This window comes from Myotis nattereri, assembly GCF_964212035.1.
Source record: "Myotis nattereri genome assembly, chromosome: 12".
NCBI classification, from domain to species: domain Eukaryota; kingdom Metazoa; phylum Chordata; class Mammalia; order Chiroptera; family Vespertilionidae; genus Myotis; species Myotis nattereri.
The window spans coordinates 64,879,422-65,023,600 of NC_138087.1; the positions used below are offsets into that span (position 1 = coordinate 64,879,422).

At 39.8% G+C, this 144,179-nt stretch overlaps 1 protein-coding gene across 1 annotated transcript; it reads right to left on the bottom strand.

Annotated features, from left to right (window-relative positions):
- Window positions 1-29,039: 29,039 nt before the first annotated feature.
- Window positions 29,040-95,602, bottom strand: LPAR1 (lysophosphatidic acid receptor 1). The gene is made up of 3 exons (XM_081104179.1): window positions 95,509-95,602; window positions 79,790-80,537; window positions 29,040-31,514 (listed from the first exon to the last, which is right to left on the bottom strand). The coding sequence occupies exons 1-3, from the start codon at window positions 95,551-95,553 to the stop codon at window positions 31,213-31,215; spliced, it is 1,095 nt and encodes a 364-aa protein (XP_080960305.1). The 5' UTR covers window positions 95,554-95,602; the 3' UTR covers window positions 29,040-31,212.
- Window positions 95,603-144,179: the final 48,577 nt, after the last annotated feature.

The following is a 144,179-nucleotide window of genomic DNA, read 5'->3' on the forward strand; positions in this document are numbered from 1 at the left end:
ACACTGGAGCATAAATTGTACCACAGAGGTTGTCCTACCCAGAGGTAAGGGAGACTGAACTGTTATGCCTGTACTTTGGTCACCTTTGTGCTAGGAGCTGTCCCTGGAGAGTAGGTGGTGGTGGTGGCAGGTAACCAACCACTCAGATATTGCCACATGAGACAGCTCCTATCATTGGAGGGCAATTCTCAGAGAAAGATGTTGGTATAGTAACTGGGGATGAGTTTCCAGGTGAAGGGGATCTGGGTGGGGCACTAAAGCACCAGCTATACCACTGTTGTTTTCAGCACTGCCATTCTAGGTTACACAATTAAAGAAAATTCTGCTGGATGATGGTCTTTTCCATGTACTTCCTAGACAGTCTTCCTTCATGGATCGTCAACCATATTCACCTACTTGCAAAAAGAATTCTTAAAGTTTCTGACTTATAGATAACACCCTTCCCTAGTTTCTTTTGTTTGTTTGTTTTACATATGTCTTTTATTGATTTCAGAGAGGAAGGGACAGGGAGAGATAGAAACATCAATAATGAGAATCACTGATTGGCTGCCTCCTGTACACCCCCTACTGGGGGCCGAGCCCGCAACCAGGCATGTGCCCAGACAGGGAATTGAACTGTGACCTCCTGGTTCATAAGTTAACATTCAACCACTGAGCCATGCAGGCTGGGCCCTTCCCTTGTTTCCACTGCTAATACTAGTACAATAGTCTATCTCATGGATTTTTTTGTTTGACTCAATCAAAATTTAGAATGAGGAAGGCATTAACATGTTAAGCCCCATGTCAGTCACCAGTGACAAAACAGGCTGGGTGCTTAACGTGTTAAAATCACTATCTGAAATTCAACATCTGTTTTTCTTGACTTCCTGAATTGTCAATTTGGAACTATTCCTTATTACCGGGTTTATTTTTATGTATACAATCATTTTGTTAAAGAATCATAACACAATGTTTTATGTTGAATGCCTCCCTTAATACTGCTAGTAAATATGGCATAAATCATGGTAACAAAATCAATCTTTTAGGTTTGTCTAGGATCCTGCCTTCTGTTCTTATTGAAGCAGCAGCTGAACTTTGGGGGGCAGGGGTGAGATGAGGGTAAATTCTCCAAACTCAGCCGTCACTGGCTACAAAAAGAATGAGGTGGAAATGGCCTCTTCCACTGTTTATCTACACAGTACGAACAACACACTTTCAGCCCATTAGTTAAGTCTTCTTCTCTACAGGAAAGCTACTACTGATGACTAGTCATGGGAAATGTGCATTCTCCCAGGCTTCTGGAGTCCTCAAAGTGACACAAATGCCAGGAAGAAGAAAAGAAAGAAGAAGGAGAAGCAGAGAAACAACTTCTATCCTCTTTATTATTTACAAACCATAGCACATCCCTGCCTTCTGTCATGGATGCAATCTTGGCTCTCCGTATTTTAGAAGAAATGGAGGTTTTTCTATTGATTTGATGAAGAATATTCCTGGAGGTCTATGCCTCTACGTGACAAAAATGCAAAAGGGGACATGTCCCAGTTAAAGTTTGGTAAACCATAACTCTTCCTGTTGTCAAGGATTTCACATCTTTTCTCACCCTTGAGAAAGCTCTCAAAGCAGACTTGACAATGTTTCACAAAGACCACAAAAGGACATGCTCAGCAAGGAAAATTCCAAGTTTGGCACCAAACAATGTAATCCATCCCCTGGCACTGGTGAGTCTCACTCAGAATGAATAATCCACAGCACAGCCCAGTACCAACCTCAGATCTAGGCAAGAGGGGGCCCTGACTTGGGTCCCACAATTTAGAGGGCATCACTCTGGTCCTTCTCCAGCTGTGACCTTCCTCATGGAGTAAAAGGAACCAAGGAGACATACTTAACTAGAGCCTATATCCCTCATTTCACACTATTTTCTAGGTACCAGATCCCCAGAATTTCAGTGATAGTACAGGCCCTTACCTGAGTCCCTCCACCTCAGAGTGGACAGTTCTTCTGGTGTGCACACCTTCTTGCTGGGGGTGCGGGGGGAGGACTAGCCAAGAAAAGTTGTTATGAAAAGAATTAACACAATGTGTGCACAATATCCTTAATGTATTGGGCAGACCCAGGAATAGAACAAGGACAATGGTCCAGGGCCCAGCTCTTCCCAAGCCAGCACATTCCAGCTGAAGGCTCTGAAAACTATATAAAATAGTATTTAATTCAGACAATAGTAGAGCTACTATGTGACAGGCACTGCCTGGCCTGTGGGTATCAGGCCAAAACCGGATCCCCTGAGGGGTCCCAGATTGCGAGAGGGTGCAGGCCAGGCCGAGGGACCCCAACGATGCACGAATCCATGCACTGGGTCTCTAGTATGCATATAAGATCTTTGGTTAATCTCTTCCCACCCTCCCTCTTTCCCCCTCCCGCCTTCCCTCTGAGATTCATCAGTCTGTTCCATGTTTCCATACCTGTGGTTTCCACTCCTACGTTAAGCCCCCTGGTGGTCAGTGCACATCATAGCTGTCTGTCGGCCAGTCAAACCGTTGGCCAGTTGGCTGGTCACTTAGGCTTTTATATATATAAATATATAGAGATATATATTTAGTCACTTAACCCTCACACTGACCCTAAGGGATACATGCTTACAGGGAGATTCAATAACCTGTAACAGGTCACACAGTAAGTGGTGGGCCCACGATCTGAACCCATGCAACTCGGTTCCATAATCTATTCTCCTAATCATTTCACCATTCCAGCACAGTGTTTTATCCCTCTGTGAGTTTCCAGCTTGAGTAAATTTGACATGCATCAGAATTTTCTATGGAATTTTAAAAAATCAGATTTTACTGAAGATAGTAACTTTCTTAATGATAACATCAGGGTGTATCAGGAGCTATAGAGCAGTTTTCTATAAGAGAATTTGACCCAAGCCATGGAGTTAGGGAGGGTTTCCTGAGGAAGATGATTCCTGAAACAATTAAAGGATAGGTACAAGATAGGCAAGCAAATGAGATGAGAGGAGGATAACCTCTTCTGGCCACCCATTGAAGAATAAGCAAAAGTAGAAAGCAGGGCTTTCTACCTATGAGCAAATCACAGCAAGACATTCTCAAGGCCGGGGGGTTGGGGAGGAGTCCCAAGTCATTTGGCCCCATCCCGAAGTTTCTACCTGATACCTATTGTAGACCAAAAATAAATAAATAAAAGTAAAAACTAAAATTGTTTAATTGGAAATAGTTCAAATGTTGGGAGATACTTAGGGTACAAAAGTGTCCACAACAACATTGCAAGCGCAGTGTGCATATAAGGGTCAAATTGGTTTAATATATAGGTTCTTTTCTTCCTCATTCCAAAACAAGCCAAGACGTTTTCTGTTTAAGATCTAGGGATTATAATTACACGCCTTTCATGATTCAATGGTCACAGAAAATTCCAGTCAGAGATAAGTTTTCCAGTGTTCTGAAAAAAAAGGGCATGCTATTATGAGCATGCTTAGAACCATTTATGATGACATTGTGTATATATAGTCAAGATTTTTTTTTTATTTCCCCAAATCAGGCCAAAGGGAGAAGCCTCCCACTGAAACTTCAAGGCCAAGGGATGAAAGAATTGCTCACCCTCCCTAAATCTTAAACCTCAAAGCTGGGGGCAACTAAGCCAGGGCTTTGTGCTGTTGGACAGCCCCTGGCTGCTGACCAGCAGAGCAGGGTGGGCAATTTGCCCGAAGCACTTGTGAGGCTGGAATCTCTTGGGCAGAATCATTGGTTTGAGAACAGTTTATCTCCAGGAAATGTCTTTGCTGGGGTCAGGCTGGGGTGGATGGGCAGAAAAATCTACTTTGAGTTTTTTTCCCCCAGCAGAGACATTTCAAAACAATCCTTATTCATGTCTAAACGTGTCTTTCCAGATAGATTAAAGAAGCTTCTAGGAGGTGTCACAACAGTTTTAAAGGAAAAGACTGTTAGGCTACTCTTGTAATTGCTATGGGCAATTTGCTCCTGGAATAACTAGCACCAAAAGGCAACCAAGACTGGATTTTATGGGTGTGTGCCATTTGACAGGAAATCTTTAAAATTAATATCTTTTTTTAACCAAAAATTGAATGAAAATGTTCTATACATGATATAAAATGGACAATGTTAATATAAATTAATCTATTTTATATTCCTTAATTTGAGGATTTAAGGTTTGACTATCTTAAATTTGAGAGGTGTTTATTGGGGGGTTTTAAATCTTCAGATGAGCTTCCAGTTCAAGATGGAAGAGGAAACACATGGGTTTGTCTCACCATCTGGGGCCTCAGTAGACTACAGATTTGGTAAATGTCTGGAAGCTGGAAAGCAGATGAGGTCATACTGACAGATAACAGAGCAGAGGAAACGAGAGAACAGTACAGTGAAGGTAGAAGCCATTCTTCTCTGCTAAACCCTTGAGAAGCTCTCAATTGGCAGAGACAGGTAGAGAGGGAAAAGGGAGGGATTTAGAAACCCCTTTCTGACAATGGGACAGCTGCCCTCTCAGCCATTCGCTCCTTTCCCAGCCCCTGACCATGCAGAGTGATGAGTGATACCAGCATTTAATCAAGAAAAACTACAGGATATTCTCTAAAATATCCATATCAAAATATAGATGGAAGCAAGGTTGCCCATATGGATACTGGTGCTTCAGAGTAAAATGATCCTCATTTTGGTCATTTGCCTGCTTGCTCATGACTTTTACTCTCCAAATTAAAGCCTAAGTATATCACGCTTGCAGCCAGCCCTCTCATTCAGGAAAGTCTTGACCTGGAGAGAAGATCTACAGAAAAATTCGGACCTTATGTTGATCAACCCAGACTTTCACAAAAGGGAACACAGATGCAAGCACCCGCAGACATCTGAGACAAACCACAGGACCAATGGCAGGGACCAAGAGGAGCAAATTACAAAAAGTAATGATGCTGCCTGAGGAAAAAACCATTTCTCACAAATTGAGAAGAGCTAAAAAAGAAAAATATTCTCATTAGTATTCTCAGAGAAATTTGAGAAGATACTGAGATACTGCATCCAAAACTATAACAACCGTTGGCTACAGAAAAAGAGAAAAACAATAAGGTTTTACAATTTTTAATATTTTAGCTGAAAGAGTAGTCAACTTGACTTCATTAACAATCCATTTTTTCCCCTCTCACTTTATCCACACCCCTCTCGATTTAACATGGTGGTCCCTTCCGTATATGTTGCTGGGTTTGTCCAGGTGACTTCTTTTAGCCAATGAAGCTAGCAAATGTGATAAAGGTAGAATCCGGAAAAGCATGCTCCCTCTCCTTACATTGCTGCCACAGAAATGCCTAAGCGAGGCTTCTGGTCATACGTGAGAGATGTGTGGAGTGCAGCTCCAGCAGGCAGCTGTGGAGCCAGCAAGTCTCAGCCAGCTGCCCAACTTCAGCGACCACTACCCCTCAGGAAGGCTTTCCATGGCCCCTCCGCCTGACAAACACCTCCTTGGGTACTGTCTCATTAGCTTTATACCACCTCAGACCACCCATCACTACGGAAATGACCTTCTCGTATCTTTATATTCATGTTTATTGTTTGTTCTCTCTACTCAAATAAAAATGCCACAGGATTAGGGACCTTGTCCATCTTATTCACCAGTGTTTCTTTAGCATCAACAACAATGCCTTGCATGAGCAGACCATCAGTAGTATATTTGTTGAATAAACAAATAAAAAATGAACAAACGGGTTGGCAGAGGGAATAACTGAAAAGAAGACTGGTTATTAGGAGTGACAGTCATATTTGCCAACTAATATGACCCGGACATGGACAGATATGAAAGGTCACCAGCCACAAGAGGCCTGAAGGTCCCCTCCTGCCAGATGAATAACACTTCCATTTTAGGGTCTAGGAAGGTCCAGAGGATCCCTAAGTATTTCAAAATGTTAACTATTAGGTTGCCAGTGCATACCAGGTAAAGACCACTCTGCTGGTTATGTGATGTATGATAGTAATAACGTCCCATATCTTGACAAATGCATCTAATGACTTATTTTTAAGTGCTCAGGAGTATCATCTTAGCATTCCCAAGTCATATATTGCTATTGTTGGATCCTTTATCAGTGTTTCCATGGCTATGTAAAAAACATGACTGATGAGCTTGAATATCAAGCTATCAGGGCCCCCTCTTGCATTCTGGGATTGAAGTCATTAAAAAAAAAAAAAAAGAATGAGATCACTTACACTTCTCAAAAACTGCGGGACTCTCTGAGCTTCCCACTTCTCCCACTCACATTTCTCTTAAGTCAGTGAGACACTACTTCTGCTTGGCAACAAAATCTGCCCTCTCTTATTTCCCAATGCCCCTCTTCTTTGCCAAGATAATCTTTCCCAGACAGGGGCATTCAGGAGAAATAGAAGTCTCCAGAAATTGGAGGGAGGTGGGGGGAATCCCACAGAAAAGGCCCTGGCAGTGCTTCCTTAAATGAATTCTACATTTGGATAGGAACCAGCAGCTGGCACACACATGAGAAGATTAGGAGAGAATGTGTATTGAATAGTTCAGCAATACCAAAAGAATAGAACATAACAATTTTTAGGCTATGAAGAATAGTGCTAGTTGAAAGAATAAAGCAATTAATTTTCCATACAAAATATCTGTTAACTGCAAATGGCAAGTTAACTGCTAACCAAAATAATTAACATTATAAAACTTTACTTGTTTGGTTAAAAAAAGAAGAATGCCTGGTAATTAGAGCCAATTTTTAAAGAGAAGGATGATTTATTTCTCTAAATGCTCTTTTAGTGAACAAACAAGAGTAACTACTAACAGCCCTTTGGAAAACCTATCAAGAATGAATCAGAAACATTTTAATGACTTCAAATTGTTATATCCAGTTGCTTCTTGATGAATAAAATATATTATTATCACTGTATTAAGTATCGTGTCTTATTTCTTAGAATTGTATTTCCCTATACGTGTTATCATGTAAGACAGCAAGCAGTCCATGCAGTGATACAATGAGTAAAGCCATAAATAGGTTGGACGTTAATTAATGGTTTTTTCCACTTTTAGAAAAATAGTAGCATTATCCCAGAAAGGCTACAAGTATGCAGCTCTTAACCCTTCCTCCTGGTGCTAAGGGGCTGTTAAATATTTGTAAATAGAAATCAACCACAGAAAGAAGGCTGTCTGATTAATGGAGCAAGCCTTTCAGGAAACACCCAAATTGAAAGATAAAGCCAGAGAAGTCTCTAGATGCTCTTCCACCATAGCTTCAGGAATTTTTACATGTTATTTTTCCTCCCCAGAACCATTAACATCATACAACAGAATTCGAGCAGTCCTACATGTCATAGATAGCAGAAAGAGCCAAAGTAATGAAACCAAAAATGGAAGAAATCACATAGTCACAGCAGAAATTACCTTAATGACTAAACTTGGTCTGTTGATCTGCTACAAACTTTGGTCTGTGAAATCCTATTTTCCTCATCTAAAACCAAGAAGTCACTAATATGGTATATCCATGTGACATGGGGTCCAGGGAAGACCAGCCTAGGAGTGATCACTCCAGGCTCAGAGTTTAACCAGTAACCTAATAAAAATTAGTAGCTAACAATAGAGACATATTATAGATATGCATACGCATATGCAGAGAAAGGAGGATGGGCATAGTAGGCTGTGATGATTAAGGTTGTTAAATAAGAGCACTATACTTTATCCCATAGTTTGGGATGACTCATTTTATAAAACCCCAAGCTGAGTCACTTTATTATAAGCCAAGAAAGATGAGATGAGAGACCCAGCTGGCTTGTGTCCTTACTATCCTGGGGCAGAGACTAGGATCCCCAAACCAGAGTGATGCCTGAATAGGTCCTGTTTCTCTTTCAAGTAGACCCCACATCAAAACCCATATAAAACGTCTGTTCTGACACTTACCCTAATTACAGAGAGGGCCAGTAGTTTATTTTGAGAATCAATGTGCAATAGAAAAAAAAAAAGGTTATAAAAATCACTATCTCCACATTGAAGTAGTATTTTAGCTACTTTAGGGATAAAGTGCCAGATATGGCTTATTGCTAAGCCAGTTGGAACAAAGCTTGAAATCAAGGTCAGACAACTGGAAGAAGGTAGGACAGTAAAATATAAGCAGTGAGCAAAAACTGAGGACAGACTGAAGTAAAAAATTAAGAGCTCAGAACACCAAGTGGTCATATAGCAGTGGTTCTCAACCTTGGCTGCACATTAGAATCACCTGGGAATTTTTTTTAAATCCTGATTTCTGGCCTCAGGATTTTAAAAAGATTCGCAGGTGATTCTAATGTGCAGCCAAGGTTGAGAAACACTGTCATATAGGAAAGCCTAAATATTATGGTCAAAGGGGCACATTAAAGGTCAAGGACATAGAACTCAAAAAGGGGTGTATGCTCCAAGCCATGCAGAGTGCGTCTGAAAACCAAACTCCATACCAAGAATAACAGACAAGTACAGATAAAAGAAACAGATGCACAGATCATGAGACTCAAGAGCTAAGTTCTTAACACCTCTCAGATCCTTGTTCTAACACTTGTTTTAAAGCCCAACTGCAACTCTGCCTTTGAATTGCCTGTGATACTTCTGTATTTTGATAAATTCCTGACCCCTTTTCTTTAAATCAATACAAGTTGCTTCCTGTTACTTGCAACCAAAGAATTTTAATTAACATAGCATGTGCACATTATAAAGATCTTGAAGCATATTACCAAGATGTTCTCCAGAAAGTTCATAGGGATTCATTTGCTTAACAACAGGGTCCTGTTTTTCTCCACTCTTATTAATTCTGGTTATCTCCATTCATTCACATCTTTACAAATTCTTCTTTATATTCTAATGGCTGGCATACTCAGAAATAGCTTTTGCACACTATGGCTTTGCCACAGAAACACAGAAGGAATGAATATCAGGAAGAGATTCTGGACACAGAGAACAAATACTCCTATTGATATAAATGTGTGTTATCTTCCATTGGGAAAATGATGACATCATTTGTGGCTAAATACAGGATAGTAAGATCAAGCTAAGTGAGGGAATCTTGGAATGAATGGACACAGGATGAGTGTGTAAGGCATCACAACCTAGGAAGGATGGGACACAGTAGACACCTCTTGAGTCTAAAGGAAACTGCCCAACCTATAAGGATTTTTTTTCTCAGATACCACTGAAGTTCAAAGCTAATTCATCAAAAGGATACCTACTTCAACATACTGCATTAATTCTAGCTTTACACAATAAGGTAAGAGGAGTGTAAGTATTAGAAAGGAGAAAACACTGCCATTTTATTTTTTTTTTAAATATATTTTATTGATTTTTTACAGAGAGGAAGGGAGAGAGAGAGTTAGAAACATTGATGAGAGAGAAACATCGACCAGCTGCCTCCTGCACATCCCCCACTGGGGATATGCCCGCAACCCAGGTACATGCCCTTGACCGGAATCGAACCCGGGACCCTTCAGTCCGCAGGCCGACGCTCTATCCACTGAGCCAAACCGGTTTCGGCAACACTGCCATTTTACAGATAAGACTGAAGACTCTGAAAAGTATAAGAATTTATGAAAGAGTTCAAGGAGGTTGATAGCTAAAAATAAACATGCACAAATAAACATATTCTAGATAAACTGGTTAAAATATGCAATACAGATTATTTCACTCTCAATCACAAAAAAATATAACATATCCTGGAACTGGCATGAAAATAAATCTGTAAGATCTGAAACAGCAACAAGAAACTAAATGGTGTGTGGGGAAAATAAAAGACTGCTTAAATTGAGAGATGCATTATGAGATGGAACTATTTAATGTTATCAGATGTAAGTTATCTCCTCCTTTCACCAATTAAAATTCAATGAAGATATATTTAGAACTTGATGAAATATTCATCTGGAAGAAAAGCCCATGAGATTTATAAAACTTTGAACTAATAGGGGGCACTTATCCAAATACATATTAAAGATTACCATAAAGCCGTCATCAAAAAAAGTATGGTATTGGCAGTAGAATAAACAATAACAAAAATTCAATTCAATTAAAAGAGCAATGGAGGACAAAGACACATGTGGCTTGCCCCAGCCCTTGGTCTCCTAGAACCCTGCTATACCCAGAGATCAATAAATAGGGAAGGGGGGGGAGTGCAGACAAAAATATATGTAAGTATTTGACATAGACTAAAGATTACATTTCAAATCAATGGAAAGAGAATGGATGTGTTAACAAACAATATTTGAGAAAAATAAAGTTCAAACTAACCCTAATACCTCTATCACATTCAGTTGCAAATACCCCATATTTTCTCTAAGTCGTTTAAGCAGAAAGGAATTTATTACATGGTTCTAAGTGGCTTACAAGATCATTTAAAGGAATGTAAAAGAAAACAAAACCAGACTATAGGTTATACTTCCAGGAACGACTCCCAAAGCCACATAGCTGGTCTGGGTTCAGAGAGCTGGTGCCAAATTGCTAAGTTGCTTCTACAGCTCTGGGCTCTGAAACCATGCTGCCTTTGCTAGTTTCTGTATCATTGAAATAGGTGTCCTGTTCACCCCCTTTATCCCAATTCAACTCATTTGCAAATCAAGTCCCACACAAGTATGTTCAATTCACACAGCCTAAATCACATCAGAAACATACTTGTACAGATGCATGAGAACGGCTGGTTTTAGCTTTCCAACATGTGCAATGCAAGGAGGTGCTTTCGACTAATTCACACAAACTAAAATAACTCTCAGATGATTTACATATGAAGAACCAAATTACAGAGTAGAATAAAATGTAGAGATATTAATTTTAAGTAGTTAAACTAATTTTTAATAATCTAAGTAGGAATATGCTATATATTTCAATGTGTTATACAATTATATAAATTGGAAACATCCTATAATTATCAGTAGGAAATTTCTTAAGTAAATTATGGTACATTACATGGACTGTCATGCATCTATTAAAAGAATCAGAAGATACTTTACAATATGAAAAGATGTTTATAATGTATCACTGAATTTTAAAGTTAGGTAATAAAACAGTAGCAGTATAACCTCATTTTGTGAATTATTCCTATTAATGGTGTTATTTGCATTAGATGTATTAAATATATTACAAGTAATATACATGTTCAATTTATAATATATAATGTGCACACATATCTGGAAAGAGAGAATGAGAAGGCTACATGCCAAAATGATAAGAATGACTATCTCAGAACAATAGGTTTGTGGATTCATTCCTTTCTCTTTTCTTACTTATAATTTCTTAAATGGATATATAATAATATCTCCTTTATTACCAGAGAAAGTAGTTCTAAAAAAGGGGGTGGCAATGAATCAATATAATTTCAAATAAAGATCTTTAAAATCCTAAGTAAAATATTAGCTAACAATTTTAATAATAGTTAACACTTACTGGGAATTTACTATTTGCCAGACACTAACTAGTCTTAGTGCTTTAAATATATTTTTATTGCTTTCAGAGAGGAAGGGAGAGGAAGAGAGAGATGGAAACATCAATGATGAGAGAGAATCAAACCATGACCTCGTGGTTCACAGGTTGACGCTCAACCACTGAGCCATACAGGCTGGGCTATTCTTAGTGCTTTAAATGTATTAACATATTTATTCTTTATAACAACCCAAGCGGTACATACTATTATTATTTTCATTTTACACTAAGGGAACCTAACACACATAAAGACTAAGTAACTTGCCTGAGGTGACACGACCAGGAAAGGGTAGAGCTGGGCTAGGCAATCCGATTACAGAACCCAAGCTCTCAATTACAACACTAAATAGTGTTGTCAATATTAATATTGTTAGCTAACTTTTCCCAGGCATCAACATGCAATGCAATTCAGACATTTAAAGTGTAAAAATCAATGGATTTTAGTATATTCATGGAAGTGTGCATCCATTGCCACAATTAATTTTGGAATATTTTCATTACCCTACAAGTAAACAACCCCCTTCCCCCCCCGCCCCCGCAATCACCCTAGGCTTCATACCAATACTTGACTAGTATAATTTATTGTATCCTTGCAACAGCTCTATATGGTAGGGGCTAATATATCCCCCATACAGATGAGGAAACTGAGGCACGGGGAGGTTAAGAAATGCCAAAATTTACACAACTAGCCAGCAATGGAACTGAGACTTAAATTAGGAAGTCTGACTTCACAACACTTTTTTCAACTATTATGTCACCACATTATATTACAAAATTTGGAACTTATGAACAAGTAGAAAGTATTCCAAGAATATAAGAATGGTTTGACTTGAATAAAGCTAGTAATTAGATATATCATATCCATAAGTTCAATAAAAAAGCATGCCAAAATGCATTTGATAATATTCAATATCTATTTCTAGGAAAAGAAAACAAAAAGCAGATGCAAAATATGCTATACAAGAGTAGAAGTGGGCTTACACACCTATCTCAAATAGCTGGAATATTTAATAGTGACACAATGGAGCCATACATATAATAAAGAATAAAATATGTCCATTGTCATTACCCTAACTTCAATTTATTCTAGAAGTTTCAACCAATGCAGTAAAAAGGAAAAATGAGGTTTCTCTTGAAAAAAAAGGCAAAAAATATTTCCATATAATAAATTACATAAATAGAAAAACCCTAGAAAACCAACTTCAAAATCATTTTTGGCAACACGACATTCCAGTAATCTAAGGAACTGAATGGAGGACTGAAAAATTACACAAGGTAAATGTGGGTGGGAGTGGCCGAGGGACTAGGGTTCAAATCTGTTTTGTAGGTGGCACAGTCCCCATAAACTGGAAATCATTACATCCTGCTTCACCTCCCAAGAGCACATGCCAGTTAAGATTCTTTACATTCTTTTCCCCTGCCTATTTTGTCTGAAAGAATACTTGAAACCACAATGTTGGATGGATAGTTTATTTTTGTGTGTCAGTATTTTAACTGGAAGAGGAGAGGATTTTTCCTGGATCTTTAGATTACAGTGATTTGACACTTTATTAGTTACAGGATTTGTTGCCCACATGGAAAAAGGAAGAACTTTGGCAAAGGGAGTGTGGAAAAGCTAAGGACCAATATTTGTAATTTCTTTCTTTTGGGCCTACTACTAGCCAAAACCTCCAGTTGTATGGAGTAAAAAGAAAGGAACTCTGAGTCCTTTGATGTCCACAGGAATGCGAGGAAATTAGAGTGACAGCATCACGAAGTGTCTTGCAGACTGCTGGAGTCCCCAGGAATCCGGGCTAAAGGGAATCCTCAGCTCTGCATATCCAGGAGCCCAAATGTATCTGCTCAACTAGGGGCGATCAGTATACCCAACAGTTTAACCTAATGAACCTACCAGATACTTTGATAAACCATTCATTTATGCATCCTCCCTCCCACAAAGCCTCTGGTGGCAAGAAGTCAATGTGTTAATTTACCTTTAGAAATAGATCAGTAGCTGAGATGTACCTAATGTGTAGGGAGCAACTATAGGGTTAAGCCTTTGAACTGACCTGTTGGCAAAGCCACAAACAAGTCCCAGTTTAGAAGCCAGAGCCCTCTTAGCATAATTAGGCTTGACCTTATGACCCTCCCTAGATCTTATCTGGGTAGCTAATGGGCTGTGGGAGATGCAGCAAGTGCTGCCAAAACAAGTGAAACTCACAAGAACATTGTAACTATGGTGACTATTACCTTGCTTACCTCAGGCTATAAAATAAAGGCTCAGCTTGCTGTCTGGATCTCTCTCTGTGGCCTCAGCCAGGCACAGGAGATCCACCTAGACCCAGCTTATTCTCTTTGTGTCTTTTCTACATCCTTCGCCGCCCCTCCTCAGGCTCACTGAACCCTTGGCTGTGCTGGCACAGCACAGAATGAAAACTGACTTGGAGTCAGAACTTTGGTCTGAATCCCAAATTATTCATTTGAATATTATGTGTGACCCTGGCTGAGCCATTTAACCCATTATTTGCCTAAAATTAGCCTCATCAAGGTCACCTTTAACCCATTGGTTTCAAAGTTCAATAGATCCTTTTATTAAAATCTCACTTAACATCTCTCTATACCTTTGAACCTTGCTGATCACCTTTCTTCCCTTTGCTTTTATAACATCACCTTTCTGGTTTTTCTCTTACCAGTCAGATGATTCTTCTTATTCTTTAGCTCTCTCCTTACATCTAGGATCTGACTTCTGCACTCAGTTATTTGGAACTTCAGATGGGTTTGTATCACTTTCCATGGGTAGCCTCATCCGAATCCACAAGATTCAAACCTTTATCCTGACCCAGAATGAAAGACAGGACATCTCCCCTAGAACCAACCATGGAGACCTAAACACAGTTGGCCTCAAATTGAGCTAATAAACATCTACCCCTATGCCTCCCACACTGTCTAAATCATAAAATGAACTCTTCATGTGATGTTGATGCTACTCATCTGTGGATTTCCCTTTCAGAAGCAAGGCTTCTGAATTAATCTCTGCCTTAATTCAAGGTTTTATGACATCTCCTCAGTAGCCTCTCTACTTGCTCTACTGATCTCCCAGACACTTTCCTGGACTATGTCAATTTCTCCTACATATTTCTCCCTAAATGGCCTTCATCAAAGGCAAATCTGAGACTCTTAAATGGCTTTCCCTGGCTCTAATATTATTTAAGCTCCTTTGGTTTATACGTAAGGCCCTTCAAGGTCTGACCTCATCCTATCTCTATACCTTCCTCTTCAATCACGTTCTCACATGCCTTGAACTTCAATCAATCACTTCTAGTCTCCCCAAAACATCATACAGTTCCATGTACATTTGCCTTCCTACTCTGCCTTCCTTCTGTTGGGATGCCATTCCAAACCCCTAATCTTACTCTTTTCTCATCCTGTTAGGATCAGTTCATTTGTCCCTTTCATGGGAAGTCTTCTCTTATCCCCAGTGTAATAGTTTGCATTAGTGGCCACAATTCCTTGCCATTCTCTACATTTATAGTTTTGCCATAGCCTTAACATGAGCAAGGTATAGTTCCCCACACTTCAACTTTGAGGTTGGCTTTGTGCCTTGCTTTAGCCAATAATACAGAAGCAGAGATGATAGTGCCAGTTCAAAGTCCCTTTAAAAAGCTCTGACATCACTATGAGAAGAACATGTATGGACCTGTCCCAGTAGAAGCATGGAGAAACTCATGGAGTACAACTTCTCTGTAAGCTGACCCAAGTCCAGCTTTGATCGGCTGACCCTCAGAGGACTCACAGACATGGGAGATACATGCTTATTATATGCAAGACATTCTATGGTTGCTTGTTAGGTGCTATATCATAACAACAGATTAACGGATACAGTCAAGGGAGTTTATTTGTCTCTTCTCTATCTTCCCATAGCATCCTTGCATGTCCAGTTTATCTCTAAGACAAATGAGAAATCAAACTGGCATACTGCCCTCCTGCCATTACTACTAAGCTCATCCCAAACTTCAGCCAGAGTGGAAAAAAACTGTTTATATTCTGATAAGGATTAAAAAAAAAAAAAAGCAAAAACACCCTGCCTAGCATTATTCTCCCCAAATAAAGCCTTCGGTCCTTTCCCTTAAGTTCTTAATTCTCTAATCAAAACAATTTTACCCTTGACTTTTTACAAGACTGATGCCTAAACATCTGTGCGAGCCTTTATTTCTAGATGGCAATCGTGTGCATAAACATGTTTTTCTGCCATGAAAAAATTAACTTTAACCTCTGTTATTTGGGGAGCCTAGCTCTCTTGAAGTGTGGAGTAATGTGTTGGGCTTTGGGCTCCACTGAGGGCTCCAAAAGCCTGTGTTTTGCAAGGGTGATGGTAGGTCAGAGAGCTTTGTCAGTGACAACAGAAATCTGAAAGGCACTGTCTTGGGAAGATGCTAAATCAAGAAGACTGGCCCACCATTCAAACTCATCACCAAACAGAGATGAACAGGCAGGCAGAGAGTCCCACTGTGAGTTTGGAGATAAGAACTCGGGTACCCAATTCTTAGACTCATGAAAATTCTTAGACTCCCTGCACTTGTTTAGGGAGGGAGCTGTGCAGCATCAGGCTCAGGTGAGTCATGCTGGCACATACAAGCTCTATTTTCACATGGTGGCACAGAAATTTTATATTTAATTATTTTGTGTCAATATATACAGACAAGCCTTGGGATGCTCGTGCAGCTACATTAAAAATGATAACCAGTATGAATATGATTGAGCTGTATGAGATTTGCTTCTGATAGAATGTTAAGTGGGGAGGGAGGGACAGAAAAAATGGCTTGCATACTATTATTATAAGACATAATCCTAGAAAATAGACTGGAAGAAAATACATGCCAATTGTGATTCTTAGCTAAGTGAAATTAAGAGTGATTTTTTAAATGTTTCTGTTTTTTAAAATATGCAATGTAAAACTATAACTTTATAACGAAAATAATAAATGCCTCCCATCAAATATCATCTACAAACAAAAATTCAAAGAAAGGAAAAACCTCAAAGTTTCCCAGTGAGCACTGAACCGGAATGAAGCCATGTGAAAACCTCCCTGGAGTCTCCTCATAGAGATAGTCCTATCTCATTCCAGGCAGGGCAGCCCCTTCTCCAAACTGGGTTGGAGATAAATGACTCACTCTTTGACTCTAGGTTTCTAGACTCCACACAGGCTACCATCCTCCCAACATATTACAATTGAAACAGTTACTGTTTACTTAAATTATACACTCATATACATTTATGAAAGGTTTTCTTGATTAAACATGGACTTACCTTGTTTTTTTGCAAAAGGCTTTGGAATACTTAATAAGCAAAAGTAGTCGGCTTTTTTGTTAAGTGTTCCTATGCATAGAAGGCTCATTCCATTTCATTTTCTGAGGATGAATTATCAGACCTCTTCTCCACAGCCAGCCTTGCTTTATTTGGTAGCCCCCGTGCTCTACCTCCAGCCTGTTCAGCTTTTAACAAGAACGAATAAAAGCAGCTGTTCCCAATCTTTGATGTTAAAATTGTCCGTGAGCTTTAATAATTCAAATGAACTCACCTGCTCTGTTTGGCTTTACCACTGAGACTCTGTTTTTCAGGGAAGGGGAAGTGAACATTTTCTGGATACCTGTGCATATCTCCCCATTGGTTAAATGGAAGATATCTAAAAGGAATACACTGTATTGATGCAAGTGTCCCCAGCATTGCGTGTATAAAGCATACTGTACAATGGGGTGGGGAGAGGAAGCAAGAAATGCCAAAAAAAAAAAATCAATTTCTTCCATAGGATATCACACACACACACACGATGGCATGCAATGAATACAATCTATATGCTAATAGAAATCTTTTCCAAATAACAGATTAGAAATGATCTGTTTATGGAGCCACTAGTTTACACAGCGGGGCCTTGACTTACGAGTTTAATTCGTTCCAAGACCGAGCTCATTAAGGAGCTTGTTAACTCAAATTACTCTATCAACTCAATGCAAAAAATCCGTGAGAGACAGCTGGTATCTCAAAAAACTTGTCAGTCGGGACACTGGTAAGTCAGGACACTCGTAAGTAAAGGCCCCACTGTAATACCAAAGAGATTAGTATGACATTCCTATAGGAATAATCAAATGTCAGGAGTGCTATTCAGAAAAGATTCTGTTTGAGAACTAGTGCAAGGGAGCTTCACAAAACAATGGAAAAGGAGCACACTTCTTGCTCTGCAGAGCTGACAACTATTTGAACAGAAACCCTGGGAGTGGAATGTCGGAAGAGGGGATTAGGGACTGGGTTTGTCAAGAAGAGTTTAGAGATGGGCCGAGTTGATAAAATGAGGAGTCAAAGGTCAGGTTAATCTCTTCCTGTAATGGAAGCAGAGCAGTCAGAGTCAGATGTTCATGAGTTGAGGCTCGAAGAGCCATTTTAGGAAAAAGCCAGAATTCTGAACTCTGGTTAAGAATAAGCAGCAGTGGGGATATGGCAGCAAGAACAGAAACTGTGATCCTTATGAATCTTGAACACAAGTGGACCTGGCTCCTGGATGATGTCACATTCAAAGAACAAGAAGAAGAATTCCAAAATAGTAATTATTAATATACTAGTGACCTGTCGTGTGAAATCGCGTGAGACCTGGGCCCTCCCCACCCTCCCTCGTGCCATGGGACCACCCTGAGTCCCGGAGTCCCACCCCACGGGGCCAGCATGAACAGTTCTAATAGCCTCAGAACACAAAAAGTAGAAATTCATAGATCCCCAAAGAAAAAATGGCAAATGCACCATCAAAGTAGTTTCAATTTATCTTCCTGAGTTGTTGACAGGAAAAACAGAACACAACAAACGAGCAAAAAATTTATAACATAATCTATATATTCTATGTAATAAAAACATATAAAATTTTACTTCTAACCATTAGAGAATATTCTTCTCAAGTCTACAAGAGACATTTTGAAAAAAGATAGATACTAAGATAGAAACTCCTGTTTTCTGAATTTCAAAATAAAGATTAAATCCTGCACTATAATAATGTATCAGACTGACATCATTTATCATTCCCAAAACATTCAATGCTAGAGACAATTGAGCAACATTAAAAAATTCCTTAAGAAAGAGATTATTACCCAAGAATTATAAACTCAGCCAAAAAATGTTCATGTGAGAGGAAAAATGAAATATATTTTCACACATACAAAGTATGCTTTCTGGAAGAAAAAACATTCATGGAAGCCAAAAGAAAAATGATCCAGCATAGAGAGGTAAAGAAAGAGGAAGATGTGGTGTAAAGAAAACTAACAGGCTAGATAACCAACAAAATAGAGTTATCTAAGGACTTGTTGGCATATGTTAGCAAAGATCCTTCCAAGAGAAACGGCATTTTTTTGGTGGGAAAGGATATGAAAATAAATATGCAGATTTTTTAATATATGAAAAAGGGTAGGAAGGAAGTAAAACTGCAAAAAGGGGAACATTATTTTTATTGATAAAGGTTAAAATGTTTTTGAAAAACACTTCTAAATGTATAATGTCAGAGAAACTAGAAAAGTAATTTCAAAATGGCAACTTAGTACAAAGAAAAATAAACATATACAAAAGCTTAATAAAGAGAATAAAAAAGAAGCAACTTTTAATTAATCTTATTGTATAAAGCCTCATGGAATGAATAATAGAGCAAAATCAAGCTTTTTGTTGTTTATAAGCTACATGCCCAAAACAAAATAATGTAGAATTGGAAAATGAATTTAAAAAAAAATAGAAGGCTTGGAAATACTAACACTTGTAGAAGTATAAATTTAAACAAATAATTTTATTGTATCAAGTGAATAAAAAAAATGTTCAACCATGTCCATCTAAGCCATAAGCATTGAGTTTGGTCAAATTCACAATGAGAGACTATGGCAAAACTATTTTAACTTGATACCTAAAGCAGAACAATATAAATTATGACATATGCCAATCATAAGCTTTATTAGAAAGAAAACAAATCTGTAAATCTAGCAAAGAACTCTCATACTTAACAAATTTGGGGGGGGGTTGACACGTTAATTCTAAATTATAAATAGAATAAATGTATAAGAATACCTACAAAAATATTGACTCAAAGGAATAAATAGTATGGGTAAGTTTCCATATCATATATTAAAACATTTAACACTGCAATAATTAAGATAAATATTAAGTTATTGAAATGAATATTAAGTTATAATATATAAATTATTAAACTAAAAGAGTTGAAATCAACAGAATACCTTGTATCTATCTTTTTCTTTATCTTTCCCCATGGGCACATACATTTACAACACATGTATACATTCATGAATAATTCCATAATTGGTGCTAGAAAAATTGACTTTTTTCTTGGGAAAAATAAAGACACATCTCCACTTCTTACCGTACACTTAAACAAATTTCAGTGATATTGAATATTTAACCACTAAAAATAATAGAAGCACGAAATAAATGGAGTAAAAGATAGCTAAATACATTTATAAAATGGGAGAGGACAAAGCATTTCTAGTACATAAATTCAGAAAACATAAATGAAAATAATATACAATTAAGGGAGAATGAAACACTTTTATGTAGCCAAAGATATATCAAAGCTAGGAAAAACAGTTACCTTATATAAGGTTAGTAAAACAAATAAATCCCAAATTAAAATGGCCAATAACTCATAAAAAATAGAAAAGGAATATGCAAAGAAAAATAATAAACTTATGAAAAACCTTCAATCTCACCAATAAACAAAAAACTAAAAGCAAGAAATTGATAAATACGTACCAATTTGGCTAAGAATCAAAGATTACTCAAGACCAGTATTGATGAAGGCATGGGGAAAAGAGCTCTCTAATAACTGGAAACCTTCAAGGACATCCAGTAAGTAGCATCAAAAATTGAATAGACCTATTTAATTGTTGTATCAGCAATTTCACTTCTAGAAAGCTTAGGGAAGTAATCAGACAAGTGCACAAAGATATATAAGATTCTTATCCCAGCATTTTTATGAAGGAAAATTTATAAAAACTTAAATGTTCACCAAACAGCATTTTAATTATAATATATGCGCACAATGGAATATCATGCAGCAATTTAAAGGCTGAGATACATGTGTATGCAAATGCCTGAATGATATCCATAGAGGGGAAAGATTACAATGCAACATAGATGCCATGATTCCCTTTATGCATAATGTGGTTAAATGTATAGTTTCGCTTTGGAGGTGAAAAAGTGTTACTTTATTTCTTTATACTGAATTCAATCTTCTGAGGTCCTGTTTCAAAAGAAAAAATCAATCGCATTTATGCAGGGTAACTTTGAAAATTATTTTAAAACTTAGTTTATTGAAGCTTAACTCAGTTTCCTCTGGGAAACTTTTCTCCTCACCATTTTCTCCTTGAGGCATCTGGGTAGCAGAAGCTCATGGATATCATGGCATTGGAAAGAGGAGCTGTGGCCTATCTCTGAGACGCCCACGGATTCCAGGCTTGTTCCAGCTGGTGTCCAGGATTGGACACCTGCTTCTGCTCAGGTGTAACAGGCCCTGCCTTGCTTTGGTGTTTGCACCGTGCACTCTTGCTATCTACAGTTCCTGAAATGTCCTCAGGCTATGAATTCATGCCTCAGCCTCCATTCCAGCCCCTCAGCCTCTTGCCACCTTTTTTATTTTTGGGGGAGGGGAGGGGAGGGGTTTGATAGTGCTAAGTGGTTATTTTTTTTTTTAAGAAATAAAACCATGACTCTCCTATGAATACATGGCAAAGATGTTATTTAGCTCATTAATTAGTGAGGGATCCAGTAAGATGTTACAATCCAGTTCAAGAATTGAAAGTACAGAATCTAGAATTCTTCCCATCAATATTAAGCTCCAGCAGGGCAACTGCCACCAGGAGGGGATAGTTTGGGTCCACACAGGCAACCCCAGGACATCTCAGTAGGCTCGCTGCTTGCCATTTGCCTTAGCCATTTCACTGGCCTTTAAATAATGTGACCCTGTATTTAATGTAATTAAATTTGTTGGACTTCACTGATTGTGTTACTGGTGGGAGTTACTATATTTGGTTAAATAATGTCTCTCTGAAATCTAAACTGAACTCAACATATGTATACAAACATCTAACTACCTCATTTCCTCTACTGTAGTGTGTGTGTTTTTCTGAGCATTCATGTATTGAAATATCATTTTATTTTAAACTAGAGGCCCAGTGCACAACATCCGTGCACTTGGGGGAGGGGGTCCCCTCAGCCTGGCCTGCTCCCTCTCGCAGTCCGGGAGCCCTCAGGGGATATCCTAAGCCAGCAGTTGGACATCCTTAGCACTGCTGAGGAGGCAGGAGAGGCTCCTGTCACCACTGCTGCGCTAGCCAGCCGTGAGCCTGGCTCAGGGATTCTGGCTGAGGGGCGCTCCCCCTGTGGGAGTGCACTGACCACCAGGGGGCAGCTCCTGCATTGAGCATCTGCCCCCTGGTGGTCAGTGAGCATCATAGCAACTGGTGGTTCTGCCATTCAGTCAATTTGCATATCAGCCTATTATTATATACGATTAGTTTCTTTTCATGTGTTCCACTGTATGATAAAGAATTAGATATTTTTTAAATTATGAACTAGGTAGATTGTATTATCTAAGAATCTCATCTCAGAATAACAATTTTTAAAACACAAAATTGTTAATAAAGGTAGACACTGGTTTTGATAAAGTTGAAAGCCACTGAATTACACCGTTCTGCCTCTTCTAGAGACCTGTGCTCTGGTCATTAAGGAGAGAAAATATCTCAGTACAGACAGTGACACTGAGTTTTAGTTAGGTTTGCCTTCCCAAAATGGTGAGTCCTGAAACTTCCTATTAAATGGCCTGGGTGGGGCCAATGTCTCATTAATATATAGATGACACTTGAAGTCTATTTTGCCATTTCTCCTCCAATATACTTGTATAAATTAATGCAGTGAACAATTAGAGTACTTAGTGATTATTATTTTCATGCCACTTCCAAAAATAAAGTATGCTCACTGAATGTATCCATGTGAAATGTTCATATTAGGCAAACTTATACAGACAGAAAACAGACTGATGGTTGCCTATGATTCGGGGGGAGGAAGAGAAGGTTGGGAGAAAAAGGGGAGTGACTGATAAAAGGTATAAGTTTTTTTTGGGGGGAGATGATTAAAATGTTCTTAAGTTGTGGTGATGGTTGTACAATTTTGAGACTATACTAAATGTCATTGACCTGTTTGCATTAAATTAGTCAATTACATGTGAACTATATTCCAATAAAGCTGTTACAAAAGGATTGTTGAAAGTAAATAATAAATAACAAAAACAAACAAAAGAGTGGCAGAAAGTTTAGTAACACTGACACCTACATTAACATAGAAAGTAGAAAATGTACCTATGAATTTGGTGATTTAACTAGATTTCCAGGTGTGGTTTTGAGGTTTTGCCTGGGTTTTTTGGGGGGTTTTTTGTATGTGGGTGGGTGGGGGGTTTTGCCATTTATGATAAAACTAGAGGCCTGGTGCATGAAAATTGTGCACCGGGGGAGGGGGGTTTTTCCCTCAGCCCAGCCTGCACCCTCTCCAATCTGGGACCCCTTGAGGGATCGAGCCTATAAACGGGCAGTCGGACATTCCTCTCACAATCCAGGACTGCTGACTCCGAACCGCTTGCCTGCCTGTCTACCTGATTGCCCCTAACTGCCCTCCCCTGCCAGCCTGCTTGTCCCTAACTGCCCTCCCCTGCCGGCCCAATTGCCCCTAACCTCCCTCCCCTGAAGGCCTGGTCACCCCTAACTGTCCTCCACTGGAGGCCTGGTTCCCTGCAACTATCCTCCCCTGCAGGCCTTGTCACCCCCAACTGCCCTCCTCTGCTGGCCTGGTCACCCCTAACTGCCCTCCCCTGCAGGTCTGATTGCTCCCAACTGCCCTCCCTTGCAGGCCTGGTCCCTCCCAACTGCCCTCCCCTGCAGGCCATCTTGTGGTGGCCATCTTGTGTCCACATGGGGGTGACCATCGTGTGTGTTGGAGTGATGGTCAATTTGCATATTACTTTTATTAGATAGGATGCATCACAAGAGAAATGAGCTGGGGGGAAAAAAAGACTGCTAAGTATAAAGGATCCAGGAATTGTTTGATTTGAAAGCTGTCAATTTCTAAAAATGGCAAATGATGCTAAGTAAAACAAAACAACACACACACATACACACACAGATTCAGGCAAAGGACAAATTGAAGGCACTGTCAGGAAAATATGCTCTAAAGATGAAGCTAAGTTTCTGACTATAAAATATTTCCTTCAGATTTCAGAGAGATCTAAGTGGTATCTTCAAGAACCATCCAAACATCAGGGCTTCTAAAGAACTAAAAATTATTGTCCCTGCTATAAACAACCACATGCAGATTTTTGTGTGAAGATAAGTTTTCAACACCTTTGAGTAAAATACTAAAGAGTGCGATTGCAGGATCACGTGGTAAAAGGATATTTAGTTTTATAAGAAACTGCAACTATGTCTTCCAAAATGCTATATACCATTTGCATTCCCACCAGCAAAAATGAGAGTTCCAGTTGTTCCATATCCTTGCCAGCATCTGATGTTGTCACTGTTTTGGATTTTTGCCGTTCTAACAGGTGTGTAGTGGTATCTCCATTGTTCTTTTAACTTGTAATTTTTTAAGAACATATGATGTTGAGTATCTTTCTATATGTTTATTTGACATCTATATATCTCCTTTGGTGAGGTGCCAGTTCAGGTCTTTGCTCATTTTTTAAATGGCATTGTTTACTGTTATGTTTTAAGAGTTCTTTGTCTATTTTGGATAATAGGCCTTTATCAGATATGTATTTTGGTAATATTTTCTCCCAGTCTCTTGCTTGTCTTTTCTGAACATATGTTTCACAGAGCATATGTTTTAAATTTTAATGAATCAAGTGTATCACTGGATCTGTTTTAGCTAAAAAGTCATTGCCAACCCCAAGGTCATCAAGATTTTCTCTTAACTTCTAGGAGTTTTGTAGCTTTGCATTTACATGTAGGCCTCATTTTGAGTTAATTTTTGTGACGGCTGTAAGATCTGTGCCTAGATTCATGTTTTTCCATGTGGATATTCAGTTGTTTCAGAACCATTTGTTGAAAAGACTATCTTTGTTCCATTGTATTGCTTTTGTTCCTTTGTCAAAGATCAGTTGATTATGTTTGCGTGGGTCTATTTCTAAGTTCTGATTCTGTTCCATTTTAACTATTTGTCTAGTCTTTCACCAATAGCAGACTGTCTTGATGACTGTAGTTTTATAGTAAACTAGTGGCCTGGTGCACAGATTCATGCACATTGAAAGGAAATTAATTGTGCAATAGTTGTGCCAATAGTTCGTCTTCAGATACATTCTGTCGAAGACGCCAGCTTCTTTCAACTTCAGAGGTACACTGTGCCAATAGTTGGTCTTCAGACATATTCTATCAACAATCTCTTTCTTTCAGCTTCAGAATGTCAACAAAAACAACCAAATTCACAATAGACAATGACAGATGGAAACACACGCATGTGATTGGCACTGGCCAGAGCTTTATATGTATGCACAAGTCAACGTTTATTTTAAAATTGCCAGTGTGCGTCATATGTACCAGACAGTCGGTCACTTAACCTTTTACATATAGAGAGCTTGAGGTGGGAGAGTCCAACTTTGTTCTCCTTCAATATTGTGTTGGCTATTCTGGGTCTTTTGCCTCTTCATATTCACTTTAGAATCAGTTTGTCAATATGTACAAAATACTGTGCTGGAATCTGGGCTAGGATTGCATTGAATCTATTGACCAATTTGGGAAAAACTGACATCATGATGATATTGAGTAACTACTATACACAAACGTGGACTATTTCTCCACTTATTTAGTTCTTTGATTTCTTTCATCAGAGTTTTATAGTTTTCCTCATTAAATCTTGTAAATGTTTTGTTAGATTTATATTGAAGAACTTAAATTTTCTTTGGTGCTACTATAAATGATACTGTGCTTTTAATTTCAAATTCTACCTGTTCATTGCTGACATATGAGAAAATGACCGATTTTGCACATTCATCTTGTATCATACAACCTTGCAATAACAACTTATTAGTTCCACTTGCTGTTTGTTCTGATTTTCTACATAAACAAGCATGACACCTGTGAACAAAGATAGTTTTATTTCTTTTTTCCTAATCTATACACCTTTTATTTCCTTTTCTTATCTTAGTACATTAACTATAATTTTCAGTATGATGTTGAAAAGGAGTGGTGAAAGGACACATCTTTACCTTGTACCTGATCTTAGTGAGATACTTAAGTTTCTCAACATTAAGTATGATGTTAGAGCAGCATTTTTGTAGATATTCTTTATTAAGCAGAGGAAAACCCCTCTATTTCTAGTTTACTGAGGGTTATTTATCATTAATGGGTTCTGGATTTTCTTAAATGCTTTTCTGCATCTATTGATATGTGTGATTTTTCTTTTTGAGGGGGACCTGTTGATATGATGGATTACACTAATTGTGGTTTTGGGGTTTTTTTCATGTTTAACAAACCTTTCATACCTGAAATAAATTCTACTTGGTCGTGGTATGCAATTCTTTCTATACATGGTTAGATTCAATTTGCTAATATTTTACTGAAGATTTTTCTATGTTCATGAAAAATATTGGCCTTTAGTTTTCTTTTCTTATAATGGCTTTGTATGGGTTTAGTATTAGGGTAATGCTGTTCTCATAGAATGAGTATCTGTTTCTATTTTCTAAAAGATTGTAGAGAAATTACATAAGTTCTTCCTTAAGTAGAATTCACCAGTGAAAAAATCTGAGCCAGAGGCTCTGTAAGATTATTGATCATTGATTCAATTTCTTTAATATCTCTTGCCAGTTTGGCTCAGTGGATAGAGCGTCAGCCTGCAGACCAAAGGGTCCTGGGTTTGATTCTGGTCAAGGGCGGACCAAAGGGTCCCAGGTTCCATTCCAGTCAAGGGCATGTACCTAGGTTGCAGGCTCCTCCTTGGCCCGGGCCCTGGTTCGGCCTTGTGTAGGAGGCAACCAATCTATGTTTCTCTCACATCGATATTTCTGTCTTTCCCTCTCTTCCAATCTCTCTAAAAACCAATGGAAAAATATCCTCTGTTGAGGATTAAAATATTTTTTAATAGTTATACACCTATTCAAATTGTCTGTTTCTTCTTGTGTGAGTTTTGGCAGATTGTCTTTCAAGTAACTGGTCCATTTCACTTAGGTTATCAAATTTGTGAGCATAGGGTTGTTTATAGTATGCCTCCATTATCCTTTAATGTCCATGAGATCTACAGTGATATCTTTTTTTCATTTTTGATATTAGTAATTTGTGCCCTTTTTTTCTTGGTCTGGTTAGAGGCTTATCAATTTTATTGATCTTTTCAAAGAACCAGCTTTAGTTTTCATTAATCTTCTCTATTGATATTGTTTGTTTTTCAATTTTATTGATTTTTCCTTACTTCAGTTTTCATTGCTTTTCTTTTTCTAGTTTCATAAGGTAAAAGCTTAGATTACTGAGTTTAGTTCTTCTTTTTAATGTGTACATCTACTGGTATAAATTTTCCTGTAATCACTTCTTTCACTGCATCCCAAAAATCTTGATAAGTTATATATTCACCTTTATTTAGTTAACAATATTTTTAAATTCCTCTTGAGATTTCTTCTTTTAACCCATATGTTACTTAGAAGTGCTTAATCTCCAAAGTATTTTGGGATTTTGCATCCAAACTCTCTTTTAACTAAAGGAACTTCAAAGAGTAATAGCATCCAGTTATGGTGAAGATATAGATAAAAGATGCTGTCATACATCATGTTTCTATAAACTGGTACAATATTTTTGGAATGTATTTTGGTATTATCTACCAAAGTTAACATTTTACATGTATAGCCTGGCTGGGTGGCTCAGTGGTTGAGCATCAATCTAGGAACTAGGTCACGGTTCAATTCCCCATCAGGGCGTATGCCCTGGTTGTGGGCTCCTCCCCAGTCGGGCAGAAGGCAGCTGATTATTGACTTTCTCTCATCATTGATGTTTCTATTTCTCTCTCCCTCTCCCTTCCTCTCCGAAATCAATAAAGATATTTTTAAAAATTTTAAATGTATATACATATTAGCATAACCAATGGACACGAACACTGGAGAGGTGGGGTTTGTCCTGGGGGGTGGGAGTGGCCAGGGAGGGGTCAATCGGAGAAAAAAGGAGACATATGTAATATTTTAAACAATAATAAATAAATTAAATAAATAAGAGAGAGAAGGGGAAACCGATAAGACTCACTAATGATGTAATGTTAAGTGCACCCAGAAATTATGGTCTCGCTATACAGAAAAAGGTAATACAGTAATCGTCTCTCATGCTGGGAAATGCGCGCCAAGCCCCCCGGGGGTGCCTGAAACCACAGAAGGCACCGGACCTGCATGCACCATGTTTCCTTTCACATGCCTGCCCGCGATAAAGCTTACTTTATACATTAGGCACAGTAAGAGATTGACAACTAATAATAAAACAGAGCAGTTCTAACAATATACGGCAATAAAAGTTACGTGAATGTGGTCTCTCTCTCTCTCTCTCAAAATATCGTATATCGTCCTTACGGTAGATCTTCGTAACCTCAGCATACCACCTTTTTCTTACCTTATTAAGTCGAAAGCTTTCACCTTTTCACTTGAAGCACATGACGGCTTCCCTTCGGCATATCCACAGTATCGCTACTCTTGTGCTTGAGGGCCATTAAAAAGGAAAATAAGGGGGGCGCGAACACCATTACCACAAAACTGCGGCCGTCCCTGCGATACCCAAGATGGCCGCTGAGTGAGTGACCAGGCGCACAGGCACCTCCTCGCCCAACACAAGGAGGATGCACGTCCCTCGCGAGAAGAAGCGGGTCTCGCGAGAGGAAGCAGGTCTCGCGAGATTTCGTCCCGCTACTCAGAACAGCGTGCAATTGTAAAACTTCGGTATTATTTCTGGATTTTTCCATTTCATATTTTCAGACCATGGTTGACCACGGGGAACGGAAACCATGGAGAGCGAAACTGTGGATAAGAGGGGATGACTATCTGTGAGCGGTGGCTAATTTGGGAAGAAGAGGGCCAAGATACTTGATTTCTAAAAACCTGACATCCACCTGAATTTAAAGGTACAGAATTCGCTTCCAAGTACTCACTGAAACATTCATTTGAATAAACATTTTATCTTTCTCCAACCTCTTAGCAATGTGTTGAAAGAATATCGTTAACAAGTAACTGGAAGATACCTATCATTTTTATCTTGTTAGTTACTAAATCTATAAGCATAAAGGCCACTGTGACTTTGTAAACTCCTGGGAGAGTTTTCTGTAAGCCATCATAAAGGCCTGATAAAATCAGAGTACAGTTGCATTGTCCTAAGATGTTATCCCTCCTTTGATGCAACATAAACCACCATCTCTCGGACACGGGAAAGACTTATTCCTCAGGTTGAAAAAAGCAGTTCTGAGCTGGGGACGCATATGGTGGTGGCTTCCCCTCAGAATTCAGGAGCCCTGCGGCTGGGAAATGAAGGTCACAAGCAGAAAGGCACCGTGCAATGCAACCCGCAGACTTGGACAATAGAAATAGCACTGACCAGAACAGCAAACACTGATAGAGAATGATTTATTAAGGTCCAATTAGTACGTTCTCAATTTCACATAGTCCATAGCTCCTTCAGAATGCAAGCGCATGAGTGAAAGTCCAAGTTCATTTATTTCACTTCCAATATAAAACGCTCTGTGTATTGTATAAAGTACGTGCAAGCACCTTTCTGCTAACTGGTTCCCCGTTATTCTTTTCACTTTGGGCACTTTACACATCAGCCCTCTGCTCAAATGGTGACCATGCACTGACTTCCTTCTCCTAGACAACCGTCTTCTGGACATCTTTCTCTTAAACATACTCCCGACTTCCCCACACCTGCTTCATGACTGTGACTTTATTGGTTCCTTATTACAACAAACAGGTGAGATTAAACAGGTATCACCTAACATGGCAGCAGTCCCTCTGGGGTGATTCTCAGAGAACACACAGTACCCAGTCACATGCGGACACTCAACCAATTTGCTACAGAAGGGTCCCAAGATATTTAATAGGAAGATCCTTCATTCACTTGGCACGTTTGACTTCTTCGCGTTGTCTTGAAAGCTACATTACAGTTGCGGCTACCGAGAGCTGAATAATTGGTGCCTCAAATAAAATTTGGAATTGCTAGACATATGAATTAGGGAATCCTGGTTATTTGTGACAGTTGACTGTTTCTAGTCCATCCTACTATATAAAAAAGTCACCCTAAACTAACCACTGAATTTCCTTTGTAAAAAGGTAATTTAACTGGCTTTCCTCACAATTGTCACCCATGAGGTGCAAAGCAGGAAATCCCTTTTTATAAAAGGTATGAGCATAAAAAGACAATTCACATTTTTTTAAAAAAAATCCTTCATGGGAACATATCCTAAGTAAATAATCAATTATATGAAAAAAGTCTTATGTACACAAATTTTTTGCAACATCATTTATAATAATGAAAATTAGAAATAACCTAAGTAGTCAACAATATGGAAATGGTTAAATAAACTGAGTTGCATCCATTAAATGGAATATTATATAGCCATAAAAATTATGTTTTTGTAAAATTTTTAATGCCGTAGGAAATGTGGCAATTCTGTAGTGGAAAAAAAATGACTATAAAATTGTTTACAGTATGATCCCAATTATATAAAAGTTATATAATATACATATAGGCATACACAGGGGGGAAAGCTGTTAATGGTGGTTACTTCTGGATTGTTATATTTATTATCAGTAATTATTTTTTCTGTTTTATACATTTTCTGCATTTTTCAAGTTTCCTATAATGACTATGTATTATTTCATAATACAGAAAAACACAGGCTATTCAAAAATCCTTCTGATGTACTAATAATTAGAATGTACTTGGGTATTATAAATATGTGGGAACAATATTACTGAGTTTCATCTTCTAGGACATTTTTAGAGTACATATTATTTCAGTAACAAACTTACAACCCATTTTTTTTAATATGTGTTACAACACTTTAATAAAAAGGTAATGTGATTAGAGCATTGTTTGTTTCATAACCTAAACAAATACTGGCTTTGACATCTAGGTTCTCCTATTCCCTAGAAGATTTAGAATGAATACCCTTTTATCTTTTTAAGTAAGACATACTGCATACATATATTACATGCATGCTTTCTAAAAAAAATAAGTCTAATTTACAGTTTTCCTACATGTGGAAAAAAAATGAAGTTACGGTAGTTTAAAAAGTCTATAGTCTTATCCATCACAAGCATACTGATAGGCATAAACATGTTTATTAAATGAAATGTATCCTTTAAAAATAAAAAAGGGAAGCCTGCATGTAGATGAAGTTGTGGACTCCATTAGTCAGCATTTATTCTGACTTGCACCAAACCACACAAAATCTTTTGGAGTCTAGTTAGTGTCGTCTCTCTAAAGAAACACTCCAGAGTCTATTTACGAATTCCATTATAAGAGCTCCACTGTCTACTTTCAAAGGGAATGGGGATCCAGATGAGGGTTGTCACATAAGCTAATTTTCAACATATATCAAGTCTTGTTGGGTCTAAGAACAAATACTGCCGTTGGTTAGTGTTTAAGTACATGAGTTTGTTTTTCCCCTCTCTCTCTCTCTCTCTCTCTCTCTCCCACACACCCTACACCTTGCCCTGGCATTTGGGTAGGGGGAGGCTCTTCAACCCTCAATAGATGATGCTGGCTTCTCCTCTTCATTTCCTTTCTAAACCACAGAGTGGTCATTGCTGTGAACTCCAGCCAAGATGGTGTGGTTGAGGGAGGAAGCTGAGCGGTCGGAGCCTTCCGTGGGGCCACTGGTGTTCTCACTGCGCTGGCAGCAGAGGATCTGTCTGAAGGTGGCGCTCATCTCCTTGTCGCGGTAGGAGTAGATGATGGGGTTCATGGCAGAGTTGAACTCAGCCAGCAGGAGGAAGAATTTCTCATAGGCCAGAACGTCACACTGTGGACAGCACACATCGAGAAGTAACAAGACCAGTCCAGGGGTCCAGCAGATGATAAAGGCACCTACAAGGACAGGGAGAGGGGTGGGGAGGATTTAAAAAAGAGAGGACAAATATAATTATGAAGCCAGCAACCATAAGGTGAAATAATTCCCATTCAATATAAAAATACTGATATTCAAAACCACCAGATCACCATTTGAAATAAAATGTTCATGTTGTGAAATAATCAGAAAAGAATTTAATGATGATAAAATAATCAATTTAATAAAACCTCATAATTCAGACCTTACTAAGATTGAGTATTTATGAGACATGGATGATGATTACTTTGAACAAAACATAGAGTTGCTAAACAACTGAGACATGAAAAACTTCATTCAGGATACACACTTTGATGCTTATAGAGGTATGGATTTTAATAGCATAGGATTGTTTTCAGGCAAAAGATAAACACTATGACAAATGTTCTTTAATATTTAGTTAAGGCACAGTTTCTGAATTCAGGTTGATTGGGCTCAAATCCTTGTTTTGTTGTTTTATAAACTGGGTAAACTTAGGCAAATTACTTTTCATACCTCAGTTTTCTCATCTGAAAAAAATAAATGGTTATATTTTCCTCATTAAGTTTGTCGTTTGTTGTAAAGAGTAAATGGGTGCTAAGAAAACAATCACTCAGTATATTTTAGCAGTAACAACAATAACAATACCATTGTTAGTATCTGCTCAGTAGCCTGAGCCTCTTTGGATATAGCCACTTCCAACAACCAGAAGATGTTTATTTGCTTTTTTTTTTTTGTGGTTAATCCTCACCATTGATATTTTCCATTGATTTTTAGGGAGAGGGGAAGAGAGAGGGAAAGACAGAGAGAAATATGGATGTGAGAGAAACACATTGATTGGTTGCCTCCTGCACAAGCCCCAACTAGAGTCCAGGCCGGGGAGGAGCCTCCAACTGAGGTATGTGCCCTTGACGGGAATCAAACCCGAGGCCCTTTGGTCCACAGGCTGACGCTCTACCTACTGAGCCAAACAGGCTAGGGCTGTTTGATTTTATTTTTATTCAACAGCCACTTAAATGATGCTTTTCCATATGCTTTATAAATATTACCTTATTTAATCTGCACAATAGCCATATGAGATAGCAGTTATTCTCCCATCATGCAGATGAAAAAACTGAGACCCAAAAAATTAAGTAACTTGCTCAAGGCCATGGTATTAGAAAGTGGCAGACAGGAAATAGATACCAGAGTTTCTGCTTTTAGAGGCTGGATCCAGAGTCCACACTCCAGAAAATATGGTTGCACTCCCACTTCTTGAAATTAATCAAATTAAATATTTTAAACCAAATGTTAGGCTTTAGACGTCTTACAAATTTAGATCAATGATGTTTTCTTTCTTCCCCAACTATTCTGAGTCATTAAGATTTTACAATAAAAGGAAGAATGGAAATATAGATTATATTATTAATTCCAGGTTTTTTAGTTCCTGAAATCACTCATTTGGCTCTCAGGAAAAATAAAGGTGGTGAAACAGTATTAAAATCTACCACTGTGTTACCCCAGGATGATCTAGGATCCTCAGCTAGGAGAACATGAGCCAATAGAACCAGTGGGTACTGTCGTGTCCCATTACATATCACCCCATATGCATCAGGCCATACAATGTGTAGACAGCAAATAGAGATGATCCCAGATGAGCTTTTGAATCTTTCAATTTCAATGGTACTGGCTCAGTGGTCGGCAAACTCATTAGTCAACAGAGCCAAAAATCAACAGTACAACGACTGAAATTTCTTTTGAGAGCCAAATTTTTTAAACTTAAACTATATAGGTAGGCCCATTGTTATTAACTTAATTAGGGTACTCCTAAGGCTTAGGAAGAGCCACACTCAAGGGGCCAAAGAGCCGCATGTGGCTCACGAGTCGCAGTTTGCCGACCACGGGCCTAGGTGGACGCAGACTTGGACCAGGGTGGGGGATTTGGACTAGCCTCAAGGAATGAGCTTCACAAAATGTAAACAAACAAGATTTAGTCTCCAAACAGCCGAGTTTTTTTGGATGTGAGCTTTCCTTTTTGAATCTTTTCAACAGAGAAATGAAAATAAAGGAGAAGAGTACCCCCAGAAAGCTCTTTGTTTTAAAACACAAATGTGTATTGATTTTAAACTGCCATTCACTTTGAAGACTGTCCAAGGTATTTCACTTTCTCATAAATACAATACCTTAGGCTTTCCTTAGAGAGAGAAAAAAATATTTCAAACATCAGGAGATAATAGCCAAGAAGCTATTTGAACTTCAAGTAAAAATGTTAATAAAGCATTTAGTCCAAGTCCTTGAATTTCCTTGCTTGAAAATCACTTAGAAAGCTAAACATAAAGGAAAATGAAAGGAATGCCTCTGGAGTTTTAGAAATAATGCATTATTCATTGAGAAACCAGGAAGGGCATTATTCTCGGGGTGGAAAATGCCTGGATGGAAAAGCATGGTGCCATTATTCCATTTACTTGGAAACTGAAAACATGCAAACTCTTCATGAATGGAACAGCATTCTTTCAAGATTTCTTTCCCCTTTCCTTCATCAAAGCTCTGATTGAACTCAAATTCAGAGCTCGATGAGATACCAGCAACATGGATCTCAATAGATTTATTTTGAATAAAATGATCTTTTGCTCCTTCCAGGCAGTAGAAGGGGACTCCTTATTCTCGTGGACTTGCTCAAACTGTGTGACTTTGTTCAAAAGTGAGAGAAATCAAATACAGTCATTTGTTGTTTTTAATGTCTTCTAATTCTTAAATTCAAGAAGAGCAAGATTTTTTTAATAAAGCTATGGTCCCATAAACTAGTCTGATGGACCTAACTTTTAGACCCGCCCCCCCCCCCCAAAAAAAAAAAAAGAAAATGCAAGGAGCCTTGCTAGATTGGAGATAGGAAGTGGGAAACACTATGGCCTGACACAGAAGCTAATATATGTGGACACTTCATTGAGGAACTCAAAGTCCTCTTCCCTTCTTCTCACTGAAAATAAATGTTTTTAATACTATGATTAGGCCCAACCATACAGTCCCAACACTGCATTTGGATCTTCAAGACTTGATTGAGTAATTTAAGGGACTCAAAGTCCAGGCCTCAAAAATCAACATTTAAAACAAATCATACAAGTTTTCCCTTCTGTTTCAGAGACGTGCCACGGATAAAACTGACCAAAAGATGATGATGGACTACATAAGTGGAAAATGGGGCCTGGAAAATTATAAGGTAATTAGGCTTCTAAACAATAGTGAGTGGAAATTAAGAATTGAGTTTGTTCAAATTACATATGTACCAACAAGCTTCTACAAACAAAAGCTACACCCAAGTCCCTTTAATAATAAGTAGCTAATCATAATTCAATCTGGTCATAGTACATTGTGGACCCTATCAGGATATAATCTGCAGAGACTCAAGTATATACCTATAAGTCAGGTTGAAAAAAATAAAAGGAATCACCATTTCCACATCTGTAAAGAGGAAAAGTACTAGGCCCCTGTCTACTCCACAGGGTATGATGAGGATCAAATTGAGATAAAACACATAAAAGCTCTTTATACCCTGCACATCTATCTGACTACATGACCTACATGGTGGGTGGTATCATGTGTAAAGGCTGTTATAGCACAGTACCAGGGCAGAGTTCCTCCAGGGCAGAACATGGAAGCATGTTCTGGACCATGAAGACCTGGCATTTAAAAAAGCTCTGATGTAACACCATCCTAATTATGAGATTAGAGGCCGGGTACACGAAATTCATGCACTCGGGGGGAGGGGTCCCTCAGCTCGGCCTGCGCCCTCTCACAGTCCAGAAGCCCTCAACGAATGTCCGACTGCCGGATTTGAGCGGGCCTAAGCCGGCGGATGGACATCCTTAGCACTGCAGTGGAGGCGGGAGGGGCTCCCACCACCGCCACTGTGCTCGTGCCGTGAGCCTGTCTCGGAGCTTCTGGCTGAGTGGCGCACCCCCTGTGGGAGCGCACTGACCACCAAGGGGCAGCTCCTGTATTAAGTGTCTGCCCCCTGGTGGTCAGTGCACATCATAGCAACCAGTCGTTCTACCGTTTGGTCGATTTGCATGTTAGCCTTTTATTATATAGTATTGCTAGGACTTGTAATTAGATGTGAGGAGGATAACAAGAAGGAAAAGAGAGGAAACACAGAGAAGCACAGAAGCCTCAAGTCATTTTGGAGGTTCTCATGAGTCAACTCATACCTACCAACATGGAAAATAAAATAATTTGGTACTCCAAAGAAATAGTGCTTTATTTCCAGAACATTTCTGATGAATGGGTGCCCCACAGACCAAGTAATGGCAGAAAACCAAGAAATGGTATGTAACAGCATGAAAGTACGAGGAAGTACATGTAGTTTATGGTTACTTATTGTAAAGTCAGAAGCAGAAGTGGCAACAGATAAGATCTCCAAGGTCATGAAGACCTTGTATATGGCTAAGACATTTGAAATTTCTCTAGTCCATCATTGATTCTCACCCCTAGCCACACACTGTAATAGCCTGTTGAGCTTATAAGAAATAATGATCTTCATCTACCCATCCTCCTATGAGACTTAAATTTTATTGGCCTCATTGGTCAGAGTCTCATTTAATATACAACACTGGATGAATAAAATGATCTGGATAAAAATAAAGGCAAAAAACATCAGATGTTTCCAAATTCCAGAGGAGCTTAAACTAGGGCAGTGACAATGAGGAAAGAGAGGAATTAAAGGGTTAGAAAAGTATTTTGGAGATGGGCTGCATGAAATGGATAAGAAAGATTTGAGAGTCTAGGATGACTCCTAGATTATCCATTTGGGTGAGGGAAGAATGGTGCCACCTTTTCCCTGAAAGAGGAAACACAGCAGAAAAGGTTGGTGTTTTGTGAGGTGAGGTGAGGTGAGGTGAGGTGAGGTGAGGTGAGGTGAGGTGAACAGAGATGATGACCTCATTTTTATCTATCTTTAGTTGGAGGTACCTGCAAAATTTCAAGTGGAGATGCCTTAAAGACACTGTGATAGGCTGATGGCAACTGGAATCCCAGGAAACTGTCTCTCAGTGTGCTGAACAAGAGTAGTTACATTCTTCATGATTTGCCAATAGTAACATGGGGAGAAGGATATTAAAAAAAATATCTGTGGGCTGGAATAAATAGCAGAAGTTGCCTTTCCTAGAGCAAGCTTCATTCCTTTCTTACACACCTGTCCAATCACTCTGTGAGGGCCCAGTGCCCACAAAGATGGAAGGAGAGGCGCCGGACTGTAGATACAAAAAGCAGGGAGGAACAACAGGTCACGCTGCAGAACCAGATCGTATTACCACACCTTCCCGCACATCTACACACCCTCATCAGCTAAATAATGCTTACCATCTGGTCTCACAATTACCATCTTTTTCTAAAGTGCCTTTTTCCTAATGAGTTGTTCTTTGCTTATCCAAGGAACATAAAAACCCATGGTAAAGAGAAAAAGTGTTTTTGACAGAGAAGACCTCTAGAGAGAGAGCCCAAGATTGTTGATGAAAAAAGCAGAAAGCATTTCCAATTTGGCTGGCAAACTGATTAAAAAAAAAAAAATCAGATAGCCCACAGATCTAAAACAAGGTAAGTCAGTTCTGCACCAGTGCTGTGTCCAAGTTAACCTCTCCTTGACCTCGCTCTTCAAATGAGAATCTCAGAAACTGGCTTCCCTATCTTAGCCTCTTGGGGTAGAGACCAACAGGGGGAAATAAGTGTTCAAATACCTAAACAAATGTTTATTTTGTTGCTAAATTGTGTATTTCTTCAGGGAAGCATCTTGGTACCCCAGAATCTGATCTAACTTTAGTTCATTTCTCTAGTTATATTGTGATTTCTGCTATTAAGTTATACATGTTAAGACTTGGCTAGCTAGGAAATCCTTCTAAATTATATATCTTAAAAGAGGCTATGTTAGGTAATAGATCATAGATTTTTAAAAAGCCTATTCCTATACATGGTCACTGTAATGGAAATATATGTGAGTAATTTTTTGAGATTAAAGTTTTTTTCTAAAAGAGTAACCTAGATTGATGATAAAATCTGTTTTCCAGAATATTGAAAATATAAAAAGTAATGCAACTCCACAATAAGTCATTTATCTCCTAATACCAATTTTACTTCATTTAATTTAGTGCCCAATGGCATAGTAAGAGTTTCATGGTGATAGTAAATGTTTCATACATTTAAAGTTTCATGACTTGATTCACTGTGTGATATACACTAGTGTTTCCACCACTCACTCCTGATAGAAACATTTATCTCTTAGAGAAAGGCATTAACACAGATCTCCAAAGCAGAGCAGTACACTCAGTATCTCTTTTAATATTCCTGGGTGCAAGTTTCAGCAACCCAACACTGTCCTGGTCACAATGCTGGCCTTTCTATACACAGGAGAATGCCTTCTGGCATTTTGTACTCTCCTTCACATTAAGCTTGAGTATCATACACATACCTGCTCCAAAGCCTATTACAGACTCTGAGTCTCATCCTGCAACAGTACACTGAAAAGCACGTGCTGCAGTGGCTTGCATGCTAGCACTGCCTCTTACAGAAGAACATCTGTGCTTGAAAACAGCCAGTAGAAACCACTTCTCCATGGCTACAGCTCTAGCCAAGTGAGCAGTACCTTTTATCTGCCTATTGCAACAGGCTCCTAACCAATTCCTCTTCCTCCATGCTTCTTCCCTAAAGTCCAGCTTGCACAGAGCTGCCAGAATGACCTTTCAAAAGCATAAGTCAGTTCACATTACATCACTCTCCTGTTTAAAATCCTACAAAGGCTTCCATTTGAAATCCTTACTGTAGTCCATAATGCCCTACACAGCTGACCCCTGACAGACTCTTCAGTCTTATCTCTTCCCACTTACCCCCATTCACTAGGTTATAATCACATACACCAAATAAGTTCAGGTCTGTCTCAGGACATTTGCATTTACGGTTCCTTTACCTAGGAACACTCTTTTCTTTCTTTTTCTTTTTTCCCCAGAAAGGTAGAATCATTTATTTCATCTTAAATTAGATGATCTAAGATCACATCATCTTAGTCTGAATCACCAAATTGCAGCACTGAAAGAAGTTATTCACACAGTGAAATTCACTTAAAACTAGTTGCCTGAGGCATCCTATATAATAAAAGGGTAATACGCAAATCGACCCTAACAGCAAAATGACTGGGAATGACTGGTCACTCTGACACACACTGACCACCAGGGGGCAGATGCTCAATGCAGGAGCTGCCCCCTGGTGGTCAGTGCACTCCCACAGGGGGAGCTCTGCTCAGCCACAAGCCAGGCTGATGGCTGCCAGCACAGCGGTGATGGCGGGAGCCTCTCCCGCTTCCTCAGCAGCACTAAGGATGTCTGACTGCAGCTTAGGCCTGCTCCGCACTGGCAAGTAGACATTCCCCGAGGGCTCCCAGGCTGCCAGAGGGGTGTCTGACTGCCAGCTTAGGCCCTATCACCCAGGGAGCAGGCCTAAGCCAGCATGTGGACATCCCCCGAGGGGTCCCAGACTGCGAGAGGACACAGGCCAGGCTGAGGGACCGCCCCAGTGCACAAATTTTTGTGCACCGGGCCTCTAGTAGTCAATAATGGTTTTTATTAGTGCTCTTAACTTTTCTTTCTTTTTAAAAATAATTCTTTATTGTTGAAAGTATTACATATGTCCCCCTTTTCCCCCTTTGATCCCCTCCATCCCACCCCTTTGCCCCCAACCACCCCACACCTTCAGACCTTGTATGCACATATGCATAACCATGGACACAGGAATACTCTTACTGTAGATCTTCATATCTTACTGCAAAATCTATCCCTGACTACTGTAACTGAAGTAGCACCCTCCCCCCCCCCCCGACTACATTATCCCATTTGATCATCTTCACATCCCTTATCTGTACCCCAAATTATCTTATTTATTGGTTTACATGTTTATGTTCCCTCTTCCTCCAATGAGAAGGCCAGCTTCCTAAAGGCAGGGAAGCAATCTCTTTCATGTCTGTATCGCCAGCATCTAGAACAGTGTCTTGCACACAGTGGACACTCAATGTATATTCTGCTAATTGAGCTGGCAAGTCACAGCTCACTGCCTAATAGGAGAAAAAACTATCAGTAGAAAAGTAATTACATTCTGTTTAGAATACAAACATTGCAAGGCCTTTGAATGAGTCCTCGAGGCATCCAAAGGGGCATGAGGTGGACCCTCTAGGCAAAAGTCTTTTTTTTTTTATTATTGCTTAAAGTATTACAAAGGGCATTACATATGTGTCTTTTTTTTTCCCCCACCCTTGACTATCCCCTGGCCTCCCCCACCCCCCAGCGTCCCATGTCCATTGGTTATGCATATATGCATGCATACAAGTCCTTCAGTTGCTCTCTTATACCCCTCCCCCCTGCCCCCCAACTTTCCCCGGCCTTCCCGCTGCATTTTGACAATCTGTTCGAGGCAGCTCTGCCTCTGTATCTATTACTGTTCAAAAATTTATAATGGTCTCTATTGTCCATGAATGAGTGAGATCATGTGGTATTTTTCCTTCACTGACTGTCTTATTTCACTTAGCATAATGCTCTCCAGTTCCATCCATGCCGTTGCAAATGGTAAGAGTTCCTTCTTTTTTACAGCAGCATAGTACTCCATCATGTAGATGTACCACAGTTTTCTAATCCATTCATCTACTGATGGGCACTTAGGCTGTTTCCAGATCTTAGCTATGGTGAATTGTGCTGCTATGAACATATGGGTGCATATATCCTTTCTGATTGGTGTTTCTGGTTTCCTGGGATATATTCTAGGCAAAAGTCTTGATAAATATGCATTTGTTACTGTAGCATAGGCTAACCTATTGTTACTAATACTGACAGGTGTCAGATTATCTATGGAATCTATTGAGTTCTGGAGAACCAGGTTGGGGTCAGGAATGAAGACAGCTGTGGCATTAGTCAAGTTGCTGCTATAGGAATAGTTCAGTAAGATGATGCTACCCTATCAGACCCTGGATTCTGCAGTCTCTGCCTGGAACAATCAATAACTGACCCAACAAACCTTTGTGTTAATCCCCCCAAATGCCAAGCTCCATGCATGGGGATCAGACTGAGCATAGTTAAGTCTCATATCCATGCCCTCATTATCAGAGAGTGGGGAGAGAGAATATATCCTACCCCCAACATATAACGGCTGACCACTTTTTAAATTATAAAGGACAGTTCCAATAATTATTCAGCAAAATCACCGTCCACACATAATATTAATATTAAGTTTGAATATTCACAAGACTTTTTGAAGTGTCATACTTGCATTTTTTTTTTTTGCAGAGACTCAAATTGATGAGTTCTTTTTATATATTTATGTTCTGTTAATCTGTAATACAGTTTACTTAAAAGGAACACATAATTTATGAGAGGATGATAAGGATAATTCTCATTAATCTAATTTTCTTCCCAGAATGGTCTGTCAGCTGCTTTCCTTTCAGTGCCTGATGTCTAAATAATGGTATAAAGCTAATCCTGTGAATTGTTATGCCTTTTTTTTCCCAATAGAAAGTTTGAAAAATACAGACAAATATAAATAGGCAATTTTAAAAGTCACACATAGTACTGCAGTCTAGAGACACTTTAGTAAAAGATTTTGCACTTTTAAAATGTTGCTTTTTTAATTCTAAATGTGTGCTTTTTTTCTGACTGCATATAAAATTAACATTGAAAGATTGTATATTAGTGATGATGGGTAAGCAAGGATTAGGCAATCAGATTTTTTATTTTCAGGAACACGTTTTTGTTTTGATTGGTGTTTTTATATAGCAATGTGTCCTAAATTGATCAATACACTATCTTCTTGAATGTGTGAAGATGTTAATTATAATTTATTTGAAGTTGCTTTGTGTTTTCTATACTACCTGTTTCCATGTAGGATGCTGCATTACACACAAATGCAGGTGTAGGCATCATGTTTCAAAGAATGCCTGCCCATTTTAAAGGAGACTTTCCTGAATAGAAGACTCCCTGAGAAGATAGGATAGTCAATTGCCCAAAAGGCAGCTTTTTCCTATACCTAAAACATCCACAGATGCCTTCTAATGTGTAGGCAAAATGACATATTAGACAATCACCTGGGGAGTGGTGTACCCTCTGAAAGTTATCTGTGACTAGAGAAAATGAAGTTGTGATAATGCTCAAATAATATACTAGTAGAAGTAGCATGACCCTCTCATTAGCTCCAAATCCTATCAAGAGACAGCAAGCAAACTAAAGATGCACTGGGTTATAGTATATCCTTACACACACACACACACACACACACACAAACACACACACACACACACACTCACGCACTCCAATAGCAGTCAATGTGCTTGACCCCCGAGGTCTCTGTGAGCATACAAAACAGGAAATGCTTGAAATTTACTTTCAACAAAACTAAAACATATTAAGCCATGTTAAGATGGGTCACTGCCTCTGCCCTTCATCCCTAAACATGTTTCCTAATTTCTACCCAGTTCAGTCTTAGGGTGAACTAAAATATCAGTGCTACCCCAAATGCCATTTTCAAAAGAGATATACTAGTATTTTAAACGTATAAAAATATAATTTATGTATATGCATACACACATACACTATATAAATGTATACATAGCATATGTACTATGTGTGTAATATAAAAAGGTTAATGCCACTTATATATTCTTTATATAGAAAATAAGTCACCATTCTCAGAATAGTTAAATCTGTTTAAATCACTCCTAAACCTAGTGACAGGTTGCCAACTTTTTAAAAAGCGTATTTCCCCCTTATTTTAAAAATAACTCTTAAATCTCACAGAAAATCAATGTTGTCAACTTTAGACCAACAGCATCTAACTCAAAGAGTGATACTAAACTTATTGCATGACTGTGGTCCAGCTGTTTCCAAGGTGATTTGAATAATATTTATCCCTTTAAAAGGATAAATGAAATTCCCCCCCCAGAATTTTTCCCCAGCAAAGGTTCAACATAAACAGGGTTTTGCAACATATTTAACTTTCAGCTGTGAATTAAGTTTGTCTGCAAATGACATAAGTCTAAACAAATACTACAATCCAGCTGAAAATGCTCACAGAATATAGCTGATGACAGCATCCTGTGGATTTTATTCTTTGCAGTTTATGAACTACTGGCTTGGAGCAACAAGATATACATCAGTCAGGAGGCAAACTTCAAGGACAAAGAAACGTAATGGAAATTTCATTTCTAACTTATTTTCTTACTAACAAAATGGGGGGAAAAAATTTTTATTTAATCCAAAGCTAATTCTGAAAAATTTATGAAATAGTCCTGCAACCTACAAATGTTTATTTAAAAAATTATATGTATATAAATCTGTGTGTCTGTATACTTTTTAACAGCCAAAGACATGAAAAGAAGAACAGCAGAAATTATAAATATGATCATTCTTTTTTGAGATTGGCTATGCCTCGAAATGTCCTGGAATGATATTTATGAAGCACAGACTCTTGGCAGAATAGGAGGGAGGTACTATCTGTTCTGCTATAATATGATAGCTGTGTGCATAAGATATTTCCTGTTATCAAAAACTTTTATTAAAAAGTATTTTTTTAAGTTATAAAAGCAATTACTCAATTGGGAAGTGGGTATTTAAGCTACACAATTCCAGATTCAAAATCATAAACATGTTTTTCTACATGAATTTCAATTATTTTAAGTACAAGTTCAGAGTAAAATATTGATTACTCAAAACTAACAATACTAAGACTAAATATCACAAAGCAATTTCTAACACCTAAATCCTGAAGAAAAGTCCATCAGTTCTAGAGCCATCAGAATAAGCTGCAACAATATCACTTCTGGGAATTTATCATCTATATATATAAAAGGCTAATATGCAAAGTGTCCCCTCAGGATTTTGACCGGGAGTTCAATCACTCGCTATGACATGCACTGACCACCAGGGGGTGGCGCTGAATGAAGGAAAGCCCCAGCTGGCAGCCAGCAGCTGGGAAAGGAAGGCCCGGCCAGCAGCCGGAAGGTCCCTTTTGGCCCTGATCGCCAGCCAGGCCTAGGGACCTTACCTATGTATGAATTTCATGCACTGGGCCTCTAGTATAGCTATATTCACACACAATACCATTATGCATGTGCAAATAATTATTTGTGGCATGATTTATTTTTTAAAACTGAAAATAATCTAGATAATCATAAGTAGAGAAGTAAAATAAACTTTTGCATTCATAAAGTGAAATCCTATTCAACTTTTTAAAGTTATTAAGATATGATCTCTAAGATATACTGCCAAGTAAGACAAACAAGATATACACAAATATATGTGTGTATAATATGCTTTCAGTTATGCCTTAAAAACAGCAAGAATCAAAAAAACATGTGCACTCACAATCACAGATGCCCTATAATAGGCCCCAAATGAAGCTAATAATTTTAAAAATATTTAGAACATGAAATTATAAAAGTGATACTTGAGTGTTTTATTTGAACTTAAAATAGCAATTTGTATTCCTCTGTCAAACTTTTACTATAGAGCCAAGGCTTAACATTTGAATATGGGTCTGCTAACTGGAGTTCTGCAAGATCTTCCAAGGAAAGCAACACAAATAAAGCATCATATACTACTTCCAAATTGGCTCCTAAAAAGTGGAGTCAGAACTTAAGATTCTTATAAAATAAAGCAATTGGAGTACAAAAATAGTGCAGATTTTTATGTATTTCCCCAAATTTATAGTTGTTCTCACCCGAAAATTTAAAGCAATTTCTTTTTGCAACTTGCCTTCGTTGGATATTTAACAAGTATTCATCTTAGTTTTGCCAGAAATATCTTCTTGTTGTACTCATTTTTATTAGATAATGTAATGTTTTGCTAGTTGCGTCATTTTTATAATAACCTGGCATAAACATCTTTAGTAGCAAAAACAACTGATTCTTGGTAACTGTCTGGAGCTAAATTATTTGGCCTTAAGGCTATAGTATACTAATCTTTTTTCTTTCTTTTTAAATTCATCTAAGTCCATGAGTGTGTGCTATATGTCAGGTGCTATGCTAGGTAGGTATTGGAGACACAGTGAATCAAACAGAAAAAAAAATCTCTCTGCTCATTGAGCTTAGGTTCTAGGAGGGTGTGAGACAAAACTAACAGAACAAATAAATAAAATTATCTTTTAGAAGGGGATGGTATTTGAAGACTAAGTGAGAGCATGTGTAGAGAGATGTTAGGGGATCATAAAACAATCCAGGCAAGAGATAATAGTGGCTTTCAACATGAGAAGGTGGTGATAACAGATATATAATGATGGTAAAGCTGATATAATTTACTAATAGATTGGACATTGTGGGGAGAGAGGAATCAAGGAAAATGGGTAAGCAACTGAAATAAAGGACTTAGAAACAAGGAGGTCATTGATGGAAGTTCAGTGGAGAATAGAAGCCTGATGAGTAAATTCAAGAGCAAACAGAAGACAACCCAACACCAAACAAACAATCCAATTAAAAAATGGGCAAAGGACCTGAATAGACACTTCTCCAAAGAGGACACACAGATGGCCAACAGACATATGAAAAGATGCTCAACATCGCTAATCCTCAGAGAAATGCAAATTAAAACCACATAGAGATATCACCTCACACCTGTCAGAATGGCTATCATAAAACAATCAACAAACAAGTATTGGCAAGGATGGTTTAGTCTTTTGGTCACGAATGAAATATTAGCAAGCCCTTTTGGCTTTAGAACTAAAGTTCACCAGTATTAAATACTAGAGGCCCGATGCATGAAATTCATGCAAGAGTAGGCCTTCCTATCTCCGGCTGCCAGCATTGACTTCCCTCCAGTACCCAGGACCTAAACTTCCCTTGCAGCCCCAGCTTCGTCCAGAAGGACGTCTGGTCTAATTAGCATATTATGCTTTTATTATTATAGATGATATTCATATCTTAAAAAGAATAGTTGGAGATTGGGGAAGATTCAAAAATCTCCCTATTAATGACAGAATGAGTAATAAATCAATGGACACACCCATATACTGTTGATAGAAGAGTCATTTGACAATCTTTTTGGAGGGCAATTTAGCAAAATCTAAATTTAAAAGGTCCCCTCATATCTAAATTCACTTTAATGATTAAGGAAACAGATGACAATATTCAGGCATTATTTGCATGGGCACTCAAGAGGCTGGCTGGTGGGGAGAGAGATGACAGAGGTGCCTTAGGGGTAAAATTTCTTTTAATCTCCCAGGCTGTGTGACTTGGAGGATTTTAAGGGTATGTATTCATATTTTATAGGAGAAAAGAGACAGACCTGAGGTTACATGTTGTGTCTTTCCCTCCATAGTTGTTTGACGTTGGACAAGTTATTCCATTTTCTGAGCCTCAATATCCTGTCAAATGGGGATAAAATCTATGTTCAGAAAACTATTGTGAAGACTGAATGAGACACCATGGGTAGGATATAAAGCACAGGGCCACCTAATAGGCTTCCTTCATTTTTTTTTCTTCTCTTTCCTCCTTCTTCAGGGAAAACCCAAGGAATAAATCTACAAGAAACATGAGTAACATTGGTTCTCCCAGGTGAGAAATGTCAAACTGGGGAGCTGTACTCCCTGCTATGCTATCGCTTTGGCCACACAGTAACCACCAGGCTGTCCTTCCACTGGAGAAACTTCTGAAAATACCCACCAGCATTTCTTAATGAACTCTCAAATTTCATGGTCTGTCCCTTTTTTTTTTTTTTGCTTTAAGTAGAAAATAAAATGAGCCTTTCCTTTTACTTTTTTAGTTCTAGATCCTATTTCATTTGAAAAAGGATTTGAGGTAAGAGACAAATTAATTATAAGTTTCAATGATCCTTCATTTTGCCTGGCCGGTGTGGCTCAGTGTTTTCAGTGTCAACTTATGAACCAGGAGGTCACGGTTTGATTCCTGGTCAGGGCACATGCCAGGGTTGCAGGCTTGGCCCCCAGTAGGGTCATGCAGGAGGCAGCCGATAAATGATTCTCATCATTGATGTTTCTCTCTCCCTCACTCTCCCTTCCTCTCTGAACTCAGTGTGTGTGTGTGTGTGTGTGTGTGTAATTTTTTTTTTAATGATCCTTGATTTTACTATGCAGAGGGAAGAAATTTCTAAAGAGGAATGGGCTGCCTCAGCCTGCGATATGTTCTCTCATGTTCTGAAAAAGGATGAAATTCTTCCGGCTGCGCGAGCCCAGGAACTCAGTGGAGCGGTGCTGCTCCCCTCAGAGCATGCTCAGAGCTGTGGTGCAAGGGCAGGCGGAGCGGGTGGAGTTTCCGGGTAGCTTGCTCCAAGTGTCTCTGGCGCAGATGCTGGGGCCTCGCCACTTGGCAGTGTGGGTCCCATGATGAAGAAAGGCAGGACTGCGCCCCACCAGCCAAGGTCTGAAATCTTCCTAGCTGGGAAACTGGATGAAACTGACTAGTTGTTCATGACAGGGCCGGGCCCAATTGAGATAGTTGAGGAAAACAGATAAGGCAGCTAGGGAAGTTCTTCAGGGAGTGGACACAGGCCTCACGCTTGTTTTCATAGGTTACAGCTCAGGAGGGGACGTGGGGACTTGTCAGGCAGCATAAGCCCCAGCGGGGTGCTCAGCCCTGAGCACAGTCCAGCCACCGCTGTGGGCCTGGACCCCACCCGCCCGAAACAGCTGGGCTGCTGGGGAAGGGCCGGTGCTGAGAGAGTCCCATTGCGGCCTCGTTTTGGCTAAAGGTGAAAACACAGACACACACACACACACACACAGAGACACACACACACAGACACACACAGACACACACACACAGACACACAGACAGACACACACACAGACACACATACAGACACACACACAGACAGACACACACACACAGACACATACACAGACACACACACACAGAGAGACACACACACAGACACACACACAGACACAGACACACAGAGACACACACAGACACACACACACACACAGAGACACACACAGACACACACACAGACACATACACAGACACACAGACACACACAGACACACACAGAGACACACACACAGAGACACACACACACACAGAGACACACACAGAGACACACACAGACACGCACACAGAGACACACACACACAGAGAGACACACACAGAGACACACACAGACACGCACACAGAGACACACACACACAGGCACACACACAGAGACACACAGAGACACACACACAGAGACACACACACACAGAGAGACACACACAGAGACACACACAGACACGCACACAGAGACACACACACACAGACACACACACAGAGATGCACACAGAGACACACACAGACACACACAGAGACACACACACACACAGACACACACACATAGATAAAACAAAAAGGAATTTTCCTAAGACATGGAGTAGCAACAACACGGAACAAAGTCCAGGCTAGAGGGGGTTGGTTTTTGCTTTGTAAGGAATGGGAGGAAACCTGTGGACTACCCTGGACATTTCTCTTGCTTTTCTCACCACCTTCACCCACAAATTTTATATACATTTCTTAATCAAAGATCGTAATCAGATCAAGTTTACAGAGAGAAAAAAATTTTTTAGGGAAGATATAAGCTGTGTTGATTCACTTGCCTACCTTTAGTTCCAAGCTGTTAGTAAAATGTCTGTGTCCAGTTTACAGGGGAGAAAGAAATGGACTTTCTTGATTTCAAGCAAAGATGTGATATTAATGAAGAGTTTCAAGACTAATTCGTACTTGAGTTATTTTACCACTTAAGATTTTAAACTCTGCTGATACTTTGTAGGGCTCTCATTTTTCAAAAATGCTACAGGTAGTTTTCTTTTAATAAACCTTTATTATTTTTTTTAAATATCTGTTATTTTCCAATCTTTTTTTTTAAGTTTTATGGATTTTTATTGAATTTATTGGGGTGACATTGGTTAATAAAATCATTCAGGTTTCAAGGTACAACTCAATAACGTCATCTGCTAACTGCATTGTGCACTCGCCACCCAAAAAGTCTCTTTCTGCCACCATTTACCCCGCTTTGCCCTCTTCCACCATCCCCCATCCCCTCCCCCTGATCCCTTCGCCTTTTCCACACAGTCTCCCTACCCCCCATCCCTCTGACAGCTGTCTGTCTGTTCTAGGTATCTGTGCTCCTGTTTCTATTATTTTTGTTCCATTATTTGTTCATTGGATTCCACATATGAGTGAAATCATATGATGTTTGTCTTTCTCTGACTGGCTTATTTCACTTAGCATAATACTCTCCAGGTCCATCCCTGTTGTTGCAAATGGCAAGACTTCCTTCTTTTTTATGGCCGAGTAGTATTCCATTGTGTAAATGTACCACAGCTTTTTTATCCACTCATCTGCTGATGGGCACATGGGCTGTTTCCAGATCTTGGCTATCTATAATAATAAAAGTGTAGTATGCTAATTAGACTGGACGACCTTCCGGACTAAGCCGGGGCTGTGAGGGAAGCCCGGGTCCCGGACCTTCCAGACTGGCAGCCGGGGAAAGGAAGGCCTACTCTTACACGAATTTCATGCATCGGGCCTCTAGTTGTAAATAACACTGCAATGAACACGGGGGTGCATATATTCTTTCAAGTTAGTGTTTCAGGTTTCTTTAGATATATTCCCAGAAATGGAATTGCTGGGGCAAGAGGCAGTTCCATTTTAAATATTTTGAGGAAACTTCATACTATTTTCCGATTTTTCCAGTCTCTTATGGGTTTTTATTTTAAATCGCCCTCCACTTCCTGTATGCTTTAAGTATGTGCATCAACCTAGACCGGAACTTCTCAATCTAGACAATAAGACATTTTGGACTGGATGTTGCTTTCTTGTGGGGAGGCTGGTTTTCCCACGGTGTATGTTTAACAGCATTCTTGCTTGTACCCCCTAGTCATGAAAATCAAAAATGTCTCCAGACATTGGCAAATGTCCTCAGGTGGCTGGGGAGGGGAAATCCCTGGTCTAGGTAATGCTTTTATATAGAAAGGTATATGAGGTGAACAACAATGTCCTAAAAACAACCTAGATATTTGTATTCGTGTTTTTTTTATTGCTGCCATAACAAATTATCACAAACTTGGTGTCTCAAAACAAACCAAATTTAGTACAACACTGGGGGTCAGCAGTCTGGGGTGGGTTAAAAGCAAAGAGCTGGCAAGGCTGATTTCTTTCTGGACTCTCTAAGGAAGATCCTGTGTTCTTCACTTTCCTAGCTTTCAGAGGCCGCCTGTGTTCCTTGGCTCATGGACCCTTCCTCGTCTCCAAAGCAAACAATCCAGCAAAATCTCCACATCTCTAGGCCCTTAACTTAATCACATGGCAAACTCCCTTTTGCCATGTAAGGTGACATATTCACAGGTTCCAGGGAGAAGGATATCGATTTCCTTGGGGGGCCATTTTTCTCACTACTACAGTATTTTTTAAAAAAATGTAAGCAGTAAATAATTTCATAGCTGAAATAATTTAATATAAAGTTTCCCCCCTAAAATCCTATAAAATTCCAATTCTATGCGATGCTTCAAGTACTTTCCTAAAAACATTTTATAGCATTTCCATTTACACACAGATTCGTCTAAGGAAGAACCAAGATTAGGGTGCAAGTATGATAAGGTTTGGTGAGGGCCATCTTCTGGGGCACAGACTGACAACTTCTCTCTGTATCATCACATGGCAGAGGGAGCTAAGGAGCTCTGTGGAACCTTTTCTAAGGGCACGGGTCCCATTCATAAGAGCTTCACCCTCATGACCTAAGTACCTCCTCAAATACCCCACCTCCTAATACAATCACCTTAGAGGTTAGGTTTCAACATATGAATTTGAAGGGAACACATTCAGACTATAGTAGTTATATGTGCCACTTCTTTAAACTTCCTTTAATTTTTTTTATTTCCCTTAAAAGTAAAAGGAGTGTTTGGTTACCTGAGCCCTAAGTTAAAACCTTCATCAGTAACTTCTCTGTTTTTTTTTTGTTTGTTTGTTTTTTAAGGTTGCTGTTCAAATGTGCCAAGAAGGGCTGGGGCATCTTCAATTACAGGACAATCAGCAACAACGTTAATGAAATCGAATTATTGTTTAAAATATTTTAAACCAATCCTTTCTTCAAACCATTCCTATAAACTGCTCTTTAGAGTAAAAGCCTGCATCTGCTCAGCTGTATCGGAAAGAGATAGGATGAGTAAATAAAGCCAGATGGCATTTACACTTAAGGTTTCTTTCCCTTTTTGAGTCAGATGTACAAGATGTGATTAATTGTCTTTTAAAGTCCATTTCCGTCTCTTAGGCAGTTAAGCTTGGGGAGGTAGACAAGAGGCATTAGGAGGAAGGTGGAGGGAGAAGTGGTGGCCCAAGGGTAGAGAATTTCCTGACTCACTTTCCCACCACAGAGTGGCAAGCCGACACTGAGGCTTTAACTCTTCTCAGAGGTACAAGGACTTCCATTCATAGAAGCCTACGGTGCAGCATGATTACAGAGGTGGGGGAAGGAGGGGGAAGAAAGATGGGAGATTGTGTTCTGGTTTTGTTTACAGGGAACTGTGAGAGGAGAAATGTGGAAGAATAGAGTGCTTTGGCTAAAAGAAGTTACTGACCAAATTCATTTTTTTCTCTTATGGGTAGTCCTAAGGGTTTGTTTTGGTTTTTTTATGTGTTTGTTTGTTTGTTTGTTTTTATTTATCTTTATCGTTGCAAGCATTACAGATTCATAAGGTTTTCTTTCATCCCTCTCTAAAAATTCCTGAGCAAGATTTCAGGTCCAGATAAGATGGTATAGATTATTTTCTCCCTGCTCCTCCCCACCAATACAAACCCTGGGAGGAAGAACACAAGAAGCAACCAAAGAGAACTTTGCAATGTAGAACGAGAAAGGTGGACTGTTCGAGATCCCAGGATTGACTGGTCTTGCCAGTCCCTTGAAGGTCAGCTAAACCCAGACAGTCAGTGCCCAGGGAAAGCACTCTCCTCCCTTATGGGCCTAAGATGCCCTTCCTGCAGGGAGAGAGCAGGCAGCTGGGGGCCACGAGAAGACCTCACCTGGGAGCTGTTCTCCTTCTCTGCGGGGAGGGGGAGGAAGTGGGAAGGAGGGATCACAGCACAGTAAGTGTTAGGGGGCCGACTTGTCCTCACAGGCCAGAGAGTTCCTCCCCATCAGAGGCCCCAGGAGACCTCACCAGGGAAACCCCTCCACCCCATCAAACAGCATCAGCAGGGATCAGTGAGATTCCTAGGAGACCCAGATAAACCGAGCAAACCAAAGAGCACTAAAAAGTCTCTGAAATCATAACTGTCCTTGGAAGCACAGCCTACAAAATTTGAACAGATCGGATCTGTGTGCTAAAGCGAAATGGGATAACCTCCTGCTAAGAGAAAAAATTTAAATAGGACACTGAGGCTCCTAACATAATGTCCAAAATGTCCACACACCATGGAAAATCACCCATCATACTGAAAACTAGGAAAATTACTACTTGAGAAAAGACAATCAACTGATGTTAGCACAGAGATGAATCATGTTAGAATTATTGACAAGGATTTAAACGCAGCCACCATAAAGATGCTTCAACACACACCTGTAAATTCTTTAGAACAAATGAAAAATAGAAACATCTCAGCAAAGAACAGGAAGTTATAAAAAAAAATAACTAAGTGGAAGTTGTAAAACTAAAGTATGCAACAACAAAAAGGACCTTCCTGAGCTGAATATCAATAGGACAGATATCACTGAACCTGAGGACAGATCAATAGAATCAACTCAATCTGAACAGAGAGAACTAGACTTAAAAAAGAAAAAAAGGACAGAGCAGCAAAGATGCTGAGATAATAATAAAAGACCCAACATTCATGTATATGTCATTGTACTCCCAGAATGAGGGAACAAAGAGAGCGAGTTTTACAAAATATTAGAAGATGCCCTGGCTGGGTGGCTCAGTTAGTTGGAGCATCATCCCATACACCGAAAAGCTTCCGGTCGGGGGACATATGGGAGGCAACCAATTAATGTTTCTCTCTCTCCCGCTTCCTCTCTCCCTAAAAATCAATTTAAAAAATATCCTCAGGTGAGGATTCAAAGAATATAAGAAGAAATAATGGTTTAAAATTTCCAAATCTGGCACACACAAAAATATAAACCTAGTTTCAAAAAACTGCATGAATTTAAAAGAGAATGAACCCAAAGAAATACACACCAAGACATTTCTTAGTTGAGTTTTGAGAACTGAAGCCAAAAGAAAAAAAACAAAACTTAGACAGCATCCAGAAAGAAATGACATACTACCCATTAGAGGACATTTAAAAAACAGCAAATTTCCCATCTACAACCATGGAGGTACAAGGAAGTGGCACATTTTCCAAGTGTTGTAAAAAAACAAAAGAAAAGAACCGGCCATTTTCAAATTATGTATACAGCAAAACTACCCTTCAGGAATTAAAGAAACCAAAAAAATGAAACATCTCTAGATGAAGGAAAACTAAAAAAATTTGTTGTTAGCAGATCTACCTTTAATGAATGGCTAAAAGAAGTTTTTTAACTGAAAAGGAAATGACAAAAGAAGGAATCCTGGATCATCAGAAAAGAAGGAAGAACAACAAAGAAACAGAAATATGACTATATACAATAGATGATCCTCTTCATAAGTTTTATAGAACACATTGGATGATTGAAACAAATGCTAAAATACCCCCGTGATAGTCAAGACAATGACCTTTAAAAGGAAGGAAAGTAAAGGGACTGAAATAGAAGTAAAACTTCACCACTTCAAAGTGGTAAAATGCTGATATCAACAGAGGATAAGCCACATATGTATATTGTAATACCCAGAGTAACCAATAAGAACACAATACAAAGAGATACACTGAAAAACACTGTAAATAAATCAAGATAAAATCCTAAAAGCCCCAAATATCTATTGGGGATTCTGCATATTAGGTGGCTAAATGCATATAAATGCATAAAGTCATTTATGAAAAAGTCCTAGAGTCTAGGACCTAGACTGAGAACTACCTCATGCTGGAATGGATCTAGACTAGAGCATGATCTGACTTTAGCTGGGAATATCAATCACCACCTTACTAGGCCTGTTTTCACATCAAATAGAAGTGACTGTAAGACAACCTGGGCCATTTCCAGTGCTAAAATTTGATTATTCTATAAATTATTATAGCTCTGCATTCTTCTTATCCATCCTGTGTTATTCCTTACGATTCAAATGTCTCTAAAAGTGCTCTGAAAATTATTCAATAAATATTTAAGATTTCCTACTTATATCAGTTTAGTTGTTCTAAACAATTAAAACATACATACACACACCTTTTCTGACCTCAGGAAAAAGCTAAAATGGATTCATAAGAAAATTATACTATAGTAGATAAAGGCTAAGCTCTTGTCCAACCCAATTAATTCAGCCTTCCATCAATCGTTCCCTGTTTATTTGTTCTTGGGACATAACTAATCAGTATGTTTATCTTTTCTTTTTCCCCTTAAGCATATTTTCAGAAGATTTTTCCATTTAAACTGGGGACTAAAGTACTACTAATTTTAAATATTTAAAAATATTTAGTAAGCTATTTTTTTTTTGTTAATCCTCACCCAAAGGTAATTTTTCCATTGATTTTGAGAGAATAAAAGGGAGGGAAGGAGAGAGAGATTGAAACATCGATGTGAGAGAGACACATCAATTGGTTTCCTCCCACAAGCGCCCAACCCAGAAGTCAAACTTGCAACCCACGTACATAACCCTTGACTGGGAATCACACCAGCTGCCCTAAGGTGCACGGGCCAACGCTCTAACCACAGAGAACACCAGCCAGGGTATAAGCTATTTTTAAATATTTTTATTTAATTATTGTAAAATATTTTAAGATTTTCAAAAAGATGAATTTGCAATGATTTATTGACACAATAAAATATTAATAAATAATTGTTTAGATGGGTACTTTTGCTATTAAAGTGCCTACACTATGATAATTTACTGTTAATTATTAAAGTTTTAAAATAGGAACCGCCTATGTCAATTGATCACAAAGGATCTTTGAAGGAAACCCCAATAGAAATATAAAGTAGAATAATAACCTAAGAGGCTAAGCACATTTTAGTAACTGCATTGAATAGAACATTCTAGTCTTTCAGAGAAAGATTCATTGGGTGGTGGGGTTCACTAGACACTACGAGGAAATGCCTTCTCTTCTGTGGACCAGAAACTCCCTGACACGGGCACAATTTCCCAGGAAGCCTTGTAAATTCAGAGGCAGCTCCTCCTCGGGGAGTGGAGAGACCTGCTGTGCTGGGAAAAACCTCCTTGAAGAAAACAGCAGGCATGCCCAGGGTCCTTTCAGGAGAGTTGCTGTGTCCCACGCACAGGAAAAGTTCAGCGGGACTTCCCGTTTGCATTGCAGAAGGGACAAGAGAACTACAGACCAGACACCAAGAGTGGTGAAGATCTGTACGATCCTGACCCCTCTGTGTACCTTCCCCCTATTCCTACTACCTTCCGGCTCTCAGTTGATAACGGAGTGAACACCTAAAAGGGCTGGGTCCTTGTACAACGGACAGTGAGAAAGCAGGAAGGCTGGGGAGACACTGTCTCCGTCTAAAGAAAACCTCAGAGGCAGAAAAGCCCGAGGGAGAGAGGAAGTGGACAGACAGATGGAAAGCAATCTGGGTCATTGAGGACAGTGGAAGGGAGAGAGGAAAGCACAAAAGCAATGCGGAAACAAAATAGTCAAATCACAGCCTCTAAAAAAAAATCCTTAATGAGAGAAAATGGAAAGAAAAACCCAGCTTCTTCCCACACACATCCTACGTTTGACCACCCATCAGCGAGGCCTCCTCTCTGACCCCTCTCCCTCATGAAGGTGATGAGAGCCTCGGGCTGCAGAGCCTTGGGCTTGGAGGCAGGGACACTACCAAGAACCTCCCTCCCTCAGAGGCAATCCCGACTTCTTTATAGGCGCAAAGGTCTGATCCGAGATGCAGGGGCAGAAAGACTTTGAAAAAGAAAAACCCTTGTCTTTTAATGACAGTTTACCAAAAGGGGAGAATTAATGGAGGTCACGGACCTTTTTCTGACTGCAAGTTCTCACTTTACCTTTTACTTCTAAAAGCAAAGAAAGAAGAGGAGAGATTAAAGGCGCTTCTTCTTTCACAATACAGCCCGTTTTCAGACATCCCACATTCAGAGAGTGCTGACATTTTTTAATGGAGCTAGTATTTGAATATCAGGCTTCTATCAACTATAGAAACTGTCAGAGTCTACATGTGAGTCAATTTTAGGTAGTATATGAAAGTATGGGCTGCCTCTTGCTGAAAACAACGTCTCAACATCACAGTTTTTTCGTTATTCACAAACTGTATCCAAAGAAAAAGGCTACGAGATTCTCATCTAAGTGTCCCTGGGACACTCTCCTTCCCTTCTTCACTTTCGAATTGAGAAGGGCCTGCTAATCTTGGCTCTCTTGGGATTGCCCCTATTAGTGAAAGGGCTGACCTCAACTAGATTGAGCAACTGGTCAAACCTGGGAGAGCCACTCTGACCAGCTCAGGAAGGTCCGGCCCAGGCAAGGAGGTCAACAGGCAGCGAACAAGGCCCCATGGCAGACATTCCGCATTTACTCTTCAACACAATGTGTGAAGTAGGGTCGGTTGTCCTATTTCCCAGATGAGGTACCTAAAGTTGAATTCGGTTGATTTGTCAAGCTACCATTCAAATTGAGGTCTATGTTCAAATCCAATGTTCATCTGGGATATAATAGGTGCTATCTTTCTATCTATCTTTATGAAAACAAAGTCTTGCCCTAACCAGTTTGGCTCAGTGGATAGAGCATCGGCCTGTGGACTGAAGGGTCCTGGGTTCGATTCCAGTCAAGGGCATGTGCCTTGGTTGTGGGCACATCCCCAGTAGGGGGTGTGCAGGAGGCAGCTGATCGATGTTTCTTTCTCATCGATGTTTCTAACTCTCGATCCCTCTCCCTCTCTGTAAAAAATCAATAAAATATATTTTTTAAAAAAGAAAACAAAGTCTTAAGTTATCTGATTCAAATGCATTTTTCCACCAGACCATGCCCCATGGAAAATACAGATTTTTAGAGCAGCCACTATTACATTAAATACAAGTTTACAAAGGTAGTATTTACCACTATTACAAGTCTATCCTACAACCAAGACAGAAAAGTTCATCCTCCTAAGAGAAATGAAAATCAGCACCAATTTGTTATTACACACACATACACACACACACACACACACGACTCTAAAAGTCTCTAGGTTCAAGTTTTGCACAAGTAGTGATGAAATGTGTTTTAAATATTTTAAATAAGTATGTCTATATTTAGCTTTGGATATTATAAAACCATGTAATAATCAGACTAGACCTCCAGATAAGCACATAATAGGCCCAAGGACCAATGGCCCATTCGGGATGGAGCAAAGTAAGTGAAGGGGAATTATGGGAAATAAGGCTGAAGAACAGGCTGCAATATGATGTTAGAAGGATGAGACGATCAGACTTACGCAGTGGGGATCCATTTGAATTGTTAATTACAAAAACCAAAATGACTCGTTTGCAGGACATCGAGGCAGGGTGAGATGCTTGAAAGTACGGAGAATGGCTAAGAAGCTCAGTTCAGTGCCTGCTACATTCCCCCACAGGGGGCTGGTTGTTATTACATTGTGTTAAGGAAACATGTCCAAGCTTCAGGTATCCTCGCCCTTTATCTTTGGCAGGGGGTGAGGGGCCAAAAGGAGAAGTTCCCCACTGCTTTTCCCCCTCGGTTCCTGCCCACAAAGGATGCCATCACCTCTTCCCCGGGAAAGCAAGCTCCATAACCAGGAACTCACAAACTCCCAGCCCGTGCTCAATTCTAATCATACTTCCCTTTGTCTTCTTCCGCAGCTCACTCCCCAACTTTCAAACAGTTTTATCATTCAGTACACAAATGTCTTTAACGGGTTTCTACCAAACATCTAGAACAACCTTGGTTGAGAAAATAACTCATGGTTTCCTTCTTCCCAGATTGGCAGTCTTACCAAGGGAGGCAGAACGCTCCTACTGAAAAGGAAGGTGCCTAATAGAGTATTCTTACAGAAGGCTCTCTCCCTCTGTCCACTTCCTTTCCTCCTCAAAGACTCAAAAACAAGATTGCTTTATTTTGTGTGCTGAGATGCTGCTTCTGTGTTTCACTTTTCTCCTTAAAGGTGAATGTTTTACCTCTTCCAACTCAGTTAAATGCTAACCCCATCCTTGAAAATGGGTCTAACCACCTGGATTGCACAGGAACATCATCTCACAGGTTAATAATAAAAGTCAGAATTCAGTGACTGGAATGATAAGGGCCTCTTTGTACACATTACATTGATGTGTAGTATCTGGGTCATATGTTTAAGACAGAGACATTTTCCTCAGAGTACTTTAAATTTGTTTGTAAGCTCTGTATAACTGTACTCCTAAATGGCTGTGTTTAGGATTTCATAGTTTTTCTTTACCTTTCATTAAAAGAAATTAATGTTTATTGCTATTTTATGATCATGAGAGTAGAAAGTAAATAATGTAGAAAATTTGAAAAATAAAATATACAAAATGTATCTTTAAAACCATGTTTGAAATCAAACCTGTGAACAACTTATACATACATGCACACATATACATACTACCACACACATGTATATCTTTGTACACATTATTCCTGCTGGGGTCCAGCCCCAGCAGGTCCAGGGGTCCCCAAGGTGTGGACGGAGTCGGCGAAGAAGGAATAACATGGAGACAGTGTTCAGTTGATCAGCAGCCTAGCCAGGATCTCTAGCCAGGATCTCCAGCCAAGTTCTGGTCAGGATCTCCAGAGAGGTTCTACTTAGGATCTCCAGCCAGGTTCTGTGTCCATGTTCTCTTGCTAGGTTCTCCAGATTCTCCAGCCAGGTTCTGTAGCCATGTTCCCTCGCTAGGTTCTCCAGCCAGGTTCTGTCCAGGTTCTCCAGCCAGGTTCAGTCACCAGGTTCTAGTCAGGTTCTCTTGCCAATTTCTGTAGTCAGGTTCAGTCCAGGATCTTTTGCCATGTTCTCTCGCTAGGTTCTGTCTCTAGGTTCTGAGGCCAGTTTCTGTCCAGGATCTTTTGCCATGTTTTCTCCAGCAAAGTTCTTCTGTCTCTAGAGAACGTTCTGTGTAGGTTCTGTGCCTCCTGGTTCTGTCTTCTTAGTTCTGAGTTCTAAGCTCTGTCTTCTAAGTTCTGAGTCTTGCTGTCTTGTTACATCTGTATTTATACCAGTTGATTCAATCCTATCAATCTCTATTACAAAGTTAGGGCATTTCTTATCTCCATTCCAGGGAGTAAAGATTATGTAGCTTAAGCATGATTGTTTGTAGTTAAAGTGTTTAATTACCCGCCTGGCACTTAGTTAAGAGGTTTTATTCCCTCCCTAACTTCAGGGGAAAATCCCTACCTGGGGAAACCACCTTTCTCAGAGACCTTGGTTAAAACACATAGTGCCAAGAAGGTGAGCAAACATATTAAGAACAGCATGCCATATATGCCAGGTCCCTTGAAACAGCAAGCATGGACCAGCTCCCGGCATATTCCCTCAGAATAAACTCCTAGAAGTAAGAAGACATAAAAGGATATGAACAGTTTAAAGTCTTTAGATGTATATTTTAACTTATTTTTCTATACTTATCATCATCAATTATGAAAGAGTAACTGACTTCCCTAAGAAGAGAAATGGAATAAGTTTGTCTTCTTTTGTATCTTCCTGCTTACTCCTAAGTGTCTTTCAATGTAATCCTATATAATAAAAGGCTAATATCCAAATTGAACAAATGGCGGAATGACTGGTCGCTATGGCGTGCACTGACCACCAGGGGGCAGACGCTCAATGCAGGAGCTGCCCCCTGGTGGTCAGTGTGTTACCACAGAGGGAGCACTGCTCAGCCAGAAGCCCTGAGCCAGGCTGATGGCTGGCTAGCGCAGCGGCAGTGGCAGGAGCCTCTCCTGCCTCTATGGCAGCACTAAGGATGTTCGACTGCTGTCAGTTGGACATCCCCTGATGGCTCCCAGACTGCGAGGGTGGGCACAGGCCGAGTTGCGGGGACCCCTCCATGCATGAATTTCATGCACCAGGCCTTTAGTAATTTAATAAATTATCAATTTTTAAACCATGGTAACAATATGAAGGACCAAAATAAAGCAAACAGATAAGTATAGAATGATATCACCCTATGGCAACGTATTTGGCAGATTTTAAATGTTAAGGATAAAGGAAACAGTATCAAGTATGGCATCAATATAATATGGCTGTATATATTTTTAAGCATGTACACACACCATAGCCAGCTTCAACTGAGCCTTTGCCACATGCCTTGCACTCATCAGATATACTTTCTCATGCAGTTCTTGCAATAACCATATGAGGTAGACACTCCTGCTATCTCTATTTTACAAATGAGGAAACTGAGGTTCAGAGAGCTCAAGAAGCTTTTCTGGGCAATACAACGAATAAGTGGTGGGGCTGAGTTCCAAATCCAGATCCATCCGAATGCCTCCAGAAGCCTCTATGCTGAGCCACAAGGCGACAGTGCCATTGAAAACTATGCACTGGGTGGAAACCTGTCAACATGATGGTGGTCAAATGCAGGGCGACTTTGGAATTCTTATTGAAATGTTTCTGGATATTACAGAACGTTGACATCAGATGTGATTCACTTTGATAATCAGGAACAAATTAGTGAATAGTTCATAAATGTCTCATGCAGCCTCTGTGACCCGGAGCCAGGAGGGCCAGTCCCTTGCCCATGGGACAACCATGATCATCACAAGGAGATTCTTCGTGTGGCATGCGAGCCCCTTTCCTTTCCTTGCACTTGAGGTGGAGCAGTCCCCTCATGACGTGGAAGTCTTTTGAAGTTCCTCAGGTTTTCTCTAAAGAATGTTAATTATGTATGTCCCACCTTCCGCCCCCACCAGAAAAAGCACTCCCAAAACTCCACTGACTCCAAACATTCTACACTTAACTAGAAGTTTTAAAATAACAGTGTCCAGATGTGATCAGAAAATATATCTGGGGGGGGGGGACCTTGAAAGAAGAACTATAAAATACTATGCATGGCAAACTGCATAATTCATTCTTCTACATAAGCTGAAATAAAGATTCTTAAAGGCTGCTGGGAGAAGATATAGCAGAATTCCCAGTGCTGTGTATGTGCATTGTTAATACTGCGACACCTTTATAGTTGAAAGATAAAATAACTTCTTTCTAAAACATAATCCAAGGTATGGGTAATAAAATGTTTAAATTTCTTAAACTCGGGGGCAGGGGCAGGGCCATAAGCTTGAAAAAGACCAAGAAAAATTATGCTAAAGGTCATTCTAGATAGAGTCGGTCGGTATATTAGATAGTCAAGCCCCACAGAAATGCTTTCACTGAGCTGCTCTTGGCCGCAGGCCACCAGCCTCCCTGGAGAAGTGTTAGAAGCTGTGACCTATGGGACACGGCCCTGCATGAGCCAAACGCTGGGAGTTGTTCAGTACATCACACCATGTGGCTATCACAGGTGAAGAAAGGTCTCTCTGGACTCAGTACTCAGAGGAGCTATTCCTCCTGATCCTTCCTTATGGCCAAAATTCATGAACCTAATTGTGTTTACGTCTGCATTAACCACTATAAAGCATACCTTATGTGACTCCAAGTCACTTTCTTACATTTATTTCCCCCTTTCCCTCCTTGTCTTGCTTATTTTGAATTCAACTTTGTCCTCTGAACTGTGTGCATCTTTTTAAGCTGCCTTAAATCTCTTTTTTTACACAACGTTGTGTATAAATAAACACAGGCACATACTCTGCACGTGCCTGTAAAACGATTTCAGTAATACTGCTACTTGGACATAAAAAATACCCCACAAGAATGGAACCAGCATGTCTCTTACAGACCAACAACGAGAAAATACATTTTCATTCCTATTTTAACAGTGAAATCCAAACAGTCTAAGGTCTGTCACCCACAGGCCATTCAGCAGACATTCAGATAACAACCTGATCCCAGTAGCGTTGCTGGCTATCTGCAGGGTCACCATTATATCATGATTATGTTTTCGTGCCACTGTGCTCAGGAAGTAAGCAGCCGGGGGTATAGACTTCTGGCTGTCCTCACCAAAGGGATTGTCAGGTTTGAGATGTGAGAGTTTAAGAGCAAGCAGAGTGGGTGAAGAAGGTGCAAGTAAAGGGATAAGTCAAGAGACAGGAGAATCAGAAAAGAGTAATGTCTCAGTAGCCCAAGGAAGAGAAAAACTCAAGAAGGAAGTGTTAGGTGATTCATTCTTTAAGGAAAGACAAATATTTCCGGGACAAATTATTTAAAAACAATAAATGTAGATTTGCATACTTAATACTCCATCCTTTACTCTTCCATCTAATAACATTGATTTCTTTGAAAATGGTGCTTTTCAAAAGCTATTTTTTCCCCAACTGTACTCAAAACACACCTGACCCCCAATGAATCACACCCTTATGTGTGGGAAGAACCTATAACTTGCTTCTAACAAATAGAATATCGCAATGGTTATAGGACATCATTCCCTTGATTAGGTTCTGTTAAATGGCAAAAGTGAAGGAATTTTGCAGCTGTAATTAAATTGACTTTAAATTGATCAAAAAGATTATCCTTGGTCAGTTGGACCTAATCAAGGAAGCTCTTTTAAACAGATTCTAGAGACTAGAAGGCACAGATACCGAATTCATCCTCTCTCTCTCTCTCTCTCTCTCTCTCTCTCTCTCTCTCTCGACTTTGAAGAAGCAAGATGCCATGAATCCCATCATCACAAGGAAATAAACTATGCCAACTACCTGAAAGATCTTGGAAGCAGATTCTTCCACAGTCTAAGCTTCAGATGAGAATGCAGCCCAGTCAACACAATGGTTTTGGCTGGGTGAGGCCCTGAACAGAGCACCCTTGCAAGGATGGGGAACGTCCAGTCCTCGGGCCATATGAGGTCCTTGAAACCATCTGGTCTGGTCCTTCCAAGGCATTAGGGGTGAGTTCATTAAATGCGTGACCAAATATAGCAGGCTCATTTTTAAGTTAATAATTCTGTATGGCCCGCGAATGATGTTATAAATGTCCAAATGGCCCTTGGCAGAAAGAAGGTTTCCCACGCCTGAACAGGTGGGGGGATTGCTAACCTACTAAAACTGTATGCTAGTCAATTAGTGTTTGACCATTGAGTTTGTGGTACTCTGTTATGCAGCATAGAAAACTAATACAGGGAGTCAGCTTGCATGGGAATTGCCTTATAATATTAACTAAACAGAAAAAAAATGGAATGGAAACTTCACACTCTTTTCTTTTTTGGGAGTTTCTATCATTTACTTTTTTTGGTAGCCCTCATGTTTATTTTCACATCCCTTTACTGAGGTATGACTGACACCAGACACTTTTCTAAAGAGCTTACATCATACTTAGCCAAGTTCTCCCACACTAAATGTTTCAGATTCTTAAACTAAAGCTGCTGCCACCATATCCATGATGCTTGGCTGGAGGGACCATCACACAGTGTCTTTGTGAGGATTCAGTGCTTGCTACCCAAAGAAACTTGCCTCCAGGAGGCCAGAAACTTAGCCTGGCCAGCCTGTGACCGCCACAATTTTCTAGTCAGCCAGCAGAGACACAAGCTACTACAGTGACTCAGCACACTCAACTCAATGCCTTCAACCCCACAGTTACAAGACCATTTGTTCTCCCCTCACTTGCCATTTGGGCAAGAAAACCACCAAAAAGCATGGGACAGCAAGCTTCCTACAGACCTGCAAGAAGGGGCCAAGGTTTCATCTCCATTCTGACACTGGGGTCAAAACATAGTCTAAGGCCAGGCTATTCTGCTGAGACTTGGGTCCATAATAGCATGTGCTCTGTTGAAAATTATACCCTGATGATGTATTTCCATGCCTCTGTGCCCAGAAAGCGGTTAGGCAGTAAAGGCTCTAGCACGGGTGAAAGGGTTAGGCATGTGAACATTGGGGGAAAGGAGAAAAGGGGGGAAGAGAGAGTTTGTCTCTCTTTTTACTGAAGTATCAAATTTTTCTGTCATTCAGAAATTGAACTTTAAAATTCTTGCATTACAGCCCTAGCTGGTTTGGCTCAGTGGATAGAGCATCGGCCTGTGGCCTGAAGGATCCTGGGTTCGATTCCAGTCAGGGGCACGTGCCCGGGTTGTGAGCTCGGTCCCTGGTGGGGGGCATGCAGGAGGCAGCCAATCAATGATTCTCTCTCATCAGTGATGTTTCTATCTCTCTCTCCCTCTCTCTTTCTCCCTGAATATGTGTGTGTGTGTGCATGTGTGTGTATACACACAATATATACAATAATATATATATTATTGATTTCAGAGAGGAAGGGAGAGGGAAAGAGAGATAGAAACATCAACCAAGAGAGAGAATCATTGATCAGTTGCCTCCTACACGCCCCACAGTGGAGATTGAGCCCGCAACCGGGGCATGTGCCCTGACCAGAAATCCAACCGTGACCTCCTGATTCACAGGTTGACTCTCAACTCCTGAGCCACGCCGGCCAAGATCGAATACAATGTTTTTGATATGCAGTTCAAAGGCTGCTACACATTTTCTCTTTTGAAATTATTTCTAACAAAGCATTGGCAATTTTTTTTCACAGTGTTGTGATTCTTATACACTGACTAGTTAAAACTACTGTAACACTTAAGTGTATTGTACTAGACACAGGTGAAATAGCCAATGTTCATTGCTCACAAAAATCAAAGAGAATGACACTCATCTTTCCTTTGCTTTTCCTTTCCTTCCTCTTTCATTTTTAACTTTTGAAATGTTAAAGGCGGCAGCAGAGCAAGTGAGGAGCAAAGAGAATACCAATGATCATATTTTATCCTTTCTACTTTCCTTTCCACCTTCCTCTTTCATTTTAACTTTTAAAATATTTTTAAAAAGTAGCACTAACACTGAAATTACAAATGCTGGAGTGGGGTATGGGCTCTGGCAAATATTGAATTATCTTCAGCAATTTTATTAATCCCTTGAGCCTCAGTTTTGCCATCTCTAAAATGGAAGGAAGTATCTACACTGTCATATTTACATAATATATATACCTGTCATGAAAATGTTAAGAGATTATATATGTCTATGAAGATACCTTAGTATATATAAACCAAATGTTACATGAATGCTAGGTGCTTTTTTATTTTAATATTGATGCTTTCTCTCATAAACTGGCAAAGACAGATATTAAATTCTAAAAATTAATGGTTTGTTACTTTATTCCTACCAACAATTAAAATATTTGAAAGTAAATTACATAGTTCCTTTCAAAATAAACAGGAAAAAAAAATAGTGTAAGTGCTTTTGTAACATTTATTAATGTCAGGCATTACGCTAAGGGGCACCATGTTTTACTTTATTTCATTTTATTTTCTCACACAAAATAAGACCTATTATTATCTCTATGTTGCAGATGAGGAATCTGAAGTTTCAGGAAATTAAGCAATAAGTGGTAAACCCAGGTCATCAAAGCAAGTAGTCGAGTCCAGAACCCACAATTAGCCACTCGACTGCTTCGGATTATTTTCTGGGTTGACATGCCAAGAACAGCGGCAATGAGATGTGGCCTGGGCAGGTCTTTGTTGCCTTAAGACAAAGAGTGCCCCTAATGAGTTGGGAGGTCCAGTGTGGAGGACATGCCCACCCACACCACCGGGAGACGGCCACAGATCAACACCCACAGAAAAACCACATCACTGGCATATCATTTAGGCCGCCTACAATGGCAGTGATGCTCCCTGGAGTCATGAACTGGAGACGGACAGCACAGTGACAGACCTATAGCTGGCCACCAAAGCGTACAGGGCCTCCAGGGTCCCATCTAGGCCTGCAAAGGGCCAGGAGCAGAAACAGACTCTGCTGTTGCTGATGGAAACAGGGCAGAGAATGGCCCCGGACAAAGGGGAAGGAAACTAGATAGCTAGAACCAAGAAATAAATAAAAGCAGGAACTAGGAAACAAGAGAGTCAACTAGCCAGAAGAAAACAAAAATAAAACCGAAGTAAAGCCAGAAGCCAGAAATACAGTAGGGCCCTGGTCCCCAAACTGGGCCCTGAGGCACCTTAGGGTTCCACAGTGAATTTAAAGGAACACTGCTGAATTTTACATTTGAGAAAACAGTCACACTCAACGTCTGTCGGATGCCACGTGAACTACTGGCCTGAAGTAGTTCACAGTTTCAACATTAGATGGCATTACATTCCTGTTGATGACGTCATGTCTTTGCAACATGTCTTTAGTGATAAGAATCGAGTATTGCATAAAACTCAGCGTGGAACAGGACACGAAGGCAGCGGTGCCCAGTCTGAGTCCAAGTTTCGAGAACTTGTGCAGTGCTCTTAATAACTGCTGTCAAGAAATAGCTAAACACATTTCTTCCAATCTATGTGTTTTTGTTTTATGAAATGGCTCCTAATTTATTAGGACCTATATACTTATTAAATTGATTTAACCGCTTAATAAGTGAAACCGTTAGGTATTTCTTTTGGCCTAAAGGCACTGGAAAAAATGACCGAGACAATAAAGCTCCCTGAGAAACTACAGGGACCTTGGCATTAGGGATTGGAGTTGTCTAGGGAAGACAGAAAAGCGGGGGATCTCAGAAGTGAGCTGTGTGTGTCCGTTTTCAGAGTTCTTCAGGATCCTTTGACAGGGAAACACCATCCAGTCCAGGAAAAACCTGCCCCACTGAGTTTGGGAAGCGAGGTGGGTTCTCTTCTTCTGGCCCGCCCCTTCTGCTCACAATACAATGAAAGTCTAGAGCAATGAAGATGAATCCAGCGGCTTTAGTTCTCAACATAGCAATACGATCTTTCAATGAAAACACCGCGTCATGTATTTTGTAATAGTGTCTACCACGTACTGGCATGCCTGGGATCTGATCTTACTTAATCTTTTGAGGTCTTGCTATTTCTGCCCCGCCTCTCATCCTGCAGACAAGGAAGTAGAAGCTTGGAGCGACTGAAAACATTTTCCACGTTGGCTCTGCAGGCATGCAGTGGGGGGGGGGGGATTAGAATCCAGGCGCTCGGCACCTCAGAGGGAACACTTGGTCCCCCTATCACCCCCTCTCCCCCCGCCCCTGCTACAGTGTTCAGCTGCTAGGCCTTTAGGTTTCTAAAGGAATTAATATACATTAGACCTTTACATGGAATGAAGAACTTCAAGTAGTGTGTGTGTGTGTGTGTGTGTGTGTGTGTGTGTGTATATATATATATATATATATATATATATATATATATATATATGTATATATATTTAAATGGGACTAAACGCATTTCTATTTTTGTGTATTCTTAGTCTCTATATCCTGGAAAAGTTTCTACCTCTTTTCTAGGTTTGCCAGTGTCACCATTAAATATAATGCTAATGGCTACAACATGCACTTTAAAGATAAAAAAAGAAGCCATCCAATATGGACATGAATGTAACTAAATAGTCTCATTCCCTGATGGTAGGGGTATAAATTGGTACAGACTCTCTGGAGAACATTAGACAATAAGTAATCAAGATTCACAAAGTCTCAGTGAGGAAAGTAAAGATTCATATTAGATAATATTTATCGGAGTGTTATTTATAACAGCAGAGAGAGACAGACAGAGAGACAGAGAACATAAGAACTTCAGTGCCCGGTGATTATATCATATTCCATCATTTGGATGTGCTGTGTTCTTTTTCTCCCTAACCTCACCTTCCTTTACCTTTCTCTCCTCCTCCTCTCCCTTGCAAAGCAGGTGTGCAAACATACATGTGTGGGGCAATCATAGGTCCTCACCCATGTTGAAGTGGTACCAATAATGTGTCCATTTTCAAAAAGGTAAAAAATAGACATTAGAGATGAGCAAGAACAAGTTTAAGGCCATGTAGGTTAAACCAAAGCCAGAGCCTCATTGCTGTTATTCTCAAGGTTTGTGTGACTGAAGTTAGACGACGAGATGCCAGCACACAGGTTCTGCTTGAGCAGCTGGGCTGGGGCCCAGGAATCCATCGGCTTGTGTAACAAGCATCTCAGGTGATTCAGCCGCGGGTGGCCTGTGGACCACACTCGGAGAAACACTGAAGTAGTGAAGCCCTTATGGCACTGATGAGCAAATTGTTGCAAAGGTTAAGTACGTTGCCCAAAGTCATTCCAACCAGTAAGTGGCGAATCAGGAATTAGAACATAGTTGATGCCTTTGCAACCACAATATGTCACATTTCTTGCTTAGCATTCCAAACCTTTTTTAAATTACTACTTTATAAGCTGCAGCTACAAAAACAGTCATAGCTTATATTTATGTGACACTTCCTGTAAAAATAGCTTTCACAATCGTTATCATTTATGATCTTCACACAAATTACATTGCAGCATCTATACTTGGCAGATGGTAAAACTGAAATTCAGAGATTAAGGTTCTTGCATAAAATTTTATATCAGCCCTGGCCAGTGTGGCTCGGTTGGTTGAATGTCGCCCCATGCACCCAAAGGTCACTGTTTCGATTCCTGGTCAGGGCACATACCCAGGTTGTGGGTTTAATTCCCAGGAGGGGTGAAATGGGAGGCAGCTAATTGATGGTTCTCTCACACATAGATGTTTCTCTCTTCCTCTCTCTAAAATCAATTAAAATATATTTTAAAAATATTTTATATCATATAAATTTGGGCAAAGTAGTAGAACTAATGTGTCTTGATGTCTAGTAAGCACTCAACTGTTAACAGTATTATTCTTACTTTTTTAGAAACTCTCATAACCATAAGTATTGACCCAGGAAAAGTTAAAATTTGGTAGATAAAGGTAACTTAAAATAAGATTGATGCTCAAACTGTACATAGTAAGAGTTATTACATATTTTTTTAAAAAAATCAAGTATTTGCAATAAAATATAGCTATAAAATAAGGCAAGAGGAAAAATGAAAATTCACAATGGTAAACAATTTTATGTATTCAGAAAAAAACTAATGGATAAATGAAGCATTCATTTTATAATCTTTACAAAAACATTTGAGCCTCATAAAAAATTTTGGTTAAATTAAATTTGAAAAATATTGCAAACTAGAAATGTTTTAATGGTCATATAGTAAATTGTTGAAAGGATGAAGGTAGATGCCTTCTCAATAAAAATTGAATGTTATTCTACTTCTGACTTTAATATCTATATTCATAAAGATATTACTTTATATCTTCAAAGTCTAATCAAAACAATGAGTCAAAATAATACATAACCAAAATAAGCTACATATTAATAAGGCTACATACAACATTATTAAGTAAAGTTGTCATTCAATAATGGCTGAAGGGCAACACATTGAACATATAATGTAACAGCAGTAAACCATTTATTATGTAATGTATTATAGACATATCAATAAATATAAATGAATTTTCTAATTGTTTCTCATTATTTCTGTTCCTGTTTCTAATGTCATTTAAACGTATGCATGCTTTAGAGACAGATTTCTTGCCTTAAAAGTGGTAGAACCAATTCAGATTGAACTAAAATATTAAGAAATTCCATTATAAAATAATATCAATCTTACTATCTTAGCAATAGCAATGTAATAATTTATACTACAGTTAAACTTACTATCCAAATCTGGTTTCTATAGCATTGTCTTCCATTCTAAATAAGTTGTCCTTACATTGGTAGTTTGTAAGTATGCTTGAGTACATGCCTTAGAAATCGTGTTTTTTTAACAAAAACATCTCCCTCCCTCCCCAGGACATTAGAATTTGCCAAATTAAATAGAGCTAGTGCTCTAATCTCTACAACTGCTGTTTATTTGATCATTATATATGTGCTCTGTAGGCTGTCCAAATACAACCGCTCCTGAAACCCAATTCCAGCTCCTCAATTTATAGCTCAGCTTTTCCCTTTGGGCTGGAGCAATATACCAAGAAGTATTCCCGGACACCACGTGCTCAGTGAGGTTAGTAAAGCAAAGCCCTCCAGCAGAACATGGCGAATCACTTGCTGGCTACGCCAAAAGCTTGTCACCTTTCCAGTTCATCAGTCTCTGTGCAGGTCCTGGAAGCCTGGGCTCCTATGGACTATCTTCTCTTTCCCCCAAAGAAAGGAAAATAGCTTGAGCAAATGAACTCAGACCTGCCACATGAAGGGAAGCTTTTTCAAGTGCAGAAATACCTGTTTAGAATGAACTCATGGAAAACCCTACTTAAAATGCAGCGTTCTTTGTGTCAACAAAAGTCAACCAGGGCAGGATAAATAGGTGAAGCCATGAATTTCCAGTCTCCCGATGCCAGATTAAATCCCACTTCTTCAAAAAGACCCTGTTACTGCCGTGTCACCCTCCTAGAATGTCCTATTTGCTTTGGATCATTACAACAACCCCTCTATTGGTGGAGGAGTCCTGCCAGGGTTTAAGTAAAGCCATGACCACATTCAGTCTAGACACTATCATCTTCACTAAAACACATGAATAGAAAGTAGCTTCTCAGAGGCACAGGCTGTAGTTAGACCTCAAAAAAAAAAAAAAGTCACAGGCAGAAACACAAGGAAAATTCCTTGTTTATGTGGAAAAACAGATTTCATTAAAATGTTTTCAAAGAGCACAACAAAGAATACGTATAAGGAGATAATTCCGTTTTGAACCAGAGGTATACATTCCTATTCATACACACATAATTTCTGAGAAACAAATATAAGATTCTATAAACTAGAACTTTCCCTTTATTTTTCTCCAGGCAACTCGAAATAAAAAATCAGAAACATTAAATAGGTGAAACTCCTTATGTACTTAAATCGATCCCCAGGATATTATGAAAACCTATAAGACAAATCTACTTATAGAGTTGATTATCATCTAAAATGCTTCATTGACGTTAAATGCCATGTGTGCTGGGGTTGCCAGATAAACTATATGAAGCCCAGTTAAATGTGATTTTATGATAATAAATGGTTTTGTTAGTATATTTATGTCCCATGTAATTATTTTTATTTGCTAAATTTGGCAATTTGTGTGTGTGTGTATGTGGGTGCTTCTAGAAAGTGTAGGAGATCAACATTTCTTGGCAACGACATCTCCATGATATACAATGTCTCTATAGAACTTTTATTACTTTCCACAGGAGTTAATTTGCACATGTAGAAATTCATTGCTTTCATTATAGGTCGGTAACCATTCAAATTCATTTACTTTATAACCAGCTTGATTATGGGAATCTGCTAACTATGGTCAATTCAAAAAAAATGAATGTATTATACCAGTGTAAAATGCAGGCAAAAATATTATAAACACAATATTACCTTAAAATTATACAAACCTCCCCTCCCATTCCCAGCAATCTACAAGAGATATGCAAGCCCAACAGAGCTACTATCATATCTAAGTGACATGTTAATTGCAATATAAGGAAGTAATTGAGTACTGAATGCAATTCAGAGTGCAAAGGGTATCTAATAGAAATCATTTATTGCCCTGGGTTTACATGGCAAACTCCTACACATCATTTAAGACAGCACCTTCAGAATGAAGCCCTTGCTGGCATTGCCGAAACAGAAGGCAGCACTCCCATGACACCTTGCATGTTTTACCATATTGTATTGTATTGTATTTATTTATTTATTTAAATGACCTATCACGATCTACTAAAATGAGAACTCCTTCAGAACAAGGTCCATGTGTTCACTGATCTTTGCATCCCTACTCCTTAACAGAGGGTCTAGTAGATATCCAATCCCTCTTTGTTGACAAAATAACTATTACTAACAAGCTCATACTGGAACTTAGCCTTAAAAATGCCCTCGACGGGCAAGATGTAGTACTGTCTTATGACTACCTTTTAACAAATACTTATTTGAATGAGACTCATTATTAAATCACATTGAATATCAGGCTATACAAGTATGTTTCTATTGTTAGTAGGGAACTTGTAAAACTCCATCCAGAATAAAAGGTATATGTCATTTATTCATTCAAAAAACATCTGGAGTATGCCAAGGAGGGGGCCTTGTTGTAGATGCTGGGAAGTAAGATAAAGCCCGGTGATCATGCAGGGTCCATAACAATACTCCAAAGAGATTCACGAAGTAGCAGTGAGAAAGTAGGAGTTAAATATCCTTTTTCTCCGAGGTGAACAGTGATGAAGCCCAGAATAAAGGAATCACTAGTGGTCACACTGTAAGTTGAGATCAGCTGAACAACAGCAATAAAGACTCATGACCCATCTATTTGCCATTTCTTCCATTTATGACAGAAATGGTCCTTCACTGAGGATCAGAAGGAAATAGAATGATGCCCTAGATCAGCGGTTCTCAACCTGTGGGTCGCGACCCCTTTGGGGGTCGAATGACCCTTTCACAGGGGTCGCCTAAGACCATCGGAAAACACATATATAATTACATATTGTTTTTGTGATTAATCACTATGCTTTTACTTATGTTCAATTTGTAACAATGAAAATATATCCTGCATATCAGATATTTACATTATGATTCATAACAGTAGCAAAATTACAGTTATGAAGTAGCAACGAAAATAATGTTATGGCTGGGGGTCACCACAACATGAGGAACTGTATTAAAGGGTCGCGGCATTAGGAAGGTTGAGAACCACTGCCCTAGATAATGACTGGGCTGCTAGCTGTGTCCTAAGCCTTGCATGTCCATGTGAAGGAGTGATGACCCTTTCTAACAGATACTGACAAAGTGGCCTGTTGCATTTTAATGGTCAACACCACTTAATCATCTCCAGGGAGTTACCAGGCCAAAAAGCCATTCCTTGTGGTGCTGCTAGAAATTTTCATACACAGGGCTAAGGCTCGACAAATAAGATGCCAGCAATTCTGCAGTTCTGATATATCTTTGGAAAAGCAAAGGTCACTCATAATAAAATTTACAGCCTGTTATTAGAGACAACAGCTGCTAAAACACACTTTATACCATGTCACAGAAATGAAGCACCATCTCAACCACCAAATTCACTATTTATGTATGTGGACAGGTGGGTGCGTGTGGGCACATCAGAAAGAGAAAGAAAGAAACGAGTGGGGGAGGGAATGTGGGTGTGTCAGAAAAAGAAAGAAAGCAGGGGAGGAAACGTAAAAGGAGTGATCATACCTGCTACCACTGAGTAAGTGTATTTTATTAGCCAGATCCCTCCCGTGTGGTTTACATGAATCAGCTCATCTGATGCTCCCAATCACTTGATGAGAAAGGTTTTACCATCCTTATTGTATTAATTCTGAAACTGAGACGCAGCAGAGAGATGAAGTCATTGCCTCACGGTTATGAAACTAACAAGTGAGGAGTCAAAATTCCAATCCCAAGCCCTGACCTATTCTATTCCAAATCTAAGCTCTCAAGTCCTAAGCAACAGCGATTACCAGTGGTCACCACAGTTCACTCAAGGAACCTTTGCATCCCTCATGACCTTGAATGATAAGATCAAATGACTGCAGCACAGTCTCAGCTAGACAAGGTCTGAATCGTTCTCATCAGACCTAAAATAAGGAAGAGCTTCATGTGCTGGCAGCTCTGGCCACACCTCAAAAGGAACTCTGTTAGGTTAACGTGGTATTTTTTATTTGTGTTTATGCTTTAAAGTTCCTTTTGAGTAAAAATATTTGAATAAAGTGGAGCAACAAAAGGGTATAAAGAGCTGGTATTTGAAACTTGTTTTCTCTCTTGACCGGCCCAAGATTTGGGGTCTGGGCAGCACGATGGGGCTTCCACAGAGTGTCTCTCCTGACCACACCCACGGGGCCAAGCCAGCGCTGGCCAAACAAACAATCAAAGCTCTCATGAATATTCTCTCGGGCTCTTCCTCAAAGAGGCCTTCAGTGAGAACCCACAGGGACTGGAGCTTTGGTTCCTCTTCAGATCAACAGGATGTGCCGCTGGTCACCTGTGGCCAGGGAATAAGAGAGTCTTGTACCCACTCCCTTCCCCCAGCAACAGGACCAACTGGGAAGCCCTCCCTTCCTGGCACGTGGCTCCCCTGCTGCAGAGTCAAGCAAGAAATTCATTTCTTTGAGACTATCCTCTGTAAACGTGTGCCACTCCCTTGAGTAGGGGATATATGGCTAATGCCAATTATTAAAGAAGCGGATGTGGAGAAACGTCCCAGTCCCTTGCTTTTATTCCAGTTCCATGGGTGTTTTCCGCTAGAAAATTCTACATGGTAGAATTCTACATGGATCCACAGTAGCTAGGCCCTTGTCATTTTATTTATGGAGTAATACAGAAAACTCAAAATAATCTTAAAAAGCAAACTGGCCAACTTCATCCTACAGATGAAGGTACAGAGAAATTAATGCATCGAGAATATAATTGCCCTAAATCACCCAGTTAATGGAAGAGTCAGGAGTAGATCCCAGAGGCATTCTGCTTCAATGACAATGAATGAGAATGAACACACACACACACACACACACACACACACACACACACACACACTGGGTAAAACAAACAATAAAAAAAAAAAGACAAATGAAAAACAAATACAACACTGTTATGAAGAAAGCTAACAGGATACTAATATACACTGTGGCCAGATTATTATGATCGTCCAGATTATTACAACCACCCCATCAGTACAATGAAGTGAATTAGTTATGCAAATAATAATAATAATAATAAAACCTTGAGAGTATTTGCTTAGGAAGTTTTCAATATTCAGTATTTTTGGAAGTGTCAGTGAAGTACTGATGGGGTGGTCATGTTAATCTGTCCGGTCATAATAATCTGGCCACTCAGTGTATGTGAAAACTACACAATGTGCAAGTAATTCAGTTTCCGATGACTTTTGTCAGAGATCCATTACAGAGATTACCAATTGGTTATAATGAGGCCAAAGTCAAGGGGACCCTTTCTGCGGGTGCCAGGTACCGCAACAGCCAGTGTTTACACCTAATCCCGGCTACCCCGGCGATACATGTTCATGCTCACAGAAGGAAGTGTGATCGGACTGAACAAGGTGGATGCATAGGCAGTAAGAAGAGCAGCCCCGGGAAGAAAGCAAACCTGGATCTCAGCTTGGGCCACCAGTTAAAAACTCAGTCCTAAATTTCTCAACCAACTTGGAAACGTCAGTCTCTTTATTTGTAAGATAAGTGAGTTACATGGTGTGCATGTAAAATTCGAAATCTAGAAAGATCCTTGCTTTTTTTAAAAAAAAAGGGAAGTTCTGCCTTAACCAGTTTGGATCAGTGGATAGAGCATCGGCCTGCAGACTGAAGGGTCCCAGGTTTGATTCTGGTCGAGGGCATGTACCTTGGTTGCAGGCACATCCCCAGTAGGGGGTGTGCAGGAGGCAGCTGATCGATGTTTCTCTCTCATCAAAATTTCTAACTCTATCCCTCTCCCTTCCTCTCTGTAAAAAATCAATAAATTTTTTTTTAAAAAAAAATGGAAGTTCTTCTTTACCAGTTTTACACAATGGAACAAGTCCAGTGTTGAACTCTGCACTTAAAATGACAAAAGAAAACCTAGAAAGAATATTAATAAACAAACAAGAGGAAAGCAGAACCTACAAGGAGGGTGACACACTCTGGGTTGACCAGACCATTCTTGGTGTATGCCTGTCTTCCCATGCCCTAACCACTTAATGCCTGTTTTCCTTAAATAAAAGCGTCTCGGTTTGGATGATAAATTACATGGTTAATCCTATAAGGAATTGCTGCCATTTATCTTGGGGAATCAATCCTTCAGCCTCTCTGGTCACATACAGGCAAAAGCCCAAACCCTTTATTGTGTTATGAAGACTTTGTTCTCTCTCCAGTCAAAACGCAGTGGGACGTACCTACTCTTTGCTGATCACACCTGACTACTTTCAGTTCCTCAAAGGTAAGGACCTTTGCTCCTGCTCCTGCTTAGCTTCTCCTCCATCCCCACCCACACGATGGCCAGCTCCTCCACAATCAGGAAGACTGAGCTGAGTACTGCCTCCTGAGGGAGGTCCTCTCTTCCCTCCACTCGGGATTCTCTACCCAGACCTCTACTGCCACCTGGGCCCGACTGTCCTGCCACTCTTCCCTACGCTCCTCTTCTACACGATAAGCTCTGTAAAGAATGGGGTGCATCACTCACCTTTTCATCCCTTAGCATTCAATCAGCACTCAACAACATGTCTGGTGAATGAAATAGACAAGTACCTAAGGATTTGCTAGCAGGATACTGGCCAAGTTATCTTTCATCAGAGTGAACAAGAAAACAATGGACTTGAACTCATCTGGCCCCATCACTAGTACCGTGACCAGTAAGTCCCTTGTATGGTATGTTCCTATGATGGAAGGTCACGGTCTAAAACAATCCTGCAGCTGAATTCCAGTTCTGCTGCTGACAAAAGTGTTGGATAAGTCACACACCCTATCTTAACTCAGTTCCTTCGGTCTGACACGGGAGAAAGACAACTGTCCTTGGTGCAATGGTATAAACAAGTGCATGAAGAGTAGGGACCAGAGAATGTAGGTAATAAGGGGTAATTTAGCTCCAGCGGTGATCATTTCCAGCCAGAACAGATCAAACTAGAAAAAGAGTATAATAAGCCCCACAGAATCATAAGCCCCACCTGGATTTATGCTGCTTTATGTCCCTCACTCTGTCCCAGGGCTCAGAGACAAAACCCTGCACACTGTCACCATGACTGTCTCTTTCTAAATCCTGGGTTTCCTCTCCTAATTACCCCCAATAGAAGTGTCGTCACAAGGAATAGAGCAGGAAAGGCTGGGACTTACAAGTCAAGACAGACTGTGGTCAAATAAGGAAGAACTTGCCTGCCACTCTGATTCAACTCGGTAACAAACTCAGAAGGAATTCTTGGTAAAATGTCAAGCAGGGAGACTTCGAGCCTGGGGAAGGATTACATGACCTCATGCTGGGATAATAAACCCTCGAGTGAACTATACCTGTAACAAAACACTCACTCAATCATCAGCAGTCGGCGATGGTGCCGCGACTGCAAACAGTGGGGAAGGGCTGATAAAAACGCCAGTCCTGAGCGTCATCGTTGGAAACAAAAGGAGGAAAGGAATGCTCCTTCAAGCTTTCTTCCACCCAGGCAACAAAGCCCAGGCAGCTAGGCAGTATCAACAGAAACAAATGGGGCCACAATGTTTCAATTTAATAGCACGGAGCTGTTCAAACTTCATAACAGAACACAGGACAGTGCGGGTGATTGTTCTTATTACGGAGATACAGGCTAGCATGCGCTCTGGAACAGAGAGGGCCTGACGGGGGCTCCAGCTCCTGTCCTTACCTAGCGGTGTGACCTTGTGCAAGTTACCTAACGTCTCTGTCCCTAAGCTTTCACCTCTCAAAGAGGAAGATAACAAGTACATAATGGTACCTACACTCCGCAGGGCTGCTATTACTCATACTAATTTCTACGGCAGACCAGCACTGGGCAAGGGATTAATGCTACATAAGAGTTTGACGGCCCAGCCGGCGTGGCTCAGTGGTTGAGCGTCGATTTCTGAACCAACCTGGAGGTCACGGTTTGATTCCTGGTCAGGGCACATGTGTGGGGCATGCAGGGGGCAGCCCATCAATGATTCTCTCTCATCACTGATGTTTCTATCTCTCTCTCCCTCTCCCTTCCTCTCTGAAATGAGGTTATATAAATAAATAAATAAATAAATAAATAAATAAATAAATAAATAAATAAATAAAAAAGAGTTTGACACATACAAGTATTAAGATCCAGTGCTCACTCAAAAGTTGCTTACAGACAACCTTATGCTTAGAAACTGATACAGGTATTGCCACCATAAATCTCAAAGGTGCCTATAGTTTATGCTGACTCCCAGGAATTTGACTTGTTGACCAACAAATCCTCTTCCTGATCATGAGGACTGAACAACCCAGAGGTGACTTTAACATAGTGAATCAGAAACTGAAGGTTCTCTACACAATTAATCCAACTATAATCATCCCCCAAATAAATGAAAGTAAGATAAACATATTATTTGCTGAGCATCCACGTGGCCAGTCGCTTTGCAAGCTGTTGTATTTTGATTGGAAGATAATGTGGAGAAAATGGGCAACACATCTTTGCAATCCCTGCCTATCATCACAAAGCTGACAAACTGGCAGGGGAGATGGATATTAAAAATAAAATGTGCACCAAAAACCCCACTGTCAATAAACTAATTTACAATAAAAAGAGCTTCAAGTAGACTACAATTCTTGTTCCTACAAGACCAGACCTTCTCTTCCGTGCAGTCGTGACTACGCAGAATTCAGGCAGCAGAGTACATTGTGTGAATGGTTTCAGGTGTCACCTTGACAAGTATCTGCATAGGATGTGAATTCCCTATCCTAAGCTTGCTAACCACCCGCCCCACTCATTCTCCCATTCTTACTGCTTTTCTCAAAAAGGCTACAGTCCATTTATTTAATTTCTCTTTCCTATGTTACAGTCACATACACATAAAACTTCTTCTATTACATACCTACTGAAATAATGCTATTTCCCCAGAGGTTGTCACCTGCATTTGATATCTGTAGAGTCTACAAGCTTAAACATCAGAGGGCAACATTACTTTTGTTATGTTTAAGTTTGGGGTTGGTGTGCCGGGGTGGAAGGGGCATGTAGGGCAGATATACACTGAAACTACTGCCTCATAAACCCTCCAAATCATTCTCATTTAACCTACAAAGCAACCCAGTGAGACACAAAAGTTAATGTACATGAGTCTTGAAGCATACTGCATACCTGAATTTGTTAGGCATTATACAAAGGTCAAAGTCAAAACAAGAACTTGGCAGGTTCATACTCCAAGTTCAATAGTCCTCTTCTGCTAGCGGCTCTATGAACTGTGAGCAGCAGCACTTGAGGAAAAGTGGCCCCCAAAAGATGTGTTTCATCTATCATGGAAAATATGTCCTCGTGGCACAGGTATGCTCAAGTTCTCAAGGTTTTTGGTGACAATTAACATATAGGGAAACCATTTTTATACTTCTACTAAGCTTTGTTGGAAGGAATAAAATAATCTCATATCTGAGGGGCTGGAGTCCCCAGTGGGAATATTATCTGTGTCCAGTTAGTTACAGATAGAACTTTAGTTGTGTCAGCAACTCCCAGGTCTCATCCTTATCCTTAAGGTCCACATGAAGGTCTCAATTAGCAAACTCAGCTATGACCTCCACGATGCATTTGCCCTAATCAAAATAAATGGGGCCAATGCCTCAACCAGAATGCTAGTTTACTCCGTGATGATGAGGGCTCTAGCTCTTCCCAGGGACTAAATGAATGCAAGTCCTGGAGTTTCAGAGGAGCCTCGCAATCCCAGGTCACATTCATTCAACACGGCTTTAGAAATTGGCCCAAAGAGCATTAGAGGAACTTTCCACTGAATTTCCATGGGGAAAACTGAAATGCTAAAAGATATTTTTAAAAACGTGATCAAACACTATTCTGAATATAGTCTATGGAGAAAATGTGATCCAATAGGGTAATTAGTTAAATGAATTCTCACTGGCTGAACTTTTAAATGACGCACTCTGAGCTCCAAGAGAAATGTTCTGTGTGTATCCTTTTTGTGGGTAAATCTCCAGGGGTCAGAAGAGGACCTGGAACTTAGATGTTCTTTAATTCCCTGAGTACTTAAATGAAGAAATAAAAATATTCCTCCTGGTCATTACCATGAATTCTTCATCCAGGAAAAACAATAGCTATTTAAAGGCAAAAGTTATTTGCGTATACATAGAAGAATAAAAACTTGCTCCTCACCTTAAAATAAAAATTAACTTCTACTACTACAAATAGAAAATTAATGGGGAAAACACTAAGTTTTCATAGAGATGAAGAATGCTATTGCTTCAAATCCATTTATGCAGTAAATCTATACAAAACCTTGATATGCTACCTACATGTGTGTGGTGACAATTACAGAATGTGAAAGATAACTTATTTAAAAATAGATCCATAAACACAGCTATCTATGAAAGCATATTCATATTACATAATAAACACGTTCTATCTGAAAACACTTTCATAGAGACCACAAGGCAAAAATCCCACAACTGGGCTACAGGGAAACCTGCAAAGCTAGAATTTTCAACACTTGATAGCCAAACTCATCAATGACATCGTTTACATCATCATTTACACTAAGCCACTGAGACATGCATTTCCCTAAAGCTAATTCTGTCATTGCAGAAAGACTGGGATGCTGACTTCACCACAGAGATTTGATAAAAAGTACTTCATGCCCTTGTAAGTCCTACATACCTACTGGTGAATATTCATAACATCGTTTACCACTATCCCAAACTAACGTAGTTTATAGCAAGACATGGAGAATCTGTAGAGTAAGTGACGGTCAAGACAACGCTTACCGAGCACAATGACCACAGTCTTCAGAAGACTCATCATGGTATCGCGATTCCGCCGGGGTCCAGAACTGTGCCGAGACATTCTCATAGTCCTCTGGCGAACGTAGCCAAAAATATGAGCGTAGAGGACCACCATGACGACAAAGGTCACCAAGTTGAAAATGGCCCAGAAGACTAAGTAGGAGTCACTGTAGAGGGGTGCCATGTTGGAACAATGCTCAATATCACAGATGCAATTCCAGCCCACACTGGGAATAGCGCCCATCACAATGGCCATGGTCCAGATGACCACAATCACCACCACCACCCTGCGGTTGCTCATCCGCGTGTGGAGCTGCATGCGGAAAACGGTAATGTGCCTCTCGATCGCAATGGCCAGCAAATTGGCCACCGAGGCCGTCAGGCTGGTGTCAATGAGGCCCTGACGGAGGAGCCACGTGCTGACAGTCAGCCTCCGGGTATTAGGTCCCGTGTTGAACATTAGGTAGAAGTAGGCCAACCCAGCAAAGAAGTCTGCAGCGGCCAGATTGGCCATTAAGTAATAAATAGGGAAGTGGAAGCGGCGGTTGACGTAGATGGCCACCATGACCAGGAGGTTGGCCAACATGATGAAGATGCAGACGGTGATCCCAAGTCCCATCACCAGCTTGCTGACTGTGTTCCATTCTGTGGCGAGATACTTCCCACTCCTGTTATAGAAGAAGGCGATGGACTCGTTGTAGAAGCACTGTGGTTCATTCATGGCTGTGAACTGAGAGAGAGAGAGGGAGAAAGATGAAAACCAAAGAAAGAAAGAAACCACGGGACCCAAATAAAAAGACATATAGATAACACAAGATTTCGATGGTAAATGTCACCAAAAAAAAAAAAAAAAAGCAAAGAATTTGAAAATCTGCTTCTGCAAAATGTTCTATGATTATGTTGAAACCTCAAGGTTTCTCACTGTATTACTATCCTCAAGCGTTTCAAGATTAAAGACAGTTGGAGTTAAATAAATGACAAGGTCTGTGCTCCGTGGTTGCACATCATTGATGTTTACTAGAAAAGCCACACGGCCCAGAAATCTTACTTAAAATACATGAGAAAGATGAGAATTCTGCAGAGCATTACAGCTGGAATATTTATCATAGTAAAATCGACGTGGGCCTGTTATTTAGGGCATCTGTAAACATAGTTGGTTTATAGATAGGGTATCATTGCCCTATTATTCAGCATTTCTGTTCTCACATAGAATGTCCTGTCTGTGACAGACATTTTCAATACAGGTCCCCACAAGGACCAGCAGTCCCAACATTTCAAAGAGGTCACTATGGATCAAAGCTTCTTTGCCCAAAGCCAGCATTTGCTGTTCAACATTCCTGTGGGCAGCACTGTCTACCCCCACGACTCCTTGTCCCCAGAATAGCAATCGTTAACCAGTCTATGATGTTTGAAGACCTTTTTCTTTTTGGAAGACATAAGAAATATGTCACCTAACGCAACGTCCAAAGAGCAGCTGACCTTTTGATGCTGCTCTACAAACAGCAAGGTATACTTAGATTAGATAAAGAATGTCTTCTAAAATGTGGAACAGTAAATAATGTATAATGTGTTTTCTTATTTTTTAACATCATCAACTAGAATATATTTGCTTGTTATTTATACCTTACTTGAATCCAAAAAGGGCTGCCGAAGTCTATAATAGAACTAGAGGCCCAGTGCATGAAATTCATGCACGGGTAGGGTCCCTAGGCCTCAGGGACCTTTCAGTGCATTGGATGGCACTCAACCAACTGAGCCATACCAGCAAGGGTGAAAATATTTCTTGAAGACAGTTCACATCTACCTTTTTCCTTTTCTTTGGTATTGCACTTAATTAATTACTTAGCAAATGTGATCTCTATTTTTTAACCTCTATTTTTAAAATTATTTTTTTTTTTACTTTTGGGTGTAGTTGACATTCTAATACTAAGTGAGTTTCAGGTGTGCAGACTTATTTTAGACCAAATATTCTACTCAATATCCACAGTTTGTGCATAAATGTTTATAAACCCTGAAAGTTCCCAAACAGTATAAACGTTTATTAAATGGTTAGTCTTTTAATTCATCCATACATCAAGAGTCTCTTTCCTCATCTAGACTTGAAAAGCTTTAGATCATGCTTCTACCATTACACATACCATGTTGTATAATTATTTATAGCTTAACACATTACAGATGGATCATGAGACTTCTCACTTCATATTACACAGTGTTTTACAAAGTATCATACTTTAAAAAGATATTAGCTTTGTAAGAACATGTAATAAATAACTTCAAAATGCAATGGGTATTTACATTAATTTTAAAGCGTGCCTTTAACATTTATGTAAAATGTTTTTTGTACTCGTTCAATACAAACTTATCTGGCCACTGGGTAAAGCTAGCAATAAAACTACTGGTCCGCAATGTGTTAACTTGTCTGTTTCTTGAAGATCATAGTCCAGGGGAGTAGTGAAGATCTTGTCCTACACATATTGGTGTCTTATGTACCTTCCATAGACTCTCATCCCCTTGAGATCTGGGCACTTGGCTTATAGTGTTCCATTCCACCCAAATCTTGCCATTACTCTGTGTAACTCATCTCACTTTTTTGCCTTTCAGTTTCTGACCTCATCTCTGATGACCTTCTCTTTCATTACAACATAGCTACCCACTCCCATGGCCACACCCTGGACTTTGCAACCACTCAGAACTCCCTTTGGAAATAATTAATTTATACATCAAATGTTGTGCATCGAAAAACCACCAAACATGAATCTAAGTAATTGCTCTTCATGTGGTTATTAACCAAAGCAAACATCAAAAATAATTCTTAAAGGTATAATTATAAAAATAATAATTTAATAATAAATTACTGTATCAATAAGAACTTGAAAATAAGGAACTCAGAAGTATGCAAATAACTGTTAATATTCTTATTAATCAGGTAAGATTCAACACATACTATTTAAATTATAACAATAAATTTCAAAAATAAGTTTAAATATGATGATTCAAAAACCACCAAATGAGTAATTAATATACTAAAGTAGGATGACTACTTTTCATATTACAGAAGATAAAAAGAGTGAAAACAGGGGAAAAGATAATGCATAGAACGGTAATTTTGTAAAATGTATATAGATCAGACTATAAATTATTTTATTTCCTTCTTTAGAAAAATAACTAATATTTATTGCAAGAAATTTAGGGAAAAACACAGACAAAACTCTCAATAAATACTTTTTTTAACTTTATTATTCCAATATCCAAATCACTATAATTAGACATTTCTCTGTAATAAGTTACAGAAATGTGCCCTGCCCAAGCAAAAAGATGTAAATAAAATGGGATTAACCCCACATTAAATTGTCCTCCAAGCTAGAAAGAGGACATTCATGCCCTTTTCACATCCACCGATTACATCTCAGGATCATAGGTCGTTGGCTGCTCTGCAGAACAGCTGTTCCAAATCTCAGAATGTACCTCACTCTATCATGTGATCTCAAAAGAAGTCAAAACAAATCTGCCAAGCCCAAACTCGCAGAGGCACATGTGGTATTCATCTTCACTGCGCACTTCATTTATTCATCCGCACGTTCACAAACATTTATGGAATGCCAGGTATGGGCATGCCATTGCACTACACCAGGCCTCCAAGGGGTGCCAACAGGACACACCTGAGTGCCTGCTGTGGAGCCACTCACAGCCCGGCCAGTGGGTTTTTAATCTCCTGAGAGACAATTACATATTCATTAGCAGAGGGGAAAAGGGAACAGTTGGCACCGCTCTCAGACGAGTAATTAAAACTATGTGACTTAGTAAGTACTTCGATAAGAATGTAAATATGTACTCTACTGCCATTCTAAAGGAGAGATTTTAATCTATGCTGGATAAAGGACCAGTAATAAGACATAAATCAAACCATCTCGGTCTCCCACTTCTGTTAAAGCAAACAATGGGGTGGCTGAGGACTTCTTCCTGATCCAATGCTCACCGGCTAATGTGTTCAGCAGGTCTCCTAGACGCTCGGAGTGCGGATTTTCTCATCTGTAAAGTAAGGTCTGAGTCGCCTCTAAGGCTTCTTTGATTCTAGCTCTTAAATGTAAAACAATCAGACCTTTGACTCATTTCCTCCCCCAAAAATAATTAGACAAGAGATAGTACAGAATTAAATGCCATTAATGCTCTATTAAGAAATATAATCCCCACACTTTTTATGGCCTCAAATTAGAAACAATTCAAAAAATGGGATCATTTGCCACTAGACCTAGAAAATAGGCCACAAAACAATGCTGATTCAAACAAAAAATGTTTTAAAGTTAGAATCTTTAAACTAGCTGAAGAACATGCAACTACTAGATTTTTAAGTTTATCTGAAAAAAGTACATAAGATGTTACTTCTTATAAAGTAACAATATATTTAATATGATGGGCAGGGTGAGGCAAAGGTAGGTTTACAGTTGTGAGCAGGCAAAACACGGTTAAAGCTTTTGTAATAATCATAATCTGTAGGTCTTTTTCCATGCGGACAACTGCAAACCAATGTTTGCCCCACCCTGTGCACATATCTAAAAAGAAACTATGGGAAATAAATTATAAATAAATGAAAACACTTTGAATTTTTTTACAACCTCTTGTAACAGGCTGACATAAAGTGGGCAACACCATACCTGTCAAATTTCCAAAGAGAGTGAGTTTTGAGTTGGTCCTAAGAGGAAGAAATGGGAAAATTCACTAAAAATACAAAGACATGCCCGAGGAAAACATGTCTTCTAGATGCACTGTGAACTCAAAGGGATGCAAACCAAGGTGATAGGCTGCCCTGCAAGCAGATTGTCAGACTATGGGAAAAGGACATTAAATATTATTGGGAAAAGATGAGCCCGTGGTCTTGACTGAGACAGTGAGTTAGAACAGAGACCCAATCATTAAACCAGGAGTCTTGGAGATCTCCATATCAGTAAAAGAATAGACCAGAAAATAATAATAATAATCTACCCACTTGCCCTGGGGAAAACAAGGGAGTCTGTCTATTTTAGCTTGGGCTTCTGGTTGGGATATAAATAAAAGATTCCCTTCAGAAATCAGGATCCCAAGCCTGTAACTCACACACAGTTGGGCTTTGAAGTTAGTCTCTCTGTCAAGCCTGAGAACCCACAAAAGGAGAAATTAACACAAAGCTTGTGGTATCCCCATCCCCTCCCACGCCCTATTCCTGGCACTAGCCAACATAAACTCTTCCGAGGACCCGACCTCAATGCAGATACCGTGTACGAAAATCGGCAGAACGGTCCGCAACAGGATTAGACCCAAGATTTAAGACAAAACTGGTTGAGTTTTTGTGTTCCCCCTTTTCCACTTCTACTGGTTCAAGAGCAACATTTTCTATTTCTATTCGTTAATGCTTACTTTTAATATTTTAACATGCGTACTTGACTAAAGGACATCCTTTGCCCTTGACAACCTTTCACTTTTACATGTTACTGTGGTTCAGCATTTACTTCCATTTATTTTGACACTGACCTAAAATTACTTAATATTACTGTTTTGATTTTATATTTTCATAGTTTATTTATTTGATTATCTTTATATGATGCCAGAACAGCCATGATACAAGAACAAACAAGGAAAGTAAAAGTAAAATAAATTATCAGTAAATATGATTTAAGAGCATAAATGAAAAGTTCCTAAATAAATATATTTCATACTTATACTTGATACTTACATTATATATAAGTTATATTATATAATTATATGTCATATTATGTTATGATATCATATAAATATCTATAATAATAAAAGTGTAATATGCTAATTAGACTGGACATCTTTCTAGACAAAGTCACCGTAGGCAGGGGGCGTGGCAGAGGTGGCAAGGCCCCCAGCCATGGCGGCGATGGGCGGGGGCCGGGGCCAAGAACTTTGCACGAATTTTGTGCATCGGGCCTCTTGTTATACATAAATATCATATATGTTATAATGACTAAATAGGGTTTATTCCAGGATGTAAAGGTGAATGCAAACATTTAAAAATCTGGTAATATTATTGACCACATGAACAAATTCAGGAAAGAAAAAAGGCAGTTCATCTCAACAGACACAGAAATGTATTTGGTAAATTTTAATACCCTTTTCATGATAATTTGGCAATCCATATATTATATTTTCCCACATATGTATATCCACAAACACATGTGGAAAGATGATAAATATCAATTTATGGTATGAGCTAAGAGGGAGGTTAATACAAGGGGCTCCAACATTATTCATTTGTTTTACTTATTAAAACCCAAAATTTTGAAGCAATTACATCAAAATGCTAAATTTTTACAAAGTTAGGTAATAGATATACTATTGTATTATAGTACTCTCTCCACTTTTCTGTATGCTTGACATATATATATTATATATATACTTATATATATTTATATATATATTTATTATTATTTTTTTACAAAAATCTAACTTAATCTGAGTTGCAGCAAATGGTTCTGTTGCAATAAAAGATGGAGGGAGAGCAAGGAGAGGGGAAGAGAAGCGGCAAGCACCATTACTAGACCTCACCAGGCCCAAAGAATGATTAGTGGGTCAAAACTAAAAGATGGGATGATGCTTCACTTAAATTTTCTATTTCTTAGGAGACAAATAAAGGGTATGGGAGATAACATTGTAGATTTATAGTGGCTGAAAGCTTAGGCCTTAGAATCCATGAGACCTGGGTTCAAATTCTACTCATAGAATTCTTATTGTGATTGCATTAAAGCTATAGATGCATTTGCAGAGAACTTACATCAAATCAATACTCTTAAGATTCATAGACATGGTATCTATTTAAGTCTGTTTTAATATCTACTAGTAAAGTTTTATAAATAATCTCAAAGAGTTCTTACACTTATTTTATTATTAGAGTTATTCTAAAGTAATTGATACTCTTAATGCACTTACATATAGATTTGGGGGATAATTTTCTCATCTAAGTTGTTTATTATTGAAATATAATTGACAAATAACATTATTAGTTCGTTTTAAGTGCTCAATTTTCTTAAAACCAGGATTGTACACCCATTTCTTTACATTTGTAAAGAAATATGTTATATCCTACCAGCTATATTTATTGTACTCTTTTTTTCTTATAAACAGCTTGTCTATACTTTTTTTTCTATAACTAGCCTAGCGGAAAGCAATAGAATGTACAATAAAAAATAGACATCATTTAATATTTTAAGTATATAAAGCAAATTATTTTTAATAATTTAATGGGGGAAATCATGAAAAACATTCTCATAAGACCTAATGTGTATTCCTGATACACAATTTCAGTTAGACATCCGGTGTAACTACGACTATAATCTACACAGATTCCCTGTTCTTGTCTCTCTTCTTTCTCCACTGTCACGGAGCTGAAGTCCCATCTGCAGGTTCAGAGCTGCCCACTTTTCAGATCTCATCTTGAGTAAGACAGCAGGCTGATGGGCAGCTGAGCCGCTCCACACTGACGCGTCTCACAGAGGGGGGATCTCTACCCAACCATGACTGCTGAGTCCTAAATTCCCACGGCCATCCCCATATAATACAGCATGCCAGAGGGAAGCCCTGGACACGGGCCATGCGCTGGGATTCTTCTGGAGTCCTCCCCTCCATTGTTTCTGCCAGGTTACTTCAGTGACCTCATCAACCCCAACCACGTTAATGCTAAACAGAGTTCTAGATAGGCAAAGCCCTGAGAGTTGACCCAGGCCTAAAACCGGATGAACGTCTCTTCCTTCCAGGCCTGAACTAAGGCTCTAAAACCTCCCTAAGCAGCCTGGCTGGTGGCGAGTCCTTTAAGTGCAGATATTTTTGAAATCAGGCCGCTACCTAGTTCACCAACAACCATACCTACCCCTCTTCCTGCAGGACTGACGTTCTTGCTCTCAAACATCGTCTGAGTTTTTGAATGTTGCTTTATTGCCAGCCTTGTCTTTCAAGGACTAATCTGCTCCGTGGTCCTTGCTTAAACATTTTGTTTGATGCTGCAGAGCAGGTATCAACCGCTCTCCCTTCTCTCCCAGCCTGAGCCTGCCCAGGATAATCATTTATGAAATGGGGTAAGTGGAACTTAAGGGCAGTTCTTTCTGTGATGCTAGGCAATTACCGAATGGCAGCATCATCACAGAGCAAATGAAGGTTGATTTCTGTAAATGACAGTCTTATTACAGCAAGGTACAGTTCTCAAAAGACATAAATCCCCTGGTCCCTATTATTATGACCTCCTCAGCTGGTTCAAAAAACAGCAGGGCGTTGTTCCACCTTAGTGTTTATTCACGGAGAGGCTACGACAGAAGTTCAAAGAAAACGAGCTGGAGAAGTTCGTCGCGGGGAAAGGAAAACAGGCAAACAAGCACCATAATGGGCAGGAGGAGGGAGAAGGCCACATCTCTTTGAAGGATAAACAGGTAGCTCCATTAATCATTAAAGACTAGCCATTTAGAAAGGATGCATTGGAAAGAAAGAGAAACAAACGTGAAAGGTCTCATTTGTGGCTGACCCTAGGTATCCTGGTACAATTTTGTCCTAAGAATAGAGAACTCAAAATGTGCCCTCGGATTCTGAAATATGATCGCCTCTCAAACTCTATCTGAATTTATAAACACAGAAGAGGGCATAGATGAATTTAGATTGCAATATGAGAACAAATTTAACTTCTAATGGAAACATGGTTCAAGATGGAGTAAGTCAGAAATGTCAGTGTTTATCTCCACTTGCATTTATTCCTGGCAATACATTGGAGTTTTCTGTAGAGTGTTTATCTAACTTGGCTTTCCTTTGATGGATCTTTTGGCGTAGTACATAAGCACAGTATGCACACAGACCACGTGAAGCGGTAACTACTTTCTTCCTGTAAAGAACTCCCAGAATAATTATGGGGGGAAAGGAACAAACTAACATATGTCAGGTATCTATTAAGGGGTGGATACTATACAGAGCACTTAACATATTTTGCCATTTAAACTCGTAAACACGGTGTGTATTATTTGAATCCTAGAGATTTAAAAAAAGAAAGTTAAAAGAGATACTTTTAAAGATCTAGCTATGAGATTTAAACCTACACTTGGACCCAAAACCACTTGGATCTAAGTCCAGGCATTCTCCTTTCTCAAGTTCATGTTAAATGAGGCCAGACCATACTATGTCTTTATTGTGTGGCACTGGAAACAGACTTCCTACTGCAATCAATTGTTCACACCTTAGTCTAAAAGAGGGCACTATCAAGGTATTCATGAGCCCTAGCTGGTTTGGCTCAGTGGATAGAGCGTCAGCCTGAAGACTGACAAGTCCTGGGTTTGATTCCGGTCAGGGGCACATGCCCAGGTTGTGGGCTCAATCCCCAAGTAGGGGATGTGCAAGGAGGCAGCCAATCAATGATTTTCTCTCATCGTTGATGTTTCTATCTCTCTCTTCCTCTCCCTTCCACTCTGAAATCAATAAAAATATGTATTTTTTTAAAAATCAGATAGTCGTGATCCCTTACTTTAGAGCAGCAGTTCTCAACCTGTGGGTCGTGACCCCTTTGGGGTCGAACGACCCTTTCACAGGGGTCGCCTAAGACCATCAGAAAACACATGTATTATTACATATTGTCTTTGTGATTAATCACTATGCTTTAATTATGTTCAATTTGTAACAATGAAATTGGGGGTCACCACAACATGAGGAACCGTATTAAAGGGTTGAGGCATTAGGAAGGTTGAGAACCACTGCTTTAGAGAGTCTTAATTTGGCAATTGCAACCATTCCCTTACTTTGGGGCCTTCAGTATATGTATCTCTCTCTCTCTTTTTTTTATTCTTCAGTGGTGAAATATTCTGGTTAATATTTCAATCTATGTCCACACTTAGAGAATAAAGGGGGAAACACTATTTAAACCTTAACAAAAATCACTGAACAGTGTTAAGCAGAAGAGTAAACTAATATAATCAACATTTTTAAAGAATGATAGAACACACCAACTACCAAAACACTTCTTAGAAAAACATTGGGGAAATCTGAATATGAGTGAGTACAAAATGATATTAGAGAGTTTTTAATAATGGTATTGTAATGGTTATGTAAGTAAATGATTTTTTTAGAGATGCACAGTGATGATAAAGGTTGAGATAAAATGACACAATATTAAGGATTTGCTTTAAAATATTTCATCTCCACCAAATGGAAAAAGCAAATTAAACATGGCAAATGTTAGTCAGTATTGAATCTAGGTGATAGCTATATTGAACTTCATTATATTATTTTTATCTTTGTGAATGTTTGAAAATTGCCATAATACAAAGTTCCTTAAAAAAAAAAATAAAAGGTCTTTCAATCTCAAAAAACACAATCCATTTAATATGGAATTCAACTGCTTTAATCCACAAGTACCCACTCTCTCATATCAGAATTAAAATCCCTAACATAGATTTTGTAAATATGATGAATTTTGTTAGGATAACCTATTTATTAATAATGATGTTCAAAAACACCTATTTTTCAACAGATAACAAGGAGAGGCCTACTTGTATTATATCAGAGCGCTGGGTAAATACTAGAGGAGTAAATCTGCTGTTTAAGACATTGAAAATCTATTCAAATTCATGTCTTTAATGAAAGCTACAGGAAATCTGGCAGGAACTTGGAGAAATCAACATGTCTTTGTTTCCTTGGATTAAAACCAAGATAGCCACTTAATCAATGACAGACAGAATGAAATACCTTGAAGAAGAAAAAAATTACTGATAGAAGAGAATCCTTCCTTACTGGAATCCCAGGTTTGAGATCTGAATACCTTTGAAGTTTTCAAACAACTCTTCTGGTCTCTAATACCAGTCCTGGATTTGAGAGAGGCCAACCCACTCATTCATATAGTGAACTATTGACCCTTCCGTTCAAAAGGAAAATGAAACTTTTAATCCATATTCTACCCACAGTCACCAGATGAACCACAATTAAGGTCGTTCTAAACAGAGTTCTAGAAACAGAATAGTCATTAAGAGCGGCAAGTTTTTGGTGTCCTGTCCCCTCTCCGTCCCCCACCATACCCACAGGGTAGGAACACATTCATTTAACCGAATGAGCAGGTTCCTGTCTGCGAACATATCCCTGGAGCTTCCCCTGGGTAAGGAAGCTCTTTATCAGCGTCTGGACTAGGAGAACTATAAATCAGCTACAAACACAGCTTCCCTGCTGCTGCTAGTCCGGTTTCGCCTCACTATTCATCCTGCTTCGGAAGACCAAGGTGCTCTCTGAGCAAGAGAAAACAAAAATCCATCTCAGTCTAGGCAGCAGCAAAGCAGGGAAGGCAAACTTGTCCCACTTCAAAGCACAAGGCATATCTTTCACTAACTAAATAGCCATCCCAGCAGGAGTGACAATGAAAGCTTTCTTCCCTGTTATTGTTTGAAACAATCGCAGGCTATTTGCTCATATTAATTAGTTTATATCTAGTATTAGGCAGCCTTGATTAGAAAAATGCTCTTTGTTACCAAATGAATAGAGCAGCAAACAAAACCTAAAGCTTTTTTTTCTTTTCTTGCATTGTTGTGTTTGCCTTAGCAAAGAATTTTTGAAAAGAATCGTCAGGCCTTTCACACTTCAATGTGGGCTTATCTTTACACAGGTCCTTGAATTCACTCTACAAGAATGCAAGTTGATGTGCCAGACAATACCAGGCTAAGCTGATTGAGTGAACTGCTTGTTGCGCCTTGCCTAAGGAGATGCTGTATTTAAATTATTTTTACCTCCTTTGAACTTCAGGGGAAACTTGATCATAGGAGAGAAGGCATCAATACAAGCTTGGGGACAAAGACAAATCAGCCTGGGACTAAAAGTTGACTGCGCGAATTACACGTGAAGAGTTGCCATGTAATCAGGAGGCCCATCATCGACCAGAGGATCCTGGGAAAGAGGTGACCCAGTGGTCAGCATCTCTCCAGAAGAGTAAGCTGCCTCTGCCTGGGACCTAGTACCCCAGTTTATAGCTGACTCCTTCTAAGGGGGCTTGAGTTCCCTCAAACGTCAGAGGCTACTACTGTTCCCAACATACGGTAAGACTAGGGCTCACCATCCTGGTTGAGATTAATTAATGAACTTGTTCAACCAGACTGTCAAAAGTCAGGGTTTGAAACCAGGTCTAAGACTTAAAAGCAACACAGGCTTCTTCAAGATGAATGTTAAATTCCTTCCTGTCAAATTCCTGCAAAATCTTCTCCAACCTTGTAACTTAACCCACCTTCCTCCTCTACAACCAGAAATATGCTGATAAATACGTAACAATGGGCCCTTGGCAGGGAGGGACCGTGTTTGCCAATTACCATGATGTAAATACTCCGCCCTGGCTGATTCCAAGCGTGAACTCAAAGGGCTCACTAAATTCCTGAAAACGTAACCAGGTCTTGTGAGCTGGCAGAGCTGGCTCCACCGTGTCCCTTACAACCTCATGCTCCAACATACTGCAACTATCCTGAACTGGCGTGCAAATGCTGTGCTCTCTCGCCCTGGGGCACTTGACATTCAGCCATGCCCTTTCCTCTTCTTTAGCAGAATAAATCATATTCATAAGCTCCCTGCCTGGGGGATCTTCCTTCAAGAAGCCTTCGCTGATCCTCCAAAGTCTTTCCTGGGTTCTCCCTTTATTCCTGGGGCACCCAGATTTCCTGTGTCAGAGCATCTGTGACACAGCATTGTAACTGACTGTTTCCTTACCTATTTCCCACTACATGTCTGAACTCCAGCTGGGCAAAAGCATTATTTGTTCTTGCTTCCCCAGGCCCGCCACAGTGCTTGTTAAATAATAATCCTGACATGCATGGAGCAATATGTACCAGATACTGTTCTAAGTTTTACACATCTTTTAAACAACTGTATAAAGTTGGCTTTATTAATATTATGCTCGTTTTTCAGATGAGGAAATGGAGGCACTGAGAACGAGTAACTCCTACAGCCGAGATCTGAGCCCAACTAGCATGGCTGGAGAGCCTTGCGCATCCTTCTAGACCAGTATTTCTTCACTTTTTCCCCTGTTGGTGACTCTCAAAGAGAATGTTTTAATTAAATTTAAATTCTCCCTAGTGAGAGAAATTAAATAAAAAAGAATATGATTTCCTCAGGTAGGGCTAAGCTTTAGGGGGATTTTCCATCACCCAAGATCCAATCTTTGCCTTGTTGGGGCAATATCATTTCCTTTGACAATGTATGTTCTAGACATTCTGTTATGCATTTACATTAATGTACCATATGTTTATCCTTAAAAACATATGGTCTTATTTTACAGCTTTGTGTGTGTGTGTGTTTACAGTTTTAATTATATTTTCCTGTAAGCATTATTCTGCATCTTCCTTTCTTTTCCTTCCATCAGATATCTTGAGGAGATACCACTGTATTAAGATATATAGGGGTAGGCAAAAGTAGGTTTATAGTTGTTTGTATGAAAAATAACAATAATTAATAAATAGTAATAAAGAATAAGCTCTGTGTTTCGTGTCCTCACAACTGTAAAACTACTTTTCCCACCCTGTATATTTGTCATTTTTAACTGCTGCTTGGTATTTAAATCATTATCAGCATGCCTAAATTTATTAAGCCCTATCTGACTATCATAGTCAGAAAATTTTTTATTTCTTGGCCTTCAACTAAGGCTTCAATGAATCTCTTTATGCACATCTCCTGGGGCTCACATGTGTTTTCTAATGTAGAAACAATGCTGAGAATAGGGTATGTGCAAAGGCATATAATTTTAATAGATATCATCAAATCACCCCTAGAGTGACTATACCAAATTACTTCCCACAGAGAATTTACAAGAGTACACGTTTCCCCAAGTGTTTATATTAAATATGACCTCTTTCTACCTTGGGTGGTATTAAACATTTTAATTAAATGAGTCATTTAAAAATACTCATCTTACTCACCAACTGATAGTAGCTTGTGTAAGAGGGAAGGTGTGCAGATAAGATGATGCTGTCAGAAATGCTGACACGTGACATAAGCAAGCCTGGGATGCTGAAATGCCTTGTCGGGGAACCTGTCCTGGGGCCTAACGTCACAAAAGGCTAAGAATAGCCACTGCCTGGGAGCAGCTGCAGTGCACTCTGAAATGGTGAACTCAGGTAACAGGAACTAAATCGTTTACCTATTGACCCAGTCTCTCGGGCACCGAAAACACTGCTAAGGGGAAGGGTAACCAAACACCCAAAGTGAAAAGAAGTGCTGCAAAGACAATGATCCATTTGCCAGAAAGAGAAATACATCTAACAGGGATAACACTATGCGTCCTGGGAAGTAATACTAACATTTTAAAACGTTAAAGAACGGCAAGGACTTTATCCATAAAATTCCAAGGTGCTTTAAAGGATTTTAAAAAAGAACGCACAATAAATACAAATGCCCCTTGCTCCCACTCCTCCTCCCTTTCCCTCCCTGTCACATACAAACGCCCCTCCTTGAAATACTTACAAAATGTAATAGCTTGTGAAATAATACAGAAAAAAAGTGGGGAATACCTTTCTGTATCATCAAGAGTCAAATTTCAACGGAGACAGCTCTTTCTCAAGGTGTACCTTTTTCTTTAACCTTGTCATGAAGGAGATGGGAAGTTGTACTTTAGAAGGAGGAGGAGGAGAAGGAAGAACAGACAAGAAACTACATATGCTGAGCACCAACTATGTGCTTTGAACATAGTCTGTCATTGAATCCATATAACCATCCTGTGAACTGTGATTACAGGAGAAGAAATTAAGCTGAGCGAGGTTAGCATGACTCAGGCTCCTTATCCAGCAATTGGTATGTGAATTCAGGCCTAATGACTCCAAAGTCTCTTTTCCCATTGAGCCACTCTTCCTGCTGAAACTGAAAGAGTCCAGTTAAAACCTGAATAGATCAGATTGTGAGGTAATCTGAACAAAAACAATATTCCTGCCTTAATGCTGTTCTTAATACATATATTACTGTATATATATATATATATATATATATATATATATATATATTATTGATTGCAGAGAAGAAGGGAAAGGGAGCAAGAGAAATAGAAACATCAATGATGAAAGAGAATCACTGATTGGCTGCCTCCTGCATGCCCCACACTGGGGATCAAGCCCGCAACCTTGGCATATGCCCTGACCGGGAATCGAACTATGACCTCCTGGTTCATAGGTGGATGCTCAACCACGGAGCCACGCTGGCAGGGCTTACTGTCCTTCATTGGACAGAAAAAATAATTTATATTATTGTTGTTCAGAAGTTTCTAGGACTGCATTTTCTTTTCGAAGTAACTAAAATAGGTCAAGGCAAAATGACAGTAATAATTACAGGAGTAGGACAATGAGACAGCATTCAGAAAACTGGTTATAAGATTACATCTGTTCTGAGATATTTCATTAAACCCTAAACAAGCCCAGAGAGGCAAAGAAGCAGGGTTCAGGATTCACTTCTGACTGCCTTGATTTGGAATTGGATGTCTATAATGATAGCCAAAAATCCTAAGCACTTTAAACCAAGGCCCCTACAAACAGAGACCAGCTCACTAAAATCACTTGCTCACTTGAACTAAACAGCACCTTCCCACAAAAGCACTATTATCCAAATACCCACCGAATGATCATTAGGACACACATGATCCCCACAGTCAAACACACTTTCTGAAACCCAACTTAAATATTCAACGAAAGGATGATTCGCTCCAACCTGTGCTGGTCTGAATCACGTACCTGGGGCTGTGAAAGGAGAGGGGTGGCAGTGGAGGCAGTAGCCATGGCGGCTCTGTAGTTGTGGGCAGTGACCAGGCCCCAGCACCACGTCACTGGACACAGGAGTCAAATTCTCGTGGTTGCTGATCAGATCGCAGTCATGCTAGGAGAAGCTGTGGACCTGGAAAAGAACAGGAAAGCCCAGTTAGCCTACAAGGAACATCACATGGGAGTGAAGTACCATTTGCCGGAGGAAGCAAAAATCCCTCGGACTAAATGCCAACTACCAGCTTAATGGAAAGAGGAATCCAGGAGAGAGCATCTAACGTCTCAACTCCAAGACTTTTATTCCACTCGTCTAAATCCTGTTAAGTTGATGTACTAGAATTTTAATAGGTTTTGAATCCAACTCTGCAGGCTCCCTAGATGTTTTGGGATGGAAGTGTCAAGTTGTGAAGACGGGGAGAATGGGCCAGCGTGAGAAGCCATCCTGTCTTTAACCAATAAAGAAATTGAGTGGCCTACAACTGAGAGCTGAGAGTTTACATACAAAGGGCAAAGAGAATAACACCATCAAGTGTCCTAGAGATCAACCCCTGCCCATTAGCAGATTAAAAACAATGGGGCCTAGAGAAGAGAAGGGACTAAGTCATGCATTTCACTGATGGCAGAACCAGCACTGGACCAACAACCATTCCCAGTCCAGTGGGAAACAGAAGAAGGTGAACGGTTCCATGTTTGCATTCCCCCAGGGAATGATTAAAGAAAGGGAAGGCAGGTGCAGGGGTCAGCCACAGTCAGGTACTCAGGTGGGTGGCGAGGGCTTCGGAACTCAGACCTCCCCATGTGTGAGGAAAAGTGCATTTTTAAAATACTTTGACATCCTCAAAGAGGGGATGCTAGATAAGCACCAAGTATAACTAAATCTTTCATTATTAATATGTTTATAAAGAAAAATCAACAAGATGTTAAACTCCCTGCAGGAAAGCATGGCCCAAATTCTGTCCCAAGATTAAGGCCATTGTTTCCATGTTGCAATTTAGCCCAGAAGGGACAATTTTTCATTTAAAAAAAAATTTTTTAATTCTATTTTAAGAAAATTTTTCATTTTTAGGTTGTTTGCATACCACCTAACAATATCCTTTTTGTTTTGTTTTGTTTCGTTGTTTTTTGTTAATCCTCACCCAAGGATATTTTTCCATTGATATTTAGAAAGTGGAAGGGAGGGGTAGAGACAGAGAGAGAAACATAGATGTGAGAAGACACATCTATTGGTTGCCTCTCACATGCACCCCAACCAGGGCTGGGATTGAGCCTGCAATGGAGGCACATGCCCTTAACTGGAATCAAACCCAGGGCCCTTTGGTCTACCAGCTGGTGGTCTATCCACTGAGCTAAACCAGCTAGGACAGACCTACCAATATTCTTTTATTCAAAATGTATTTGTTGAGCATTTGCAGTGAACTCGGGGTATAATGAATAAAAGTACACAGCCCCTGACTTCAGGAATCTTTTGCTTGTAAATACACTTTCTAGTTTCACCAGCATGCATATACCTGAACTCTGGTTAACTATTAGAAAATGATACTTTTAATAATACTGAAGTAACGAAGCAGGATCACAAGACCCAAGTCTTGGGCAGCAGGAACAGTGAAGTTGGACGCTTACTCCAATTCGTTTGGCCTCAAGTCCCCTGGCACTACTCTGCATTAGCTGGATGCTGAGCAAGTCACAGAACCTCAGACATTTTCCTAAGAAATAACCTAGGTTTGGCAGCAACCTCTACCAACTTTAAATTTTGATTTGTATCCTGTCTTTGTATATTATCCTTCACACTATAGTTTCAGTCGCTTTAGGTTTTCTTTTTTTTTTAATATACTTTTATTGATTTCAGAGACAAAGGGAGAGGTGGAGAGATAGCAACATCAGTGATGAGAGAGAATCACTGATCGGCTGCCTCCTGCATGCCCCACACTGAGGATCGAGTCCACAACCCAGACATGTGCCCCGGCCAGGAATCAAACCGTGACCTCCTGGTTCATAGGTTGATGCTCAACCACTGAGCCACGCTGGCCGGGCCACTTAGGTTTTTATTGTTTAGAACTGTAGCAGTAAAGCTGTCGAGATGTCTGGTATAACATTCAACACAAAAGTCCACAGGTGCCCTGAGACAACACTGATCTTCTCCTTAGCTACAGTCTGGGGGTTGAGGGCAGACCTGTGTTTTATCACACTGTGAGTTTAAGTGCACAGCCTGGGAGAAAGGTACATAGATATTGGAGTGCCTTTCCTCTCTCATGATGCTGCTCTGAGAAACTTATAGGACCCCATGGTGCGCTATTTTGTACTGAACTTATTGCTGACATCACTTTGTCCCCACCCCTACTCCTTTATTTTTTTCTTTTTCCTTCTCTTGTATTTGTAATTCATGTTGCCTTGCTCTACCATATGTAGGGTACACAGGTGAATATATAAATAGCATGACAACCAAAAAACAAAACAAGCAGGAAGGGGAGATTCCATTCTTAAGGACTCACACTGTGCACTCAACCCAATATCATTTCTGCCAAGCTGTCCCTAGGCGATATAATCTTAATATATTTTCAATACAGGGTGGGGCAAGAGTAGGTTTACAGTTGTTCATATGGAAAATAACACAATAATTAATAATACAAGAATAAACTGAGTTTCTCATACTCACAACCGTAAACCTACTTATGCCTCACCCTGTATTCAGAGTACATAGAGTTGCCCAAACGGTGAATCCTGAGCACTTAGCCTGCAGTATAGAAAGGGATCTAGAAATTGATGGGCAAATACGCCGCATGGCATCATTGCTGACAACCAAATGGGGAGAGGTGGGAGAGTGGGGGTTACTGACACCCGACTAGAGGCTGAGCACTGGAAGGGTCAGGTCACAGACAGTGTGAGGCAGACCGAGTTAACGCACTTCACAAATGGGGAACTGGAGGCTCTGAGAGGTTGTGCACAGGCCCAGAGTCACAACAGCCAGGAAAAGAGGATCTGAGACCTGACCCAGGACCCACTCCAGGGCCCACGCACTTTCCTTCAAGGGAACAAAAATAACGAGGACGTGCTTGGAATCTTTTTAAGCACCAGTTTCAGGTAGTCCTGGAGAAAGCAGGATGGAAGTCAGATGTCCTGCAGACTCTTCGCTATTTTCCCCAAACCCTGAAACAGACACTCATACTGCTCTCATCTACACAAAGTTCTCATGATTTTGATTTATGTTTCATGTCCCTGAAATAGATAGTAGATAACAGATCATTCGTTTCATATCTTCAAAGAGAAAATAAGGAAGAAGATTAACTGCCTTCCTCTAAAGCATTTAAGACATGTCTGGTTTTGAGGCTTTCGCTGAACCTTGTAAAAAGATGATAAGAGCCCTTTATAAAATGATGTGTTGTTTTTAACTCTGAAAATACAAAAGCTAAGCAATACTACCTCAGAGGGTATAATCAGCTCTCTCTTGGAAGTGGTCTTAAAATCACATTTATGAAACCTATTTTCTTCCCAACTTATTTACAAAACTGAATAAATCCTGGGGAAACTAGACAGAATGACAAAAAAGACAACACCCTAAGTAAGACTGCCGTTTGGTCTCTAGCTAGGGAAGCTGGTTAACTTGGACATTCTAGGCCCCGCCTTCCCAGAGCCCCAAACTGTCAACTGCAGAGTTGCACAGAATTTTTAAAGAAATACACCCCTCTTGAACTCTTCCAAGTACCTGGATGCTTGTCCTGAAGCTCTTCCCATCTGTCATCAACTTAACTCCCCATTTCCTTAGTTTGAGCTCCAAGACTGTGCTCCAGCAAGAAGCCATAAAGCAGTGTGGGCGGGCCCCACTCGCCCCAGCTACCCTTGGCTCATTCCTGTTGCCCCTTCTCTTCTCTAGTTGCCTCCATCTCTTCTCATCTATACCATTCTTTGAGAAACCACAAAACTACCTCTAATGCCCTCCACTTGCAAAAGATGAGCTTTATCCCTTACTTATTTACTTACCCATTCTTTCATTCCCCTGTTGTCATTGGATATGAATTACCTCAATATCCTTCCCTACCATTCAAAATGGACATATAAAATACAACTTACAAATAGGAAAGCTACAGAGGCTCATTCCTCTGTGCCAGATTACTAAAGAAATAAGAATAGGGAATATCCTTAATCAGCCTTAGAAGCCAAAGATGAATCCCTACTATTGCTTCAACTTCCAGGAACACAGGGATAGGCAAAAGTAGGTTTCTAGTGATTCATATGAAGAAATTTAAAATACAAAAATAAATAGTAATACAAGAATAAACTCTGTTTCGTGTACTCACAACTGTACACCTACTGCTGCAAACCGCCTATAATAGAAACAAATCAACATGGGAGGTTGACAGAAGGACTAAGGCATAACATCACCTTCATGTGAAGCTCAGAACAGAAAATCAGCAAATGAGGCCCCAATAGGTTCATACTGATACTCCTAGTTCTGCGGGCTGCGGGCTGCAGGGAACAAAGCCAGGGAGAGGTGGAGTCCATTTAAAATCCACTCACTCCTTAAAAGGGTTCCTGGCTCCTACTGAGCAAGAAATATCTAGTTGCACTTACCTCTAATTTACATGTGGTCATGACGACTGCACAAGAAAACACATGGGGGCGGGAGGGACACCACCAGCTGGCTTCTGATACGGGCAGCCATGCCAAGTGACAATAACCTTGCTAATTACCGAGTGCCACACCAAAACGCCCAAGAGAGTCTCTGGTTCAGAGGCAGACTTCATTCTGATTACTCCTGCAGCTGACGCTGGCTCCTTCTCTAGGTCTCACAGGAAGATGGGCTTCTAATTTGCAAATTAATCTCCTATAAATCTAACCTTTTCTTTTCACCTGGACCTGAGTCAAACAGTGACTCATTTCAGTCTCTTGAAAGAACACAGGGCAATACCCGCCACTGAATATGCATAGACTTTTCCCTCTAAGGATAAGCAACAGAGAAAAATCCACCAGGCAAATGAAAAATACTACGGTTCCAGAGACGGGAAGACTCTAGAAGCAGAGCAAATATTTACTTAAGAAATAAGTATACTACATAAAAGGAAACTTAAAAAACAGATGAGCTCGTCCATTGTGGCTCAGTGGTTGAGCATTGACCTATGAGCCAGGAGGTCATGCTTTGATTCCCGGTCAGGGCACATGCCTGGGTTGTGGGCTCGATCTCCAGTAGGGGGCATGCAGGAGGCAGCCGATCAGTGATTCTCTCTCATCATTGATGTTTCTATCTCTCTCTCCCTCTTCCTCTCTGAAATCAATAAAAATACCTTTTATTTTTTTAAAAAAAATGAGATCAGAAATGAGTCTGTATTAACTACAAGAGAAAAAAAATCTGAATCATGAACTTAAAATGAAGGCAGTTGATAAAGCAGTAAACAGAATTAAAAAAATCAAGCAGAAAATGATATTAGTGAAACAAGATAAACCAGAGCTTAGAGGAGTAGGGGAGGAAGCTACATGGATAAAGATTTTAAAGCTTCCATCCCCAAAACGGAACAGATGAACAAACAGTCCTAATGGAGGAAAGAACCATCAATGCTGAAACCTGAAAAGGATACATTTATCCTCAAAATTCTGGAAAAGTGTTGCTCATATATAGAGCCATTTACATTAAATAAGAAAACACTTCAGACTTGAAATTTGCTGTAGAGAGCTCTGTAGTCTGGCAGAACAAAAAAAAAAAGAAGGAAGGAAGGAAGGAAGGAAGGAAGGAAGGAAGGAAGGAAGGAAGGAAGGAAGGAAGGGAGGAAGGAAGGGCGAGCTCTGAACCCCAAACATGGAAGAATAAAACAATGAGATATAGGACGGCCAGTGCTACAGCTTAGCTTTCTTAATATCTCTTCTCCCTACTGGACTAAATAGCATCTGAAGCCAGCATCCTACCATCGGAGGCCTGAGGCTGGAAGATTCTTCTCTCCGGAATCCCAACAGATGAAAAGACTTAAAAATAGTCTCATCAGGAAGAAGTCATTGACCCATGAAACAAAAACAAAATGCTTAAAAATCGATCATCTGAAGTTCAGTAGAAGGACTGGAATGTGAAGTTCCAAATGTAAAAATCCAGAATGTAGAGCAAAATATAAAGTGAGAAAGGTAGAGGGCTAGTCCAGGAGATCAAACAGCCAGATAAGAGCAATTCTAGAACAAAAGAATCAAGGGAAAAAAGAAGGACAAATCAAATTGCTAACTCAAAACATTTTCTAAAGTGGGAAAGTCATGTTTGTTGAGTGTAAAGGCCTAGGAAGTGCCCGCCTCAATTATTTTAATACACTCATATAAGCACACCATCATGAGGTTTATTTTTCTCCTCGTTTCTTTTAATTCTCGATAATTTTAAAAATCCGATAAGCTCTAAGAAAGTGTGTGTGTGGAGGAGCTCATCAACAAAGAATTGGGAATTGATCTCTGGACTTCTCAAGAGCAGCCTGGAAGCCAGGAGACAATGGAGCAATGAGGAATGTGATTTACAACCTGTCATTCTATTGGAGGATGTTCTTCAGCAAAACAGGGAAGAAACTAAGAAAAAGGAAGGCATGTGATACCGGGACAGGACATCAATACTGGAGAAAAACAAAGGGAATTCCAGGCCTAATTGTGAATGGAGACGCGTGGATGACAGGTAAGGGGACTCGCAAAGTAACCTTGGCAGAGTCTCTGTGCCTTTGGATACACAGGGGTGGGCAAAACTAGGTTTACAGCTGTTCATATGGAAAATAACACAATAACTAATAAATAATAATACAAGAATAAACTCTCATGTACTCACAACGGTAAGCCTACCTTTTGCCCACCCCTGTATATGTGTGATGAACTAAGATAAAAACTGTAGGAAATCGTCAGAAAAAGGAGAAAATGCTTCACCTTTGGAAAAAGGAGTCAGTCAGTACTGTTTTATGTCTAAAGCTGATAAAATGAGAATTTCAGGCTTTGAAAATCAAAAAAGAAGAGGAAGGGGTGGAAAGGGTGACAAAGGAACAGCCACGCTACATTTTCTACCTGCGCTCCCTCCCCTCACCTCTGCTTCCCGGGAAACTACAAAGGCAAAGGGTCCAGCTGGAAGAAGAAAGCTGGGACCACTTTCAGAGTCCATTTGCTTCACATGCAGAGTTAGGACAAAGAAATCAGAAAAGCACTGGAGAAATCAAATAATTTCCTCATGTTTTGTTTTTAAGTACCATCTCTACCTGTGGCAGCCAAGATCTTGCTTCAGTATACTCACAGAAGACATATATTTCATGTTCTTAAATCTTTCCTTTTCCACATACAGAATCAGTTTTTCCATTTGCTCCTCCAGCTTTTCTTTTTTTTAATTTACTTACTGTCTGGTGAAAGATGGTTCATTTTTCTTTTGTTTTTTAAAGGTATTTTTGATTTTTAGAGAGAAGAAGGGAGAAGGAGAGAGAAACATCAATGTGAGAGAGAAACATTGATGGGTTGCCTCCTGCACACACACACACACACACACACACACACACACACACACACACACCAAGGATCTAGGATCTATCCCACAACCTGGGCATGTGCCCTGACCCAGAATTGAACGGGCAACCGTTCAGTGCATGACGCCCAACCAGCTGAGCCACACAAGCCAGGGCATTTCAATCAGTCCTTTTATTCTATATTTAGCCTAAAAACTCTATCGTTCTTTTTCTATGGCATTAAGCTGATGCATTTAAGGGAAGGAATACAGCTAGCCCATCCTGCTCATGCTGCCTGCAGACAGAGAAACTCAAGCACCACAATCACACTGTTTTACGCGTATTTTATCAGTTCAGAGTCCAGTATTCTACAGACTGACAAAACTGGCCAAAATTATTTAAATAAGCCCACTGTCCTGATTTCAAAAACTGAATTGACGGGCATACAATTTTTACTTTTTAAAAAATATTTTTTATTGATTTCAGAGAGGAAGGGAGAGGGAGAGAGAGATGGAAACATCAATGATGAGAAAGCATCATTGATCAGCTTCCTCCTGCACAACCCCTACTGGGGATCGAGCCAGCAATCCGGGCATGTGCCCTTGACCAGAATTGAAACCTGGACCCTTCAGTCCGCAGGCCAACGCTCTATCCACTGAGCCAAACTGACAAGGGCCAGTTTTCACTTTGGAACAGTGTTCCAACTTGGGAGAGAAGTTTTCCTGAAACTTATCAAAATAACTAGGAATTGTGAAATATGTCACTACAAGGGCAAAGAATATATTGGCAATACGCTTAACGGTTTCAATCTTAAGCTACTTTGTGTTATATTGCTTAGAAAATGGGGGAAATTCATCGTTTAGGAATAGTGGATCATGAATGAGTTGGATTTACAGATTTCTGAGTGAGAGAAAAATGAACTCAGTGAGTGTGCTCAATCACAAAGGGAGAGAACAAGGAAAGAAGGGGTGGAAATTAAGGAACAGCATCAAAAGAAGGATTGAGAAAATCCTCTTGAAAGGTAGGACGATTAGAAAAATTATACTTTGAATAAGAGACAGACCTACTATTGCCCTTTTATTTCTATTGCCAGAGACTCACAATGTCTAAACCAGCCGTGGGCAAACTACTGCCCGTGGACTGGATCTTTGAAATGAATAAAACAATTGAAAAAAAAGACCGTACCCTTTTATGTAATGATGTTTACTTTGAATTTATATTAGTTCACACAAACACTCCATCCATGCTTTTGTTCCGGCCCTCCGGTCCAGTTTAAGAACCCATTGTGGCCCTTGAGTCAAAAAGTTTGCCCACCCCTGGCTAAACTCTGGATCATCTTACTATCCGCAGGCATGACCCTCCACCATTTGCATAGGGACACACAGCAGTGCAAAGGCTAATGGCAATTAAGAGTTCCACCTCAGGGAGGAAATCCCTGCAGCATAGGGTGGATATGTTTTCATTGAGGATGCTTGCTTGACGAGGGACCCTAGGAGCCACGCTGAGCATTTGCCGTCCCGAGGTTTCAGGAAAAAGAAAAGCACAGCCTCTATAGGGAAGCCCAGGCCAAGCCAGACTCTGACAACCATAGCCAATGGAGGAGTCTTGGGAGCTATTTCCTTCTAAAGTCAGGAGTATTTCCTAATGGTGTAGAAGAGGAGGAATATGAATGTATTACATGTTGGTGGAGATGAGGGGAAGAGAAAGAGGGAAGGGAGCAAATAGGGTTGAGGCAACGTGTCGAGAATATAGAAGTCCATTGCTGTGATAAGAAAAGTGATCCAATTTTTAACAGCCAAGGGGCCTGTGGACAGAGGCCTCTTTCCTTACTTACAATTCTGAGTAGCTGAAACTTCAAGTACCTTTGAGAGTATTGGTCAAAATCACTTCTGAGTGCTTGAACTGAAGAATGGTGGTTTAAAACTGTACCTGGACATAAGAACGTTATGCTTGAAAGAGAGTTTTCAGATGCATTTGCCACGATATAGAAAAAGAGGCACTCAAATTTATTTCCAGTGTTGATGCAACTGTTATCATCTTTCTGGAATACTGTGTGTGTGTGTGTAACAAAGGACAACGATCCCCAAGAAATGGGAAAAGAACAAGGTGAGCCCTATAATTGCCCCAGCTTCCTGTCACAAGAGCGTCCAGGCCAGGATAAATTCTGGTGAAATCCAGGGAACTTACTGAGTTGAAAGGCAGATCTGGGAATCCAAGAAGCTCAAGGCAGCTAGAGTTCAGAGCATCGCAAAGAAGTGGACTGAAAAGACAGAAAACCCAAACGACCTGCAGGGCCCACCTTGAGTATTCAACAGAGAACTGGTCAGAGAAGGCACATGAGGACACTGTTAGAGGCTTAAGTGCTATCCATCTGAACAGTTTCTATGTCCATCAGCAAGACTGGAAAACCTTGTAATTCGCGGGATCTTGGGCAGAGCACTCAGAAGCATCTTGCCTCAGTGGTGGGGAATAATTAGCCCCAGACTAAACAGTAAGTTTATCCCACTGAACAAATTGTAAAAGCAAGACCTAAAAAGATTAAATTGTTTCCAAATAATTAACTGTGACTCAAAACAAAGCTTGAGAATATTTATAGGAACACAGAACTATCCAACATCCAACTAGGTACAGTTCACAGTCTGGCATCCAATCGATGACTACCGGTCAAGCAAAGAAGCAAGGAAAAGTGAAGTGACAGAAACAGAAACTAGACAAAATGGAACACTGAGAGAAAAAAATTAATATGAAAAAAAAATAAAAGAACACCAGTGAAATGTGGGGAATTTTCAAGTGGATTAATATGCACGTAATTGGACCCCAAAGGAAAAAAGGAGGCCAGAAAAAATATTTGAAAAATAAAGATCAAAAGTCCAAAATTTAACAAAAACTATAAACTGAAAGATTCAACAACCTTAATGAACGACAAGTACAAGAAACAAAAGTGCACAAGGGCACATTATAATCAAATTTATCAAAATATAATAATAACAAAATATTTAAAGTTGCCAGATTAAAAAAAAGAATTGTGGAGTAGAGAGAAACAAGGATGAGGATGACAGGAGATCTCTCATCAAAAATATTGCAAGCAAAAAGTCAGAGATCAACATTTTTAAAGTGATGGGAAAAATAACCCTATCAATCTAAAATACTATACCCATGGAAATTTTTTTTCAAGAACAAAAATAAATTAAAAATATTTTCAAACATAAAAATGCTGTAATAATTTATCATAAACAGACCTTGGACTATAAGAAATGTTTAAAAGGAAGTCCATCAGACACAACTAAATTGAATCTGATGGAAATATAAAACTTCACAAAGAAATGGAGAACACCAAAAGTAGGAACTAAGTTAGTATATATAAAAAACAGTTTTCACCTGCTGGCATGGCTCAGTGGTTGAGCATCGACCAGGAGTTCACAGTCCAATTCTCAGTCAGGGCACATGCCCAGGTTGTGAGGTCGATCCCCAGTGTGGGGAGCGTGCAGGAGGCAACCAATCAATGATTCTTTCTCATCATTGATGTTTCTATCTCTCTTTCCCACTTCCTTCCTCTCTGAAATCAATAAAAACACACGTTTTTAAAAAAGTTTTAAAAAACAGTTTTATTCTATAAGTCTTTTTAACTTACAACTCACAGAATGGGAGAAATTTATGTAAGTCGTATATCTGAAAAGCGATTTGTATACAGAATATAAAAAAATTCTTACAACTCAATAATAAAGACACACAAAAAAGCCAATTTTAAAGTGAGAAAAGATCTGAACAGACATTCTGCAAAGAAATTTTACAAGGCCCACCTTGAGCCCAAACCTTTGATTTCTATAGCTATTGAAAACCACAACTCCATAGCTCTTCCTCTCCCCTCTTTCTCTTTCTCTCAAGAGGTTTGGACTTTTGATCTTGACCAATAAGTATTTTAAAAGATACTCCACATCATTAGCCATTAGGGAAACAAAAATCAAGTTCACTTCACACCCACTAGGATGGCTATAATAAAAAAGGCAGATAATAACAAGTGTTGGTGAGTATATGGAGCAAAGGAACCCTCTTGCATTGCTTGATGTAAAATAATGCAGCCACTGTGAAAAGCATCCTGGTAGTCCCTCAAAATATTAAACAATGTTTCCATATGACCCAGACCATACCAAACATTGGTGAGGATGTGAATGAACTGCAGCTCTCACACACTCTTGTGAGGATACAAGATGGAGTTGGGTTGGAAAACTATTTTTCAGTTTCTTTAAAAGTTAAGCACACACTTACCATCCAGTCCAGCCATTTCACTCCTGGATATTTACCCAAGAGAAAAGAAACATATGTCAACACAAAGGCTTGAATGTGTTCAAGAAACTTTATCTCAAAAAGCCCAAAACTAGAAACATCTCAAAATCAGTTCAGAAAAGAACGGACAAATTTTTTTTATATAAAGACAATGGAATACTACTCGGCAACAAAAAGAAATGAACTATTCATATACACAATGGCATGTATCAGTGTCAAAATAAATACACATTTTGAAAGAAGCCAAATAAAGCAAAGCACTTACTGTATGATTCCATTCATATGAAGCTACTGAAAATGCAAAGTAGTCTATAGTGACAAGGATGGAAGGGGAGGCCAGAGCAGCAAATAGGAACAATTTCAGAGGGACAGGAGAAAATGTGAAGGGGGATTGATGTGCTCACTACCTTGATTATGGTGATCATTTAACAGGTATATACACAGGTCAAAACAAATCAAGTTGTACACTTTAAATATGTGTAGTAGTTTAGGTATGTCCTCAAAAATATTAAAAGAAAGCATAAGTCTTATAATAAAGAAAAATGCTGTATTGTAGATTTTTTTAAGTACAATATTTAAAGAACATTCTCCTTGAATGGAAAACACTGACTTGTAAGGAAATCTGACCACTAACTCTAAAATATATATAAAATCGTGTGTTTGTAACAATACAAGGACAGCCCAATGTGAGTGCTAGAGATTAAATGAGGGAATGGAGAATGTCCCTACAGGCAGGTAACCCAAAGCACTTGTCAGCACCTGAAGGGGTAGGTGCATCCAAGAGAGGGAAGAGACCTCTCTTGGATGGTTTGGCTCAGTAGGTAGAGCATCAGCCTGCAGACCAACAATCTATGTGGTTTTCTCACATTGACGTTTCTCTCTGTCTTTCCCTCTCTCTTCCATTCTCTCTAAAAATCAATGGAAAAATATCCTCTGGTGAGGCTTAAAGAGAGAGAGAAAGAAAAAGAGGAGAGAGAAAGAGCTATGGAGTTGTGGTTTTCAATAGCTATAGAAATCAAAATAGGTGTCAGAGTATGTGTGTGCATGTACACAGTAGGAGGCCAGGGAGTAGTGACATCCCAATAACAACAAGTATCCTAGCACTTAGGTCCTGGTCTCTAAATACCATTCTCTACTGTAAGGAACCAGGCTCTTTGGAGAAATGTTTTTTCCAGAGCTGGGGCAAGAGAGGTACATCTTTAGATAGAAAGTAAGGAGACATGTTAAAAGGACAAGGAAACTAGCTTGAAGGGTGTTCCCTGGCCTAAATGGAAATGTTTGACCTTCAAAATAAATGAAAGAACAAATTTCTAACCCTTTGAATAAAAGAAATCCATGAGTTCATTTTAACATAAATAAACTAATAAAAGTCTGACCAAAAAAAAAAGGTACATTCATATAGACTCAAATACATCCCAACATAATTCCTATTAATTGCAAAGGAAAAATTGTAACTTTACAGTGGAGAAGTCTGGAAGACACCACCATAATCAAGTGATCAAAGTAAAACATCACGGGAAATTGGGACAAATTGACATTGGGTACCACCTGATACCCAATGAGAAGAATGCAGCATCACTTCCGCGATACTCCGGCTAAAGTTTCAAAATCTGAATTCAGTCAAAAGGAAGCATGGGCCAAACTCAAAGTGAGAGACAGTCTACAAAATAACTGTACTATCGTCTTCAAAACATCAAGATCATAAAGAAAATAAACTGAGAAATTGTTTCTTATTTAAAGGAGACTAACAAGAGACATGGCAAATACAATGCAAGATCCTGGACTGGACCCTTAGCCGAAAGGATATCATTGAGACGACTGGGGAAAAGGTGAATGGGACCTGAAAACTAGCTGGTAGTAAGATAGCGACGTTAACTTCCTCATTCTGATGGTGGTTTTGTGACTATGTGGAAGAACATCCTTGTTCATAGGAAATACATCACTACGTATTTGAGGGTGTGAGGGCCGTGTCAACAATTCATTCCTAATGGCTTGGTGAGATAAAAGGTTCTTGGTACTTCTGCACTGCACTTGCAACTTCTCTGTGAATTTGAGAGAGGAGAAGTCGAGGGGGAGGGGCCGGGAAGAGGGAGGAGCCGGGGAGGGGGAAGGGCCGGGGAGGCGCAGAGGCAAGAGAAGAGCCGGCCCCCCCCCCCCCCCCCCCCCCCCCCCCCCCCCGGTCATCGACAATAAATGTGTTTCAGTAGAAGCCTGTGTTCACGTGTCACTACTAACTGTAAGGACAGACATGCCCAAGAATAAATTTAATTGAAAAGAAGTGTTTTAATCTAGTTAGAAGTTACTGTTACAAAAGACATGACCATCCCAGACACACATGTGCCTGATTTCAGAGAAGACAGGAAAAGACGGTCTCAGACAAATGGGAGAATGTAAGAGGCACGTTGCCAAAAGTCAAATAGGTCTTTTGAAAAAGGAGAAGTCTGGACCACAGTAAACAATGCAGGCAGCATCGCATCACCAAGTTGTGCTGCATTTCCAAACGCTCACAGAGAGATACATTTACATCGAATAAAACAAAGACAAAGGCAGAAGCCCCAGCAATGGGCTTCTTCTGTTTGCAGGGCATACGGGAAGGAACTGTGAAAAGGTACTGTGTTCTCTGGTTATGAAAGTTCTTCTGCCTGCAGTGAGAATAATCTCTTCCAGATGTTGTTTGGCCCACAATGTGCTATTCAAAATATGAACGTTTTGTTTATTTTCAAAATTCAAGAGCCAAATAAGAAACCTAGTTTCCTTCACTAATCTCTAATAAAACTGGAGATAAGTTAGCTTTAAAAAAAAAATCAGTGTACGTCCTAAGTCCAGACACTTGTACATCTGCCCAAAGTTTTGAGGGGGAGAGGGGAAGGGGTTATACCTGTTAAATTCAATCCTAGTATCTGCTTTGCCATGGGAAAAATAATGAGGCACTTAATTTCATTTCCTTTCCTGCTCCCAATATACAGCACTTTTCCTCCATTGAAGTCCCTCATGGCAATGTCTCTTTAAAACAGTAAGTTCAGAGGGAAATCTAAAGAAAACTAGTATTGTGCTAGAGGATGAATTACTCCCAGCTGGGTTGTGGATATGTAAATACCATAGCTTTCTGCGACTCACATACATGCTTTTGCCAGCTTGAGAGGTCAGTAAGCAAAGGCTGGCCTCATTCATTCATATAACAGGTCCGGGAGTAACATTTCAAACATTATCACCCCTGTTGGAGAAATTAGGAATGTGAAGCAAAGGGGATTCAATGACTCTTCTCCATTCGCCATGATTTAGTAACTATGAAAACACACAGAAAAAAGGGCCTTTCCCTAACTTTTGTGAATGATAGTCTAACTCCCTTTTTTTCTTTTATAAAAGTGTTTTAAACTTAACAGGGGATAGCTTTTAAAAATGATTGCTGAAGCTGTTTATCACAAAAACAGCAAAAGAATGGAAAGGAAAGAAGCCTTCTTATACACTGACAAGAGCGAGTAAAACCACCAAGTGGCCACAAAGCTCCATGCCTGAGACGTCCCCCAAAAACCAACCGGGGACCTAAAGGCAGAGCTGGGAGGCACCCCGTGAAAGACCTGTGACCATCTAACCAATAGCCTGAAAGATGCTGTCCTTTCAGACTAAGTAATGGTTAGATGTCCAGAAAATCCCAGGGAGGGTCCAAACATGTTGAGATTGGAGACTGTCATACACAAAACGTCTGACGAGTGTGGAAAGGGATTATATGGGTCCCCCAAAGAGATGATAAGGCATTACAAGATTACTAGTAGAAAGGCAATTCTGGTATAAAAGGAATCAGAAGGAAAACAAAAAGTTTCGCTAAACTGGTATTACCCCCCAAAAAAAATCTGGGAGAAGAAGGAACAGCCAAACAGACTCAGTAGATACAGTTTCTACCAAGAATTTTCTGAGCCTTGAAAAGGAAGGAGCCTGTGTTGTAGGGCTGGGCTTCAAGTGATTGTTGTTTTAAGGCAAATAAGCAGGCAGCATATCTATGCTTCCTTTCTACTCCAAGAATTCTCTATGTCACACGACTGGAGTTCTGGGCTCCAAGAAACTGAACGTGGTGAGCTCAGTCCATTGCAGAGAAGTGGCCTCGAAGGGAAAAGGAGAAGGCCACCTCTCTGAAGAACCACCCCAGTTTCTTTGGGTGGCGGCTGGGGAGGTGACTGGGGTGATGGGCAAGGACCCTTCTCCTGCTGGGCCCTGATGGCTTCACTTTGGAGCCCCATCTCGGATCCATGTTACATGAACTCTCCTCAGTTGGAGTTCATAGCACCACACTGATTTCTTTTGGCGCCAGTCCCGCATCGCAGCTGTTTGTACTTACTTGAGGTATGGTGTATTTTGAAACAAAATGAACCAGATTTCCCTGACTGCCTATGTCAGTGCCTGGTAATGGGGAATGTTAACTCTTTCACAGCCAGGCTACTGACGATTGTGATGTATCCATCCTATGGAGCAGCGGTTCTCAACCTGTGGGTCGCGACCCCTTTGGCGGTCAAACGATCCCTTCACAGGGATCACCTAAGACCATCCTGCATATCAGATATTTACATTACGATTCATACCAGTAGCAACATTACAGTTATGAAGCGGCAACGAAAATAATTTTATGGTTGGGTCACAACATGAGGAACTGTATTTAAAGGGCCAGAAGGTTGAGAACTGCTATGGAGGAAGACATACATAGAGACCCTAACCCAGAACTGGGAAAGCTTCTTCAAACACAAAGCTCGTTTCAAGGCAGAGGGCAGAGAGTCCAACATTTACTTAGTTTCTGGACCCCATTCATTTCCAAACAAGTTACAGAAAGTAATCAAAGAACAAGAGTCATGACTACGAACAATTATTTGTCAACAAGTTGGATAATCTAGAAGAAATAAATTTCTAGAAATGTACAACATGCAAAGACCGAATCAGAAGGAAATAGAAAATTCAAAGATAACAAGTAAGTAGATTGAAACAGTAACCAAAATTACCCAGGATAAAAAAGGCTAAAACCAGAGAGTTTCGCCAGTGGATTCTATCAAACATATAAAGAAGAATTAATGCCAATCCTTCCCAACTATTCAAAAATATTGAAGAGGAGGGAACATGCCCAAACTCATTGGACTAGTCTAGTGCTACCCTGATACCAAAGCCAGATAAGGGCACAATGAGAAAACTGTAGGCCAGTAACCCTGATGAATACGGATGTAAACATCCTCAACACAATTCTAGCAAAACAAAGAGAGAGGAAGACCACAGCCTTGAACGGATCATACACCACGATCAAGTAGGATTTATCTCTGGAGTTCAAGGAAGGTTCAACAAATGCAAATCAATAAGCATGATACACCATATTAACAAGAGATAAAAATCATATGACCCTCTCTCTCAAGAGCTGCAGGAAGAACATTTGACAAAATTCAACATTCTTTCATGATAAAAATTATGAATGAATATAACCTCAACATAATAAAGGCCACATGTGACAAACCCACAGATCATCATACATATAACAGCAGGGCCACTGATTCCTGGGCCCAACGGAATCAGACTATTGAATTGGACGATGTGAATGGAAACCGAGAACCTGTATTTTAATGTGTCCAATGTGAGCTTCGGTTAAAAGGCAAATGTGGTAACTACTGCATCAGACCAGTGGTTCTCAGTCTGCAGCATGCGGCATGCAGAATTCACTGGAGGGCTTGTTCCAATACAGATGGCAGGGCCCCACCCCGCTGAGTTTCTGTTCAGGAGGTCTGGCAGGGACCTGGGAATCTTTATTTACTCATAAGTTCTCAAGGACGCTGGTGTTGCTGGTCTGAGCACAACACTTTGAGAACCACTCACTGGACTGTTTGTGTAATAGCCAGCTGTCTCAAATGGCCTTTGAGACAACAGGAAGGTAGGTAATGCGACTGAAGGCTCTGACAAGGGTCTTAACTGTTCAGTGCTGCTGACTAAAAAGTAGTTTCATGTGCTTTTGATATGAGACACAAAAAGAAAATTTGGCATTTTCTTTAAAAAATCAAAATACATTAGACTGTAATCCAAATGGGAGGGCCGCTTCACTCATCCAATTATGAGAGTTGCCAGAAATTTTCTTAGGAAGGAGCTTTCAAATTATGCAATAAAAGCTTTAACTGTAACTATAATGTACAGCATGGTGACTATAGTGAATACTGCATTGTATATTGGAAAGCCACTAACAGTGGTTCTCAACCTTCTGGCACTTTAAATACAGTTCCTCATGTGACCCAACCATCAAATTATTTTTGTTGCTACTTCATAACTGTAATGTTGCTACTGTTATGAATCGTAATGTAAATATCTGATATGCAGGATGGTCTTAGGCGACCCCTGTGAAAGGGTCGTTCGACCGTCAAAGGGGTCGTGACCCACAGGTTGAGATCCGCTGCACTAAGAGACTAGATCTTAAAAGTTCTCATTACCACAAGAAAAAAAATTGTAACTATTTGTGGTGATGGATGTTAACTAGACTTATGGTGGTGATCATTTCACAATATATACAAAGAATCAAATCATGTTGTACACCTGAAACTAATATGTTATATGTCCACTTTTTGAAGCGACTAAGGACATGTTATTTTTGAACAGGATTCCATCTCACTGTGTGTCCACAAGAACAAGAGAGCTGTGAAATGTCCCCACCACATCATTATAGGAATTAACCCGTGGAATGAAGCTAGTTAATGCTGCCCATCTGAACGGTGAAGGCGTTTGCCAAAAGCAACAGCTTCAGTTTTGACAAAGTCAATAGCAAGGTCTCCTTTAGGAAAAGGACTGGCCAATAGGTCTGAGGCTTCTTAAACTCACTCCCTGCTCATGAGCATAAGGCCATAGGATAGCTCTACTGGAAAGGCCATATCTCATTCATACAAATGTTTTTTTATGTTATTAAATTTTAAAGTTAAAAGAAGGAGGAGAGATGTGGACACAGAGTTGACATCATTTGGAAATAGAACTAGTTCTGTCAAAAGATAATTCCTTTATACTAAATGATTCTCTGTGTGGCCATATCCATCTTCTCAAAAAAACATGAAAGTCTAAAAAAAAAAATGTGAAAGTCTAAAATCATTCAGTGCAACCCAGAGACATTTCACTAACTCAAGGCTATGATTAAATCAATAAATCTTGCAACTGGTCATAAACCGACTTCTGAATAAAGATGACATCAGCCCTTGCTACTTCTCCACCCAATTTCCAGTTAAAACACACATGAAGACAAACAAAAAGACCAACCTCAAAATGGCTCTGAAACCAAGAATAACAGCCAGCCTTTTATAAGAACCTGGGAGCAGCATCTATTAAGAACAGTGAAGATGAAGCTCAATTAAAAGCAGTGTTCAGTGAATGCTTTGCTTGCTGAAAAGGAAAAGCTAGAAGTAAGAAGGTTCAGACCTCTCCCACTCCGCCTCGTTTTCCAGAATAAAGAACGGGGACCAATGAGAGCAGCGGGGAGCGGCCCTGTATTGTGCAGTTCTGTTTTCTGAATCAACCAGTGATCCACTATGCCCCCTTCCTCCCTGCACTTTCGGAAATTTTGTGCAAAGAAGTTTTTTCATAAATCAGTAAGCATGCCCAGTCAGTGTGGCTCAATAATGGTTGAGCATCAACCCATAAACAAAGAGATCACAGGTTCGATTCAGGGTCAGGGCACATGCCCAGATTGCAGGCTGGATCCCCAATAGGGGGTATACAGGAGGCAGCCAATCAATGTTTCTCTCTCATCCATGTTTCCACTCCCTTCCTCTCTCTCTAAAATAGTGTGTGTGTGTGTGTGTGTGTGTGTGTATTAAAAAGTAATAATAACAAATCAGTAAGCACAATAAATAATCCACTGGCTGGTTCATAGCCTCCTGAGTAGGGAAGGACAGAAGTCCAATTTTAAAAGATCTGGGTACAGGGAGAATTCTAACACGAAGAATTTCTTTGTCACTAGCCTAGTCTCTTAGTATTGATTGGGGAGACTTCTTTGGGGAGTGGAACCAGGGTTTTCTCCTGTTTCAGCAGTCAAGGTACACAGCCTCAGGGGTCTGGCGTGGATCTAGCAAACGCTGCACGACGTTTCCAGCTGTGTGGCCGAGTGGGGGGGCTGTGCCTGCCCCAAAGAAAAAGCCTTCTGAAATTAGTCAGAGCTACGCAGCTAGGAAATGGTGGGGGGGAGGGAGAGGGGATGGTTTTAACTCCAAAATCTAGACCTACTCTGTCCAATAAGAAAGCCGCATACCATATGTAGACAGTGCAAAAATAAAGCATTTCCATCATTGCAAAAATTTCCATTGGATAATGCTGGCACACGGTCCACAAAAGTTGTGAAGTGGAAAAAGCTTTGTTACTTTGCAATTAAAATGGAAGCGATATTATTCTTTTCTGCAAAACGCAGTCTCCAGAGAATTCTGTCATTTTGGAGTCAGAATGAAATGTAACTAAACGCATCTAGAACTATGTATACATTATGACAGCTACAATAAGCTAATAGTCTTTTTGCTCACTGTGTGTTTCTAACTTTAATGTTAGAATCAAACACATGGAAATGCTGGGCTATCCTAACTAATATTCCTCAAAAAGAAATAGGGTTCTAATTACATATTCATGTATTATACTTTCCTTGTAAAGTTCCCTGGAGAAATCAATTTTCAAACTTACTTCTAAGCCACCTCAATCTGAACACTACACAGTAAATCACCTGAATACATACAGGGTGGGGCAAAAGTAGGTTGACCGTTGTTCGTATGGAAAATAGTACAATAATTGATAAATTACAATTAATACAAGAATAAACTCTATGTTTCGCATACTCACAACTGTAAACCTACTTTTTATCCACCCTGTAGACGTATTGTAGTTAACTTAAGGCAAAATAAATAAATTTAATTTTACCAGACAATATTCATTGATAAAACCAGAAGCAAGTGGGAATATATTTCAGAAACAATGTATCTTTTAAAATGGGGGACAGTATCACACGATGTAAAATAACAAGGGGGGTAGAGTGAGGATGAGTGTAAAGCAATATCCCTCACCTTTTGAGAGCTGGGCAGGTGGGCATTCTCTTACCCCGAGTCAAAACAGGATAAAGCAGAGGATCGAAAGCCATAACTACAGATGGGATTTTCCCTGCCAAGGCTAATAGAACAAAGCCATTAAAACTGCCAGGAAAAGAGGAATATAAGAAGCAGCTCTGGAATCATGTGTCCACCCAAAGTCTAACGTACTAGGGGAGTGTGACTTCTCTTTAAAATACGGAAGTGTTGCCGGGCCAGTGTGGCTCCGTGGTTGAGCAACAACCCATGAACCAGGAGGTCAGGGTTCGATTCCCAGTCAAGGCACATGCCTGGGTTGCAGGCTCAATCCCCAGTGAAGGGCGTGCAGGAGGCAACCGATCAATGATTCTCTCTCATCATGGATGTTTCTATCTCTCTCTCCCTCTCCCTTCCTCTCTCTGAAATCAATTATAAAAAATAAAAATAAAAACAATATAAATATTTAAAATATGGAAGTGTTGGTTATGGGAATGCCCAGGTCAAGAACTCTGGGAATCCAGGCATGGTCATCAGAAGTCCATTTAGAATGGGAATCCTTAAATTCTATGGAATCAATTAGAAAGTATTTAAACTACAGAGATCCGTTCTCAAACAGAGGAAGACAGACTATGGCGGCCCCGATCCCTGGAGTTCGGTAGGCAAGACGGAACACTCCAAGGCAGGACAGAGTGGATGCGTGCACGCTGGCACCTCCAGTGCCTGTGCAGATGAAGGCTGGCAAGAGTGAGACCAGCGGGGTGACAGACAACTCATCCTAGAGCCTGTTCTGTGGGGAAACCTAATGCGATTTGCTTCACAGAAGGGACCACACACTGAAAGAGAAAGGCTATTTTTACAAACATGCAGTCACCTCTGAGGAGGCCCTACATAGTTTTCCTACGTGAAAGGAAACCTTCCTTCTGTTTGGGAGGGTAGGGGAATGCCGTAAGGTAAACTATGATTTGGGGTGCCGGGACTAAAAAGTGGTGGCAGCAATCACAGAATGGGCAGTCACCCAGATGCCTATGCAACAATGCAGGGTCAGGAGCTCCCTTCCTCCCCAGAGCACCATCCCACACAGCGAGGGCCTGAACACTATACAAGCATCTGTGGGAGTGAAGGCAGGATGCTGGAACCACATAGCCTAGTAACTGTCCCCCAGATCTTCTTCCTGCGCTCCAGGTTCTTGTGGCTCACAGAAACAAGGATGTAATGGAAACTAGAATTACGCTAAGCAGCAATAATCCAAAAGTATGGAATTCATTTACATGTTATTTGACCACGGTTCCAACCAACATGTAATATTCTTCCACTGTTAGTAGTATCCAAGTCATATTCATTATTTCAATACAGTTTATCCCCACAATTCAGACTTAGGGGGAAATACCCAAATAATTGTTCCAGGAAGGCTTTATCATACACCCAGCCTATAGCTGCCACAGTTCTTTATGCCATAAACAGTTGGGACATGCTTGCTTCAAAAACTGTCTCTTCCAATGATAGTAAGTGTCACCAGTTTAGGCCGACGCTGGCTTTGTAATACATTTCCCTCATCCTAGCCCTCAATTGGCCATATCCAGCTTTTTTTTTTTTAATATTTTATTGATTTTTTTTACAGAGAGGAAGGGAGAGAGATAGAGAGCTAGAAACATCGATGAGAGAGAAACATCGATCAGCTGCCTCCTGCACATCCCCGCAACCCAGGTACATGCCCCCGACCGGAATCGAACCCGGGACCTTTCAGTCCACAAGCCGACGCTCTATCCACTGAGTCAAACCGGTTTCGGCGGCCATATCCAGCTTTGAACTCAAGTTTGCTTCATCCAGTTTTCTCTTCTGCACCTTCAGCTTTGTTCTCTCCTCAGTTCTCAGCCCTCAGAATAAAAACATGCTATAAATCCTATTTTAAAAGAAAACAGGGGAAAAAAACCTCCCTTGACCCCAACTACTACTTCCTCCTCTCCCCCTCTCCTTCCACACCCGTCTCTCTCTCTTTCAAGGCCAAGAATATGGAAGGAACAGTCTGTGCTCATTTCTTTAGCATCCTTACACGATGCACACCATTCAAAATTTTGAGAAAAGATCACTTTCCTCTAAATAAGGACATTTCTCGGCCCTTATCTTACTTGACCCTTGAGCGGCATTTTACATTGTTAATCACTGTCTTTTTAAACTTGCCCTACACATGACACCATGCCCCCTTGATTCTTATCCAACTTTCTAACTGCTCTTCCTCAGGCATCTTTGCAAGATCCTCTTCCTCTGAGGATCTGAGAACTCCCCCGAGTTCTTTGCTTGGCCCTTTTCTATTCTACTTCTGCTCACTCTCCGTAGGCCATCTTACCCATAACAATGGATCCCACAGACACTTGCAGGCTGAACATTCTTAAATATGTATTCCCATTCCAGAACATTCTCTCACTCTGCTGCATTTCATTTAACAACCTCAAATTCAGAACTGTGCCAAATTCAACTTATTATTTTCCTACACTGAGCATGTCACTAAATTCTATTGACTACACACTTTCCAACAGATTCAAATCCGTTCTCTCCCCTCCAGGCCCTGCTGTCACTTACTTAGTTCAGGTCATTTCCCGGGGACAATTGCAAGGGTTTCTATCGCTAATCTTATTTCACTTTTCTATCCCTCTCCAATTTAACCTCCCATAATGATGTAACTGACAAAACTTATAGAAGTCCTTTCAATTATGGAGAATTGGGAGGGCGGAGGCAAACTTTAGATGTCTGTGCACACTCCGCGAGACCTCCCGTGATCTGGCTTCTGCCTCATGCATGAGCAGATCTTCCATTGTTTCCCAAACCAAATTACTTGGAGAGCCTAGAAAACACTGTGCTGTTTCATGCCTTTCCATACTCTCTTGTCACTGAAAGAAACACTCTCTTCCACTGCCCATCCACAGCGCTATAGAACTCTGTATCTTCCAGTCTTATTATCCAGTCTCAGAACTCCCCTTCTTACTCACCCACACACACATCACCATCAGCAGTACGTTGGTTGTGCCCTCCTATATGCCCTCATCTTTGTACCTTGCACATAAGATATAATATTCATCACACTAAACTCCACTCTTTTATGAGGCAACTGCTGGACTTTGAACAGCACCATAATTGTCTTTTTATTCTAATGCTCAGTGTGCCTGGCATATAAACAGTCCTCCGTAAGGCTTGTTGAATAACAAGGGGAGAAATTAATGGAGATGCATGGCCACTAAAAATGAAAAATGACTTAAAGAATTTGTTTACCCCAAAATTCAAAGTATTTAAACACAACTTAACTTTATTTCCTAACCAGTGAATCTCCTTTATTCCCCCATTCATGCAACAAATATTTATGGAGCCCCCACTGCACACAAAAGGCTGTACCACACAAGAAACGAAGTGCTGGCAATATAAAGTCTTCCCAGCTTTCTCAACTCACTACAAACCTGACAACGCAAGAGCCTCCCTAGTAAATCCCACCCATTCTATTCCCAGTGGCCATTAGGAAAACAAATATACACACACAGATTGGTGGGAGGATGGCCCTGTGATGGTTAAGCGTGAGCGCTAACCTTCTTCTTTAACACATCCCTTAACTCACCTAGCCTTTCTTCACACACTCACCTGCTTCTTCTCCAGGTTCACCACTCCCTGTACAAATATCTACATTACCCATCCCATACCATGCCGATTCATTTTCAAAAGTTACAGCCTCAACATGAAAAAAGTCCAGAATTATTTGGCTTTATCCAAATCATACTTCCAAATAGGTACACAGGCAAACCACTTGAATAATAAATTCACAGTGGTAGAAGGTGAGAGACAGATCTTTACATCACATAAATTCTATGAAAAATAAAGCCTTAAAAAAAACGTAAAAGAAAACATAATAGAAGATTTACATCATCCTAAAATGAGGAGTGGCTATTTTAGCAAAATGACAAAGCAAAAAACATAAAATACTGATAAAGGTAACTAAACATTTAAAGCTTATATATAGATATAAGAGGTGGGCAAGATTTTTTTGGATGGAAAATAATACAATTATTAATAAATAATACAAGAATAAACTTTGTTTCACATACTCATAACTGTAAACTTATTTTTGCCCACCGGTATGGAAATACACACTGAAAAAAATGTTTTGCAACATAAGAAAGGCCATTAATATCTTAAGTTTTCAACAGAAAATTATATGTTAAGTATGCAGTTGAAACAAATAAAAATAAACCTACAAATAAGCCTAATAGGAAAAAATGATTGACAGAAACAGATACAAATGAGTGTTTAAAAAAAGTTGTGCTTAACCTCTTGAATGATCAAAGAAATCTAAATTTTAAAAATTAAATGTATTTTCCCCAAAAACATTGATGATGTGTTTAAATTAACAACACTCAGTGTTAATGAAGGCTGGCACTTCCAAGGACTGGGAGTTTCAATATAGAGCAATTGTCCTGATCCTGCAGGATGTCTCTAGCAATCTCTATCAAAAATCAAACAAGCAGCCTGGCCGGTGTGGCTCAGTGGCTGTGAGTCAACCCATGAATCAGGAGGTCCCCGGTTCAGTTCTCGGTCAGGGCATGTGCCCGGGTTTCGAGCTTGATCCCCAGTAGGGGGCATGTAGGAGGCAACCGATCAATGATTCTCTCTCATCATTCATGTTTCTATCTCTTCTCCCTCTTCCTTCCTCTCTCTGAAAAAAAAAAAAAATACAAGAAGCATAGCCTTTGACCTAGCAATCCTGCTTCAAGATATTTATCCTGAGGAAATAATCAACAACCTACGCTAAGATAGCTATCTAAGGCCATCCTTTGTAACAGAGAAACTGAAAGCAACCTTAAGGTTCTAAGGAAGGAAATTATTTAAGTAAACAACATTTATTTGAAGGATGAAATATGTCCTGCTATTAAAAAGTTATATTGTGGACTTCCATTCTGGAACTACTGAGGACAAATTACCCTGAAAACCCTCCCAATACACACATACACACACACACACACACACACACACACACACACACACACCCCTAACCTTTGTAAATGCTTAGTCAAGTTGGCCAAAAAAAGTAATGAATCTCCTAAGAAGCTAAAATATGTCAAGAAATCAATCAAGGTAAAAGAACACTGAAGTTAGCCATCAGTTACCCTCCAACCCCAGGTGACTTGTAGTTTTGACTTTGATAGGCAGAATCAAGTGGAAAGTGAAAGGCAGATAAAAACCCTCTAAAGCTGGGACATCCACCCTCAACAGGTGAACTAGAGGAAAAAATACTGACCCATGTCACATAGGGAGAAGGTAAGGAGACTTGACTCTCACCGTCTTGGATGTAGGTAGGAAAGAGACTCCCCTGAGAACTTATATCCAGACACTTACCCTTAATACATGTGGGGCCTGAATTAATACATAGGTGTGGCCACCCCTAAATCTGAAGCCAAATATTGAAACAGATGTAGACGCGATTTGATGGTGCCCTTAAGGCAGCGGTTCTCAACCTGTGGGTCGCGACCCCATTGGGGGTCGAACGACCCTTTCACAGGGGTCACCTAAATACATCCTGCATATCAGATATTTACATTACGATTCATAACAGTAGCAAAATTACAGTTATGAAGTAGCAACGAAAATAATTTTATGGTTGGGGGTCACAACAAGAGGAACTGTATTAAAGGGTCGTGGCATTAGGAAGGTTGAGAACCACTGCCTTAAGGCATCCAGCAGAAGCAAGCACAAGTTCTTCCTGAACTGATTCACCTTAAGTTCTCAAAGAATTCCCAGAGAAAAAGTTTCTAGAAATGTGAGCACACATAAAAAAAAATAAAAAAAACACCACGAGGAAACAAGCCAAAACATACAAGTGTCATCAGAAACAACAAATAGCAGAATCAGACAAAGTCTACAGATAAAGGAATTATCAGATACAGACTATATTAAAAGTACAGTATATTAAAAGTGATCACACAACTTAGAAAAAGAGCCAAACTGAGTTTCTAGGAAAGAAAAATGTGGTATTTCAAATTAGAAACATGATGAGTGAGTTAAATCCAAGTGCAACTGATAAGAATGGAGGACAGATGCACAGGGGTAAACGTAGAAGTGAGGTTCACAGGCAGGAATGACCATGAAAGTCTCAAAGACACCTACATGGAGATCTGGAACCAGAGAACTGACAGAGCAGGAGTAAAGCGTTATTCAAAGAAACAATGGACAAAAATACGCCCCAGAATTGGTGGTAGAAACCCTCAGACTCAGGAAACGCAAGATCAATAAAAAGAAATCCACACTGAAACATATATTGACACAAAAATGCTTTATACATTCCTAAGGTAAAAAAGAAAGAAAAGGGAAGGGAAAGGAAGGGAAGGGAAGGGAAGGGAAAGGAAGGGAAGGGAAGGGAAGGGAAGGGAGAAAGAAAGAAAGAAAAAAAGAAAGAAAGAAAGAAAGAAAGAAAGAAAGAAAGAAAGAAAGAAAGAAAGAAAGAAAGAAAACACACAAAGCAGTATATATTCATGTCATTTATATTTGATAAAAAGTATGGGTTTACAGATGTGTACATACTTGGGAGAACTAGTTTAAAAATTATTTTTAAGGGGAAAGATTTCTGTCAGGTTTTTTATTCATGTTTTTATCTTTTTTAGGGATTCTAAATTGTATATGTATCACTTTTATAAGAAAAGTTACTAAAAATTAAAAGAAAATAATACTGAACATATCTATGTCTCTGAATATATTAAAAGACATATACAAAAAGTGTTAACAGCTAATATTTCTAGTTCGGAAAAATTTGGATGATTTTTGCCTATAGTATCTAATCAATGACCACACAAATTATATGTATAAATACAGAGGAATAAAGAGTTGATATTTAAAAGCATTAACATTGGGATTACTGGGTCAAATGGGAGTTCCATTTTTAACTTTCTGAGGAAACTCCATACTGTCTTCCACAGTGACTGCACCAGTCTGCATTCCCACCAGCAGTGCACAAGGGTTCTTTTTTCTCCACATTCTCTCCAGCACTTCTCGTTTGTTGATTTGTTGATGATAGCCATTCTGACAGGTGTGAGATGGGATCTCATTGTTGTTTTCATTTGCATCTCTCTGATGATTAGTGACTTTGAGCATGTTTTCATATGTCTCTCGGCCTTTTGTATGTCCTTTCAAAAAGTGTCTATTTAGGTCTTTTGCCCATTTTTTGATTGGATCATTTATCTTCCTTTTGTTAAGTTGTATGAGTTCTCTTTAAATTTTGGAGATTAAACCCTTATCTGAAATATCCTTGGCAAACATGTTTTCCCATGCAGTGAGTTTTCTTGTTGTTTTGTTGATTGTTTCTTTTGCTGTGCAGAAGCTTTTTATTTTGATGTAGACCCATTTGTTTATTTTCTCCTTAGTCTCCATTGTCCTTGGAGGTGTGTCAGTAAAGATATTGCTACAACATATTTCTGCTATTTTGCTGCCTATGGAGTCTTGTAGGATTTTTATGGTTTCCCGTCTTACATTTAAGTCCTTTAGCCATTTTGAGTTTGTTTTTTGTATGGTGTAAGTTGGTGATCTAGTTTCATTTTTTTGCATGTATCTGACCAAATTTCCCAGCACCATTTATTGAAGAGACAGTCTTGACTCCACTGTATGCTCTTGTCTCCTTTGTCCCAAGAAACCAGAAACACCAATCAGAAAGGATATATGCACCCCTATGTTCATAGTAGCACAATTTACAATAGCTAAGATTTAGAAACAACCTAAGTGCCCATCAGCAGACGAGTGGATTAAAAAACTGTGGTACATCTACATAATGGAATACTATGCTGCTATAAAAAAGAAGGAACTTTTACCATTTGCAACAGCATGGATGGAACGGGAGAGCATTATGGTAAGCGAAATAAGCCAGTTGGAGAAAGATAAATATCACATGATCTCACTCATATGTGGGACATAATTATCAACATAATTTGATGAACAAGAATAGATCCAGAGACAAATGGCAGGGGAAGGAGGGGAGTTAGAGAGCAACCAAAGTACATGTATGCATACATATTAGCATAACCAATGGACACAGACACTGGGGCGGTGAGGGCTTGCCCAGGGTGGGAATGGCGGGGGGGAGGGGGGGGGGAGGCAAGTGGGAAAAAAGGAGACATATGTAAAACTTTAGACAATAAATAAAAAAGCATTAACATTGGTTTTACTATGGATGCTAAGTTACTACATGATTTATAATTTTCATATTTTTTACATTTTCATTGCTTTCTTAAAGTTTAAATTTTATACACTTTATTTGTTATTTCACAATTAAGAAAAACTGGTTAGCCCTGGCCAGGTGGCTCAGTTAGTTGGAGCATAATCCATCCACCAAAAAGGTTGTGGGTTTGATCCCTGGTAGGAGCATGTATGAGAGTCAACCAATCAATGTTTCTCCCTCACAGAGATATTTAGCTCTTTCCCTTCTTCTCTCTCTAAAAATCAATAAAAACTTATCCTTGGGTGAGGATTATAAAAAAAAATTTAATATTTGCATGTGGATACATAGGTGGGTAAGTTGTGTTGAACTTTGTGCAAGAAAACCCCCTAATCAAAATTGGCCCTGGACAGTGTGGCTTAGTGGGTTGAACACTGTCCTGTGTACTGAAAGGTCGTTGGTTCAAGTCCTGGTCAGGGCACATACCCAGGTTGCGGTTTGATCCGTGTGGGAATGCAACCGATCTCTCTCTCTCTCCCTCTCCTTTCCTCTCTCTCTCTCTTAAAAAATCAATGAAAGCATATTTTAAAAAAATAAAATAATCAAAACTGAAATAAAATATGCAGCATATCCATATATTTGTATACAATGTTTTCAGAGACATAACTTTATGGGACAGTGTTGCCCTTACATGTTAAAACCTGAAAGCACAGAACAAAAATATGTGCAGCTCTCATAAAGAGCCTGCAGGGGAATGACGGGCAGAAATAACACAAGAGCGTTAACAGTGGCTGTCCCCGGTGTTGCCGTTTCCTTCTTGCATTAACATCTGGGGAAGGAGAGAACAAGAGGGCCAGTCAGGGCTGCTCAATGTTGACCCACATCTGGACTCAATTTCGAGTCTTGGGAACCGGAGCAGTGGAAGCAAAAGAACATAAGACAGGGGCTAAAACCACCTATCTGAAAACACATTAAAATTTACAATTATTGCCATTTAGAGGGAGAAAGTCAACATTCGCTATGGCCTTTCGACATAAGAGAAAAAGACCAAGGCAACCAAGAAGAAGGGGGCAACGCTACTAACGCCTGGAGGCTGCACTTCCCTTTAATGGCATCAAAAATCCACATCAGGTCAATGATTTGCGTGTTTGTGTACAATACCCTTGAACTAGAAACCACAGATTTAAATCTCTAATTTATTCAGGAATAAAAATTCAGACCACAGGCAATATACTTGCATGTGACTTTAAAGATACATCAGTAGCTCATGATAAGCAAACCAGGCATGGGACCCAGCTGCTCTCCCGTAACCAAGCTGAATCTCATCCTTCAGACACCTGAAGGTTTATCAGGCAGATGAAGATAAAGATCGGGTCACCCGTTTCTTTCCTCTTCCCGATAAGTCCTCTGTCACCGATCTTTACGGCTCCTTCCCACTCTCCATGAGAACACTGAAATTCTTAAAGGGTGGCACCTCCAACACAGTACAGTACCCTTGCTGGGTGGTTCAGACCAACCCAGAATACAGTGAAACCAACATCTCACTTGCTTTCACTGTAACTGCCAGGTGGTCAGAGAACTCACTCTCATGAAATGAAGTCTATGGTTTGATATCACAGCCATTTCAAATGGGTCCAGCTTTGAAAAATGCTCCTACTACGAAACTAAGAATTATAAAAATTAGAGTTCCCCAAACCCACTGTTGCACAAAGAAAATGGTCCACCGGGTAGAATTTGTTAGCAATGCAGAGTCCCGGATCTTTCCCAGATTGTCAAAATGGACTTTGTAGTTTAAATATACTCTCTGGTGATTCTAATGCAAAGTAAAAAGTGAGAACCGACGTCCTACCCCATGATGCCAAACTGTTATTGCTTGACCACACACAAACGCATTCATTAATTCATTCTCTATTTCTCTATCGCTATCTCCTGGCAGCTCACGAAGGCAGAAATGAAATGACTAGTACAACTGGGTTGGTTTCAATTGATGGGTAAACTGGGATTAAAAACCAGGGACTGCTAATCCCTTCTTTTACTAGTTCCAGTTCGAGCTTATCCCCAAAGAAAAGAACAGAACAGGTGACGTAGTAGAAGAATGAAGAGAGGGGCATACTATTCAAGGGGTTGAGTTGGGGGAAATAAACAGCCTAAAACAATTCTTCATTCACATTCGTTCCTTGGAAATACGTGGTAAAAAGCTGGGAAACTGTTCAATTTTGAGGAACCTGCCAAAAAAGAGGAGAGGATAGGGAAGGCAAGGAATGAGAGGGGAGAAGGAAGGACGGAAAACCCCAAGCAGCGGAGACGGGGAATTCCTGTGACTGTACAGGATACGCTAGTTGGACTCAGCCTGTAATTTTGTGAAAGCTCTGGAGTTTCACTCTTACAATTTTAATTTTTCAGTTTTATCACATTAATATGAAGCTTTATGCAATTTAGAAAATGTTCTTTCCCCGGATAAGCAAAGTTAAAGGGGGAGTAGTTGATGTCTGCATTTGCTGCAACAACAAAAATTCAGGAGCCGTTTGCATATTCCAGGAAGAGGGTCAAACTTATTTCCTCAAATATCAAAGACAAAATCCTCACACTGAACACAAAGTGTGCCCATAAATTCTTTCCATTGTTTTGGGTCCTAGTTTTTAAAACTGCACTTCATTCTATTTCCAAATACAGATGCAAACTGCAGACAAAACATCCTACCACAAAACTAAATCCAAAAATGCCCAGGACCGACAAATCCACAATAAAGAGGCTAAACTCCAAACCGAAATGGTAAATGTAATAACCATGACCTTTGGCATGCGGTAAAAGATGAATCCAATTAATGTTACCTTAAAAAGAACTTTGGTAACTCTTGTCCTTCCTGTCATAATTGCCCGGTACAGGCCTCAGAAGCCAGCTGTTTGGTGGAGGCAGATCAGTGATACAGAGAGAAGCTTTTTTTTTTTTTTACCAATGTGGGACTTCCCTCTGTGTAAACTCTCTGAAACATGTATTAATGGATTCCAAAGGCATTTAAAGAGGCCATAATCTGTTAAACATTTACAATTACAAGGGGATCAATAAAAATGGAATTGTTAAATGGCAACTTTCCAGGTCGCTGTATTCTAATTCCAAAACAACAAAAAGTTAGCAGTGACTCAGAAAAAGATGTTTTTGCTAAATCATGAGACTGACATGAAAGGTTATCTAGTAAGTGCCCCCTACCCTCCATTCCCTCCTCCAAACAACTCTGTCATCAAGCAAGTCATTATCTAGGGCTGTGGTCGGCAAACTGCGGCTCTTTCGCCCCTTGAGTGTGGCTCTTCCTGAGCCTTAGGAATAACCTAATTAAGTTAATAACAATGTACCTACCTATATAGTTTAAGTTTAAAAAATGTGGCTCTCAAAAGAAATTTCAATCGTTGTACTGTTGATATTTGGCTCCGTTGACTAACGAGTTTGCCGACCACTGATTCTAGGGCAATGTCAACATATCTGAGAGTCTGACCTCTCTGCTTAGCCCTTCATTACCCCATGACACTTCAAAATCCCCTTTCTAACTGGAACTGTACATCCGTACAGATGTCTACACTCACACTACATCTGCCCTTGGACGTCAGATTACCCAGCTTCCTGCCCCCTCCATTTCCCCCTGTTCGTCAGCCCTGTCCAGCCTCTGTTCTCCTCATGCCCAGCCTTCATGCCATGGTCCACCGCATGAGCTCCCCTGTCACCAGCCTGCTACTCCCCACCCCCCTTCCTGTGCTCTAACACCCCAATTCTGATTAAACTCCAAACTTCCGGTTCTGCTTTCCTTCACAGCCTCCAGAGGTCCCCGTGGAGAACATGTCAGGACAAGATGAAGATGTCACTGCTAATCCATGTGTTCTCATCTCAGCAGAGCCCACAGGAGGAGCCGTTTTAATGCTGTCATTTCTCTCTGCTCTCTTCCATTTCCTGTGGTATCTCTTCTAAGCCTTTGGTCCTCTCAGGTAAGCTTCATAACTCAGAGCCATCATGGAGAAATCAGAACTTAAAAAGCCTCCTTAAGTTCTGCCCTTCCCATCCTTCTCTTCCCTACCGCCCATCACTTGAATGATGTGGGCCATTTTTGCGCATATCATCTCTGACTCACCTACCACACTCTCAAACGTGGAGGCATATTAGAATCTCCATGTGGCTGCCCTGGTGTCTCTTCCAAAGACGGGGTCAATTGGTTGGAAGTGGGGCCCCTGGGTGTGGTTTATTTTTAAAGCTCTCCCAGGTGATTCTTAGAATAAGCCAAGTTTGGGTACCACTGGCCAAACTTTATCCACTCCCATGGTTTTAACTACCAAATCTGAAACTCTTTTCTGAGCTGCATTCTCACATACCTAATGCGTTATAGGACCACCACTGTCCTCTGTATATTCTCAACAGATACCATACTATCCTCTTCATTCTTCCTGTTATGGGCTGAACTGTGTCTCCTCCCCCACACACTCCCCCCCCACCACCACCACCACCACCACCCCACCACCACCCCCGGCAAAGATTATGTTAAAGTTCTAATCCCTAGTAACTCAAAATCTGACCTTTTTTGGACATAGGGTCTTTAAAGAGGTAATTAAATTAAAATGAGGTCATTAGGGTAGGCCCTAATTCAAAATAACTACTGTTCTTGCAAGAAGAGGAAATTTGGACACAGCAATGCACAGACAGAGGAAAAACCATGTAAAGACACAGGGGCATGACCATCTAACCAGCCAAGAAGAGAGGCCTCAGAAGAAACCAACCATGCTGACACCTTGATCTTGAACTTCTAACCTCCACAACTGTGATAAAAATTTCCATTGTTTAAGCTACCTCATCTGCAGTACTTTGTTATGGCAGACATAGCCAACTCATACCCTCCCAAGGCCCTCCTTACTCTCTCTTACTTCTCCATCTTAGGCAATGGGATCACCATTCGTTCACCATTACTTCTCCCTCTCCCTCACCTCCCATATCTACTCCACTGCTAAGTTGTGTCAATTCTTCCTCTTAAGTATCTTCTCATCTGCCTCCTCCTCTCCAAACCCACTATCACTGCCTTAATTCAGGTCCTAATTAACGCTGCAAGGATGTTCCGGTCCCTTCCACCTACCACCATTTCGCTTGGCTCTGTGAAGAATACTCTTCCTGAAACAGAAATCTAGCATGCCAAATGCTCTGTTTTAAACCCTTCCATGATTCCCCACTGACTTAAGTCCAACCTCCTTGAGCACAGCATACTGAGTCCCTCAGCTACTTCCTACTTCCGCTGTAACCTACCTTGCTAATTAAGCTCTAGCACTTTGAATCTATTCAGAACTCCCCTAACACATAATGCTGATCCATGCATCTGCACATGTGTTTGGCTCTTCCTGGAATAATCTCCCTTGTCCAAACTCTATGCTGGGTAAACACCTACTTCATCCTTTCACTCCCAGACTCAGAATCACCTCTCAGTGAAACCTTTTATGACCCTCCTCCCCATCCAGATTAATCACTACCTAGCTTATGCTGCCTCTGAAACGTACACATACTTCACATTATACTGTGACCATAATTTGGCAGGTGTCACAAACACAAATTCCCATAGGGACCAACCAGGTATCGTAAATAAATAAAGTGCCTGGTGAAATCAGACCTTAATTTTGCATGCTATAGAAACTATGCTTGCACTAGAACCAATCGTAATGCCTACCTTGCTATGTCATCTTTTAAAACTTGTATTGAGCAAATAAAAAGAACACGGGGCCAAATTCATTTGGCACACAGACTGCCAGTTTTGCAAACTCTAGCCAAAGGCATAAAAGGTCAGAGCTTTCGCTTCTCTTCCTTCAACTCCTTGAAGCAAAAAGACTACAGAACATGCCTGTGGGCATTCCCACAGCCCACATACCTGTGGTCACAGGCTGATCCTTGTTCTTACTACTCCCTCACGTCACTGGTGCTGACATTTACACAGATCGCCACTTAACTGGCTATAAGAAAAGGACAGTGTTGAGTTGGATAAGCCTTGTACTACTCAGTACCTACCAAAAATATTCTTTTGTGAGAAATAACATTCATAGGCAAGATCCTGAAAGGTACCTAGCCCATCATTGCACAAGGAATGTGGAATGTCTGTCTTTGGACATAGCCATACCAGCAACGAGCTACTTGTCTGAACTGTCTTGCTTTGGCTCCTATGGAATTGTTTTTCCAAGATAAGCTTTGGAATTATGCCCTTGACCTACATTGAGCAACACTGTTTTGTTTTGTTTTTTTTAAAAAAAACAAACAAACACTGTTATATTCATTGTAAAGGTTGTGTTTAGAGAAATTGCTCATTACACTCATATATCTAATGTGTAAAGAACCACAGATAAAATCCTCTCTCCTCCCAGTACCATGAAGTGCTGTGCCCCTCGTTTAGTCATTATCCTCAGAGGATCTCTGGATCATACAGCTGACTGTGTCCCCTCCATGTCAACTACCAGTAACAACAGTAAAATGTGGGGCCCTTTTCTAACACATGGGTAGGACCCTGAGGTGGACCCTCGGTGTTGGTCTCTGTTTAAACTCACGCTCACTTTATCCTCCTGCATTTCCTTCCTGTGCTTACCATATTTCTTTATCTTCAGTAGGGACAAACACAGGTACTAACTTCTAGCATTGCCTTTATCACACCTTTACTATTTGGGAGTTTCTTGAAGATAAGGCCTGCACCTTACTCACCTTTGTATCTCCCTAGTCTAATATGTGATCACTAATTGAATGTCAAATTGAATTGTATCCCTTTGATCACTTCCAGTTATGAATGAAATGATAAATTACCTCTTTAGGAAGCTAACTTAATTTCCCTAAATGAGCAAAAGTGGTCCCTGACCTCAATATCAATGGAATCTGGAAGGAAATAAAGCTTATGGGAACTACTCTGAGGAATGCACACTAAACAAGTCCAGGTATAAATAATGTTTCGTTTTTAATTCTTTGTGCTCCATTTTTAAATTATCTGTTCCATTTTCTAGTAGCTAACCAGTTTTTTTGCAGAAGTATATGAGCCAGGGATACTCCACAATCAGTTCATACAGTGAAAGTAGTTAAAGCCAAAATATTTGATGGCACATTAAAATCCACACACTCAAAGGGCAGAGGAGGGCCCAGGGAGGCCTTGCGGAGATGCTCTCTGTCAGGATCCAACGCTGGGGGATGTGGGGAGGGTATCGCCACAGTGGGGAGGAGCACATCCACTAACGAGGTCAGGTCAGTTCCGCTCGTGTCATCCAGGGCTGATGAGTATTAAAGTTTCCTATTGCTCCACTCATTTTCCAAGGTCTAAAAATCCACATTCCATTCATACAAATTTATATCTTTAATTTTTTCTCAAATTCTGCTGGTAGGAATATGAACTGTTATCACTGTTTTGAAGATGGATTTATTCATTTCTCACCACTATTCATAAAAATCACCCCTGACTTTGGAGACATAAATTCTGTAGCTGGGAATCTATCCTCAAGAAATCATCTGAAATGCAGAAAAAGCTTCGCACACAAAGGTATTCACTGCAGGGAGGGAGAGCTACTGAATGGAATTAAGGTCACCTCTAGTTATGATATACTATTAAAACAAAGAACAGGATACTCGTACCCAGTAGGATTTCAACCACATAAAATAGTAAAACAAAATTGACCCCATAAAGTTGACAATGTCTGTCTCAAGTGGGCATTATAGCTGCTTTTTCCCCTTCTTCTTCTTTATATTTTTCTTTGTTTCCTACAATAAACACAGATTACTTTTGTCATAAAAAAGTTTTCTTAATAGTCTTTTTTAATCTAGTTGAAAACCAACTCATATGACTCTCAAAAAAGTTGTTGGTTGCATTGTTCTTAAAATAGTAAATAAATGAGCATTAAAACTAAGTGTCCAAAAATAGGACAATATTTGAATGAACAACAGTTTAACAACTTAATGTCATTACAAATATAATGACTCAGACTAGGATGCCATGTATAACAGTAGATAGAAAACGGTGAGTAGAACAAAAACACATTTGTTGCCTCTATGCAGAAGTAGACCATAAAATAGGCCATAAAGGGAATAGGCCCAAAACTACCAAGTTTAAATGAAAAGTACATTACATTAAGGAACTGCAAATGTGAGTGTTTGCTTATTTAAATATTACCCTAATGTGGTTTCAAAAATAATTTTTAAACATTTGTAAGAATATTCTAAGCAGTTTCTTACAAGAAAACAAACATTTTTAGTGAACTGAATAGGTTTAAATACTTTAAGATGTGTTTACTGAAAGATTTTTACCTGCTGAATTATTCCAGCATCAAAAAGGGATGAAGAAGGAAAAAGGAAAGTACTTCAGTAGGTAAATGATACTGCGCATTCTCCCTGCATTAGAATAAACCCAAAATTGCCCACTCACCTCTGTCGTAATAGCTACTGGCCAGAGTTGATATTTTTTTTTTTGCCAAAAAATTAGTGGAATGTTAAATATGTTTTATAATAAATCTCCTGGAGGAATAATATATTTAGACATGAAATCTGGGCTTATTTTTGTTCCTAGAGAAGGTAATCAACAAGATCCCTAATACCTGAATCAGATAAGGATTTGTGATTCCTGGTCCTCCACTCTGAGATGGCCAAATGCTTGAAGAGTTGCTGGGACTGTGTTTCCAGGGTCATGGTGACAAAGCCCTGCTTGAGAGCAGAGGTTCCCTTGAACAAGCAGAGATGTTCAACTGCTGCTTCCAACTCTGAAAATAAAATTCCTCCAGGGAGCTTTAGACTCACCTACACAACTTTCTCTTAGGGCTCTGCAGAATGCCTTTCCTTCGACCCCTCGGCAGTGCCTCCGGATACTCTGCACCTCTTTCTGGCCTTATCTGCCTTGAACCTAACCTAACCCTGTGACTCCAACTCCGTGTAGCCTTGAGCAACATCTGTGCCTATTACCTGCCTGGACCTATGCCAAGCATGATCCCAAACACTGCAACGTGTCCCTGCCCTGTCCCAGACCAGCAGCCTGTTCTCCTGGCTAGATTGCCATATAGTATCAGCTTACTCAGAAGCTATTCAACAGAAAATAAAGGAGTATAAGCTGATGAATCAGCACCAAAACACACTAAGTAAAATACCCACAGTTACCTGGACTTCCTGAATAAACATTTATTATGAATGAGGAATTAGGTAGAGCTTAAATACAAAAGCATTCATCTCATCTTTCTTTCTCCAATATAATTTCCTCAAAAAAAAGAACAAGCATAATAAAGTGCTCATGTTATAATGAGCACTTTATAATTATAATTTATTTTCATTCCGTTCCACATAAAACCCATTCTTTATCAAATATTCCTAATTACAGTCATTGAAACTGAATGGGTCCTCCATATCATTCCTTAGCCCTTTAAATTTCTGTGAAATAGCATCCCTCACTGTTCACTGGGTTTTCATAAAATGTGGATTACATATAAAAACTTTGATACTGTAGAATTCCCCCCCATGCAAGCATTCAGCATATAAACCCATGGTTTTATCCACCTTCACTGAATCTGAAAGGTTAGAAACATTAATTTCAAGTGTGGGCAAACTATAAACTACGATGTTGAAGTCCTAAGTAATTGCCCAGCTAGGTCCTAATCTGTGCCCAATCTTCAGTGTGTCCAGGAGAAGCAGTAGCGAATTGTACAGTGTGCAGGTGTTTGTGCCACCTGAGCCCTACCCCACAATGCACACGAGGATGCAAATGCCTGGAGTCCTCCCCTGGTTGGTTTGAGCTTATCAGACTAAAAGTACTCAATGGCATGGCGTCATTTCTTCGAGGATTAAACAGCCAGAGCAAACTTAAAAATAATTAGCTTAGAATCACTGAATAATATAATGGGGAGAATGATTTGTGCAAACTGATTCTAAGTCCCCTGAAGGCTGGAAAGGTTGGGTAATGCCAGAGGCCCCGTGGACAGCAGCGGAAACTGGCACTTGAATCATGGTCTCATTAGTTTCAAACCCTAGTCGCATGTCTCATTCAGTCTCAAACTTCCTTTATGAATTTCCTATTTTAAATCTTTTTAAAAACTCTTCACACGGTTTTAAAACAGTAGGATAGAGGCATGAGCCCTTAAATCCTATCATGACAAAATAAGTAAACAAAAAATAAAAAGCCCGCCCAGCAGGTGTGGCTCAGGGGTTGAGCGCTGACCCATGAACCAGGAGGTCACAGTTTGATTCCCCTTCAGGGCACATGCCCAGGTTGCAAGCCTGATCCCTAGTAGGGGGCATACAGGAGGCATCCAATCAATGATTCTCATCATTGATGTTTCTATCTCTTTCTCCCTCCTCCTTCCTCTCTCTAAAATCAACAAGAATATATTTATAAAAATAAAAAAGAAAAGCCTAACAGCAATAATTCCTACCCATTTTTAAGCCACCAGGAAGCTATGAATATAACTAATCCTCTGGACTTCACTTACCAAAACTTAACTACACTCGCCTCCCAAAAATATGCTTTCTATTCCTATTGGACTTTTGTCCAGAGAAAAATTTTTAAAAGCCACAAACAGGAAGGCCCATTAAATATCACAAAAAATGTCAAATCATCAAACAGAAAGGGCTGCCTTCCCCCTACCATTCACTGTCAGGACTTTATTTTACACCCATTACTCAACTCTTCCACGAGTCTGCAATCCCACGCACACACCCCACCACGTCCCTTCACAGAGGTAACCCCTTCTCATTCTGCAGCGCTAATCAAATGTCACTTCCCTAGGGAAATCCTGATTCACCCCAAAGTCAGATGAGGTTCCCCATTTAATCTCTTTTGAAACTCCCTATTCTTTTCCTTTGTAGAAATCATCACATTTTGTACATAGATACTTGAGTGATTATCTGGTCACTATCCTCCTTTCCGCCTCAGATGATAATGATGCTTTATTCACTGCTCTTTTCCCAGCCACTAGCATTGGAACTGGAACAGTACATAATAAAGACATGTTAAATAGCGAATGACCCTAATTTTACACAAAATAGCAACAGGCTAGATCAGTGTTTTTCAAACTTCAGTCCATGACCAGATCAGTGTGTTCAAAACTTCTGGATTATGACCAGCACTTTTTTAAAATAAAAATGTACAGAGTATCACAGAAACAAACAAGGGGGGAGCACAGTTTACTGTATGTAGTAAATAACATGAAACTCGAGTTTTATTCATGTGCGTATGACCATTTCTCACGATGGGTCACGGTGAAAAAATTTTGGAAGCCACTGAATTAATGTCCCAATACAATTCTTCAAATTACCCATCAAAATGCTCAAGAAAGTGCACAAACAGCAAAAATAATGGCAGCGAGTCTAATTCAGAAATGCAGAGAATGCATAAATATGTGGACATCCCTCAACTACATGGGAGGCACCTGTGAAGCCAGCCAAAGCAAGGCACCTAAATGGATGCAAATGCTAATGAAGCTCAAAGCTAATTATAGACACGTATGAAATATTTGTTCCAGATTTTATTATAAATCAGGATACAAAAACTAAACTATATTTAAAGTTTAAGTTAACAGGTAAAATATATAAAAATTTATTATATATATATATATATATATATATATATATATATGATGTCCCCGAAAATATATACACATACTTTCAATAATTATAAAGGCAGTGTTTATTAAAATACATTTCATTTTCAAAATTGAGCCATCAGCTGTTAAAGTGTGTGTATACATTTTTGGGGGGGACACCATGTATATAATGAAAATTGGGAAGGGGTAAGAAGGCAAGAAAAATAGTCATGTTAAATTCATTTTTGGACAGATTTTTAAAAGTTATTTAGCTCTTTTACTTTGGGCACCAGAAAAACATAGGTTTATGAAACTATTTGGAAACATAAAAGCAAACGCTCTTAAAATTGAACTCTAGACTGGGCCATGTCAAAATACTATGAATGTATGAAACAAACGATGCATAGAAAAAGACAGAAAATAAAGGAAAGTCCAGGAAGAAGATCAGATTGAGCCATATGAAAATGCCACTTTAACAGGTCACATGGAGTCAAATACCAACAATTCCATATCATTCAACTTAGCAACAATGATAAAAATGGTAGTTAACACATTCAGTGTGCCAGGCACTTCTAAAGCATTAATTAACGATTTTTGTACGTGTGTTGTTTTTTACAAATAGAAAACTGTTGTCTTAGAGACATTATGTAATTTACTAAAGGCCGTGTGACTAAATACCGGTGGAAAAAGGCAAGCCATAGCAAAGAGAAAACTAAGGGGTAAGAAATAAGATCAAACATATTGGTTATAAGAATAAATTTAACAGTAATAAGTTTCCCTATAAGAAGTATGTTAAAACAAAATTGATCAATTTTTGCTTACCGGCAAAAATGTATTAACTAAAATGACACCAAAAATTTAAAATCAAAAGGATGAGTGAAATTATTTCAGACAAAGACAAAAAAAAAAAAAAGAGGATTGCTAACATAAAGATCAGGAAAAAAAAATAGTTCCAAATGCGTAGAGGGTTATTTTATATTAAGAAACACATAGTAAAGTCCTAACAGGAACCTTTATGTATTTAATACTATGTTAACTCATAGTAATTACTATTAAAAAATTGACAAAAGCCCATTTGTAGAGAGAGAAAAGGACCATTACCAGTCTAGGGCAGCTCAAGCACAGAATCAGGGCATAGAGGATGAGAATGATAGTATTATAGCAACTGAATTAGTAAACATATCTGTACTTGTCACCCAGAGAAAATCATGCTCTTTTCAAGCATCAGGACACAGAAACCCTTAATCAACAAGAAATAGAAATTGTACAAACCTCACTCCGTTACCATGATAATTAAAACCAGTAATTTATGCAAAAGCTTACATGCATACAATAAGGCAATCTTCAGCCAAGTCGTCCTGAACCACTAGTATTCCCAATGGAGTCAGATATGAACAAGAATGTTTACTTTCCCTGCACTGTTTTTATTTTTGCAGTGATTTTTTTTTTTTAGCAGTTAGTCTTGCAGTTAAGTAAGCTTGAAATAAAAAAATAAAATAAAATTCAAGCTAGTTCCATTTTTCAAAAATTGCTACTATCAGATGAAAACTCCTTCTCCCTAAATAATGTCTGACCCCAATTTTTTTAAATATTGCTGATTATTTTAAAGTTATTGAAAATGAAGTGCTATACATAAAAAAATGCCAACAAAGTTGATCAACGTCTACCCTTACGTCATTCCATCATTTAAAACAAATGATCTAATTTCAACTCAAGAAGTGAGAATCAGACTTTTGTTTATTTTTTTTTTCAATCATATCTTCTTCTTCTCTATCAACGTCTCCTTCCTCTTCCATCCTCACGTCCCAATTTTACTTAACTGCTTCAATTCATCTCTCAAGCCTCAGTATAAATGCTGCTTCCTCACCCCTCCCAGACAAAGTCCGTCTCCCTGTCATACCCTTCCAGGACACCCCACTTGTCTTCCTAATTCCAATCGCACTTGCAGTGACTCATTCAGAGGCATCTCCTTCACTAGATTGCAAATCTCACAGTCAAGACCACTCATTTGCCATAATATGCTCAGTAGATGATAAATATATTCATTTTTATTCAAAATTTTTCAGTTCAAAAAAATTTTTATTCAAAAAATTTTGAGTTTTATTACATGCAAAGTGTACTAGCACTAGGAAAACAGCAGAGAAGAAAATAGAAATTTTAAAAAAATATAATGCTTTCCCTTGCCGGGCCAGAGTGGCTCAGTGGTTGAGCATCAACCTATGAACCAGGAGGTCATGGTTTGATTTCCGGGTCGCAGGCTCGATTCCCAGTGTGGGGCATGCAGGAGGCAGCCAATCAATGATTCTCTCTCATCATTGATGTTTCTATCTCCTTCTCCCTCTCCCTTCCTCTCTGAAATCAATACAAATATATTTAATACTAATAATGCTTTCCCCCCATCTAAGAAGATAAATATGATGGAAAAGAAAATATTGGGCAATTCAGATAAATGAAAAGGGTCACACTTTTTTCATTGCAGTAAGTGGAGAAGGCCTCACCACAGGCTACTGGGATTTCCAGTTTTTCTGAGAAGTTTTCTGGCTTGTCTTTTAGAATAGTAATGACAGTAATGGGACACTCATTGCTGTTAGCCTTGCAGTTAAGTAAGCCTGAAACACCAATCAGAAAGAATGTATGCACCCCTATGTTCATAGCAGCGTTATTTACAATAGCTAAGATCTGGAAACAGCCCAAGTGACCATCACTATATAAGTGGATAAAAAAAACAAAACTGTGGTTTTGTTTTACACAATGAGATACTATGTATCTGTAAAAAAAAAAAAAAAAGTATCTCTTATCCTTTGAGACAGCATGAAGGGACCTGGAGAGTATTGTGCTAAGTGAAATAAGTCAGTCAGAGAAAGACAAGTATTACATGATCTCACTTATATGTGGAATCTAATAAACAAAATAAACTGACAAACAAAATAGATCCAGAGACATGAAAGCATGCAACTGACTGAGGGTCCTCAGAGGTAATGGGCGTGGGGGAGGAAAGAGGAGATCAACCAAAGAACTTATATGCATGTATGAATAACCCATGAACACAGTAGCGGGGTGAAGGCTTAGGGAGGGGATGGGAGTTGGGAGGAGGAGGGTCAGTGGGGGGAAGAAGGGCAACATCTGTAATTCTTTCAACAATAAAGATAATTTTTTAAAATAACTATATTTTAAAAACTATATTTTAAAAAACTGTATCAGCCCCCATATTATCATCAGTCTTCCAATTATTTCCAGGATTTTTTTTCTTTGCTGGAATGAATTGGTTCAGGGGCTTTTATTCACCCCAAAGAAACATTAAGGTGAAACTCCAACTCCTTTTTATCATCCCAGAGCCACCTCATCAAGAGAAGCCATAGTGGATGCCCAATGAATGTCTGATAACAGTCATGCCCAGCAACAAGATATTCCAGTCAACAACAGACCACATATATAACAATAGTCCCACAAGATTATAACAGAGCTGAAAAATTCCTATCACCTCCTGACATCATAGTTGGCATAGTGTCATAGGGTAACAGGTTACTAATGTTTGCAGTGATGCTGGTGTAAACAAACTCACTGTACTGCCACTCATATACAAATACAGCACATACAATTATGTACAAGACCTAATATTTGATAATGATAATAAATGACTGCTATGGGCTTATGTATTTACTACACTTTACTGTTTATCACGACTTTAGAGCAGTGGTTCTCAACCTTCTGGCCCTTTAAATACAGTTCCTCATGTTGTGACCCAACCATAAAATTATTTTCGTTGCTACTTCATAACTGTAATGTTGCTACTGTTATGAATCATCATGTAAATATCTGATATGCAGGATGGTCGTAGGCGCCCCCTGTGAAAGGGTCGTTCGACCGCCAAAGGGGTCGCGACCCACAGGTTGAGAACCGCTGATTTAGAGTATATTCTTTCTAATTATATGAAAGAAGTTTGCTGTAAAACTGCATGCCATGTGAGGCCAGCACACTGCCTCAAATATCTCATGTTGGCCCAAGTCTCTTGATTGCATCGTTTTCTCTTGCACTTGATTGAATCTCCTATTGTCTTATAGACTTAGTGGAGCCTAAGTGCATGGTGTTTATAAAGCCTACAGGGGCATACAGTAATCACACAGGCCTTCACATCCGCTCACCGCTCCCTCACCCATCCAGACCAACTCCCAGGCCTGCGAGCTCCATTCACACATGTCAAGCCCCTTTACGGGACTACCATTTTTTAATCTTTTATACCGTCATTTTACTGTGCCTTTCCTATGTTTAGATATGTTTAGATGCACAAATGCCATTGTGCTACAATTACCTACGGTATTCAGTACAGTGACATGCTTCTACAGGTTTCTATCCTAGGAGCGGCAGGCTATAGGATGCAGCCTAGGTATGTGGCGGGTTGTCCATCTCGGGTTGTGTAAGTGTGCTCTATGATGTTCATACAATGATGAAATCGCCTATATCCCCAGTGTCAAGTGGCACATGCCTGCATCTCCTTTGACATATAACAATTAATCCTGAGTTCTGCCAAGCTCTGACTTCTCAGCTAAGCTTCCACGCTGAAAGCCTCTGTTCTCGCTGGAACAATCCTCATGTTCTCATGTGCCTACTCTCTGTTAATGGCATCAACATGCCCCTTTTTTGTCCTTAGCTTCCAGCACCCTTCTAGTGGCCCTTCAAGACTGACCCACAGACACCACCGCTGTGCCTGCCACTCACATGTAGCACCTGGGCCTTTCTTAACTATTACTCTTCTGTTGGAATGAGCTTTTCACCCAACGTGTCCACTGAGCCCAGAATCTTGCTGCAAATCTTTACTCCAAAACAGAGTTACTCTCTCTCTCTCATCCTCAGATATTCAGATGGCATTTTATTAACCCTCCATTTAGGACACGTACCGCGGTCTACCTGATCTCTGGCATTTGCCTCTCCGTGGCTCTCCATGCTTATGAGCTACTGGAGAGCAGGGAGCAGACTTCCTTGGTTATCATTTTTCTCCTCCTTTCTCCTTTCTTCTATGCTTAGTGTCCTCGGCCAAACACAGGGACTTCACCACGGAAGATTTCAGCTGCATCAAACTGAGTTCTCTGACCGGGTCTCACAGAAAGCGACTAGTGAGCTTGGAAAAGTCGGTCATCCTACCTCAGCCTTGGGAGCTTTAGGTCTCTGTGTCTAACCAGAAAGTAAAGCAAGCCCCGTGGAACTGCAATGAATCCTGGGTATACAGAACGACTGCCTCGTTTTCTTGACATGACAATAATCCTGCTCCCAACAAATGCTCATCCAAGATGACAAAGCAGCCCCTTAACAAAAGGCAATTCTGTTTCCTCCCTTCCCCCCCACACCCCCTCCCCTGATTACCAGAGCCTCAGGGGGCCCTCCGATACTCCCACAAGGAAGCCTGCCTGCAATGAGTAATGCCACCTACCGGCTCTGCTCCAGAAGCGGCCCGCAGGCCTCCCACCCAGCCAGAGGGCCGCAGGTGCCAGAATGTGTGCCCCGAAGTGCCCCCCTCCCCTGCCAGTGAAGAGGAGTCCTTGCGGAAATAACATTCTCCGTAATATTTGTTGTCCTGGTGCTCACAAAGCTGGAAATGGTTTTCTTGTTCCCTGTTCATATCTCTCTGACGAGCGCTCTGAATTGAGTCATATCATGCTGTGTCGATTAAAGAGGAGCCACACAGGCTCTTTGGACTGGAAACTTCTGGTGGCAACCTCCACAACGGCCTCTTTCCAACCACAGAGAACAGAGGCAGGAGGCAGTGCGTGTACACACAGACACACGCACATACATATATAAACATACATATGGGTGTACATAAACAGCCCCCGCCCACACATCCCACCCATCTGTAAATATATCTGAACACAAACGTTTGTGTAGGTTTCTATAAGCAAAAAGACAAGGATGGACGGCTATGTAACAAATTGATGGCAAAGGGTTACATCCGATGGGTAAGGTTGAAGTGGCAGAGGGAGATTATCACATTTACTCTGACACATCTATATTTTTGAATCATTACAAAAAAAAACACACAGATCTTATAAGTGAATGCAGCTACCTTCTTCTGGCTGGAACACTTTCTATTGGTTCATATCTTTGAATGACCTAAATAAAGTAAATAAAATGCATTAACAAAACAAAGTACGTCCCATGATAGCGTGACCTCAAGATAGGCCTGACTTCCCACGAATACTAGATTGGAATGATTCTAGGAAGCAAGTGATACAGTGAATACAGAAATCCAAACACAAGTCGGGTTGAAATTAAGAAAGTCCAAAATGAGATGAAAGCCAGCATTACAGATACGAAACAACTATGTCTATCTCTAGACTTGACAACTGACAGGTAAACCTGGGGTAAAACATTCCAAGTTTACAAAAAGAGAAGAGCATCTGGATCTGTTTCCTTCTTCTTCTTCTTCTCTTACGTAAGAGGGAAGAGCTAACTGACCTGAAAATACTGAGACTCGCTTGAAGAAAACATTCCTGAACGTGAAGAACAGCTCAACAAACATGCTGCACATCTGAGGGGATTTCAAAAGAGCTTCTGTTGTTAACACAATGTGATAGGGTGCAAGTTCCCTGGGAGATGGGACCTAACATGTCCTGTTCGTCTACTGTTCCTTGGTAATGGGAGGTGTGCAACAAATATCTATTGAATATGGAGTGGAGAGATGAGCAAATAAAAGATTAAGAGACAAGTAAATGAAAACTAGAGTTAGCAACCAGGTAATATCAGTTCTTATTGCTGCTTTACAGATTTAAAAAGAGGGGAACTTTGATTTACCCAACAACACCAAAATGGAAACTAAAAAGCCTCCTGATTCCCTCTATCATGATCCTCTTTTGCCTTCTAGGTTTCTTGGTTTATCTCCTAAGGTCCTTCCAGCTCCTAATTTTCCAGGAGCCTTCCCTGCACCCACACCCACCCAAAGCCCTGCACCCACACCCACCTGAGGGTCAGGTGCCCCAGGCTTGGTGCTACCATAATTATCTCGTTCATCATACTTGTTACACTGAATTGCAATCACCTGTTAATATGTCTGCAAGCTCCTCGCAGAGGGTAGGGATCCTTATTCACCCCCCACTCCATTCCCCTAGGACCCAGCATAAGGCTGGGTGTACAGCAGGCAGGCAGCTCAGTGCTGCTAGGGTTGAACAGAACTTGTTTCCTCTGCCCTGAATCAGTTCTTTCAAAGAGTGAGGAATATCCTTCTGTTGGGGAAAGAATTTCAGAATGAAGGCAGTCCAGGGATTGGTCAAAGACAAACACGTAAACACAGAGAAGGAAAACGAAGTATAGCTGACTTACATTAAATCAAATGTAGGGTATTGTTCTGAAATTTAAGAAAATTAATAAAGGGAAATTTGCAGGAAGGAAGGAAGGAAGGAAGGAAGGAAGGAAGGAAAGAAAGAGAAAGAAAGAAAGAAAGAAAGAAAGAAAGAAAGAAAGAAAGAAAGAAAGAAAGAAAGAAAAGAGAGGGAGAGAGAGGGAAGGAGGGAGAGTAGGAGGGAGGGAGGGAGGGAGGGAGGGAGGGAGGAAGAGATGGTTCACAGTAGCAGTCTCTGTATAGTGAATCCTAAACTTTAAGAAGCATAGGCACACATCATGGCCATAATGTACAAAATGTCCTTTAGCTAACAGTCTCACTTGGAAATCCCACTCCAAAGAGATCCATGATGAAGTGTTATTAATTAAACTTTTTCTCTTTTAGAGAAAGAGGCTAGTTTTGAAATCATGTTCTCTTCTCTCCATATTAAATACAACAAGCACAGCATGATCTACCTCATCCAGGCTTACACATGGTTGTGTTAGCACTGGACTAAAGTAAAGAGTCTGTCCTGCCAATATATCACTTTTTAAAGCAGGGACACAGAAGTAAAGTAAATTACAACATACACCCACGTATGCCTACATCCATGTAATTCTTTCACTTCTGAAAAAAATTTGACATCTACATGAACTTCAAGGTTAAAGTTTCTACAGCACGGACCAGATGACAGTAGCTAATATTGAAGTGTTAAAACAATTTTCTTTGCCCCATCCCCATAAGTCATTAATAACAACAACAACAATGCTACTTTGAAAGCATACTAATCTGCTGGAAATAATGTCAGGGAGTGTAAACAAAATACCATCATGCCTCCCCCCTCCCCCCAAAGAGGGTATCCTTCTA

Bases quoted from the DNA above. Each gene is read 5' to 3' on its own strand.
- LPAR1 (XM_081104179.1), bottom strand. From the start codon at position 95,553: ATGGCTACTGCCTCCACTGCCACCCCTCTCCTTTCACAGCCCCAG. The intron at 80,538-95,508 runs GTACGTGATTCA...TCTCTCTCTCAG, and splicing joins CTCTCCTTTCACAGCCCCAG to TTCACAGCCATGAATGAACC. The intron at 31,515-79,789 runs GTAAGCGTTGTC...CTGTCCTTGTAG, and splicing joins GACTGTGGTCATTGTGCTCG to GTGCCTTTATCATCTGCTGG.